A 129,520-nucleotide genomic window follows, 5' to 3' on the forward strand; every position below is an offset into this window, starting at 1 on the left:
CATAATGGGTGGGTCATGGGTGTTTGTAATGCCATTATTAACACTTATATAACCTTATAAACACACAATATGTTGTAATAAGCATCTTGTAAGGACTTACAAGGGCCTTATTACTTGTTAATTAATGGTTATAACAAGGCCATTAATATAAAGTGTTACCACTTTATCTGTCAAGAATAAATCACATTGTCACAATCATTTAAATCATACCAATCAAGAAATATTTTATTCCAACTTTATGAGCGACCATGTATTAAAAGTTAAATTATTAAGTACATTTAAATGATTAAGTAGTTAAAATGAGCAATATCTTAACAAAATGAAACACTGCTTACATAAATGTATCAATACAAATAATCTAATAATATATTTAGAATATATCAAATAATCTGATTGGGTCAATTCTGCATAATGAGTACTTATACTTTTGATACTTAAAGTACAGTTTGAAGCTGATACTTTTGTACTTTTACTTAGTTAGTTTTGAATGCAGGACTTTTACTTGTAGTGGAGTTATTTCACAGTGTGGTATTAGCACTTTTACTTAAATAAGGGATCTGAATACTTCTTCCACCACTGATCACGTCTATATTGACATCATAATGTAACATTTGAATCCCTACAGTAACCATGGAGGGATGTCGTGTTTCTACGTTCATGCAGGTGGCTTTATCTCTGCAAGAAGAAACACACTACCTTTACATATGAGCTGAACCGCTATACAGAAGATTGCTTGAATTATACAGTCATGGAAAAAATTATTAGACCACCCTTGTTTTCTTCACTTTATTGTTCATTTTATTGCCTGGAACAACTAAAGGTACAAAAATAGCTGATAAGAGTTTAATTTAAGAGCGGATATATAGCCAGTTTCAATGGTTTTCTTGATAATGATTTTGGTTATTATCAAGAAAACCATGGAAAATGTCTTAAATTAAATTCTTTTGAGCTATTATTGTTGTTATCATTGTATTTGTCCAAATCAATATACATTTTGTTGTACCAGGCATTACAATTAACAAGAAATAGAAGAAAACAATGTTCTAATAATTTTTTCCATGACTGTATTTTGAAATAGAGACCATTAACAAGCCGTGTGTGTTCCATAGACTGTATATAAATAAGGTCTGTTCCTGTCGTCTTGCTCCTTACTGCCTCCCAGAGGAGGTTGTAATAAAAAGCCAAGTGAATCCTTGAAGTGCTCTTCAGTCAGTGCGCTCACTCCTTCTCCACTGTGCCACTGTCATCACTCCACCTCGGAGACAGTTAGTGTCTCCAGCCTCTTACTTTATCAGATTTTTCCATCAAAGACTACCATGAGTGAAATATTTTTGCTTTTTATCCACGGAGCCTTGGCTAAATTAAATAAAAGTGCGCCCTGCCTTTGTTCGGATATCTTTTTAAATATTAACAAGTTGTAATGTCATCTCTGACTGGAAGAGGAGACAGATTTCCTGCCTCGGTGAGAGAAACACACTGGGTAAGTCACATTTATTCATTATAAACACATTTTTTCACCAGTAAATCATTACACGCTCTTTATAGAGTTTTGTATAAGATGTTGCACTGCAAGATAGACATTTGGGTGTGGTTACAGTTGTCCACGTCGATTGACATCTAATTTCCCGCTGCCGAAGCCCACATACATCCTTCTGGTAATGTTTTATTCCTCAGAGCTCAGAGGTGCAGCATCACTGTGAGCCCGTCGGCTTTTCTACCAGTATTAACTGGAAACACTGCCCACCCCAGGAGCGCCCTACTCCTGAGGGGGCCGGGAGGTCCAGAGGCGACCCGCACCGGAATATGTGCCAGAGAGCAGACGCTGTCCCGTCATACAAGTCCCTCCCTGGGACCCTCGGAGACCGCATCAGGAGTACAATGTCCTCTGGTAGTGGGACTGTATGTAGAGGGACCATGTCCGCCTTCTCCGGCTTTGGGAGGTCCGAGAGGAAAGTTGCGTGTTGTGAGAAGTGCTCAGCGACCCTTGTTGCTCTGAAGAAACAAGCTCTGAGTCTGGCTGTCCACCATCACTTCTCCTGCAAGGTCAGTACCATGATGCTCTGATGGAGCTGGAGCAAAACGCACCTAAGATCATTCTGCTCACTTTAAAGTTGATATAAATGTTAAAAAAAAATGTTTAGGGTCAGACGTTGGCATTAAATGTGGAGTGAGGCAAACACATGTAAGGACCTTTCAGCAGGTGGTGGTATAGGGTAATAGTTAGGGGTGTATGATTTGGGGGAAAAAAGTCTATCTGATTTTTTTTAGTGATGACAATTGCAATATAATTCATGATACTGTAGGAAATTAAATTTTTTTTGCACCATTATTCCATTTTTAGAGCCTATATTAAAATGATCATAGTGTGATTTTCTGAGAAGATCTCTACCAAACAGAATTTTCCATAGGTCTGTAGAATATGATTTGTAGGACATCTTTGAGCACCACAATACGTATATTAGGTTATATTAGAATCAGACTGCTATTTTGACCCATTGTGCCTTTCTGAAATTTGCATTTGCTTTGAAATTTAAAAAAAAAAGCACAGTATTTTAATTATGTGCAGCCCTATTAATTGTTCACTAATAATAAAAAATATAAACGAGTCACTGATTGGTCTTTATGGTGCTAATAGATTCACTGGGTATGAGGTTATATTTATGGCCCAAAACAAACAGATTCATAAGGTTGCATAGTTATTTACCCATTATTTTCAACAAATATAATCTGTGATAGAATAAGTAGCCTATACAAGCTGAAAATACATATAATACACGATCAGCCATAAAGTTGGAATAAAATCTTTTTCTACCTCTTTCCATGATATGATTGTGACAATGTGATATTATGGACACATAAAGTGCATATCTTCTCAAAACTTTTTTAATCAATCTCTTTCAAACATATCACAATGAAAATGAAACCACGATTAACAGATGATTGTGTCTGAAAGCAAAATTATTCCAACTTCATGGGTGACTGTGTTTAATATAATATAACATAATTAGGCTCATGTACATATACAGAATCAGAGATTGATGATCAGTCAGTGAATCAATTGATGGAAATTTAATAAGCAGCAATTTTGATGGAAACATTAACGTCTGCTGAGTTTCAGCCTCTTACTTGTGAATATTTGCTGGGTGTTTTTGTCTGACAGTGCATTGTAAATCTTTAGGGTGTGGAGTGTTGGTTAGACAAATCGAGCAATATAAATATGTCTGCTTGGACTCTGGGTAATTGTTGGAGACATTATTTATTTCAACTAACCGATTAACTGATTGCTTGTTTAAAAATCACTATTGAAAATAATCATGAGCTGCAGCCCTGATTTGTTATAAGCTGCTGCTTTCAACACATTCACCTTAGTGCTATATATTTAAGTCAATTAGAAAGTGTTTTAAGGTTCATGTGGGCACATCAGTCTTTACAGTGCTGCCATACAGTTCTGCTTCCATCTGTACATTTGTCACCACCAACATCCATCAAGCACACTCCAATCGACAAAGTAAACCAGTGCCATTCCTGCGTGAGTGGTTCCAAATGGGCATGAATATTTCATACCGACATCCCTGTGTCATCTCCACAGTCCTCTCCATTGAGGGAAGACTATTTATTTTTGTCCTGTTAAGTGGGATGGGGCACAGCTCGCGTCATGGTTTCAGAGAGAGACCACAGGCCAGAGCAGTACACAGGGAGAGATAGTGTCTTGTGGCCATAGACATGGTCAGAAGAAATATGATAAGCCAGCTAGCTCCTTGCAGGTTTATTGATCCGAGCATGATTTTTCAAAAAGCATCATGGCGCTGTAACGTCATCTTTTTTAAATGGGCTTGCAATCTGGCTCAGATGGAAAGTCCAGTCACCCATCTGGCCACTAGAGCACATTCATTCTTATATATATCTTTCATCATTTCTATTTGAGGAAAACTAGACATAGAAACCTGGAACTGAGTTTTGCAGGTGGTAGAATTACTTTTGCTAATTCATGTAGAATTAAGAGGAGGTAAGGAGGTGCCTGTGGTTTAATGACACTTGGATATGGAGATTTGTGGCAGACATTCATTTAATCACTGATGTTCAAGTACTTTTGGAGTTTAAATGACTCCGTTTTACATAATTTCTGAGAGCTCCTCCTCTGGATGAATATGGATCAGTGGTAATGTGCTGGATGGATTGGATGGATGGGGAGCAGGGTGGGTTCAGTGTGCTGGATGGAGAGATGTACAAGAGGTCATTATGTGCTTCTGTAGTCGTTCAACCAACAAAATCATGCGTCTCAATCTGTATTTGGATAGAAAACCTGAAATGGGCGTGGTTGAATTGGGCAAATATTGTGTTTTCTAACCTAATATAGTATATTTTCAAATCCTCATATTGTACTTTTCATCATTTCAAGAAACATATTGGCTGATGCACAGACATGTTGATGATGCTTGATGTGTATTTTATCATAATCATCCAGCTAAATAATGACTGGCTACTATAGTAACACTCACTTAATGATCACAATTATCTTATTGTCATAATATATAGTTTATGTCATTTTAAAGCAGTAGGTTTCCTCCTGGCTTATGGCCAAGGAAATATTCAGCAGAGATTTATGACATTTATGTTTATTTTAAAGGTGCAGTAAGTTTGCTTTGCTTACTGCAGATGACAATGGTAGCATTAATCAATAATAAAGACTCCTTGATTACTTCACTAAGTGCTAAGATTGCATGCAGTGCCCTACCTAGATTCCATTTCCATATGCTCAGTGATCATTCATGTAATCCTCAAGCCAGAAATCAAACAAAGCAAATTAGTTTGTTGTTATGTCTTTACCAGAAGCTTTTGATGAATCTGTGATGTTATTAGGTTTGTCTCTGTTGTGAAAATACAATTACAGGCGGAAACTACAAGTAGCTGCAGTAAATGCTTTAAACACCTCACTGCCAAGTTCATCTGCAATTTGTTATTGTAAAAATGGTTCTTCCCCTTTTTTGCATTTTTGCAGGATTCTAGTGACCTGTCTGTGTTTCTTCACGACAACCTTCGCGTCCATAGTCGCTCCACCAATGATCCCAGAGACAGAGAGAGGGAGCAGGGCGAGTGTGGAGCCTGCGGCTTAAACCTAAACCAGCTCAAACAAGAAGCCATCCACTTGGCTCTGAGCAGGGGTCAGTCATTAGCTAAGCCTCCCTTTGAACCCAGCTTTAGCACTGCTACGCTGCTGGGACAAAGTGAGACAAAGCATGGAGACAGAGCTCCGAGGGAAGCTGTGCATCAACCACACAGTCCTCACAGTCCAAGAAGCCCGAGGACGCCTCAGAGGACCCCTCAAACCCTCCGACGGAGGGGGCCCAAGCTCCCCAACCCCGATATGGACCGCTGGGTAGAAGAACAGCAGCAGCTGGTCGTTTCTAAATCTGCGTCAAATGCTGATGGTGTCACCATGTACTCTTACCATAAGGTACCCCTAAAAGCCTTCCCCTACCACTAAATCACACATAACACATCCCCTAGTGTGCATTCCCCTTTTAATGAGCTATATGGGTAAAGTATGTCTTTACGGGTGCACGTGTCAGCAAAGCAATGATTCATAGTGTCTAATCAGAGCCTATTTAGATCCTATGGCTAAGGACGTTGTTTTAAAGTACTCTTGCTAATGGAATGGAATTGGGTCATGATTTACCCCTGTCATAAAAGCCAACCAGTCAAAAAGCACTCGTGATCAATAGGGGGATGGTCATATTTAACAGGGCGGCTGGTGAAATATGCATTACTGCGATGGAAGCCACGCCAGATTGAGCACGCCCTCCCCCAAGTCCCCAATGAAAAGGTTATAAACCTGTCCAAGGTGAGTAAGAAGGGTTTAGATGTTTCATGTGGTTGGTTTGGTTCAACTTTTCATACTGCTTGTAGATATCGGACATGTGACTTGATGGACAGAGAATCGTTATGGACAGGAAAGTTGACTGTATAGTACTGCAGGAATGAGTCCTAAAGGCCAGAAATGAGTCAGCAGTTTTGCGCTTCCCTTGTATTAGGTCAATGTTTTTTTAATTGTCTGGCTCGTAGGGCTGGGTATTGGTACTTAATACCTTTCAGGTATCGAACGAAACAACGAGTAGACTACTACGAGTAGTATAGAAACTGCGCCTGTCAAACGATACCTGCAGTCGGTTCTTTTAGTACCCAGATCAACAAAATGACTGTTTCTATGGTTTTGTTCGCAGCCAATCACCGCAAGCATTATTTGAGTAATGTGCTGTTTTATTGGTTAAAAATTGATTAAAAATATTTTGAGTGGGGAGGAGTGGTGACATTTACGCAACCGATTACTTTTTTTAGTTGAAAAAAAGTATCAAATGAATTACTCAATTGGTATCGGTATCGTGTTAAGGGTACTGGTATCGGTACTGGTATCGAAACATTTTTAAACGATACCCAGCCCTACTGGTTAGATACCTGAAATTAAATTAGATTAACACAAGGTTAAGCAATCACTGTTTACTCTATAACATAATGTACACCAGTTAACACCCCACTTGAGAATTTTGATGATTTCACGTATTAAAAAAGGCAGTTGCTAACAAGTTAGCTAAATGAGACTACAGAGGTTGTTGGTTGGGGCAATAGACGCCATCATCAGCATAGGGGCGGTTCTCCTCGTGGTGAAGAAGTCTTCTAGCAGGAGGGAGAAACTTTTAGACCCACCAGAATGCTTTTTAGCTCATCCACACACTCTTGCCACAACACAGTTTCTGTGGATTGAGCATTTAAATACATTCACAGTATTTAATTGCACCTAGGCTTATAGGTGCTGGTTTATTCTTAATTTAAAAAAAAAAGACATGGAGATCTCACTTTACAATGTGGGACCTTTAAAAGCAGTCAGCTTGAAAGACTAAGTCAGCTTTTAATGTTGAGTCAGCTGAAGGCGCTTTCGTACAACTCGTGGAGCTAGCATGAGCTTCATTAGCTAGCTGATAAAATATGCTAGCAGCAACAGCTGGCAAAATTGTTGTCTGTGTTAGCTACAAATGAGAAGAAGATTTTGTATATTTCTGTCTGAAATCAAGCACACGTTGTGTTAAGAAGTGCTTAGAATGTCAAGTGGTAAAGCTGCCACTGTTGTCATTAATATGTGTGTGTTAATGTGCAGTGTGAGAACGGGAAACTGGACAGACATAGCAACAGTAACTGAAGGGGGTGGGGTTTTTGTGAATGCTCAATTGGACTGTAAAAAACCCTGGGAGCAACATTGTAATTAGTCTGTTATTCTTAATCGACTTGTCTAATCAAATTTCATTATAACAATGCAACATCTTACTCACATGTAACCGTCCTGGGCTTTGCAAGAGATTTTAACCAGGCGGGTCCGCTGTGAGAGCAGATCAATACAGGTTTATGTGGCTGAGGTGAAATTATATGAGAAGAGTGAGAGTGAAGGACGAAGAGTATGGAGAGAGGAGACAAAAAGGAGGGCGGAGAAGAAGTGGATTGCAGAAGAAGAGAAAGGGAAATTAAGTGTTTAAGATGGGAGGAAGGAGATAGGACTGGAGAGAATCTATGATTTAAAGAGGTGGAGTGGAGGCCGGAAGAGGAGAAAACAAGAGATAATATAAATAAAGGACTACAAATACAGAGAGCAAAGAGCAAAGAGAAAGAAGATTAAATAGATGGATAAAAGGGATTCTAACAGATGAGTCAACAAGATGACAAGGGGAAGGGTGGGGAGGTTTCTATACATAACCCATATTACCCTACATATATTAACTTTGTCTTCTCCTTATTCTCCTCCCAGTGTCTGTCTAAACCAATAACCTTTGCAGTTCTTCCATGGCACTAATTGGCAGTTTCTGGTTGGACATGATTTAAAAAAAAGAAAGAAAGAAAGACTGAGCTGACGTTATCTTGGCCTACAAAGACTAAGACACTGATGATACATATATACAGTATATACACAGATGTTGGCTCTGTGGCCTGCAGCGAAAACCCAGTAACTTCATGTTGAGCAGCAGCAAACGCATGCTGAATAGTGTTGAAGTGACACTGCACCGTTATGAATGAGTGCAAAACACACACCACAGAGCAGCAGTGTTGGAAGCTGCTTAACTGAGGGTGTGTGTGTGTGTGTGTGTGTGTGTGTGTGTGTGTGTGTGTGTGTGTGTCAGAGGCAGTGACAGTATGTTTTCTGCACCTCTTCACCCCTGAGTCATGTTTTAACTCCGACAGCAGTCACTACAACCATCACAAACTATTCCTCTCACTCCACATGCAGCTATCCGGAGCTGTAACATGACTAATGATGTATGTTTAATCCACTGTGCTCTCAGCCAGGATGCCCTAGTTAGACAGACGCACCCCACATTGTCCCCAGAGTAATTCCCGTGATAATAGCCCCTTTTGGAGTGGGTGCAATTACAGATTTGGTTTTTATAATGAGCTTTCCCCCCCAGCAGGCTGCAGATGATGCTGCGCTCGGCTGTGGCACCGTACAGACGACCTCAAAGATCCCTCACTTATCCAGAGTAGTGACCATAGCCAATACTGCTGCTATGTCCCTTTTAGCCAGGTAAATACATCTATATTTAATCAGCAACTGTTGTGTGTACTAATGTGTTTTATCTGCACTGGTGATGTTTTAGTGGTGTGACATGCCACCTCCCTTCTCCCCTGCAGGGCAGCCGAGAAGCTCAACCTGACATCGAGGAAAAAAGGCCAGGCTTCCGATCCATCTCCCGCTCATTTCTCCACCTGCTTCAGGGAGATGATCCAGAAAAATCCCCCGCCCGTCCCCTCCTGCCTGCTTCAAGCTGCCACTAGAACCAAAGACTCACCCAGTGTTGGCAAGGTAGACCTGTGGGCTTCAAATTCCTCTAGATTTACACTACATGCAGATTTTTCTCTTTGTCAGTTAACCACATTTGGCTTGGGTGCAGTTAGGTAATATTTATTTTTATATATTTTTCACAACTACCCTGATTCTCTCGTTAAATTGGAAAAACGATTTAATGAAGAGCTAAATCTGAGCGCCCCTTAATTTTACTGATTGGTTAAAGCGAGGCAGTCTAATTACAGATCAGTATTACAGTTGACATTTTACTCAACATTTGCATTACTTAACTTATAATAATAACTTTTTGGCTAATATTAAATACTGATAGGACTATTTTTGGTATATTTTTAGAAACACTTTTTTTTGCTAAGATTTGATTGAGAAGTAAGAAGCTACAGTCAGGAGCTAATTATAATCACAACTTGTAGCTTTTACATTTTGGCTTGTAAATTCATTATGACATTGATATGATGCATTTTCTAGATGTGGTTGAAATGAGAAGGTGGTCAAAAAAGTTCAATGCATGTGACTTAATGCACACAACGTCAGATTCATCTCTCATGCAACAGAATTAATTAAATATTTTCAGAGACTGAAACTGCTTATATACTTGTCGTGGCACGGTGCCAGTTATTCTGGTACATTGAAGGTTGCTTAACTTTGTGCTTACATGGTAAAGTTGTCAACAGATGTAATTTATGTGGTCATGTGTGGTCAGCTTATATGGTCAGCCTGTCAACATCAAATAAGTGGCGACACAAGTCTCATTCCTGAAATACACATCCTTAAGTTTCAAATTTCGCTGAGCTTATACATGCTGGGCAGAATTACAAAAACTGCATCCTAACAGATATATAATGTGTTTATGAGTAAAGAAATGTTTAAAAAAATAAGTAAATAGAAGTGTTGGTAGGTGGGTTTTTATTTGAACTTCAACAATTGATTATTTTTAGTAAAAGATGATGGTTCAAATAGTTATGTTTGTTACATAAGATTAAGATTCCCTTATTAGTCCCACAACAGGGAAATTTAACCTCTGTAATTAACCATAACCATAACTTACATAGCTAAGTATAAATAAGTCAACGCAGACTATTGGTTTCACATGGGATCAAACAGCTGTCTCCTAGGTGAACCAGTTTGTGCTTCATCCAAAACATATGTAATTAAAAAAAAAAATTAAAAAGCTTTTCTATACCAATGATATTATCTATATCTAATATTTCACCCAACAACACTTTTTTTGTTAAGTCTCAATAATAAATGGTAATTTACTATCATATACAGTAGTTTTGTTTAGAAACACACCATATTAATTCATTCGTCTTTAAGCCTTTAGCCATTCACAGCACTCACAGTGCAGTTTGGGTTCAAAGTTCAACACATTTGAACTCTTGACTGTGCGGCTCTTTGCAGCACATCACATACATTAGTGCAGGAAAGTTGCAAGGGGAAAAAACACACCATATGCCTAATAATGGAAGAGGCACACAACCCATTGTCTGCTCTAATGTGTGTCATAAAGAGATATATACACACAACATGCATTATCTACTGCATGCTTTAGCATAGTTTCCCAGAATTAATATACAAAACTTCCCCACAACAGTCATCATAGTTGAAGTGTCTTGTGAGGCGAGTGTGCCTATAATACAAGAAGACAATGGCAATGACTTGATAAGATTCTCTGAACATACATAGAATAGGCCTGGACTGTTGATTCATCCTTGGAAGTATACTAGCATCCTCACCTCAACCACCATTCTGGAAGTGTTTTACCGCCCCTGTTGCAGAGTAAAGAGATCACAGTCAATTTGGAAGAAATCCTATATCACACCTTCTTCATGATCCACTGTAATGTGGTGCTAATGTCTCCATCTTGTTCCTTCCCTCCCCTCCAGTCATCTCCTCTGGGAGAAACTGGGGAGATCAATATGGCTGCCTGCCCTCCCCTTGTCTCAGATAGATGGACTCTTGGGTTTAGTCTAGAGTTACAGATAAGGGCTCAGATAGACCTCACTGCCAGCCACACCTGCCCGTGCACTCAGCCCTGAGCGCCTCTGCGTGCAAATATATATATATATATATATATGTATATATGTGTGTGTGTGTGTGAGAACGAAGGCGGATTTTCTCTGCGTAAATGGGTCTCTTGAATAATTTAACCCTCATAAAAAGAGTTTGACACATGTTCGATAGGGTTAGGGAGCTTGCATAAGGTATTACAATTATGATAAGGGAGGAGGAAAAAAGCTGGGAACATATCATGTGGCAGATGGAATATGGCTTTCAGATATTCAAATTGTCAGTGATGGGTGATGTCATGGTGATGTAATGCAGTCCTGGACAATTTCAAGAAAACCACATTCGACTGGGTGTCATGGCGCACAGGGCTATTTGCAATCTTGCAGACCTGAATCCTGATTAAAAATTACTTTATAATTGGTTTATAAACCTTAATAGAGTTTATTGTCTGTTGTGAGGTGAATGTTGCCTTGTCTTCCTGCAGACTAAGACCTATGAGCCTTGTTTAATGGCTGTCAGAGTCAGGATGTAACTTAATTTAGACCTTAAAGCCTCTAAATCTGAAGGCTTCCTGCAGAGAACTGCATTAAGGAATTAATGTCATGGCATTCGGAAATATTGCAGCAGGCATGCATAGCCATGCAGTTATAAGTGCATGTATGCTTTCTGCACTTATTGGATCATGTGGTTATCCATTGCAGCCTAAAGAACACACATTTTTATCTCAGTTTAACATTAAACATTATGCTGCTCATTTTTGTATTCATACAAATCAGTTGATGGCTAAGCAAAAGAAAAGACTGCCAAATGGGGTACAACTTTCAGTGAAGTCAGTACAGCATCTTTCGCTCACTGTCCATATGCTCAAACCTAATCCTTTCTGACATTTACTACTTTGTTCTGCCAAGGCTTCCCTTTCCAACTGTGGTTTCTTGCAACCTACGGTGCATAAAATAGTATCTCAGCCTCCCATGGCTGAGCAGCAGGGGCGAGCTGAAGTCTGACTGTTCACAGCTACATTTGATGTCAGGCTTCTGAGTTTAAACCCCAGGTTTTGTAAACAGAAACTTTTAAACAGAAATGTATAAATAGAAGACATGGCAACTGACAACATAACAGGCACTTTTACTCAACCAAGAAGAAGATTTTGTGGGATACATACAGTCTGTATACACGTGTTAGGGATTTCTCACTTTAGCGTTTTGAATTTCAGATGGCTAAAACTCACTGAATTTTATATGAAGATATTTTTGAACCTCTGTTTTTGAGACTCATTCTTTTTTCATGAGTTTCCGTTTGCTGCTGGTGTTTATACTCAAAAGTTAAAGTTACATGCATGATGGTACCATTCTTAGCTGGCAAACACAGGCGTCTTCTGAAATCACTTATATGACTACATGTTGCTCTGTAAAGCACAGCACCGACTCACTCCTGGCATTTAATAAATAATGGAATTTTCTTTTCTAGGTGTCTCAGAGTAGTTTGAAATGTTTAGCCCTTGCCTGTATATGTATACAGTTTGTATACATGGGAAAGTGAAATGGTAGTGTACACTTAACCACTGTAAAAGGCATTTAATCTTTCAGCCTGTAGCTGCTCACTAGCTAACTGGGGTACAGTAGGATGCTAGTAGTAAGCTAAGGAGAGTAGCCATATGCCTAGTTAGACTGGAGAGTTTTAACTTTCTATACATAACTCTTTAATGCCTTTTATGACCTCCATACCATACAGCATTAAAGAATTGGTTCACATAAAATGAGAAAAACAAAACAAAACAGCCATGCTAGCATATCTTTGTAAGGCATTTACCTTAAAGCACAATGGTGTTTTGAGCTAAATGCTAAATTTAGCATGCTAATGTGCTCACGGTGAATGAATGAATGATAATGCTAACATGTTAATGTGCTTGTGAGCATAATCAGATTTGCCATTTAAGTTGAATATGTAAGCATGCTAACATTTGCTAATTAACAATAAATACAAAGTTGAGGCTGATGGAATGTCATTAGTTTTGTAGGAATTAGGTCATATTTCATATACTCTATGGTCATAAACTAAAGTATTGAAAAAATATTTTATTTTATTTTAATCAAATTTTAAACATGAAAGCGCATACTACAGTTCACTGAATGGCCACTTGAGTCTGGCTTCCAAAAACAAGTCAATTCCCACACACCCCTATGTTAAAATGCCTCGCTTTGCGCTATAAATAAACATGTTTACACTGGTACAAAAAAAACAAAAAAAAATACATTTAGTCTCTATAGCTCACTTCTGCATACTTTATGTACAAGGACCTGGCCACAAGGGACAGGTGGATGCTGTCACAGATGGCATGTTTCAGAAACCAGGCTCTAAGCTCACCCACACACCAACTCTTTGCCCTTCCAAGATGGTGATGGTTGGAGGCACCCTCATTTTAGCTCTTCATTAATATATAGGTAATGTCATGGAGACATCCATTTTGGTACCGTTTATGGTTTTACCTGATGATGGCGCAAAAGCTAAGGTTCCAGCTAAAATATAAAAATGTATCCTCTCGGGACTATGAAACTGTGCACCAAATTTCTAGGCAATTCATCCAATAGCTGTTGAGATATTTCAGGTGGTAGACAGAAAGACTGACATTGCTGTCCCTAGAGCTATGCAGCTACAGTATGTTTACACCTTCATAACAGTTCTTCAAATACTGTCATTCCATCATGCTTCATTCTCCTTTGGTGTACAGGTCAAAGTCGCATTGAGGGTGAGCCCAATGCTGTCAGAGGGCCAAGGCCAACCACCTGTTCTCCAGATTGATCCATCCAAAAAAAGAGTCAGCATCATGGAACCAGTCAGCAAAAGCCAATCACACGCTACAATGACACTAGGCAGGGATGCCACAAACCTTCTGAAGACCATCAACTTTGACGCTGCCTATCCTCAGGAGTCAAGCCAGGTTCGGTTCTTCACCCTGATTACTGATGAACATAATTTAAATATGTTTTTAAGTGTTTGCGAATTTTACATTTACAGATAATGTTAAAACAGCCCCGGGCATTCTGTGTTTTCTCAAATATTCAATGCATATTTTCCCTTCTGTACACTCTTTATGTCTGATGACCTGAAAACTGATAGGGCCTGGATAGCCACCACAATTACACAGACCATCAATTATATTCAACCTTCTCCGAGCTCCGCTTACAGTTTCTGAGCCCAAGGGACTGAACAGAATCAGCATGCATCTTGGTTCTTTCGTTTCACTGGATGTACTATTTCAGTGCAGAGATGAATCATAAGATGCTCGCTGTCCTTTGTCCGTTCTGACCAGGCCGAGGTGTGCGCGGGCGTCTTGGCTGATGTCATCCGATGTGTGCTCAGCGGCAGCGATGGATGTGTTCTCGGTTTGGGATGTGCTGATGTAGGTGAGTAATCGGTCACCGTGAGAGGCCATGGGTTAAAATCTTAAGATGAGAGTGGGACGCTTTTATCTGTGCTCAAGGGCCATCCAACCCCCCCCCCCCCCCCCCCCCCCCCCCCTCCCCCCCACCCCCTTCTCTGTTCCACTCCAGCTATCATTCACTCTTTCTTTATCACTTAAACTCCCAGTCTCCATTCCCTCTCCCTGTCCTCTGTCTAATCTTGATACACATTTCCAGTCCCCTTGTTCTTTTGCCCTCACTCCTGGTCCATTTGTCTTTTTCTGTCTGCCTTTATTCCACAGTAGTGACAGAAAAAGGATGCCATTTCAACTCACCCCTAAGTCATTCACTTTTCACCTGTTACTTTGTAAATAAAAGCCTATTCATCAATTATACAACGCATGCTTTTGCAAAAGCTTCCCATTTTGCTTGATAGACATTTCAGCATACTGCACAAAAAGACACAAATATTTAATTTTAGTTTGCAGAAGCACTGATCTCAGAGAGGACTGTAAACAAAATGGACTGCAATACATTGCTATTAGAGAGATGGAAGCCTGCACTTAGAGTCAGTGAAGGGGTTTAATAGATTTGCAGCACACACATACACAGACACACACACACACACACACACACAAAGGGTAAGGACAGGGTCTCCTTGGAGCTGCTTTTTCACATGACGCCACTCTCCGTAAATCTGATTGAATTAGCTGGCCGATACAGACTACATGTGGCCCACAGCCAGGGGATATCAATCTCTTCCACAGAATACTATTCTCTCTGAATAACGGCAGGCAGCTTGGCCTTTAATTGGAGTAAACCAATTCTCTTATCCTCATTCAATTAGAGTTTGGATAAGACAAGAGATGGTCAAACAGGTCCATAACTCAAAACTAATGTGGGGCAAAAGTGCACTTGGAGAGACAGTATAGCACTATTCCATCAGAAAATCTGGAAATATTTTTTTCTGTAAATCCTGCTGCAGAGCTCCAGGCTCAGGCCTCCCTCTGGCACAGGGACACATCTACATGACCATGATTCTAGGTGGAAAGTCATTGACACTAGTTTTAAGCAGGTTTTAAGGTGGAAAATCTTATGTGTGGTATAACTATTTTTTCTATTATCATGCTTATCATCAACACAACCCGCATGACGATATGTTGCTATAGTGATGTCCATGATTTCTCCTTGTGTGAGGCATCTACGTAATAAAGTTAAAGCATAAAGTTAAAATATTTTACTGCTACCATTACCGTTACAAGTACTCTCCATCTGTCTTATATAAATTTACCTTTCTGCTCTCGTCCACTAAAATTATATCTGGTTTGCCATCTCCCGTCTGCCAGATTCCATGTGATTAGCAGTAGTTGGGCATTTTTGCTTGCTAACATTTGCTAACTGACAATGCACAGCTTGGTTGAGGCACATCGTTTTGCAGGTGTTTGTTCATAAACAAGATGATTATACACATAAAAATCTTGACTTGAAGATGTCGGCAGATGAAAGTTAAAGGGTTTCAAGTTTTTATAAATCAGGCTCTAAAGGGACCATGCATGAGTATCTGTAACAGATTTCACTGCAATTCATCCATTATTTGTCATATATATATATATATATATATATATATATATATATATGTACCATTCTGTACCACATAAAGTCAACCTCATGGTGATGCAAGATGAAAAAGCACAGACTGAGAGTCATTAGGATTCATTCTCTGAGGACCAGGAATGTGTGTAAATGTGTAAATTTCATGTCAATCCATTCAATATTTCTTGAGATATTTCAGTGGGGACCAAAGTGGTGGAGTATATCAAATTAAAACATACAAACATTGTGATAAGTTTATTTAATAATTGTTGATGGGGTGTCCATGTGTTCCAAGGCCTGTATGTGTACTATATGTTTGTGTGGAACATGCATACATGTGTGAGCTCTTTTGTCTGCCTCAGGCTCCTGGTCCAGCATGGTGGGGAGTGGTGAGAGCATCCAGAAGCTTGGACTGGTTCCCTGTGCCATCTCCTGGCTGTACAGTGCCATCGAGCGTCGGAGGGAAAAGACGTGGACCGATCTGACTGTATCAGTGTCTGCTATAGAGCTTTGCTGTGGAGAGGAGGATACGCTGAGGGATCTGCTGGGGGAGGTCGTCCCCTCTTTAGGCAGTGTCCAGGACAGCCCCAAAGCCCATATTAAACTCCAAGACGACCCTGTTTATGGGATTCAGGTAAAGAGAAAAAATGTTTTTTATTAGATTGGGTCTGTCTGTTCCTCTGTTTAAGGACAAGCACACATGGGTCCATTGGCCAAAATTGTTGGTGTATTCAGCCTTAAAACCAAATTAAATAATAAAATGAAAAATAGTTACTGTTATTGGTATGATAATGTACAGTCTAATCAATCTTTGGCACAAATAAAAGACAGCAAGCCTGTGGCAATTTCTTGGCTCTGCTTCACTGGCAATGCATCAAAAAGTCAATAATGTGCAAACAAATAAGCATTATTTTACAGTTGTTTTAACAGCTGTGAACCAGAAAATGAGCCTATTACTTTATCCACAACACAAATGAATTGCTCATTTATTTTCATCGCAGGTGTCAGTGATCTTACAAAACTGTACAGATTTCTTGTTGGGACCATTCCAAGTGAGATTTTAGGCTTTTCTTTCTAGAAATGGTGGGATTAATGTTAATGTTTATTTACTGAGTCAATTAGGGTAATGGCCTACACTGTATGTGATCAGATAATATTGGTAGCGAGTGAGACTTATTTGATTACATAAAAGATTACATCTGATTGATTGTACAATCCTCTCCACCCTCGCACTGCTGTTTGCCAGTTGCAAGCCAGCACCTTACTAGTGTAGGTGTGCATTTCTCTTTATTCATTATTATAAAAATACTAGGAAACAGTTGGAGCTGTTATTTCAAAAGATTCTTCCCTTTAAGTAGCTAATGAGAAGATGATTAATGAGATTTTATGATTATTCTCTCCCCTCCCTCCAGCTACGTAACCACAATCGGGTGAAAGCTCCGACTGCTGAGCGGGCTGCTTCCCTCCTGGATGCGGCCATTGCAGCACGTCGGCACAGTGACTTCATTACATACCTGTGCCACAGCTCCATAATGTTCTTCACTCTCCACATCCAGCCCCCTCGTACAGAAAGCAGCACCATTGGCAAAGGTTGTCATGAATTATTAAATTACCAGGGCGGCTTGTCGGTGGTGAACTTGATATTTCCCTGTGAATAATTTCCCTCAGTTACCGCTAAATTCACTGCTGATTTAACGCACTTTGATATATATATTTTAATAATGTTTCCTTTATTTTCAGATTTGAAAACACAAGCTTTTTGAATTTACACTCTGCTCTGTTCTCTGATTTCCATCCTTAGGCTCACGTGGCCCCACTAAGTTGACCATGATAGATGTGTGTAGTGGTATAAGGGGTATGACCAGGAATAAACCTCCATATTCTGAACTGGGCAATGTTGTGTTGTCTCTACTAAGTGGACATAAAACCATTCCCAACAAGTAAGAATGCAAATTTCAAAAGTGATGGGTGTAAACACGTTGGCATGCATTGTTGTAGAGTGAACTATTACTATTACTTTACATGGACATTTGTACTGTCTCTACATAGGGGTAGCAAGTTGACTATGCTCCTTCGAGAAGCCTTGGGTCATGTTAATTGCCATACAACAGTGATCGCTCAGGTTGATGATTCACTGGTACACCTTCAAGAGACCTTATCTACTATCCAACTGGCTTCAAGGATCCGCAGGACGCAGAAGAGAACAAAGGTACAGTACATATCACCGTCTAAGAATTTTCCACCTTTTAATGGTGTCACAACATTGGTGCCCTTTTTGGGGGAGTGAATGTGATTGTTTTCAATGTACCCCAATGATTTATTTGTTGATTTATGTTTTGGACAGTCCATTACTAGAACTAACTCTACAATTTATCTTCATTTAACAGCAGTCCACCTCATGTTCTCCTTGCGGGAGGAGTTTGACTAAAGAAAAGAGAGGGCCTCCATTGTCCCTGCGAGCGTTCCATTCCACCGAAGAGGTAGATGTTGACATCCCTCGTTTCCGTTTGCGTGGTGAACTGGATGAGCGCTCCAGTAGTGACCAGTCCTGTGACACAGTTATCCAAATAGACTCGGATGGCTTGGTCCATTCCAAAGGAACTTCAAGACTGGCACAACCTGAATTTGTGCCCATCATACCCTCATTACATCCAAACAAGGCTGACATGGATGACCCAGAGTTTACTGCATTGCTCCAAGAGCTTTTGAGAATTCCTCAGCTGCAGGGAGAGAAGAAGAACGAGGAAACTGTTCAAGGGAATATTGAAGTGCTGAAAGCAGACATCAAGCAGCCAGTGAGGGACTGTCTTAAATGTGACACGTTTGCTGAACTTCAAGAGCGCTTGGGCTGTATCGATGGAAGTGACGCAATAATGGATATGCTCAAGTCTTCCTCAAAAGGCCCGTCTGTTAACAATGTCACAACCAAATCAAAGCCCCAGAAAGAACCAGGGAAACAGGCAGACACCGACTCATCAGAGGCACCACAGACATTGTTGAATCCTGGGTTAGGCTGCAGTCAGACCTTTGTCGGAGAAACACAAACAGATGGTGCCTTCCCTGGAGACACCTTTCAGAGAGAGGATTCAGGCCTGTATGACTGTGAGGAGTGCAGTGGAACCAGTTCCAGTGAGGAACTGCTGAATCAAACTCTCAGTCTTAGCATGAATGGAACTCTTAAGTCAGGTGGTAAGCTCTCTTCTCAGGACTTTAAAGTGGATGTTCAGGGCAAGACTGCCACCAGTTCCCCTGCACGTCAGCCTCCAAATAAACGGGAGAGTCCTGAAGCTGCTGATTGGTTCAAACCAGACAAAAGGATTTCACCAGTTGGCAAGAGTTCTCCCATATCTCCAACCTCCTCCTGCTCCTCTTCACACTCCTTGGCTACCAGTGTTATACTTGGAGATGTCTTACCTAATCGCCCTGCAGAGGATGTCAAGGAAATGAAAGCCACTATCACTGTAACTGTTCAACAGCCACTGGACTTAAAAGGCCAAGATGAACTTGTTTTCTCTATGGTGGAGGAAGTGACCATCAGTGGAGCATTGGACAGGGGGAGGACAGGTGGAAACATTATTTGTATCAGAGACAATGCCCAATCACAGGCACATGTGCGAGGCTCTGCCAACTCTAAACCAATCCGGATAATCAGCAATGTCAGTGAAGAAACTGTAGCCACAAGTTCCTCTAATGCAAGCCAAACCTCTGCTGCTCAATCTGTAGCTACAGAGGCTAACAACGACAAGCCCCAGCATCAATTCAGAAGGGAAAAGAGGTTCTTACCTTCATTTATCAATCCCATGCTGATTAATACAGATATGGATTGTGAACTGGATGGTGCGAAAGACAAAGGAAGTCTTCATGATGCTTTTACAGGAGTCAAGGTCCAATCTGAGCTCAAAGGAAATAGTGTCAAACCTCCAGAAGATAAGAAGGCACTTGAGAAGAGGAATGGGGCTTCTAAGACACATACCAAAGAGTCTGACAAAGTATTTGACTCATCTTTTAGCCAAAGCTCTTATGCCCCAATGGTCTTGGAAGATGCAGCTTTGTGTGAAACAGCAGAAAACAAAATGTGTGGCAAGAGGCCAAGACATTCAGACAAGAACCACCCTAGAGACAGGGAGCATGTTTATTCCACGAACACACCAAAGGTCTCAGAGGGGGGAGAAATGGGTTTCAGACGTGTTGGCAACGCCCCCAAGGGAATTGGGGTTTTACCTTGTTGCCAAGAAACCGCCACTGCGTCCTTTAAAACAGGTAGTTTGCCTAGAGGCTGGCAAAATGCCAACCAACAGGACAGCTACTATGGCAGTCACATGGCAGACTACCACAGAGACCCAAGGGGGGTGACATCATCCACACCGTGTAGCCCAGGAGTAACTCTGGAGAGGAGGCAAGGCAGACAGCACTCCCCAGCAAACCACAGCCACCATGTCTCCTCTCCAAGAAAACACGGAGCAGAGTACAAACAGCAAGCTTTTAGTGCTACTAGAAAGAGTGTTGAATCTTTATTTGACACAAGAATGAAACATAATAGTGAAAGGCCAAAATCCCCTAATGAAGACAGTAGCAGGCTTTTTAGTGCCAGACTGGAGCAGCTGGCTACGAGGACTAATTCCCTTGGGAGAATCCCAAGAGACTTCCCAACTCTTGATAGAGGCAGTAGCAACACCTCCGTGAGCTCTAAGGGCAGCTCCAAGGGAAGCACTGAAGGGGCTTGTAAGGGAGGATATAAAGGTAATATTGAGGGAGATTGTACATTACCAAGATCTAGCAGGAGCCCCAGGAAGAATCCTCGGACTGACCAGGGTCATCACTCACTTTTTTATGAAAATCCTGTAACTCAATCTGCAAGGCATTCACATTCCAAGCTATCTGCTGTGGGAAAGCTTAAGATGTCAAGCCCCAAAGTCCGTCGGCTGTCTGTCCCCAGCATCAAGAACCTCAGTCTCCCCCACAAAGGCCTGCAGCAGTCCATCAACCGCAGTGCTAGTCTTTCTCCAGACAGTAAAACTGTTAGCTTTGAGCGGACATCCTCCTTTTTCTCCTCTTCCCCTCCACGGTCTTTCCGCTCCATCAGTCGGACTCCGAGCCAGAGCTCCACATGCTCATCCACAAAATCTGCAATTCAGGGGTTTGTCAATGGCCGGATCTCAGACCTGCTTAAGGAACGGGCCTCCAGCCCCACTTTAGGAGGGCTGGACCTTCCCTCGCCATACAGCCAGGTGACTGCTCCCCGTATGCCTGATCACCAGAGTGGACACGCGAGTGACACCACCAGTGTGTTGAGTGGAGATTTGCCACCAGCTATGGGGAAGACATCCCTGAATTTTTCCAACAGGAACAGTATGGTGAGCAGTGGATATGACAGCATGATGAGAGACAGTGAAGCCACAGGCAGCACCATCTCAAACAGAGATTCTGTCAGCGACAGGAGCAACTCTCTCCTGAGTGTAGCTCGAAGCAGTCGATCATCTCGGCGGAGAGGCAACACAGGTAAAACATCTGGAATAACTGGCCTCTTATGAACTGAACCGGATGACTTTCTCTTCTGAAAAGATCAGAATCTCATCGCAGTGTCGAGTCTCATCATGTGTTGTTATATGTTGTTGCTAGAAGTTAGGTTTGAAAGTTTAGTCACAAAAACGGCTAGCATGCACGTTGAGTGTCTTAACCAGCTATGAAAATTTTAGATTTGAGCCTTTTTTATATTAATATCAGTACAGTATGGTCATCAAATTGTAGATAATGTTACGTATGCCATTGTTCTTTTACTTTTATGTACTGTTTATTGTTGCATGGTAATGCAGTTAAGGGGAGATACTTTTATAATCTGATGTTTTGTCCCTGCAATGTCCCAATGATCTGCTGACACATTCACATCAATCCAATTAAATGCAATTGAAAAATTCTCAGATTAAAGTGGTAAATCATTTGTCATTTAAACATCTCTAAAGGAAAATCTTATTTATCTTATCATTCCAGTTCACTAAAACATTTAGCAAAAATCTGCCAAGTCACTATCTAAAATATACAGTTTCCAGATCATTAACCATACAATTTTTTAGATTGATATTCTCACATTCCCTATCATAGTCTGGTGACCTGTCCAGGGTGTACCACGCCTCTCACCCAATGTCAGCTGGGATCAGCTCCAGCCCCCAGCAACCCGAGTTCAGATAAGCGGTTAAAGATAATGAATGGATGAATATTCTCACATTCATACTTGGCAATTTCAGATCAAACAGCTCAGGGGACTCTGGGAAAGGAACTGCCAACTGGGGAGCTTTCCTGAGAAGCTTCCCTTTTTTCTGTTTACATCTGCACCACCAATAAGAATGTTGAAGTGATGTTAGCTGGCAGTTAATGAGTCAAAATCTTGTTGTTTTTCCCTAATCGTAAATATATTTTCAGTAAAGCCTGGACTTCACTCTTGGTGTGTTTTTTTCAATTTTTTCATTAGGAGCTGCTGTTTTTGTTTTTTGTTGTTTACATGGCGAACAGATTTTTAAAAATGGCGATATCTGGTGCTGCATTGGCTGTGTTACTTTTTCTTATTGTTAATAAAATATAATTTATATCGGGTTTTCAGTCAATATTGCTAGACAATAATGAAATATCCATCTCCATTTCCATTTCCATCCATTTATAAAACTAAAACTGCAGTGACTCCTAAAACAGGTCTAGTTCACTCATGTAAACCACATGAAAAAAATTTGAAACGCAAGTTCAAAACCTAAATCCCTTGTACAAGTACTTCTTGCACGAGGCCCTATGTTCTTAGAACTGTGAAAACATTTCTCTGGTCCAAAAACACCTTGGTTTGGTTCACAATATGACCACATAACATATTAATGTGACATTAATTGGAGATGACACACATCTGTGGAATGCAGTCATTGAAATCCTGATAGTGTAGGAGGTTTATATCATTAATATATGAGCCTAGGCATGGCACTTACAGTGATAATGGCACCACAAGTGCAGAAAGTGAAGGTGGTTGGGCGGATACAGTAAATCATAAAGATGTGCGTGTGCAAACTAACTATACTTGCTAATGGAATTATACATTGAGAAACTTTTAATAGCATTTTGTTGACAACATGGTTAACACAGCGAAAACTACTAATGGAGCAATAAAACAGGAGACAAAGCTTTTGAGGGTTGACATCATGAATTTAAACTCCCTGAAAATATTCTGTTGCTAATTGGGCGATTCAATTCTGTCTGTACTTCATTTCTCCTTAAGTGTCCTCTCACATAATTGACTCATCTACATTCTGATAAAAGCTGTGGCCTTGTTGTTACAGTACATCACCCAGTGACTGCCAAAGTGAGCCGGTCCAGACACAGCTACAGAAATTGTGTCTCCTGTCTTGACTTTTATTAATAATATGGTAGCTCTGACAAGCTGTATTTGCCCTAAGGACATGGCCCAGACCAGCACATTGTCTGGGCATTGAATGCCACTTAGGAACAACATCTATCATACAAATTTACTCTCAAGGTGAAGTGTGATGCTTTTAGACTGTGTTGGTTGATGATATTAACGTAGCAGCTAAAGAACACTCCAGTATTTGCCGCCTTGTAGAGCCATAACACCATTACAATTCATCTAAAAAAACTTCCAAAAAGAACAGCACAAAACAGCATAGACTACTGAATTAAAGTTGATGCTATTGACTGACAAGGCCAGTGCTGGCCATTTGGGTTGCCCCACAAAGTATCGCCTTTTTGCCTAGTTTGCCTGATGGCCAGGAAGGTTACATGCATTGAGGTGCCGCTAATGCCATAAGATCTAGCTTGCTAACACTGATGTTAGCTAGCTTGTCTGGTGATCATTTGGCTGTTTTGGAGCCCCCTCCAGCAGTTGTTGCCCCATGCACAACACGTGATGTGTGATGCAGCTGGAGCCCTAGTACAGTAGCATACATCTATTTCAAGTATAGGCATGTGTTCCATGTACTACTTTTTGGAAAGCGGCTGTGGTGGACGGAGTGTTTTGGCTACGCCCACTAGTTAGTCCCCCTCGGCCTCTTTTCCCATACAGGTACTTTTGTTGCGGCTAACCAACAGGGTTCGAATGTGACAACAGATTAGCGACTTTGTCGATATATTTAGTGACTATTCAGACCCCTCTAGTGACTCTTTAAAAAAAAAAAAGCGACTAGCAACTTTTTCTGGTGTTATTGGAGACTTGTTCCTACTCACACTCACAAGCGGCCCAGTCCTCCCGCAGCAGTCTGTCCCAGCTGCAGTTAGCAGAGCAGGAAACCCCTGTTAACCCCTCAGCGTCCAGTTTGCACCAGTCTGCAAATGAATCACGCATGCCCAAAAACGCCGCTCAGTAGCGGCTCAGAAAGTACCTCCCCGAGGCAGGTACTTTCTGAGCCGCTACCTGAGCTGCTAACCGGTGAAGTTGGGTGGATCTTGGGCGGATCCTCTCTCCCAAGACACACCCATAGCGGCTCACTAGAGGGAAAAGTACCAAATGGAAACACGCCTTATACATCCTGGCTGGGTCAAATTTTTTAATTGAGTGGCAGAAAGCAAAGCATCCACCAGCAGTTGGTCATGCAAAAAGTCCACAAGCTTAAAAGTCAACTATAATTACCATTCCACCCCTAATATAGCTAAATAAGTATAACTATATTAAAGAAAAGAATATCATTAAAGTTTCACTGTGTATATTCATTAGAAAAGTTCATAAACAGGAGAAGAGAAAGAAAACAAGTGGAGATTCAGAATCTTACTTCACTGTCTGCCTAACCCTGCCACAGGTAGTCACCAGCGTCGTCTTTCCCATGATGCACCTCTGTCGCTGAGACGGTCTGCTAGTGGTCTGCGGTCTGGCTGGGTGGATCGGGGCATCCCAGAGGCCTACGAGATCAAGGTCTATGAGATCGACAATGTGCAGAGGATGCAGAAAAGAGCAGGTGCTGACAAACAGGTGCTGGGTTTATTTTGATTTTTTCGGAGGTTAAAGGGCATTATGTAAAAGATGACCTTTATCAACCTCTATTGGCAACCAATGGGAGCAATAACATTGGTTGAACATATATCTACACCTCGTCTTCTAAGGCCCCCAAACCCCTTTCACCCTGTCGGCATCAGGTTTGAAAACTAGACCAAGTCATTTTGAAATAAAAGTCACTTGGAGGCAAACCAAACTGGCTTACATGTGCATCCTTTGGAATATTTTTGACAATTTAATTTCCCGATTATTTTGACTGTGCTAATGCATGTTGCATGAATTTTGACATGGGTCTGAGAATGTATTTTTCTTCCAGATTTTGAAAGTTCCACCTCAGTTCTTATTATCATATCTAAAATATAGCTACTCCGAGAGTCTAAGGATAAACAACAACATTTCTGATTCCATCATCATTAGAATGTACCATAAACACCATAAAACATACATTCAATCAACGTTAAAACATGTTTTATTTCTATAGGTTGTAGCAGCAGGTTGTAAACAAAAATAAAGGCATAAAAACTAAATAAGTTTAAAAATATATATATTTAGTTTCATACCCTACTCAGTTACAATGCTGCCATTGTTATACAGGAGCATCTCAATACATTACAATATCATAGAAAAGTCATTTTCCAGTAGTTAAAGTAAAATAGCCCCAACCAAGTATTGAGTGTTTATAGATGGACATACAGTCATGAATTTTTTTTTGACCATTGTTTTCTCAATTTCTTGTTCATTTAATGCCTGTTACAACTAAAGGTACATTTGTTTGTACAAATATTATGATAACAACAAAAATAGCTCATAAGAGTTTAATATAATAGCTGATATCCCGCCATTTCCCATGGTTTTCTTAACCAATAAGTAAAAATAAGTAAATAACCAAAATAATTATGAAGAAAACCATGGAAAATGGCTCGATATCAGCTCTAAACTTTTATGAGCTATTTTTGTTGTTATCATTATATTTGTCCAAACAAATGTACCTTTAGTTGTACCAGGCATTAAATCAACAAGAAAGCAAGGAGAAAACAAGGGTGGTCTAATCTTTTTTTCCATGACTGTACTTTTCAGAGGCCAACATTTCAATATTAAACATATTTTTTAAAATTGGTCTTTTATAATGTTAAATTTTTTGGAGACACTGAATTTTAGGTCTTCATTAAATGTAAGCCATAATCATTATAATTAGTAGAAATTAAATTAAGACATTAAATGTTTCATTCTGTGTGTAATGGATCAACATAATGTGTTATTTCCACTTTTTGAATTCAATTACTGACATAAATAAACTTTTCTATGATATTCTAAGTTATTGAGATGCACATGTAAATAAAAAACAAACCTTTCCACAATACTCATGGCATGTTCAAATGGGAGACCAAAATATAAACGCCACAAAACATCATAATCGTGGTTATGAATATGAATACGAATACGAATGCGAATACGAATACGAATACGAATACGAATACGAATATGAATACGAATACGAATACGAATACAAATACAAATACAAATACCATATTTTTGGATAGGGACAGTGCACATTAATGAACATCGATAAACATCTTTGTAAATGTGCCGGATTATAGCAAGGCTGCTAGTTTGCATCCGTAGTCCCTAAAAATGAAAAAGAAATACAAATATAAAAGACAGCAAGTACATAGGTAAGATACAAATAGAGGAGACAACACACACACAACACAACACATAGCAGACCCAGACAGGATATAACTATGCAATAAAAAGTTATGTTCAAGTCGTCTCAAGTCCAGTTAATGGTCACACTTTTGATGTGATTTGAGCCATTGTTTCAGATTTCCTTTAAAAGAAGAGTAGGTGGGACATTCCCTTTTTGTGGAGGGAAGACTGTGAAGTGTTGCGTGTTCTGTGTGTTCTATGGGCCTTTTAGTAGACAGTAGTGACCTAAAGGTAAAAGATCAAGAGTTTGTCTGGTTCTTTCACTCAGGGGAAAATTTGGGTGGGAAAGGGAATGACTTTGAAAAAACCCAGTATCACAGTGCCCTTAAGGAAGGCACAGCGACTGCAGGAGACACAACTAAACACTGGTTGTACTGGGCAGCTTTCATGTTTCATGTGTGAGGAGCATCATGTTGCTGAAAAATCCCATTCTCTGCCCCTGGATAAGTAAGGGTTACATTGAAGATTCCACCTTGCATGTGGAGTTGAAATGTGCTTGAAAACAAAATGTGGTGCATGCGCTGACGTAATGTCCCCATGACGAGAGGTCTGGCCTCATGGGACTCTATTCCCCGCCTCCACCAGTCTCAGGGATGGCAACTTTGATAAAATTTTAATGACCACATGGGGGAAATTGGGTCAATGCTGTAGCAAGAACAAAGAAGGACACTGGAGGGAAAACAAATAGATTTTTAAAGAAAGAGCACATATTTATTTTCTTGTATTGTTGTTTTTTAGTAGGGTGTCATTGGGAGACATCACTAAAATACAAGTTGTGAGTATAACAGTACTGATAGTGTGGTCCTGTATCACTCTATGCCTCATATTTAGAGGGTTTCTTTTGACTCCCCTTAAAATGTGCCCTTTAAAACTGGCCCTTACATGTAATAACATTAGTTTAATCAGGGAGTAATTCCATTTAGAAGCCTACAGACCTGCCTTACCTCACTCCCCAGAGGTGTCTTCCTGCTCTACATGCTGTTTATGAGTGTGTGGAGAGAAAGAGCAGGGTGGTTGTTCATCCAACCGTCAAAATACAGTGTGTGTGTGTGTGTGTGTGTGTGTGTGTGTGTGTGAGAGAGAGAGAGAGAGAGAGAGAGAGAGAGAAGGAGAGGGTTTTTGTAGGATTAAACCAAACACAAGCCAATATACCACATGTCCTTATTTTTATGAGAACATTAGAAGCTGTTGACACATAAAACACACATAAAACATATTGTATGGTGCATTTCTACTCTAAATTCACTAATAAATAATAAACAAATATTTAAATAATTTTATGTTATTTCCCTCCCACAAATATAAAAACAAAATATTAAAAACCTCATATTAAATAGCAAAAATGACAACAAATTAGTATTGAGAAACCCTTTTAAAAACAAAACAAAAATAAAGACAGAACTTTATTTTTTTTCCATGGAAGGCAAACTCATATCAATAAAAAAGTGATGCTCTAACAGTGCATTTGATATATGTTGTGTTATTTTAATAAATGAGATAATTAAGTTAAATTATCTGAGTCTCCTGAGTTGTATATATTTTGTGTAGATAATCTCTAGGATGCATTAGAAAATGATTGTATCATTAGAAAATCAAATCAGAAAAGTTCCAGCTGTGTGTATTTTTGTGAAGAAATCCTGAGTAAATCCAATAAATCTTTTATGATAGTCCACATGTATAATTAACATAACATCTCATGTTTGTTTAAAGACAAATTAAACTTTAACACTATGAATAATAGATTAAAATGTCCTTAATAGTGTGTTCATACAACTATTAATGTTATATTGCGTTATCAATCGCTGTATTGATATTTAGTTAAAATAAACGAATAAGCTGTGATTGAAATGCATTAAACAAATAAAACGTATGCTGGAAAAACAATAATACGATGCCGTTGTGTTTAAAGTCTGAGGTCATGCTTTGTCACATCTGTCCACAGTATGACATGCAACCAACTTTTAAAATGCTTAAAATGCGCATATGTTTTTTTATTTTTTAAATGTTTTTTTCGAACGCTTTTGCAAGCTATTTTGTATCCTGCATCTCTGCTCCCTGGAGCATTATTGCAGGCTGCCAGGAGAAAAACACGCTTTGCCTAGCTTAGCCTATGTTTTTCCTGCATTAATTCTCAAGCATGTTTTGAAGGTTTTTTTTAATATATATAATTTCAAGAAATTACGATACATCTAGAATATGAACAAAACAGTTTTACCAAAATAAAAATTGTAGAGTCTATGTGTGCAACAGGATCCAAGTTACAAAAAATGATCAGACTTTTTATCAGATTAATGTCAATGATGCAGGAAACAAAAGACAGCGCTCAGCAGGCTTAGAATTTCGTCATTTTAGGGACAAGGCCATTTGGCCTTCCTGTTCACACTGATTTTAAGGGCACAAAGGCCACATGACAGGGCATAAAGGCTGCTTGGTTAAATTACTCTGGTTTTACCTTTCAGATTAATACCTTAACATTCTCATTCACCAAGAAACATTAATGCACAATATATTAAATATATTAGAAAGGACCTCTTTGGAAAATGACAAATGAACCTGTTTTGAAAAGACGGCAAATGCATATATTTCGAAAATATGGCAAAATGAATCTCCTGCCTGAGTTCATCTAAGAGTAAGGAAAGAGAAATGCCTCCTCCCTGCCATAAAAAGGAACCTGCTGAGGTGAAATTTACATCAGCTAAATGTTGAGCCCTTGTCCCTGAGGTAGGGAAGACGCTAGCGCTATCCCAACTAGCTAGCTATCCCTAGTTTTCATGAAGCAAAAATTTAACGTTAACGAGTCGATTTCAAATACAATGGTAATTACTTAATTATTTATGTTAAGTTCTGTCAAATACTACCACATACTTCAGTCACAACATATCAAAACAGCTTGTCCTGCTAGCTTACCTGTGCTGCCCATCAACACATGGCTCATTTGAATATTCAAATGAGCCATGTGTTGATGCGCACAAGTCTAGAAGGACAGGAAGTGGGTGGGGTTAGCATTGTGTTTACTGGAACTTTGACAGGGGGGCAGAGGCCACCTTGGCTGTAAATTGAACATTTTTCACAGGGCACCAAGGCCAAAGTGTGGGGCAACGACTGCCATGGCCGTCTTGAAATTCACACCCTGGCGCTCAGACAATATTGAAGTACTCTGTGTGACATTTTGCAAACATACAAGTCAAGATAATGTAATTCACATATAGCACCAAATCACAATACATGTAATTCAGGCATTTAAGGCTGTGTGGTTTTTTCCTGTTTGTCTTAGTGGTGTTGCCTATCTTGCTGTCTAATCTTGCCAATCACCATTGTACCAATTATATTTGGTACAATGGTGATTGGCCTGCCCCCAGGCCTACCCCATTACTGACAAAAACCGGCCACTAAAAAAACACACTCACGCAAGCAGAAGAAAGCTTTGCGAGCAGACTCAGTTTTTCTCCTCGCAGGCTAGAATATTGCTCTAGGAAGCAGAGATGCAGGATACAAAATAGCTTGTGAGTGATTTGAAAGCGCTCGAAAAAACAATATGCGCGCGGATGTTTGGGTCTCATTATGAGTGTGATATTTATGTCAGCGTTCTAATCCCATAAAGTATCACATATTTACGTCAGCTACACTGCAGGGTTATTGCAATCTGCATCTCCTGGCGCAAATGGCATGAATTTCAAGTCTTCTTACGCCTTTGCAATGACTAAACCTACTGAAAAAGATCTGCCATGTGGACACACCATAATGCTTCCTACTTGCCTCATTGTCAGTCATGCTTGCTGAAAAAGGGGTGTGGTTCTACTGCAGTCCATTTTCGATGATGTAATGAATGAATGAATGAATGAATGGAACACTGTGATTGGCTTCTACACATCCAGTCAAATAAGTTTTTGCATTTTGCTGGAGTCAGATGTTAGTAATCATAAATCTCTATGAATAAGGGGGGTTGAACAGGTTTTGTTTTTAACACACAAGCTTTTAATAAATTGTTATGTACTATATGAACAAAAATAAAAGTTGTCAAATGTGTATGTGTGTGTATGTATGTGTGTGTGTATTTTCAGGGGTCCACATGCTTCAGCGCCAAGCTAAAGTTTTTGGAGCACCGTCAGCAGAGGATCTCAGAGGTCCGAGCCAAATACAACAACCTGAGGAGAGAGTTAGAGCGGTCCAAACACAACCTGATGCTGGAGCCTGCCAAGTGGAACCAAGAGTGTCAGTCAAACTGTCTTTGAAGACATGAGCATGCAAAATAATATCTTGTTTTATCTTAAAATCACAATAAATTAATACAGGGTTGTTTAACCATATAGTGTATACATTTTTAATTTTTTCTTTACGGACATTGAGTAACTTAGAAAGCTTAGCTCAGTAAGGATGTAAAATACTCTACTTTTCAATTAGGTATGATACTAATGATCATTATGAATTATTTATTATATCAAATAATTAGTTACTTATGGTATTGGCCCATGGTAGGATCTTCACATAGCTTATATTGCAGACCAACAGTAAAGAACCCTAAAATAGGGAATTAACCTGCATGAAATATGAAAATCAGTGAGCACAAGATGGAACCACTTATTATCAATCTGCATTTTTGCTTGAAAAATTACTAAAATTATCAATTATCAATTAATTGACCAGTTGTTTAAGCTTTATCCTCAGCTAATGATCAAATAATGAGCTTGTAGTATCAACAGGAGGCAGTATTATGTCATTACTGGGACAATATCCATAATCCTCATTACATCAATAGCATGGATAGATTACTGCCTACTGATTACAGACCCAGACCCAGTAGGTGAAGGCCAGCTGGCCTTCACCTACAAAATTTCACTTTATGAGACATGTACCAACCAGGAAACTTTCTACAAAGAGAAACAGAATGACCACAATTTGACCAAAACATGCACAAAGACACGCAAAACAACTGCAAAGAGAGACAAAATGACCATAAAGAGAAGCAAAACGACTAGAAAGAGATGGAAAGTGACTACAAAAAGGGGCCAAACACTGAAGGCAAAAGACGAGGAATCTAGTATATGGCTGACCGTGCTTGATCAATGTGATTTTGTGATTTTGTGGGCAATGTGTACAGGAATCGTTAATGGTAGTGTCAGTGATGTGAATATTTTGGATACTAGAAGTTTGTATGCTTTTGTTCCTTTAATACAAACAAGTAATAATATGCTTAATTATATAATAAACCCACCAATGTCACTTGCGCGTCTCACGGATCAAATAAGATTCCATCTGTTAAAGGTATCAATCCCCACTGGGGTAGAGACAGTTTGTATGCATTAAGTCTATTTTTGTGGTGTTTAGTGAAGCGTTGGTTTTTTTTTCATAGACAGCAGTTTAAATCACACATATATCCCACTTAATGTGTCCTAAACTTATCAACCGCACCAATGTGCATCGATCAGGACTCCCGGTCTGTTTGTGTTCCTGTTTCACTACATGCAGATTCCCCTCACTCGCTACAGTGGGGATATAAGATCAATCAATCAATCAATCAATACATACAAGCATTGTACATTTTTTAACATGAAACATGAAATAAATAATACATTTCTGCAGTCGGTCAGCCTGGTGAACACAGTTCAGCTGTCCACGCAGCTCCAGCTGCTGCTGACAGACAGCAACCAGCTGCCACCGCAGTGAGGGGAGACAGACTGGGAGTTAATCAATTAACATGCACTTAATAAGTTAAAAACACACATACAGCAGGATATCTGTGTGGATTTAAATACCTGCCTATGCTGATTAAGCTCACTTATCGCGGCGGCAGACAAAAAGGCTGATCACGTCTCCCTGACATGTTTGAAAACAGGTGCAAATGTAGAAGTAGTCCACTCAGTCAGTCAGTCTGTCAGTCAGTCAGTCAATCAGTCAGTCAGTCAGTCAGTCAGTCACATAAGGTACATTAGATACTTTTCCCTCTAGTGAGCTGCTATGGGTGTAGCTTGGGAGAGCGGATCCGCCCAAGATCGGCCCAACTTCACCGGTCAGCGGCTCAGGTAGCAGCACAGAAAGTACCTGCCTACTTTTCTGAGCCGCTACTGAGCTGCTTGTAACTAGTCAATGCTGATTGGATAAGGTTCAGACGGCGACATGTGTGATTCATTTGGAGACTGGACTCTGAGGGGTTAACTTCTGCTGCTCTGACTGCAGCTAGGAGAGAATGCTGCGCGAGGACTGTGCCACTTGTGAGTGCTTTGGGACGGCGTTACATGTTAAGAGGAGTAGGAACGAGTCTCCAGTAACACCAGAAAAAGTTGCTAGATTTGTCGCGTGTCGCTTTTTAAAAAAAAGAGTCGCTAGAGGGGTCTGAATAGTCGCTAAATCTAGCGACAGAGTCGCATCTCTGGCAACTGCTTGCCGTGTCGGTCTGTTGTCACAATCGAACTCCGATGGTTAACCGATACAAAAGTACCTGTATGGGAACAGAGTCCGAGGGGAACTAACTAGTGGTAGTAGCCAAAACACTCAGCTGCTTTCCAAAAAGTACTTAGAAAGTACTCAGTGGAAACACGCCTATACACACCTGACAAACACAGTTAAAAAGTGACACAAAACAACTACAAAGAGACAGAAAATGATAATAAAGTTACATAAAGATACAGGAAAAAACAAAAAGAGGCTAAACAACTATAAAGTCTGTGTTATTCCTATGTAGTTGTTCCATTGACTCAAAATCCACTCACAAGCATTAGTATTATCCTTTGTTTATTGTTGATTCATTGTTAATATTGTCTACATACTGTGATACATTTCTTAATATACTTTAATTCCGCTCACTGTCCTCGTCAGTGGACCTGTGGCAGACCTTCGAGGTGGACTCCCTGGAGCATCTGGAGGCCCTTGAACTGGTGACGTCCCGGCTGGAGAACAGGCTCAGCCTCTGCAAGGCCAATGTCATGATGGTCACCTGCTTCGACTCAGGCGCCAGGAGACGTCAGAAGAAGCGACGGCGGAGAGCATCAGAGCAGAGAGCCTTGAAGGGAATCTGACCTGAATGACAGTGAGAATTAGTTAAACCAGCCATCTCTTTCCCTGGGACTCTTGTGTTTATCCAGTACACCAGGCTATCACGGAAAGGTTTTGGATGATAAAGTCAAAATCTGCCACACACTAACTTAATGCACACTTTATGTTCTCAACCTTACCTCTCGTCCCTTTAAAAGAACCGGTGCTACAGGTTGGAGTCTTGTACAGTAACATCTTACCTGCCTTCACAAGGGGGTCAAAGGTCAGAGCCAGTGGTCAATCCTCAGCTATCAGACACCTACAAAGGGCTCATAGCTGCTATTATGCAATTCATAACCATTCTTTCTGGCACATTTTGGAAAAATCATCATGCTGTTAAAATTTCCTTTTTCTGTTTCCCATCATTAATCACACTACTGTTCCTGAAATAACTGTAAATTGCTTATGTTTATTCTCTAGTTTTTAGCATTGCTCAGTAAATGTAAAGCAGCTAGTAAGGCTCAGTGCAGCATCTAATGCTAACAGGACATTTCAGTCTAGCTGACGGGAAAATATTGTCACCTTTCCTCTCCTGGCAGAGAATCTTGTGAGTATTCAGATCACAAAACTTTTCTTTTTAATGTGAAAGTCGTGCAGAGGCTGGTTCTTACTGGAAGAGGATTTAATATAGACAGTGCACTTAATATTAGATATAACTACTGTAGATATTTAAAGGGACAGAAAATATGTTTTCCACCTCTTACCTGTAGTATCAGTATAATGGGACTAGATGGCACTTTGCTTATGGTGCACATAGAATCCAAAAAATAGATTTGAAAAACAAAACAGCAATGTCATATAGTCTCATTTTATCAAAATAAAAAGGCAGAGAGCTCTTTGACCAATATTTACAGAACTACGTAACTGACACCTAAACGATGCAGATTGATCTATATCAGACTGGTCTCCCCATAAAAGCCTCAATATAAGACGTTTGTAGAGGCAGCAAAATTCGACTCATATTTATGTTTGATACTTTCCTCCACTGCCATTGCTTGCTGACGTAGTAGTAATGATCGCTGGCGATGCGCAGTTTAAATGGCAGATGTCACAGTCAGGGCTGGATTAAAACAAATATGTGTCTTTTTAAAGTTTGGATGTTGAAGTGTCTCTTTCGAAGCACCTCCTGGATTATATGATGCATATCTTACCATCTCATCAAATGCATCTTTCTCTGTTTGAGTACTTTGCTTTGTTTAGAAAGCATTTCACCACAAACACTTCACTGTGATTTGTAATTCTTTTTAGTTTTTTATATGTTGAAACGACTACTGATTTGGTGATCAAATTTGGTAGCAAAATAGATCAGAATAATGGCCTGATTAATCTGCTTTAAAGTTGCTCTCTCCTCATGTTTGATTAAAGGTGTACTATGCAGGATTTCCTAAAAAACAACAACAACACATCACATATGACCAACTAGAAGTGTGTGGTGGTGTCTGTATCTGCAGAGACTGTATTTTTATCTTATGTTGCTGTGTTCCAGATGTTTCAGAATGCAGCCACCAAAAAAGAAGAAGAAAAAAACGCCAATGTGGCAATAATATCCAGGATTTGCTCTTCTTTCGTTGAGCTCGGGAGAATTTGCCAAGTTTGAATGTTGTGGTTACAAACAGTAAGCCACAATTCCTGCATTTTATGCCTTTAAGAGGAGATCTGGCCGCCACTGTAAAAATGACTGTTCTAAAGGGATTATGCCATTCTGTATATAGGTTTTGATGATGAATACAACAATGAAAACAGATGTTTATTTCTATGACGACGTATTAGGGCCAAGTATGAAAAATAAATAAATACGGACCGAGGGAGGGGGGTAATATTTCAAGAAAAAAATTGCAAATTTACAGGATTTAAGTGGCAAATCTACGTGAAAAATAGTCTCAGATTTACGAGATGAAAAGTGGCAAATTTGCAAGAAAAAAGTAGCAGATTTATGAGAAAAAAAGTCGGAAATATAGTGTTTTGTATGGAAAAGTGGAAGACATCGCAGGTAGAAACAAATGAAATGTGGTGATGTAGTACCTTGATAAACAAACATTAGCCTATTATTCCGAAAATGTTCTCATAAATCTGCTACTTTTATTAGTAGATTTTCCACTTTCAATCTCATAAATCTGCAACTTTTTTCTCACAGATTTGCTAATTTTAACTATTTAAATATTAAATATTACCTCCCTTCCCCGGGTCTGTATTTATTTATTTTTTTCATAATTGGCCCTAATACGCTGTTGTATATTTAAAATCTGTTGAAACTACTGTAAAAATGTATCCAATAATTAAAGGATGATGAGTTTATGTGGAAACAGTGACTGAGCTGTGTGGAGGACTGAAGGACCAGGTTCCAACAGAAACACCGCTGTGATTTTGTGTGTGTCTTCAGTGGTTGAGTGGCTAGTAATCAATAAACTGGCTGCTAGAACACATTAGCAAATGATTGGAGGCAGAATAAAAAATGTGGATTCTACTCTCAGTGTAATGGAGGAGTAATTACATTAAAGGAATAACGTCATCGTGTCTGCAGAGCCCTGTGAAGTCCCTGAGCCAAGAGAGGATGGACTGATGCAGTGTGATCAATGGACAATGCTAGGCTTCCCCTCTGGATCGATGCATTTAAACATATGGGGAAAACACACACACACACACACACACACACACACACACACAGCTGAACATCTGTTTTGTGAAACCTAATAATCAGCATGTTGTATCTCACTGTTAATACGTGACCACAGCTCTCTGTTATTTTCTGTGTTTTCAAGAATAAAAACTATAAATAAATGTATGTCTGTCTGTTTATGTAAGTGCAAAATGAGAATTGTAGTGGGGGAAAAAAGTCTCCTGTTATGTTGTGAAGCACTGTAACATCAACAACGGGATGACTTTTCATGCCGTCCACAGCAAGAGAAAAGGTAATGAGAGCAAGCCCTAAAGCAGCCCAATTATAAAGGCAGTCATTACAGGAGAGGGACAGAACAGGCAACACACACACACACACACGCACACGCACACACACACACACACGCACACACACACACACAAAATCTCACAAATGCAAAGATGCTTCCTCCCCTGACTTTGCCCTTCCTCTCTTTCTGCTCCACTTCCTCTTTGTTTAGCCTCATTTCATGTTACGCAGACTTGACCGCATAAGTGAAAACCATCTTCCATTCATGCTTTGTGCGTGTTCAGACTAAGGAAAGAACACAAAAAAAGGGATGAATGCCACAAACACAAACTCACACTTCTTCTGAATAGGCCTGCATAATATCCATGGGTCATTTAATCCTGAATAATGCATGTGAATGTATTTTAAATGTCAAATGTCATTTTTGTGGGTATGTTGGCTTCTGCCTCAGCCAGTTTAAATATCTGAACATGTATTTCAGGATACAGATGTTGGAACTGGATCATTTTAGGTTAATAATCTTATTGATCAAAAGTGTAAAATTTAAAGCAAAATGTTAGGGGGACCATTTTTAACATTATTTACAACCCCAGTTCCTAAAAATTTGGGATGCTGTGTGAACCATAAATGAAACAGAATGGGACAATTTGATTCCTTTTTGGGATATTTAATAGAAAAACTGTATAAAGACACTATATTTAATGTTTTGCCTCACTAACTTCATTGATTTTTGTAAATATATCCTTACTTTGAAATGCTAAAAGCTGAGAGAAGGGCAGCAAAAGACTGGGAGAGTTGTGGAACACTGTTTGGAAGAACCAACATTTGGAGGCCCGTGACTTTTGACCCTGAGGTGGCACTGTGAAAAACGACATAATTGGCCCTCCTGTAAACCAGTGTCAATAACACAGTTAGTTACTGCATCTACAAATGTTAAGTGAAGACTCTACCATGCAAAGTGAAGTTCAAATATCAGCAACATCCAGAAACAGCACAGACTTGTCTGGGATGAGCTCTTCAAGGCTCAGGCCTCCATCAGAAATGAACAGTTACCCCTTTTAACAACTGAGCAAGAAGAATTTTGCTTTCAAAACTTTAACATTTAGTGTCCTCGGTTCCTATACAGGTAAAGTGTGTAGCAGACATCAAATTTAGAATGAGTTCAGTTCAGTTTGAACATTAAATACATTATCTTTGCACAGGTTTCAGTTAAAAATGTCAAAAATGAATTTGACAATTATACTCTATGCTTTAGTTACTGGAATGTTTATCAGATACAAATAGCTCATCATTTAATAAAAACAGTAATAATCATTTGATATTTAAGAATTGTAGGAAAAAAATATTAAACCATTGTTTTCTTCAATTTCTTGTTCATCTTAATGCCTGGTACAACTACAGCTACATTTGTTTGTACAAATAAAATGATAACAACAAAAATAGCTCAAACAAGTTTAATTTGAGAGCTGATATCTAGCCATATTCCATGGTTTTTATGATAATAACAAAATCATTATCAAGAAAACCATGGAAAATGGCTGTCTAATCATTTTTTCAAGACTGTATATATATATATATATATATATATATATATATATATATATAGGTGTGTGTGTGTGTGTGTGTGTGTGTGAGAGAGAGAGTTCACATGAGTTTCTATTCTGCTCATGTAATAGTAACAATACTAGACAAAGATGCATTTTTTTTTTTTTTACTATTTTCCCTGTAATCCTGTGCACGGTTAATCAGCCTAACAAGCCGTCATATGACCGCTCCATCTGCTGTTACATAACGGCTCACACACAGCCAGCAGCCGGTGTGACACATCTGCCAGAAGATGGCAGCCTCCGCCAAATGGTGAAATAAAGAAATAAATAAAGCTGCCATGTAAGACTGTATATTTTGCAATGAGGTGGAGGCTGAAAAAATCCCCGGATTGGACCGTAAACAAGAAACACGAGAGAGTGTGAGACAGGGACAGATGATGAGTGAGGTTTCTGTGGATCCTGCTGTGGACTGACACGGACAGAGGACAGAGTGAGGTTTCTGTGGATCCTGCTGTGGACTGACACGAGGAGGACAAACAGCACGACGCTGTTTCACACGACAGACTGTAGACATCCTCCAGCGGTGAGTGCTCCTCTCCATCCCGTGTCCTGTGTTCCGTGTTATTATCTCACGTTAACTTACATAAGATATGGCATAGGGAGGCTTGGATATTATTCTGTTTCAACACAATCAACTATAATAACCCTAGAACGGATTTAAGACCGATGTCGCAGCAAAAATATGGATAACTACAGAAAAAACGCGATAAACTCGATAACTTCTGACACGCTATCATAAAGATGCAACGGTGTTTTTTTTTTAATGATTAATAATTATTTTTTGGCTCAGCACCTTTCTAGTTAATGTCCATGTAATGAGTTCGATACACACAAGGACTTATTAAAAATGAATGCAGTCAATATAGTGTTTAATTGAGCGCGAGGTTTCGTACTGCACGAAAGCGTCAGCTGCACGCGCCCCCGATGCACGTGTTCGCAGACGTGCACACGCACGCACACTCGGCCATCCACTTGTGCGACATTTAAAAAAAATGTATTTTATCAACAGACAGAAATGAGTCCACTAATAGAGAGTCGACTATAGAAACACCAAGCTGTCTGTGTTTTTCTCAGCAGCTGTAATTTGGTGTTCACAGTTGTATGATCTACACCGAGTGTGAATACATCTTAATTTCATAATGAATAGTATTTGTGATACATTTTCAACTAATGTTTCTGACTGACTGTACATGTTTCTACCTGCAGCTAGTGTTCTTTCTTTGGCTAATTCAGTGCAGTTTACACTGACTCACCAGATGTAGACTTTTGGTAAAAGCCTGCCAACTTATTTCATGTGGCATTTTCCTCACCTTCTGCTGTCTCAGCTGTCTATGACCACCGAATGTCCTGCATTGATGATTTATTTTCCTGTCACATCCTTGTCAGGGACCTGTTTACACTTGGTTTTAAAACGTGTCTGGGGCGGTCAGATCACAAGTCGTCGGTGCTTAAAACAAGTGTAAACAGGGTCCAAGACGCATTGTGATCAAACCGCTTACCGAAGTGGTCTAGAACGCATTTGACCATATGTAATTTGTAGTGTAAATGCTAATGCGTCCTTGACAAGGATGTAACAGAAAATACTTAATCAATGCAGGCTGTGTGGTGGTCGCTTTGATGACAGAGCACCAATGATCGAAGAGATAAAGAGGAGCACTGATGTACAGGGTTAGTGCAAGGGAAACCAGATGTCTAATCTCAGTTGGAGCAGAAGATTCAGTCCAAACAAAACATGACTTCTCATATTGTAAACTGTTTATGAGGGTATTGCTAGCAAGCGGGCAACTATCGATTCGAGTTGTTGTTGTTATGTGACATAATAAATATGAGCGGGGCAATTTCAAATTCTAGCGCGAATGGCGTGGGTAGTAATGGAACCTGAACATAAGTGATCAGCTGGACACACTTGGAGATACAACAAGCCCCCAGGAAGAGCACCATGGCTTTAAAGCCAATTAGACAGAGAAGCCAAACCATGGATATGTATTATAACTGGACATGGTGCTGCTGCTCAGCCCTACAACTACTTTATTTCCAGTGGCCACTCGTGGTATTGTGGCAAAAATTTCCCCTGTGGCCAAAAAAAAATCCATTTTCCCTACAGAGCACCATTAGAAATGAGATGTGTGTAAAAGTATTGACAGGACACCTGAAACATCTAACAAGGTTGCTTTCTGTTATGAATATTTGTTCCATGAATGTTTTATATTTGTTCTTTCTTTGAGTCCAGAAAAATCTTGAACTATGAAAAGTTCATGGGCTGAGCAGGAACTCATGGAGAAGTTTGTATAATACATTCACAGGCCAAACTTTGAAATGACAACTTTAGCTTAGCATATATAGTGGAAACAGCACCGAGCTTACTAAATAACATGTTAGTTCGATGTGTAGCCAAAGTCTGTTTTTTTGGGGGTTGGGTATTTCCCAGACTATTTTCTAGCCTGCAGTGCAGTGTCAAGTTAGCCTTGGACAGAGCCAGGCTAGCTGTTTCCCACTGTTTCCAGTCTTTATGGTAAGCTAAGCTAACAGTCTTAAGGCTCAGAGAGAAAGGAACATCTTCTTATCTAACTCTTCCATGATACCGAATATGTTCATTTGCTAATCCTTTGTGACATATATTCAATTCAAAGACTATAAAGAATATATATAACCTCAAAGAATATATATAACCTCTTAAAACCTACCTGCCTGCCAGTAGGTGCGGTTGGACAAAATTTGCATTTTTTTTAGCCACATGCTGAACAAACACAATTACATAGTAGAAGATGTTACATTTCAAAGAAACCTTATACATTTATTTTACTCTGTAGATTCTGAATTTGATACATTCTATTTTTATTTATGTAAAAACATGCAAAACACTAGTATGAATCTATATGTTTTTATATATATGAAAAGGAGGCATGTAGCAATTCATAACTCTCACAATGTAAAAGCAAACCCAGAACTGCCATACTGTTTTAATTCAATCTACACATCTTAAGCCTCTCCTGCACCACTCTTACATCCTATGAGTCAGTCTCTGCTCCCAGCGTTTGTACTTTGTGTCACATGACTGCTAACATGCTGTGTGAAGACATAGTATCACACAGCTTTCATGCCCTCAGACCACTCAGGCTGAAAATATAGGTTTCATGAGATGGAAATATATTTATCTACACCATGTCAGCCCTTTTCTTTCCAAAGTCAATCAATGAGAGGTGATGCCAATTGGAAGCAAGCTTTTAGTGAAGCTTGTGTGCAAAATTGCACCAATAATGCACACATTTGTAGTATGTTCCCACTCGCTCGGCTTCGACAGATGGCACAGGTGTACCTGTAGTGCAAAAATGGGACTGTCTCTGAAGCCATTATACAAGGTAAATATATATATATATTTTAAATAAATAAATGAAAAAGAATACACATAAAAAACACATAATACTGTATTTGGTGTATCTTAATAATAATACTAACAGTGACAGGACTGGTTAAAGGTTGGTGACTGACATGTAAAAGGTCATTGATCTTGAAAATGTCTCGTCAACCTTTTGTTATAAGCCACAGATAAACCCCTGTGATCTGTCCTAAGGCAAAACAACATATCCTTACGTTGTCAGACATTGTTAATCTAGATAAAAGCATCAACTAAAGACCTGCAAATAGAGACATTTACCTTCATATTTGCCACTCTACTTAATGCCATAGTTTTTGCATCATTAGGTGCTGAAATCGGGGTGATTAGAGTTTTTACATCATGCAGAGAAGACCACCAACATATGTGAAGTGCCTTAAACCTTAGTTTTTTCTAATGGCCAACAGGAGGCGACTCCACTGAGTGCAAAAAGAAAAGTCTGACTGAAATATTTTCCTAATTAGTTAAAGTGTGGTAATCACTCGTTTCAGTCAGCTTTAATAAGCATTAGGTTCATTAGAATTTGCATGGCGCACTGTGTACATTTATGTATTTTCGTCTTGGACAGTGTCTTCTTTCACAGCCTATTTTAATTCATTGTAATATATATAATGGTTGCCTTAACATGCCTTGTTCAATATTTAGTTGCACTAAATGAAACAAGAAAGTCTGGTTGTTGTTTTATGAAACTTCCTAACCAATCTAGCGTGCTAGCATTAACTAATAACTACGCTCCCCCCCCTTAAAAAAACTTGGCTGCTGCGTGTCTTTCAGTGGTGGAAAAGGTACTCAGATTCCTTACTTCAGTAAAAGTACTAATACACTGTGAAATTACTTCACTACAAGTGCAAGTACAAAAGTATCAGTATCAAAATGTACTTAAGGTATCAAAAGTAAAAGTTATGTTGTGCAGAATGGACCCAATTATATGTATTACAAATGTATTATATAATAGGCTAATAATAATTATTATTATTGATGCATTTAGGCAAGGGTTTTAATTTAATAATGTTATAGTGATCATTTTAACTACTTAATATACTGTAATGAGGTTACATTTAAAAAAAAAAATCGAATCACTTAAAATGTATCATGTTTTTTATGTTAAATCTCCTGAAAAGTAACTAAAGCTGCTGGCTACATGTAGTGGAGTATAATACAATATTTGCCTCAAAATGTACTGGAGTAGAAGTATAAAGTTAGATAAAATATAAATACTCAGGTAATGTACACATACCTCAAAATAGTACTGAAGTACAGAACTTGAGTAAAAACTTAGTTACACATTACACCACTGGTGTCTCCCTACTCATTTCCTATTCTACCTAGCAACAAAACTAATGACAGTCCCACCATCCTCAGAAAAGCATATGTGTTAGCAAATGTTAGCTCAACATTTTAAACGACACTGGTGCACAAAGTTAACAATAAACATGCTCAACATCAACATTTCAAAATTGCCATTGTGAGCATGTTAGTGTCCCAGAATAAGTATTATCTCAAAGCATTCCCTCTACAGCATCACAGAGCTGAAAGCGTTTCTGGAGACTCTTGGTCTTGTTGGTTACAAGGCAACATCTGTCAGAAGGGCAAATGTATGGAATTAACATAAATAACATTCACAAATGCCTGAGTGAATCAAATGAATAATATGTTGTTAGAAATGTTGAAAAAATGTTGACCGTCACTTCTAAACCTCCTTGTAAAACTGTAAGAATGGATGTCTGTCTGCACTGCAACATGCTCATTGCTAATTATTCTGCTCCACTACTATGAATTCCAAGTTATTCATGATGGAGCACTCTGCCATGCCTCAATAGGCTGTCATGGTTTAGACACAAAGACGACCCTTTCAGTTGGTGACATAACTGCCATTTCACTAGAAATGCTGCTTCTGTTTACATTCAACTCTCTTCTGTCTCTGTTTATGTGTCCTCTCCTTCTAAGAACATACTGAAAGCATGAGCAATACTGTACATAATGCTGCTTTTTAATATATATATATTTTTTGACAGCCCGCTGTGAACATAAGAGGAAGAATACACTGAATTCGGCATGTAAGAGAGAAGAGGAAAAGCACAATAAACCATACAGACGACTGCACTACCACTGCGGAGCCTTCACAGACTATGATGGACATTTCAAATCTGCCTTTTCTTGACCACCCAGGAGAGGTGATGGAGGATTAAATCACATGCTCCGTCACGAGTGATAACAAACCCAACCTGCTGAAACCTTGTTCAGAGTGCGGGAATCCTTTCTGAGCAACACAAAGTAATTTTCTTATCTTATTCAAAGGAAGTGCCCAGATAAAAGCCAGAAACATTTAATATTTTTCCAGTGAGGGCTTGAAAAAAGAGACCTGGTCACGGCTCACTGGAGGTTCTCAGAGGAGCTTTTGAGGAACGCCAACTTGGAGGATAAGATCGCTACAGGGACGGAGGTGATGGGCAATAAGAACGCCATCCCACTGAAGTGTCCCGACACTGGGACACTGCAGAAAGACGAAGGGGTGAGCATCGACAGTGTCACAGGTAAAAAAACAATTTCTACAACATTTCTCCATCTTGTTTTTATCTAATATATGAGTGCTGTGTGATGTTTTTTGTTTGTACACCTCAGGGAGTGTTTCTTCTTCTGCAGTATTAACTAATGTGGATGGTAATGACATGATAAAATATAAAAAGTCATTAGAGTTCATTCAATATATCTGCCTCTTTAAACAACCCCAGACCTCAATACCCCAGACTGGCAATGTGAGTCACAGTGACACATTATAGCGATACCTTTCGCTGTTCTGCACATAACTGCTGATTGAAAGCTTTTCAGAACAACTCAAAGCTTATCATCCATCTGTGGACCACAGTTTCCCTCAAACTGCTGCAGGGCACCGGAAAAAAAAACAGAGCTTAAGATGATCAGGCTGATATAAAGCTGCAAGGAAGCAACGGCTAATGCTTTTGGATGTTTGCAATGTGTTATACAGACGGAGCCAATACACCATGTTACGTAAGAGTTGCACTATACAGCTACACTTACATAATAGTGACTAATTGTCACAGTAATGGCTGCAGGTGAATGGCTGACAGGCTGTCACCAAAGGCAATCTGCTGAGGTAACAGCTTGTTGCTCAGCTAGCTTTAGCATCTACCCATAGAGTGTATAAATAATGGACGTAGTCACCGTGACGTCACTCGTTGGTTTTTGGACTGCCCGTTTGAGGCATCGAGTTCGGCATTACACTCTCGCCATCTTGCGTCAACACTGACTACACACCTCTCTCTACACCGGCAACCTGACTGAGCAAAGTTGCTGCTAATTCATGTTAGCATTAACTTGGATTTTAATTTTGGCTAGCAAAAAACAAAAACAAATTTTATGTTACTTACCCCCAAGAAAAATGAACAGCGACTCCTTGGAATGTCTGTTAGTCCAACCAAACGCTGAACAAGACATTTTTAACATTTGTAATTTTCAAATATACTGTCATTAAGTGAAAATACAGTGTAAAAGGGTCAAAGTTGCGAGACCAAAACGGTAAATGTCCTTTTTTTAAATTTATATGTATAACTTTATTGACACAGTGATGACAGCTCACCTTGGTAGCCACCTGTCAATCAAAGGTAGCCACGCCCCAAATCATACGATTCTTTATCTTCTATTTTCTTCTAAATGGGGCCATTATTTACACTATTAACATCAAATTGTCTTGAAGAAGATTTTTTACTAGCGATTGAGACTATAGCGTTGTCCTAATAACATTTTCTGAGGTAATAAATCAAGTGAGAAGTTTTCTCATTTTGTATTGAAATGAATGGACACAAATACTTCTGCAGCCACCATCAGCACCCCCTGTTGGAAGTTTTAGTAGAATGCAGTTTAAGGCACTTCCTGGATTGCCTCCCTGCTCAGACCCGGAGGTTGCCGTCTGCATCTACCACATCTTCTCGGCTGCCACACAAAAGCTAAACACAAGCAGACTGGCATACTGGTTGTCTGTGTTCTAACAACCTTTTTTGCTAACGCAAATGCTAATTGTTGGTCGTTGTATTCTGGTTAAAGGAATAATTCAACATTTTGGGAAATGGGCTTATCAGAAAAAAATAATACAGTTTTCGTATGCTAAATATGAAGCTAGAGCCAGGAGATGGTTAGCATACGTTAGCATAAAGAATAAAAAAGTATATTTCTTGGCCATGTATAGTCAATTCCTAGAGGCTTTTTTAAATTGAAAGAAAAAAGAACATATAACAACATATAACATATTATGTCTATCATAATATGCCCAAAGCTCCCACTGGCCACCAATCTGGACACATCAGGGACCTGACATGTCATGACCATAAGATCTAATTCCCCAAAACATATAACATATACAGACACACAGTACACGCACATACTGTCCATTCATATACATCCACACAGATAATGTAAGAAATAATGATACACACACATTCCAAAATGTAGTTGCATTAAATGTACAGAGATGAGTGAATGGGCCAAAACAAGTAAATAAAAGAGGGTAAAAAGTATATGGTTAGATAATCCTTCTTTAGTATAATGAGGTCCTAACTAGGTCAACACTGGTCAACTGGGCATAGGACCAGCACCTTCCTCCAGTGCTGTCGTCACTGCGTTGCAACCAGGGCAGATTTCCAGAAGTGACTGTTCCTGGCCAAGAAGTAGTCACTGGATGTCTTTGGACTGAGCCAGACTTGCTGTTCACCCTGTTTCCAGCTAAGACAACTGGCTGTTGGTGGTTTCTTCTTATGTAACACTTAGCAAGGAAGTGCAAAGTGTATGTTGAATGCTCCTTTAAAGAGAAGACGTACCTGGTTTTATAGAATGAAAGCACTGAACTAATTGTCCTTCCATCTATAGTAATTTATCAATAATTCACTTTTTATTTACAAAAGAAATGTATCAAAATTGTTACCAGGATGCCAGGATATTCTGACTTTTAGTCATATATGGATTAAGCCTCAAAATGCTCCTACATTTCCCACAATATAGCCAATAACATCTCTTTAGACTTTTACTGCTTACAATTCGTCAAACCCTGATGACATCAATATAACTTAATCAGGGTGATTTTTTTTAGACATGTCAAAACTCATCCAAAGTCAATAAAGATACCCCTGTAATAAAATGTATAAAATAAGTATCCTCCAGGTATGGTCTCAATCGCTAGTTTCAAGCCTTCCTTAATGCAGCATTTAGTAAATGAAGGTAAAATAAAGCAGGGTATGCTTTAGGGCGCCTTGTGATTGACAAAAAGCTACCAAGACGACCCGTCAATCAGAATAAAGGCGCAGCAATACCTACTACCATGCCACTATGTACATTTAGATAGCTGTGAACAAATTTTTGGTTTGTCTGGAATTATGGAAGCATTATGGGTGGGCATAAAGTTATTGGGTCAGATTTAATTTTTTTCTCAAATATGGTCCCCTCTGGCTCCAAAACACCAAGATGGGGACGGACAAAAATGCTAAAACTTAAAGCTTCAGGTACACCACAAACCAAGAGGCGATGTCACAGTAGATCTATCCATCCATTTTCATCCGCTTATCCGGGGCCGGGTCGCGGGGGCAGCAGGATAAGCAGGGCATTCCAGGCGCCCCTCTCTCCAGCCACAACGTCCAGCTCCTCCTGGGGGACCCCGGGGACACCTCTAACGGGAGGCGCCCGGGAGGTTCCTTACCAGATGCCCAAACCACCTCAGCTGGCTCCTTTAGAGGAGAAGGAGCAGTGGCTCTACTCCGAGCTCCCTCCGGATGTCTGAGCTCCTCCCCCTATCTCTAAGGCTGAGCCCAGCCACCTACGGAGGAAACTCATTTCAGCCGCTTGTATCTACAGTCTTTTTCTTTTGGTCACTACCTAAAGCTCATGACCATAGGTGAGGGTTGGAACATAGATGGAGCGGTAAATCGAGAGCTTTGCCTTCAGGCTCAGCTCCTTCTTCAACACACTAGATACATACAGGTTTTTATGCAGTCTATGAGTAGTATTCATCATGACTAGTAAACTGATCAAAATATATATAGGTGACAATGTAGACGTATGTATTTCCATACCATTAAATAAACATTTCTATCACTGATTGATTACAAAGATATTGTGATTAGAATGTACACATCAATGATGTTGTAAGATAGCATTTTATTTCTAAAGCTTGTGTTGTGTTGTATGTTTCTAGGAAGTGTCTCCAGAGATGAACTGCCGGGCCCCAGCCCAGAGCTGCTGGCCTCGCTGCAGTCCCTCAGAGAAAACAGTGACTACACACTGCTGCCACACTCCCTGCACCAGGTGTGTTTCTCTTTGTGTGTGTAGGTGAATATTCAAGAGAAAGTGTCTGGCTTTTTCCCTCAGACCCAGAGGGAATGTATGTCTTTATTTAGGTAGACAGAATGGCTTTGTGTGTGGGTGTGTACATATGCTTTTGAGTCTCTGTATGCTTACAGTATGTGTGTGTAAAGCAGTCCTCCTGTGTGACCTCATTCCAAAGTCTCAGTTTTCTCAGTTAGCTACAAATATACCAAATCTCTGAGTGGTGTTTTCTAATGTAGCAAAAAAGCATTTCACCAGCATGCAAATGCACTGATTTGTTGCTCAATCATTTTAAAATGATGTCAGACGTCTGAAACTTTTTCTGTAAATGCATTGCTCAAGGGGACATTAGAAATAATTCAGTAAGTTAATGAAGCAGAAAAGAACATTTATGCAACTGTTCTGCAAAGTACGTGCAGGGAATTGAGCTAGCAACCCTATACTCTTCTCCCACCTCCACTCCTTCAGATCAAAATGATGGTGTTCAACCAGACATTGTAATTAGAAGTGTGATATATATAGTTTGGTTCGGCCTCTGTGTGTGGTTGAAAAGGACCGCAGCGTTGTTTCTTATTGCTCGTGCAATACTTAGACCACAGTCTCCTAACAACACTTAGACAATATGATTAATTTGAGCAAGCTATTTCAGCACCTTGAGAAGCTTGTAGTTTACTTTGCTTCGCTGCCAACCCCAGTAATCATGGAACAAAGGCAGAGCTGTTTTTCCTCAAAGGAAAGAAAGAAAGAAAGGAGACGCAATACAGTGCAATCAGATTAATTTGGCAAAAGCAGTTCCATGACGTGTTACTCTAAACATGATTACAGTTATAAATACACTCCTAATGCAAGGAATTTTATGCGTTACGCTATACTCCACAGATAACTACGTTCAACACTTTTAGCAGGAACCTGGTCACTCATAATGCTTAGACATGAAAGTCCATATTTGGTCATATCTGCCAGTACCTGTTATTCTGGTGCACTGAATATTTTGTGGCCTCCATTGATTTGTTTAATACTAAATCTACTCAGAAGAATGTAACAGGTCACATCTCATAATCTGTCTACGCCTAGTGTATGAAAGAAGTGAAATGTTAAGGATATTATTATTCCTCTGCACCAGTGACAGTTGTGGCTGGAAGTACATATCTCATTCTTGTGAACTGTATATGTCAGAAATGCTTCGAGGCAATCTCTTTTGACACAAACCTCCACTTGGACTCGCGGATGTACGGATTAGATTTTAGTGGTCAAAGGTCAGAGGTCAAGGTAACTGTGACCTAACATCCATCTCATTCTCTTTAATGAGATATCTCATGAACTTTTGGAAGAAATTTCTTCAAATTAGGCTCAACTGTCCACTCAAGCATGAACTGATGAAAGGTGAAGGCCACTAAATACAGTTTCAACTCAAGAATTAATGCTGTAATTATAACAAGTTATTTCACAAATATCAAATAGGATTAAATGATTAAGACCAAAAGTTCCAAAACACTTTAATGGTCATTATTCACCTCCATAACTCAGGGACAGAAGGGAAGTAATGTGGTTGGATAGGGAATGAGTGATGCTGATGTTGAGACTTTGCTGATTATATCGATCTTCTGTATTGCTGAGTTGAGGACATTCAACAGTGTGGTGGTAACCCTAGCTTGAAGTCTGTGGATGTCTGTTCCAATAAACATAAAGGGTGTCAGAGAAAACATTATTATTGTCCATGTTTAAGACTCTACGCTCAGAGTGTGTTATACATAGTAAACTTTTATAACACTCAAGGCACTTGAAACTTAAACTGAAATTTGGCCAAACAGTTCTTGTTCTGAGTAAATAAATTGTGTGCACTCCTTCTCAGCCTGGAGGTAACCACGCTTTTGTTTATTGGTCATCTGTTTCACAGACACTGACAGCAACAGCTTGGTAGAAATGCTGACAAATACTTAAAGTTCATTACAACCATTGCTATAGAAGTACATTTATTTAAAGGCATTTGTTTTTAAATACAAGCCACTGAGGACACAAAGTAATGGTTTAGGAAACTAACCAGAGCTGATTAGCTTATTAATTGATAAGTCAATTGACAGAAATCTAATGTAACCATTTCAGTAATTTTTCATCTAAAAATGGCAAACATTTTCTGGTGACATCTCTCCATGTGTGAAGATTTGCTGCTTTTCTTGGTGCATATATGATTACTTATTTATATCTATATATGTATTTAGTACGTTTAACATCTTGGATTTTGGGACTAATCAAACAAACAATCTGAATAACTAACAATTCACACTGGAAAATTAAAATGGCCTTTTTTTCACAAATTGTGACATATTAAGCCTGAACTATTTGGGCTAGAAAATATAGAAAAAAGTCAATAGATTAAGCTTTTATTATGATGAAAATATTAATTAGTTTCAGCCCTAAAATTACCTGATATCATAGAATTTAATATCTCTATGAAATAAGTTGACTGGTTGTGGAGAGGAAGGTATAAAGTGGAGGGAAAAAAACCCACAGAGACACTTTAATCTGGACCATAATTATCTGCATGTGACTTCATGTCTCACCGGGTGTCTCCGTGTCTCTTGGTATAACTCCATCATGTGATCTCCATCTTTGAAGGAATTTGTGAATAACAAAGACATCTACGTTTGGTCAAAGAGCCAATTAGTGTTTGAAGACATCATTTTCATTGCACAGCAATGTGGTTTAAGGTCACCATGTGCTTTGATGTGTTTTTTACACTAAAACACTGTCACATGGCTTGGTTAACAGTGCAACACAAGTGATGTACAAGTCACTATACTGCACTAGTTCATGTGGACATGTGTGTGAATTGAAGTACTGTACCTTCTGTTTAATTAATTGTCTTTTTCTTTCAGATTGCAGAAGCCTATTCACTCAAAGAGGACTGTATCCTTTAAAGTACATCATCAATGCCTGTATTTGTTACGTATTACTGTTTTATGCATTGTGACCATAGACTGCATAAAAGAGGTGGACACAATCACCTATTGGCTTGTGGACGACTGTTTTAAAGCTTCATGTTTGGCAATTTGGGGTCGTCATCTTGTTTTTTGGAGACAATATTTGGATGAGAGGGTGGGCTTGGGAGTTTACACAAGTTACCAGCATGGGGAGTCACATACCATTAGCATAGCAAACACTAAGTTACCAGCTAATGCTAACAGTAGCATGCGAGCTCCATTTGCAGGGTGCTTTTATATACAGACAACACCCAGAATCAAGGTCACAGCTGTACACAGTGACATGGATATACATTGCTACATCTATGTCCTGATTGGCAGGTTGCCTGGTAACAGCTTGTCAATGACTAAAGGCAAACCCTGCCATAATGGCTTTTTTACTCTAAATAAGACCATAACAAACATCACGCTGTATGGAAAAAGACTTGAAACTAACAATTGAGGCCACATACTCATTAGGAAAACTTCTTTAGTTTCACTTATTTTTGCAATAAGCAGAGTCGCTCCCTGCTGGCCATTAGAAAGAATGCAGATATAAGGAACTGCATTGGCTTTAGGCTTGATTGTGATGACAATGTTGAAGTGCGTGGTTCAATCTTATTTTACCGAAAATGGGGTTTGCCTTTGGTGAGGGTCATCAGGGAGTGCAGATTTTGCACTTTACAGGTTGTCATTTCTTTAACTAAAATGCTTGTGTTGGTCTGACACCCACATGTGACCTTATATAAAAGTGATAATATTCAAATGTTAAAAATGGCAATAAGCAATGAAAATGTGTCAGAAAGAAAAGAGTTTCTGTCATTTTAGATTTGCTTGTATTTGTATTTTTTTTAGCAAGCCACATCATTGTCTGTCTTGTTATTGTTTTCAATCAGTTCATTTGCCTCTCAGTAACTGGGTGTTCCCCATACTTTGGCTGAAAGCCCTGAAGGCTTGCAGGAGTAGTTTCCTCTTGCTGTGTTTGTGCGGTTGGGCTGGCAACAGCTGTCAGGCTGTCTAAGGAGGATGGTGTGTGTTTATGTGTTTGTGTGAGAGGGGAGAGAGAAATAGAGGCGGAGGGAGGTAAGAAGGCATTGTTATTCGTGCAGGAATCACTTATGGCTTTTGTTATTGGTTTGAGAAGACTTTTAGAAAAACCTGTTTTTAATTTTGGTTTCTTCGTTCCAAGTCTTACTTGCATGATCATAACATAGACATATTTTGTATAATCTATTGTCCCAGCAAAAAAGGCTAGCACAGTGTAGATCAAATCCATTAAAAGACCCAAAATATAAAATGTAAAATATAAAGTACTACATTTCAGAAAATACAACAAAATGTGTGTTTTAATTCATTACTGTAGAGGCATATTTTCATGTTTTTTTGGGGGGAAAAAGGTTGTCTGGTACCATCTTAACCCATCCTCTTTCTTCTACTAATTACACTTACATTTGTCTTGGCTAATGGGTAATTTCATCTGCCTCTATGCTTTTTGTGGACTTATTTCTGTCCTCTGTCGTTTTACATTTGTTGACATATTTTTTTGTCTGCAATAAGTTAATAACAAACCCTGTGCCATGATATATCTCTTTGTGGATAAAAAGCCTGCTTTGTTTTCTTTAAAACTGATTATTATAACAGTGAGCAATCATACACTAGTGTTTTAAAGTGCATTTGTGATATTCATTATGATTTCTCATGAGGAAATGACATGTTAAATTTCAAACCGGTTGAAACATCCACCATGCAAACACGCACTGTGAGGAAATAACATATGGCACATACTATATATTGTAATATGAAAGTAATTATACTGCATTCTTAAATCTTGCAGTGCTGTAAACAGTCAAATAATAGCTTTTGAAGTTTCTTATGCTATTCTGTGTTGACTTTAATTCTTGACTTGAGCTCTATTCGCATAAGTATGTAGAATAAAACTGTAACAGAAAATAATGAATACAACTGTTAATTAGAGAAGACTCTGTTGAAGGTCTCAGTTGGTGTCTTTAACTAATGATGCTACCAGACCAGTGGGCCATCCAGTTCCTGCAGCTGGAGAAGCTCTACCATCAACGACTGCTCTCCAACCTCGCCGCCCTGCAGGAGAACTGGGGTACTGCATGCATCTGATTGTCTTTCTCAACAAAAATCTTTGATCAAAACTGAATTTTGAGTCCGTGCAATATTGAGATAAAGAGCGGGAATGTAGATCTATCTTGTGTGTACTCCTCACGTGTTCCCAGAGAGCCAATGGAAAGAGAAGAAGAACACTGAAAGCAGTTTGCCCACTGAGACGGACGGCATCAGTCAGACACACATCGAGACCCTGAGCCAGATCTGCAGGACACACCTCAGGTATACTACAACACATGAAGACACCATTAAGATGAAATCAAGGCAGATATATACATGGGAGTAAACGTGAATACACAGCCTTCTAATCTTGTGATCAGCCACAGTACTACACACTCAAGCATTTCCCTATGTGTGTAGTAAAGTCACTGGTGCCCTCATGTTAATATAACAAAGACACAGCAAGAATGCCCTCTTAAATGCCCCTATGGTGGTAACATTGAAATGCAGTGTCCTTCCAGTAAAGAAAATGAGATTAAATCCCTTCTATGGTGCCCTTCAAGTAGGCTAAAGAAAATGTGATGAAGTGTCCTCTAGAGTGCCTTTCCAGTGAAGAAAATGTGGTGAAGTGCCCCCTAGGGTCCCCTTCCAGTAAAGAAAATGTGATGCAGTTCCCTCTAGAGTGCTTTTCCAGTGAAGAAAATGTGACGAAGTGCTGTCTTGGGTGCTTCCCAGTGAAGAAATTAGATGCGCTGCTCTTTAGTGTGCCTTTCCAGTGATAGAAATAGGACACAGTGCCCTTCCAGAGCAGAAAACAAGATGCTGTGCATTAATGGATGCCCTTAAATGGAGAAAATGGGCGGGGTCCCCTCTAAGGTGTATTCCAGAGAGGAAAAAAAGAGAAAATGCCCTCTAGAGTGCATTTCGAGTGAAGAAAATGGGATAATGTACTGTCAAGGGTGCCCTTCTAGTGATAAAAATGGGAAACAGTGCAAAGACATATGGGTGCCCTTAAAAGGAGAAAAGGGATTGAGTGCTCTTTCAAATGAGTAAAGAAAATGAAGTACACAGGCCTTAAAATTGTGAAAACATCATGCACTACCAAAGGCTGCCCCACATGCTAGAAAATGTTCACCTCTGTCTATCAGACAGTTGGAGTCCATCCAGTTGTGTCTTTGGTGTTTCCAGACAGCTCAAACATCAGCTAAAAACAGCTCCACTTCTCAACTTGACTCCATCTCCTCCCATTACCTTCATCACTGTCGGAGAGAAAGCTTTTAGCGCCCATTTTGCTTTACTGTACGGACCTCTGTCTCCATCTCCCATGTGGACACTCTGAGGACTCCAACACATTGATAATGCATGAAGATACACTGAGGATACAGACACTCATGGGAATCATTTGGAAAAATCAATATTTCTGACAAAGCCGGAAAGATTTCCGCAGGATAGTGATTTCCATAAGACACAGACAAATGCCGCAGGTCTGCATGCCAGACTGTGTTGTGTCCCACCTTTCCTGTGACTCTTTGGTATGTTATTGCAGCTCACAGTCATTTAATGCAACTGGATTTAACTTTGAAGAACATAAGCCAACTCCTCCGGAAAGGCCTCAAAAATATTTTTGCTTTTTAATATATAAAGTAACACTATTATCCTTCTATGACCTTTCCTCAACATCTGTTTGTTTCTTTTTCTCCTGTCGTCTGTCTGGTCTTCCTCTGCCTCTGCTTTTATTTGTGTCTATCTGCGTTCCTCTTTGTGGCTTCGCTCAGACCATCCAGCAGTGTGGACCAGGTAGGACATGCCAACCTTCTCTTTCTATATTGATCTTATCTCAAACTCAAACTTTTCCTACATGATAAATTATCATCAACTATGTTTGATTTGACAGAAGATGCTCAACACAACACTAAAAGAGGTTCAGAGCAAGAATAAGACGCTACAACCCTTTCAAGATGAAGGTAAACAACAAACTGTTTATTGCAGTAACAACTCTGCCAAGCTCTGCTTTTGGCTAAATGCTAACTGTATGCTAACATGCTCACAATGACAATGCCAACATAGGCCTTCTGATGCTAAGTTAAAAGTAGGCACAATCTCTACCATATTCACCATCTTACTTTAGCTTGCTAGCATAACATTTGCTAATGTTATGTAGGTGTTTAGTCATAAAGCACTGGACAGCACTGGATTTTGAGACAATAGCGCTTTGTTTAAAGTCAATTAGTACAGTAATAACAATTAATCCCGAGGTGGACATTAATGACATGTTACTAATCTCAGGTCAACCCATTAATCCAAACAATTACTAAAACGGTGGGCTCTCTCTATGATCAGCTCAATCAGCAGCTCTGATAAACAGCAGAAACTGCAGCTAACTACAGTTAGCTAGTGGCATACAATAGCAAAATGTCATGGCACCTGAGTGTTCACAGTTTCTCTTAAAAGCACATTAATTGTGATGGTGTTGATAAAAGCCATGAAGGTGAAAAAAGAGGGATTGATGCAGTAATCACATGGCCCCTAGCTGTCTCTGTTAATCTTTTCCCTCAATAACCCTTAAAACTGCATGATGTAGGCCTGTAAGATTTGTCTTTATATTCATTAGGAAAAAAAAGAAAATCGAATGCTATCAAAACATTGGAAAAAAATGAACAAGGTGGATTATGACATAATAGATTCTGACAGAATTTTTCTAAACCTGAACGGAAGAGTCTAAATCAACCTCTGGTCTTCACAAGATTACATGTTAATTCATACAGTAGTTGTGAAGATATTCTAGTTTGAAGAAAAGGGGTGGACTGATGAACCAGCTCTTCCATCTCCTTGCCACTAGCAGCCCTTAGAATCCATGTTAGAATAACAAACAGTCAGGGTTGGGTAGGACTGTATGTAGTATGGATTACATAATAAGGTTACAAATAATTAACTACAATTTGTCCTGATTATATTTAAGAAAATGTGCAACTACATCATTGTAAATGGGTTACTTGATTAACACTTTTAAAATATGTCAGTTTTAAAAGTTTTTTTTATTTTTTATAGTTGTTTCTAAATGACGATCTATGGATAATGGAGTTTTGTTTCTTCTTATTAACATGGAAAATGAAAAATGAATAAAAGATTAATATTTTGAGTAAGTACTCCTCATGTGTTACAACCTATGGTTAAAGGTCCTCCATATGCGGCCTTTAATTTAAAACAGGCACAACAAAAATTCTAAATTCTAAATGTGAATTGTAAAATGCACTTTATGTGCATTAAAATTGTTGAAAGATGTTTGAAGACAAAAAAATAATATTTGTGGAAACTCAAAAAAATGTTTGTACTCCAATGGATTATGTTACTAATTATAAAAAATGTAATGTAATTTGTGATTTGTAGCTGTCTAAATCTTATAGTAATCTGATCTGGAAACAGGTTTGTTGCCAAGTAGGTTGTCACCATTAACTGTATAATATATATGTCACCTAAAAGGAATTTGCCTTAGTGTTTGGTCAGGAACATAATAAAAACAGTCAAGAAACATAAAAAAATATATCTGTTTTAAAAATCAAGAATTTGTGCAGGAATGTGTAAAATATTGTCTAAGGAATGTTGAAAATAAGTGCAACACTAACACTCAACATATATACTGAACATCACTAGGCACAGTGATGTTCAGTATATCTATTCATTTTCATCTTTGCTAATCTAGCCTGGGAGAGACGTTCTAATCTCCTCATACACACAAGATACTCTGTGTCAGTTAAGATCACATTCAGTAATGCTTAGTAATAATCAATATCCATGTGCTGTGTTTCTCCAACATGCCAGTCAACAAGCCTGAAACACACCAGAGTACAGACGGAGAGCAAAGCATGAAGCCAGAGTCAGAGCTGGCCTTAGCACAGACAGGCCATCAGGAGGGAGGGGAGGAGGAGGAAAGACGAGAAGAAGAGACGTATGAGGAAGGACAGGAAGTAGAAGAGGAGGAGGAAACATGTGAAGGGACACCAGAGGAGGAGGAGGTGAAGGTGGAGTGGCCAACAGGAGTCCCCCAGGCTTCAGACAAGGACCTGGCCAAGCTCTCCCACACAGAGGGGGTAGGAATACACTTTAATCAAACATATCGTACCTCATTGTCTGCCTACATCTGATACTATTACTAGACAAGGTGCATTTTGGTAGGATAACACATATTGTCATAGAACTGGGTCAAAATGAGCCCCTGAGGATAGTAATTTCAGCCAAGACTGCAAAAGATGTCTAAGGTTGGGGCCAGTATGAGAGATTAAGGGAGATCTATTGGGTGGACACTAACCCATGGACACTAATACACTTCACATCGTCATGAATGCTTACTATTGTGCTTTAATGTGTCAGCTCTGCTACTTAACTGTATGTCTGGAATGTTTTTAAGTTTTATGGACAATTTTAGATTTGTATTCTTGATACACTGATTGGAGCTGGGGAGAAACAGTATTTAGTGTATCTTGTGTATGAAAATACACACTGACAGTAAAGTGAATCTTGAATCTTGAAAGATACTGGCAGAAATGGAACATAATATTCTCATGTATGCTTTCATTATAATATAATCACTTGAATCATCAATGAAAGAATCATTATGGCTTCATTATTTTGGAATGGGTCCTTTATATCTACAGATAATCATCATGTTGCAGATGCAAAGTAGGTACAATATTTCCAATATGGATGTGCATTTTAAGTTATTAACATATTAAAATACACGGTTGCTCATAAAGTTGGAATAAAATATTTTTTAACCTCTTTCCATAAAATGATTGTGACAGTGTGATTTATTCTTGACAAGTAAAGTTTATATCTTCTCAAAACTTAATTGATCAATCTCTTCCAAACATATCACATGAAAATGAAACCACAATTAACAGAGCACTGTGTCTGAAAACAAAATTATTCCAACCTTATGGTCCACCGTGTACTCACATTTCATTATTATAGAGTACTTCAGTACTCGTAAAAAAAAAAAATCCATCCATCTAATGTTGTTCAGATAGAAAAGATAGAGACTACGAACCAACACAGTAAACTCTTCAACAGCACTTAACAACTTCACTTCTTCAGTTATTAAATTTCACATAAAAGCTTGAGACATATACAGCTTACCAGAGAGACCTTAAATTCTTGGAGCATTTTTCAAAGTTACATTCAGTCATTATTCACTTTATGCAATTCCATTCTAACGAAACAACCATGAGTAAAGTTCGCGAACGTTGCCATGGTTATTTGCTAATATAATATGAGTCAAGATATGAGAGGATAACTTGCCATCCTGGGTGGTACAAATTAGTGAGAATTCAGGCCCGGGTCAATGGACTATAGCCCCTTTCATAGTGCCGTTTCATGCCGGGACATTTACGGCTCTGTAACGTCTCGCCTCCACTATGAATGCACCAGAAGCTGGATGCTGGGATCAAATGATCCCACCAGTTTTCTGCCTGGTGGCGACTGTTAGAGGCGGGACCACTATGAACGGACAAGGCGGAAAATTTGACATTGCACGTGACGTCTAACACACACCTCCCACTGGGTCCGACAGTCATCGAATCGTAGTTCATTCACTTTGCCCAGTGTCCGCTGCTTATTGTAAACAAGTCAGCAAGCTAACTGTACACGTGGTGTCCACCGCTGAACAAGCAACAAACCGGCATCGCTAACTGTGCACAGAGTGTCCGGTGCTTGTTGTAAGCAAACAGAGGTCGCTAAGTGAACACGTGCACATACATACTATACTGCTACAGAGCTAACTGTGTAGCCTATTAGCACTGTGCTACTGTGCAGCACTGCTGCTGTTCTGTCACACGTCACTATCCTCTCCTCCCACTATACTCCCACCTCCTTCCGAGACGCTGGACTACACTATGAAATGCTGAATATCACGCCTTCGCGGGATCACTATCAACGATTTAAGGTGAAAAGCTGGCACAGATCTTTCTGGCAATATAGCGGGACATTTGCGGGACAGCACTATGAAAGGGGCTCATATAAGATTAATGTATGAGAAGAGCTTTTGTGATGAATACAGGAGGGTATAAATATGTTTCCTGCCCTGTATCTCTCTTTTAATCTCACTCATGTTTCCTTCCTCTTTCCTCACCATCCATGTATCATCTCCTGCATGCATCCATCCTTCCTTCCTCTCTCTGATCTCTCCTGTTTTTACTGTCCTTAATATTCCTGCCTGCAAAAAAGGAAAACTGTATTTGTTTAGGTTCCCTCTCTATTCTCTGACTCTCAGCTCTTTGTCTTTGCTGGGACACTCTCATATATACATAATCTCCGTAGTCCCTTGGTGAGATCATCGCCTACTTCTCTATGTTCAAAAAACCTCCACCCATGTTCACTGGTGTGGCCTGACCCTTGGGATATTTACCCTGCCAAATGTGCTCCATTACTGAGCCAAGGCCTGAGCCAAGCCATCATGTTCTGGCTGAAACCCTCAGCTGAGGGGGCCTGGTTCCTCCAGGAGGTGGAGATGAAATCAGAGCTATTCCAAACAAGAAGTCAGGACCATGGCTGTGATGTAATCCAGTGGAGGATCGACTGGGTGGGGCATGGGTGGGACTCCTTTATTTTCCAATAAAAATATTTGAGTCACATCTCATGAGGGTTTTTGCTTTGTTTTTTTTGCCAAGCCATTTTGTCAATGTGTGAATTGGCAATTGAAAAAAGAAGGAATAATGCCCAATGCTGTAAAATGGAATATATTGTATTACAAAATGCATTGTTAACATATATTTCCACTAAGAAGTTTTAAAAAATGCAGTACACAATGCCAAACATACCTTTGGAGTAATTTAGAAACAATGATGCCATCACAAAGTTTGTATAGGGTTTAATATTCCAATGTGTGATTTTGCAATAGTCCATAAACATTCAGATTACATGTTTTTTTTGTAGCCCAATGGATTACGTAACTAATTAGAAAAAGTTTGTGATGAATAACTAAATTTTAAGTTATCAGACTTAGAAAGTAGGTTGTCACATTTAGGGACTTGGTACACAATTATTAAAAAAAACCCTTCTCAAATATCTACATCTCCTTAAGGAGAGCATGTGCATATGCGTTGTCTTGTTATACCTGCCAGCGAAAATCTATTCCAATCACATTATCTGGGTGTCTTAATCAGAGTTGGAGAACTGGGACATTAGTCCAACTAACACGTTTACATGTACTTCAGTTGTCCAGTTATAGTCGGATTAAGGTAATAATTTGTGTGTCATGTAAACGTGTCTTCTTGCTATAGCAGTTAGACCTAAATAACTTTTAGTCCTGTGTCTTGACAAATGAGTGGCTTTCTATGATGACAAAATGGACGCATGTACTCTCAGTGACATCACCCCTAGGTTTCTGTAGAGCAGAGATGATGGTTTAGGTCGTCACTATCCTGGCAGTGTCTTACACCTCCTAACAACCAGCTAATCCAAAAAAGGGGCAAATAGATGGAGCGGGGTGACCTGAATGCAGCAGCAAGCCACCTATGAGGTCAGCTCACTGTCACTCAAAAAGGGCTATAATTTACTGAACTTAAAGTCTTCATATCAAAGAAATGGATTTGTTTGAGTTTCAAAAATGTTAAACAGAGGAAACATTATAGCTGCATCACCATGGTAGCATCTTCATTTAAATTGTATCGAGTTTAAAGCACCGCTGTGTCAGAGTACAGCTTCACAGTTCAGTTTGCATTAAGTCAAATTAGCAAGAGTTAGCATGCGAACACGTGTTAGCATTTAGCTCAAAGCCCTGCTGTGTAGGTACAGCCTGGGTCATGATCCTTCTTTCCACTCTGCTTTCATAGAACAGTGAATTTATTATTGCAGGACAGGATTGAAAACATTTTCCAATTATATATTAAATTAAAATGATTTTACCTAAATTTAACTATTAAGACCATTCAAGATAAAGAATCTCTTTTACAAGACAGACCTCGACAAGTTGTCAATTGTATAAAATAAAGACATCTTTAAATCCAACATATAGAGCATAATATACAAACAAATGTTCACAGTAAAGCAGAAGGAAACTTTTTTAACACAGTGGCCTCTCATAAAAACAGCCACATAATCCTATCACCAAATTCTTTATGATGCCCTTAAATTCATCAGTGGATATATAGTTTGTGTCTTATGTTAGATTCATTAGAATCATTTCTATTAGACTGATCATTTCTATACCAAAAAGAAACAACAAAAGAACAAAAAAAAGTATTACTTATTTATTACAGTTATTTCATGTAAATTACATAACATTTTATCACCATATATCTAATTTAAAAAACTACTTCAATTGCAAATAAAATCAATGATTGCACATTAATTTAGGCCAGAAATTCTACCTCATGTTGTTATACTTTGCATAGTCTAAAATTTCTTGATAGACAATTAATGTGCAGTTTTGTGGACTTACAGAATGCTTGATATTCAAAATAATATGAACCTCAATCATACAATCTGCCTTATATGCTCTCACAGTTGCTGCTATAGTCTTTACCTCATCAGTTCTCTATGAAGAGCTCCAGAGTTTACATCTGTTCACACTCACAAATATCACTTTGTCCTGACAGTTACTTTAACCATGTATTATTTGCCTAACATCACAGTTTTCACAGAGTCACAGAGAATCCTGATTTGAACGGGACCTGGCTATAGCACCCACATCTTTAAAGCCACACATGATATCCTGATGTGCCTCTGTACAGACTCAATATGCTGCTGGCCACCGCCATATTCACTGTGCTATTGACCCACTGGCCTCAGTCAGTAATTGACCTATAAATTGTGGCAGCAGATGAGGCTGACAGCTTGAGAAATGACTCCACTTCAGTAGTCACCACATGACCATGCTGCTGTGTGTTCTGGTTTCTGCTCTGCGGGTTGTTGAGAGATTATGATCAGGTCAAAACGTTTTCATTATGCTGGGTGAGGGTTCAGAATTACTCTTATGACTGACCCCTGATGACTGTGCAGCGTAACTGCAGTTTAATGTTCGTAACAGTAGGTTTCACATTGGTCTGCTGATGGAGCCTGTTTATTCCCTGCCACTGATTATGGTTGGTGATGTTTTTCTTGTATTATATTCGGTGGTTTTACTGTTTCTGAGTCTAAAACCACCACAATGTTTGGTTTATTTTCCCTTTTATAAACTATAACTACAGTTAAATATATGATCTAGAACAGAATGCATCAATTCAGAATTAATCTATATATTTACAAAAAACACTGAACTCAATTGAATGTAAGTCATAAAGGATTTGCAAATCACTGCTAAATGTATTTATTAACTTTTTCGCAGCACCTTTTATTTAACTCAGGGTTGTATAGAAAATGGCAATTTTTCTGATAGATTTGGTTTTAATAAGTTATTTAATGCTCTACAACAGAGGTGTAATTTCATGACTGACAGCTGTGACTGAGTAACTGGATAGCTCCACTCTTTGTCACAGACACATGCCACATCCGCATCAGGGATATTTTGGCTTCTTTTTTGTTCAGTGGGAGAAAGTGGAGATCTGTCATCCGTTCTTTATATGTCTATGCTTGCAATCTGCAATCTCACCACTAAAACCTACACACCACTCCTTGCCAACAGGAGAAAAGCATTAATGGTGAATCCTCTTGTGTTTGTCTCTTTCAGGGTTCCTCCCCAGATGGCCTGGTCTCCATTCTGAAGAGGAGGAGAGCGTCACTGGATGGATTGCCTCCCCCAAGTGACACTATTAATAAACAGAACTCCAAACGCAAAGTTCGCTTCAGTGAACCAGATGATGGCATTGAGCAAGGTACTGTAAACATTTCTACATATCAAAATGCTTGTTCCGAAGTTCCAAGAAGAATATGACGTTGTTCATTTCTTACTTTCAGATGAGGTAGGAGGAGATTCCTGCCTGATCCTTCTGCTGCTGTGTCTGGTAACCGTGGTGATCAGCATAGGCGGGACCGCTCTGTACTGCACCCTGGTGGACACTTACTCCAATATTTGCACTGACTTCACTCACAATGTCGACTTCTACGTCATGAACGTACGGAGGTTCTTTGAAGGGCTCGGACACTGGCTGCCCCTTCGGACTTAAAAACTTTCATCTGCACTCCAGACAAATGATGATTCACACACCTGTACTGCAGTGGACAGTGTAACATGAAGGTGAGGAGGGCTCCAATGAGGTTTGGAGTGACAGGCATTCATTTGATGCTGCCGTCCAGACTGTTTAAAGCTTTGATTTCCTCTACAGTGACTGGAGCTTAGGTCATTTGGCTAGACTAATTATGAGCTATCAGCCGAAGATTTATGTATAAATGAATTGGTGCTCAGAGTAACACTAAACAGTAAAAGCTGTCACAAGCATGTATGCCGTGGATTGGAGTTTAAAAACTAGGGTTGGGCTAGTGTTGAAGTGACGTAACTCACTGGTTTATGGACTCCTGTTCTGAAACCTCAAATCCGGCATTTTGGCTGTCACCATCTTGGTTTATGGCCATTATCATATTGTTTTTTTACAGCCAACACTTGCAGAATGGATCTGGGGCTAAAATGATGCAATGTCATCCACTAACCCTAGCGCTGGCTAGCTAACTTTGTTAACAAGGGGTAACCGTTTTTCACAATGAAAAGCCAACTCCTTACAGTTTCTTTTAGTCCAACAGAACCCTTAGCAAGGCATTTGAGTCGTAATATGTATTTTGGCATCTGTAAATAAACCTTGTCCGCCCACCACAGTACCACCAAGTACGGTCTATGTGTGGCAAACACTGTAAATACAAGTTACATTTAGCACCATAACGCCGTTGGCATAAGTTGTTGGTTTATTGTTTGGTTCCTCCAGCTGGCATACTATCACGCTTGTTTAAGCTCATTCAGCTGACCAGATGGACAAAACTAGAAATTGATCCAACTACTGTTTACTACTGTTCTGTGTGGATATTTCAGGTTGAACCTTACAGATACCACACAAGAAGGCTCACAACTCTCAACAATATTTATATTTTAACAGTAAAGTAATAGTTTACTTTTATGTTTTATGTGTACAAGTGTTTCCCTTACATTTGTAGCTTAGCTAGGTCTGTATACATTTGTCTTTTTTTCCTGGCAGTTATATTTTGACTTTTACAAAGAAAAGCTGTCTTTAGAATCATTAGGATCCTACAAGTATGTCGTTGTTGCTTGAATGATTAATGGACCATAAATTATTTTTAGATTCATAATATCTTTCCTTCAGTTGACCTTTCTCTGTTGAATAAATATTTTTTAGGGCTTCACTCCTTTATCAGACACGTTATACAGCACAACAACAAAGATGTATATTATTTTGAAAAACCCTAATTCCAAAACCTGATAAGCCTTTATAATCATTTCACTGAAAGGGATAATTCATAACTGTGTGTTTACCTCAATATTACTCTTAACATTCCTCTTATCATCTTAATGTGACCAATTCAAAGCAAAATATTGTACAGTAAGTGATGCTGGTTAATGTACAAAGTGCCCTATTAAGTAAGCATCATTAAACAGTCTGCATGAATGATGCTGTATGTGTAGATTCAGGATGAGTGAGGCTCTCTGTATGAAAATATCAGATCATACATTGGATAATATTTTGTAATGTTGATAATGCTGTACATTATCCTGATCGTTAAATGGCTACTTACTACAGAAATCAATTATTTGACTCAAAATATTGATTTACAAAATAATTTTCTTGATTTAAAAAAATATTTTAATGCTTCAGCTTAGAGAAAATAGTCCGTTAGATTTGACATTTGGAACTGTATCCATTTCAATGTAGACCCTGTAGTCTTCTAATGTTGAACAGTCCACTGCTAACTTACACTGCAGTCATAAATGAACAGCTGAACATCTGCATTACTTAAGAAAAAATAAAAACTAGTCGCCAACTTTGCTTACAACGCCAAACATCAAGCAACTACAGCAACATAAGACATAGCAAGCCTGCTCATATTACCCACAAGTCAAACAGCAAGGAGACCATTTTGTTGTCAGTCTGCAGCCTTTTATTTCTCAAAGCCAGTCCGAGATTCACTCTTTGCTGCCAGCCTCTTGCTCGGTCACTCCCTCTTTTTCTTAGCCTCCTCCGTAAGAGTCCTTTTCTGTCTTTTTGTCTTTGTCATGATGTCCAAAGAGGCTGCTGAGACCGTTTATGTTGCCCTACTCTGGTTCTGGGATGACACCAGGTCCTCACTAGCATTCCTGCCCTGGACATGAAAACCTCTTCCTTCAGCCATCCAAAGCTAGCAGTGTGCTAGCAGTGTGCTAGCAGTGTTGACACCAACACTCCCCTGGTGATCTGAGCTCCTAGCATCACAGCTAACTGAGCAAACAGACCATCGCTGCAGTTAGTGGTAGCATTACTTTAGAAACAAGTTGAAATTGACCAAACTTCTTTCCATGGATTGAAATGATTGAAAGAACATGGTTTGTCAAAGTTATATGATCAGTACAGCCTGCTGTACACAGCAACGATCACCTCTTCATAAAAGAACAGACCATAAAATACTGTAATTGACCTATCAGAAAAAAAGTATTCAACAAAGCCTTGTAATAACAGCTTAAAACACAATACATTTCAGTGTAGTCATGATGATCAGTATGTAATACAGTCATTTAAATCCTCAGGCATTCAGGCACTTACCCTGTGTTTATACTTTTGGTGCTCAATGTTTTCATGTTTACCCTTTGTTGTTGTTTAACCCAAAATGTTCTACATGTGGATTTACGATCATATCTATTCTCCTCCTGCAAAGCAACTACAACGTGATAAGTAAACCCAATTCAGAGAGTGATATATTTTGATTGTGTTACATAAGATATGTTCAAAAACAAGGAAAACAAATTTTTATATACACCTCACTCTGAAATAGAACTCTTTATCTGTATTGGGACGATGGGAATATCCTGTGTATATGGGTTAAGCTGTTTTTGTATCATTTTGTCTAAAAGCAGAGCTTTATGGACAGTTGTACCAACTGTTGTGTTTCCTGTCTGGCACAAGTAACACAACAGAAGATATGCCTGTTAACACTGCATTTTACTCAATGTGACAAAATGAAAATATGATCAGCATGTTCCTTTATTCCATTACCTTGTATTGATGTTTTTCTGATTTCAATTCATTTTTTCCTTTCCTTCTGAACTTGCAATGTGATGAATGTTTCGTCTGTACTGTCACTGTGGATACTGCAATATGCAGTCCACCTTTCTATGTTTCAATATTTAAGGTATGTTGTTTCCGAAAGGGAATACAAAAATGAATATGAACTATGGAACATTTGCCATTGTGTTTTCTTTTTCGGTTTGGTGGACAACTCTCACCTTTAAATGTGCCCCATTTGATAATCAAGATATTTTGTTGGTTTGTTTGACTGTAAACATATACTTCTGAGGGTTTTCATACCAACCAAAATGCCCCATGTGTAATACCTCAGTTTTACCACCAGATGGCATTGCATAACACAGAATCACCAACCATTTTGTTAAGAAACATACTGCTGCAGTTTCACTTCATATCATGTACTGTATGTACCTCCTTAAAGTATTTAGACTTAAAATAGTTGGATTTACAGCAATTTTTAAGGTTAAATTATTTTGATTTTGACTAATGTTCTAACTGAAACAGGGATCGCTTTCATAACACTATCAACCAGAGAATGTGATGCAAACTATTTCATTTTGACCAGAAGTTTTCATAGGCCATTTGAATTTCAACAGCATTTAGGCATTCAAAGTCAAACCCATTTTTTCTAAATTAAATTAAAGGAAGCAAAAACCCCTTATTGGTTCAAATCATGAATGGCCATTATTCACATTTATTATGATCGGATGTTTTTGAAGAAAAAAAATCAATTAACTCTAAGAACTTAGGGATTTTTCTGAACATTTTTAGAAGGCCTACTTGCTTTATGCCAACATATCTGATGTACAACCTTGTTTCAAAAGAAGTTGTGTAATACATAAATAAAAAACAAATTGTATCAGATTAAGAATTCAGAGTGTATAATTACAATCATAAACGTTTATCAGTTTGAACATAAACCTCTTAAAACCCACCAGCCCAGGTAGCTTTAGGGGTACAAGAAGGATTACTATTAGACCACAGACATTTTGGGGCCAAGCTTATAACAGAAGAACTGTACAGCCAACATGCATGTATGAGGCTTCATTTCAAAGGTAATATCTTCTAGTTTCTTTAGTATGTGACTAAAACACAACCATAACTACATCAGTTAGAAATAACAAAACAAAAAGTTTTGGTCTCATCCTACTCCTACTCACTGGTGGGCAGGTGGGTTTTACGTGGTTAAATATATTGTCTCTGTACTGTTTTCAATTGAATAGGACTTTGTGTCACAAGGGATTTGAAAATGATCATATTGTTTTATTAATGTTATACACAGCGTCAAATCAAAATCCTCATTCTTAGTTCCTCACAACAATTTGTCGGTATTTTTAAAGTGTTGTTTGTCACATCACAAAAGAAATGCTGCTAACAACTTTTCAACTGTAAAGAGACACTCTATGTCAAACCATTTTCATTGAATGCTATAATACTTAATATATTAATTCTAGGCATCTGGGCTTACATGCCTCCTCCACTGACTGCCAAGATCCTTTTTAACTAGCTTCATCTGTAGTGGAAAGACAGAAAGACAAAACAACAAGTGTTAATATTGTAAAATTCCTCTAAATTAACTCTTTGTAGCTCAGAATATGGTCTCCATGCTAAATTTGGGTCATACTCATGTGTTTCCTGGACTGCAATTAAGTAATAACTACTGTACTGTCCTACCTGGCAGAACGACAGTCCCTACACATTGATTTTGCCTCGTCGGAAAAGTAGTCAGGAAGATGGAATAAAAGCACTTTGATAAATTCAGCCTTAAAGAAGAATAAATGAGAACAAATGGAAATACAAAAGACTTTTTGAGGGTAGCAGGACAGAAAAATATTAGCTTTGTAATTTTGAGTTTTAATGTAGGGTGTTTGTAAAATTTAATGTAAGATAGATTCTAGATACATAATGAATTCCATATTTAAATGTCTTAGTGGGCCTATTTACGTATGTTTAGTTATGTCCATAAGTGAATAGAAAAAACGATTAAGGAACATTTGCCATTGTGTTTTCCAAGGCTTGTCCCATTTACACAATCAACATCTTTTTAAACTGGTGGAATCAAAAATATCCAGAGTGCATTACTTCCCTTCACCGCTAGGCGTCAGCGTTCACCAAGGAATCACCAATCATTTTATTCTGGAGCAGACTGCTGCAAATTCTGACCCACTGTGGATCTCATCCTTCATATTTCACATTCACAATATGCTAGTTAAAATGTTCAGGCTAGTGCGAGGGTACTGTTCTTATAATATGTTTAGTAGGATAAGTACACCCTGACCTAGATATTGGAAATGTAATATCCAATAAATGTGGAATAACATACCAGTGTAACACACAAACATACATTGAAACTTTTAACTGAAATATGAAAAAAAACGAAACATTCCACATATCGTCACACTGTTAAAATAATCGCCTAAGTCATTTTTTGTCAAAATTGTTTTTTTTTCCTAAATCATCTCCTCATGACACCGGCCACCTATGGTAAAATCGCCTACATCCTCAGTTGATCAGATCATGTGATTTTACCCCTTTAAGATAATGGCCTATGTCAACTGTGTGACTTAAGCGGATTTATTATGCCTAAGTCAAAATAAAGTGTGACTTAGGCAATTTTTTTGAACATGCCTTTGTGACTTAAGCAAGATATGGTAACACTTTATTTTGAAGGTGTCTACGTAAGAGTGACATGAACGTGTCATAAACATGACATGGGATGTGTCATGAGCATTAATGACACTTTGAAGTAACATTAATGCTCATGATACTTGTCATGTCATGTTTCTGACAGGCAAGTCATTTATTTCTCTTAACTTACATAATGTACACATAGTGTTATTACTTTGCCAATAGCCACCCTCTGTTACATCCTTTTTGAGTGAAATGATCAATAAATGTCATATGTTTCACTTTTGGTGAAGTTTTTTGTGTGTCCTGCAAAACTTGAAAAAATGAGTTAGCTGATTATTTCAACAGGGTGACGACATCACTATAATTAACGTTTAAACAGCGTTCTTGCTTCCGGTGGATTAATTAATGGATTAATAACGGACACAGGTGTCCACGTATTATATCGGGAGAATTAAGTTCGTTTCCAGCCAATCAGCGGGCAGAACCGGAGGTCACGTGTTACCAGGCGGAACCTTGAACCACAACGCAGCAATGGCGGCTGTAACCTCCAGTAGACCGTACCATATTGTTGTTTTCGGTGCTACAGGGTTCACCGGACAGTTCATTGTGGAAGAGGTCGCCCGGTGTGCTGCAGAGAGTCCCGGTAGCTCTCTGAAGTGGGCCGTGGCCGGGAGAAGCAGACAGCGTCTGGAGGACGTGTTGAAACGAGCCGCGGGGAGGCTGTGTATGTGTTGACATGGTGAACTGAAGCTAACTGAGACAGCAAACACTGCAGTGTTTGCTTTCAGGCTTAAATGTCTTGCTGCGTTTATGTCACTAAAAGTTAACCCGAAATAAAAGTTATTGTTGTGCTTCAAAGCAGTTAGCTATCTTTAGAAATGACCAGCCTGGCAGGTTATTGAGCAGTGCAGCTTGTATTTAAACTCATACTGGCCAGAAAGTGATTTTACAAAGCGAAAGGAGCTGCATTTATTTATGCTGTAATCCCAGTAATTCACAGTATCGATGTACATGCCAGGCTTCTCCCAAATACATACCAGAGCACTGACAAACCTGATATACTGTAACAAGCATTTAACAATATAAATATATTCATGCATTAATTAATGTCGGATATTTCCAGAAGTAAAACCAGAAGCCAGAAGTAAAGGCATCTCAAAATTGCTTTTCAGTCTACCTAAATTATAAAGTGTTGCAATGAAAGTATGCCATACTATAGGTCAAGTTTGGGCTATGTGTGACTTGTCCACTGTAAATTACTGAAATATTATATTTTTCCTCTCTTTTGTCAGCAATGCCAGAGCTAAGGACAGATATTGAAATCATTGTGGCTGATGTGTCTATCGAGGAATCGCTTGCTATCATGTGCCAACAAGGCCTGCTGATTCTCAACTGTGTGGGACCTGTAAGTATGTCATTCAGGCTTTGAAAGGGGTTGAAACATAATAATCTGTGTGATGATGTTTGACACAGGTTTATACATTAGATTGAACCCCACAACACTTATTTATTGTGGTTTGTGTTGAACTATTCTTTCTTCTGCCTATGCTCCTTTTAGTACAGGTTTTATGGAGAACCAGTGGTCAAAGCTTGTATAGAAAATGGAGCTCACTACATAGACATCTGTGGGGAGCCTCAGGTAAGAAGATAATGGTTCATTTTTTAATGTTTTTTTCACATGTGGATGCACTGTGATTGTATATTTCTATTTGTTTAATAGCTTGGTTATTGCTGCTATTAAATTGGACTACCGAGTCCTGTTTGCATCTGTGACTGGACATAATGGTTGTTACAATCAAATGCATTTTGTTTAGTGTATCTGTGGGTTTCCATCTCCTACAGTTCCTGGAGCGCATGCAGCTAGAGTACCACACTAAGGCGTTGGACAGAGGAGTGTATGTGATTGGCAGCTGTGGCTTTGACTCCATTCCTGCAGACCTGGGTATCCTCTACACACAGAAACAGTTCAAAGGTAGGAAAAAAAGACAGGCCATTGTGGATCAAAAGCCTTGAAATGGTTTACTTGATGAAGGTAAAAAGTTTATATTTCTAGTGGTTGTTTTAGCCCTCAGTATATCAAGGTGTACAACACTAGACAAACCAAACACTGTACATTGCAGTGCTGTATTTCAAACCTGAAGCTCATATATTCAATTGTGATCTTGATAAAAAGTACTTTTTTTTTTAACGTCACCACAAATGTGGAAAATCAAATTTTCATTCCAAGTACATTAATACATTAATCGATAACATAGCCTCAAATATTTTTGCTTTAATCTTTACAAAGACTAACAGTGGCAAGATTGGGTAAATGCAATTGAATTGTTTTTAATATACTGATATGTTTAGCTGAAACTTAATATTTAACTGTGATTTTTCTTTGGGATTACAGGAACACTGACCGCTGTGGAGAGCTTCCTGACAATAAGCAGTGGGCCTGAGGTAGCCTGAACATTTACAGTTTCTACAGTGCATGATGGGAAATGTAGTCAGACACTTTCAACCTTTTAAAAAGTGAAGTGATGGTTGTTTCGGTGTCAGTTGTTACCTTGAGCTGTCACTTCAAAGGCACAGTTGGTAACTTATCACACATGGCATTTATAGAAAATGTTAGAAAATATTAATGGAGACAGTTGAATACTTATTGTTTAAAGTTGTTTGAAACATAAATTAAACAGAATGTGATAATTTGATAATAATTTGAGACATATATTCAATTTAACTGTTTTTATTTACATTGCAACTAAGCTGCAGTATCAGAATTTGTCTTTTCATTAGTCAAGTTCCCAGTTCGCAGCAGGCTGAGGTCACTTAAGTCAGTCAGAAGAAATTAGTCATCTATTCACATTAAACCTTTGGTGTTTATTGAGTGGGAAATAAGGGTAAGTTTGGCTTTTAGTTTCCTGTACTGTGACATAATTTAAAGTTGTCCCACTCTTGCAGGGCTTTTCTGGCCACGATGCAACTTGGCAGTCTGCTGTGTATGGTTTCTCAGACAGTGGATCCCTCCGCCAGATGAGGAAGAAGTTTGGCCACCAGCCGCTGCCTGTGATCGGGGCCAAAGTCAAAAAGAGGTAAAGCTATAACTTAGCAATTACTGTCTGGCTACAGCACTTTACTTTGAGTAATAACATGTTGATTTGAATGTTGGCCAAGCGATTGTTTTTCTACGTTTTACACTTGACCTACATTTCAGTAGTTTGGTTCCAAATATTATTTTAATAATGATCCTTAATTTACAGTATAGTGCAAATTTCAGCAAATGCGATCATCACCAAATGCAACACTGATTCCAAAAACGTTGTGTAAAATGTTATTATAACGGAATATGATGATTTGCTTATATATTTAAATGGTAAATTGTCTGCACTTATATAGCGAGTTTCTAGTATTTGTGACCACTCAAAGCGCTTTACACTACAGACAGCACTTAGTCACCCTTTCACACTGGTGGCAGAGGCTACCCCAATGGTGCCACCTGGAGACATTTGGCGTTCAGTATCTTGCCCATGGGCACTTTGACATGTAGGCTGCCATGGTCTGGGATTGAACCACCCACCTGATTAGTGGGAGACCTTTTTCGGAATTTGGTTTGTAATTGTAATTTAACGTAATGTATGAACATGTGGTTCAGATGTTATTTTTAGGAATCTTTTGAAATGAAAGCCTTAATTTTGACTTGTCACGCCATGAAGCCTACTCTATGAGAGAGGCATAAAATCAGCTTAAAGTTACAGTATAATAATCCAGCACAATTGGGGATAAAAAGTTTCTGCAGGATAGCTGTATATTGTAGACTATTACTGCCTGGAAGACTGACTTGCATTCAATGTAATGACATTTTATTGGAAGTGGGGCCTGGCAGAAATGGAGAGAAAGATTTAGAAGACCATCATTGGATGAAATGAGCTCAAATACTGTTGTGCTGATGCTGCAAGCAGAGGTAGATGGTGAGTGTTGATCACTTTGCTTTCTCGTTTTGTAATTTGGTTTCTATGTTTGTGTGTCCAGGGGGTTTATGTTTTTCAGTAAGGAGATCGAGCAGTATGCCATCCCATTTATGGGCTCTGACCCCTCGGTAGTCAAGAGAACCCAGCGATTCCTTTACGAGGAGGAACAGCAGTCACCAGTAAGATATCATTTGTAATTCCACCTTACATAATGTTGATTCAAAGTGGCTGTACACAGAAATTCAGAGCATAGTGATTAAGGGTGCTAACACACTTAAAAAAACGGCAGCAGTGGGGAGAGCTAACAACATAACCTGAGGGAGGTCCCTTTTATGCTTCTCCAACAATGTCATGTGTCGGGTAGGTGTCATCAGTTATAACAGCTGTATGAGAGCAGTGCAGCAGAGTGACGGTGAGTGGGACACAAACAGGGACTCATATGCGCTTACATGCACAACCATTTGTTGATGCTCTGATTAAAAAGCACACTTGAAGAGCGTGACTTCACTCTCTGGTCAGGGCTCCACTACATTCCTATATCTTTAAATAGAAAATAGCTGATTACCGCCACTATAATGTTCTGAATGTTGTTTATTGCCCCATTGAGCTCTAATTCAGCAAACTCTCTGAAATGTGTTCCAAGTTGTATCTGCACTCTGGGCTAAATGACAGTATTTGTATGTGAAAAAGAGCTCATGTTTTATTTGCTCTGGAAGATGCCTCTGGTCCCATTCAGACCATTTTCTACCAAGTGTGGCCCACGTCGGGCCATTCACAACTGTTTATCTTACATAAGGCGGGTTTGATGGGATAACAGGAAACTGTCAAACTAGGCAGCGCTGATCACATTTAAACCAACATTCTCTTATTGTGTTGCCTATTTCTTGCCTCCAATGTTTTCAGGAGCACATTTGTGAAACTGTTTGGCGGCCATGTTTTTCCAGCTTGAAAACAGACCGAGCACTGCCCCAACTTGTATGTGTCACTTGTGTGCTACGTCACACATTTGTTTTGATTGTTGTAGGCATTTTGGTCAGAGCCCATTAACCCATTTAGGCCTAAAACGCCTGGAAAAAAATGCCTGGAAAACCCATGGGCGAATAAAAATCCTATGCATAATACTAATACATGCCCATTAGCAAGATGCTAACATGATATGACCATTGGAAGAACAAGACATAGTCCTCATTATCCTACTGTAATAAAAAAATAATTATCATAATAATAATAATAAATAATAATTATACATTTTATATATTGCACTTTTCAGGGTACTCAACAACGCATAAAGTACTATAAGACATAAACAGTCATGATTTCTTATATCATCATCAATTATTATTATTATTATTATTATTATTAATAATAATAATAATAATAATAATAATATATTCTTAATAATAATATTATTATTATCTCCAGATGGCCACAAATCTGTCTGTTCTTCGGTGAAAATATGTCGTCTAAAAACATATTCCTCATCCATAAATGCCGGTCGATTGGTTCCGAGGGTTCAAAGTCCGGATCAGCAATTAAATCACCAGTGCTGTTTTCATCAAGATCGCTTCCGTCACTTACTTCTGAGCTCCTCCGCTCATAGATATATATCTATATAGATAGATAGATGGATAGATTTGCCTCCACTATAGTCGTCTTCCGCCATGATTTCAAAGTTCTGGAAAAGTCCCATGTTGCATTGCGACACTCCCGCATGTATTCTGATCATGATTCTGATGCATTTCATTGGCCAAGAGACCGAAAATAGGTGGAAAAAAATACAAATACTACAAAATGACATATCCGCTGTCCCGGCCTTAATGGTAGAGTAACGCAACAGCGCTCCCGGTTTCAATGGTAGAAATGCGGTAATGCTTTCCCGCCTTAAATGGGTTAATAACGCCCCTTGGAAATCTCAAAAACAGCTCATATGTACAGGCTAATATGCATTTTATTATGGTGATGCCAGGTAATTAATCACTTGTTCCATCTAATCTATTGTCAAATTCTAATTAAATATTTAATTCATTATCCGTAACCGCTTATCAGAACTCAGGTGGTGGAGCTGATCCCAGCTGACATTGGACGAGAGTTGGGGTACACTGTGGACAGGTCTCCAGACTGTCAAAGGGCTGACACATAGAGACAGACTATTATTCACACTCTCATTCACTCGGGAGTAAATGCCAGGAGTTGAGTTTTCACAAAGACATTATTAATCAAAGTACACAAGGCAAATTGCCTCAAGTGATTATTATGACTAGTTGCAAATGTAGCATTTAAAAGGCTGTTTTTGTTTTTGTTTTAAAAAAATAGTTTCTCATAGAGTTTCTCATCGTGCTCACTCCATATAAAAAGCATCTCACTTCCAGCAAATTTGACTTAGAACAATGAAGACAGAACGGTATCTGTTTAAACCAAAATATATGGGGCACGGACTCGAAGAGACGCGTCCGCAGCAGAGCAGCCTAAAGCTGCTACACTGACCACAGAAAGAAGCAGAGAGAAAGGTGAAGTGTATAAGCTCAGCTAAAAACACAGAATCAGTGATGACCTTATCTTGACTTCACCTGTTCAGTTGACTTTAGCAGCTTATATAACAGACATTGGACTGTTCTGCTGTCAGTTCAGACGTGAACTCACCACAGACACTTACATCCTTTTTGGACTTACAGCACTGCATCACTGCAGAAATAATATAGATGGAACACAACTGCCAATCAGACTTATTTAACTTAAGTAAAATAAATTTGCATTTAGAAATGAATTATTGTGGATCAATTATTGTGTATTTTGTGGGTCCCACCCACAAAATACAGCTCACAAAACATTTGGATTATTGGACAAACATTTGGATTTGCGAAGAAAACTTTTTGGTTTTCTCACAACTTTGACTTGACTTTTCACTTAAACAATATAAATAATGAATAAAAGTCAATAATTCCGTGTTTGTTTTTATATTTGCTATAAAACATTTTAAATCACCTATTTATTTTTCTTGCAATAAAACATTTTTGGAATGCAGTGTCAATGGTTTTGCTCTCAAATCACTGTTTTATAGCTGTGTAGAAAGTCTTGTTCTCAAACTATATTATTAACTATATCTGTTCTGTTTGATTGCATAATTAAGACACAAGTAATCCCATCTATTTTTTCTTACAATGTGACTGTCTCTCTTCCCTCTGCCCACAGGTCCAGTACAGCGCCTACGTTGGGATTGGTGGCCTGTTCTCAGTAGTTAAACTCCTCTGTGGCGGCCTATTCTTCTGGTTCTTTGTGAAATTCAGCCTGGGCAGGAAAATCCTCACCACGGTAACTAGATTGTTCACCAACCCGCCTCTGTTTGTCACGTCTACCTTGGTATTTGTGTGGTAGTGTACTGTAGTTCATTTTAAGGAAGCAAGAGCTTTGAGACTTAAAATGGTTGTTCAAAGCTTTTAGATTTGGATGAATGTCCCCGTTAGGTGTGGGTATTTAGCCCGAGAGCTCCTCGTGTTAAATGTGTCTGGGATACTATGTGATGCTTGCAAGTGTAGGAATGTTTCGAATCAACATTGATTAAATAGTATTAATGCTTCACTTGTGAGCACTACAATTCATGATAGCAGTCTCACATATAGAGTAAATGGAGTCTGTACTGTACTGTACTGTATGGACTGTTATTTATATAGTCGCAGTTCCTTACAAACTTATCTTATAATTCTGCTGTTAACACAAGTTAGTGACAATTCATTGTTTGTGATTGTTTTTTTTTTTCTCTTTCCCAAAGTTCCCATCACTCTTCTCCTTTGGCTTATTCACAAAGTCTGGTCCAACCATTAAGCAGGTAACACAAAAAACTGTACGAGTGTCATATTTGTATTATGTATCCAGAGATGCATAATACATAAATAACATAAACAGGCTGTGAAACATTGCCTGCAGTAAGGAGCTTTGACACCAAGTGACAGGAATCTGCCAATGTTAGAACGTCTTTGGCTGATTTACATGAGAGATTTCTGTGTTTTAGCTTTCGATTATATATTGGGACGCTGTGCCAGAATGCATCAAGTGTTTTAACATCAAATATATTGTTGCAAATTATTGCATTCTGTTTTATTTAGGTTTTAGACAATGTCCCATCTATTTTTTAATCTGTTGTCGTAGTGGAGAAATCACATTTCTTACGTAAAAACTCTTTATATAGAAAAGTTTACGAGATGACTTTTATTACTTTATTGTTTAGTACCTTAGCTATACATATTACACAATATAGGTTTATAATTTGCTCACTGTTATAGTGCTTACAACCATAACAGCTCTGCTGACATCTTGGGGAGTTTTGTTTTGATGTACAGTATGTTGTGCTGTGAAACCTTGTTTCATTTTCATTGACTCATTCAGTCCTTCACTCATGAATATTTCTCTTCTCTCAGATAGAAGACACCTCTTTCAGCTTGACACTTTTCGGGGAGGGCTACTCAGAGGGTACTGATCCCACACAGGGCCGACCCAACGCTAAGATCTGCACTCAGGTCATGGGAGCAGGTAAAACTGCCACAACTACAGTCTGCTGATGTGTAGCACACTTTTAGGCTTTTTCCACTGCCTCCGGGTTCCCGGCCGGTGCCTGGCCAGTGCCCAATTGTGAACTTTTCTTTGGTTTTCCACCGCCAAACGGGAAAACGGGTTCCACATCGGCATCAACTGTTACTGACTCGCTAAGTCAGGGGCGGGCCTATCTGACCAACTCATCCAACTCGGTGCAGTTGAAAGAGACCAACTAAAACGTGTATCATTCATTTATTTGATTTGTTTAACTGCAATGTGTTTGATACGGGCTAGCTTGCTAACGTTATCGGCCGATCGTTAGCGGCCAGTCGATAGCGTGCTAATGTTAGTGGCCTATCTATAGCGTGCTAGTAAGACCAAGACCAACTCGGTGCCGTTGAGAGAGACCAACTAAAACATGTATCATTCATTTATTCGGGCTAGCGCTAGCTTACAACAAATTTCAACATTAACATCTTACATTCAGTGTTAATAAGAATGTATTCAACGTCCATAGTGATCAAGATGAGCAGCACAGATGTGTTGTAGAGACATGTAGTCTGCTGTTGTTATTATACTTGCCAAGAAGGCGGAGACATATACAGGTTCAACAGGTTCGGATCGGGTTGGCAAGTTGAACTAACTGCGAACGACACGAGAACTGGCTCTGAACCAGCTGGGCACCCGCCCTTGGTCGAAAACCAGCTTTATAGGCTTCTAGGTCTGTTAAATATACAGTATTGGTGTAAAGATTCATCGTTCTGTATCAAAATCTCAATGATCAATGATGCAATGTCATTAGTTTGTCGATACATATCATTATCTTATAGATGCGCCTTTAAAAAAAAAAATACCACTTCATATTTATTTTTGTTATTGAGAAGAATATACAGTTTTTCATGTAAATGTCTTTGTGTATTATTTGGACATTGGCAACACCTGTGCTTTTAATGATCTCAAATAGCTGGATTGAGTATCGGTGATAGTAGGGTCAATCTATTAAATTCTGTTTAAATATTATATTAATTATATATTGAACTTTTGAACATTAACAATTTTGGAAATTTACATTTACTTAAAAAAACTGTTAAGAAAGCATTGCTTTAGTCATGTTTGGTATTGTCTTATAATGATCACAGTGAAGCATACAGCTTGTTAATTGAACACTGTGTCAGATAGGTACTTGTTGCCGGCTGATACCCAAAGCAAGGATTAAAAAAGTTGGACACCAAGACCTTGAGAAACGCCATAGAAAAATCCAGGCTGCAATTTGGTATCAAAAACTATTGAGATTTTAGATTTCTACAACAAGTGCATTTTTCGGCGAATGGATGGTGAGCTCTTCTGTTCTGTAACTGCTTATTGCCAATATACAAGGGGAAGTTTCTGTGAGGCTGTGATTGTCCTAAAGGTCAGGTTCAGGTACAGGCCATTTTAAATTGGACTCAATTGATAATATCCAATTCATCAATTCCTGTTTTCGGGAAATATTCAATACAACTGACAAAAGTAATACATTTTACATGCATGAGTAAAGAAATGTGTTTTTTTGCCAAACACTGCATGGCATCATCATAAAGTGGGAATTTCTGTAGAGAGGATACTTGTGGGTACCCTAATAACCCATTTGTATCCCACACGTCAAGGGGTCAGTTTTCCGTCGCTAAATATTAACATTACTTTGGGTGAAATTAAGCCCCATTCCATTCCAACAAGATTGCATCGCATAGCATCCTTAGATGTCATTCTCCGCCATTCTTGTTTCATAAGATCCAAAAATCAAATCAAAATCAAAATGACTTTATTTATCCCCGAGGGGAAATTCAGTTAGTCTGGTAGAAACTCTGTTAGAATGAGACAGCCTGATGGCTGTAGGAGAGAAGGATCTTTTGAATCTCTCCGCCCTGCAACAGAGAGAGAGGAGCCGTCCACTGCTATTTTTTTGGTCCATAAAGGTTTTGTGTAGCAAATGATCTGGGTATTTCAGGATGGCCTGGAACATGTTGACAGGTCATCTCTCCACCACCTCCTCCAGTGTGTCCAACCAGGCTCCAACCACAGAACCAGCTCTTTAGACCAGAACCAGCTCTTTAGACCAGTCTGATCATCTCTGTGTCTGATGCTGCCTCCCCAGCAGACTGCAGCATAAAACAATACACTACCACCACAGACTGATAAAACATCTGCAGCATCTTACTACAGATGTCCAGAGATCTGAGCTTCAAGAAGAAAAAGAGGCGTCTCTGCCCCTTTTTGTAGAGAGCGTCTGTGTTTAGTCCAACTTATTATCCAGGTATACACCTAGATACTTAGAACTTGGCACCACCTCCATGTCCACCCCACAGGTATTCACTATATTCATCTTCTCTGTAGCTTTGAAACAAAGCTTACTACAGCATCTGAAAGAAAAGAAAAGACACTAAGGGGATGAATACCTTGAGATCTCAATGTATTTTTCTAATGACATGGCTGCAAAATCTCCATGTTTGTGTTTTTCTTCTGATCCACAGAGCCTGGTTACGTGGCTACAGTTACTGCTATGGTACAAGCAGCCGTGACCTTGCTGAATGAACTGCACTCTCTCCCCAGGAGGTCAGTTAAGTTTGTTTTCTTTTGCTTGTGGTTCCATTACTTTGGCCCTCTCTGTTGTAAATGGGAAGATTTGGTGATGATCTTCTCTCTCTCTCTCTCTCTCTCTCTCTCTCTCTCTCTCTCTCTCTCTCTCTCTGTCTGTCTGTCTGTCTGTCTGTCTGTCTGTCTGTCTGTCTGTCTGTCTGTCTGTCTGTCTGTCTGTCTGTCTGTCTGTCTCTCTCTCTCTCTCTCTCTCTCTCTCTCTCTCGTTATTGACAGGGGAGGCGTGTACACTCCAGGAGCTGCCTTCTATAAAACCAGTCTCATCGACCGTCTCCATAACCGCAGCATCAAGTTTTCCATCAGAAACTACCCGTAGCCCCTGGAATACTCTCACCACCTTCCACTTCCAGTATATTGTTTTGGTTCTGACGTCCACTGGAGATGTGCCTGACCTTTCATCCAGTCATCATTTCAGCTTTCACCCTGACTGAGACTGTAAAATCCCAGAATCCTAAAGCTATTGCTTTCTGTTTATTGGTTAGTCAACTAATTTACTGATTAGTTGAATAATCACATTAAAAACACTAGTTTTGGAATGATACAGGACTGTTCAGCAGCTAGACTGAGCCTTCTAGCACCCTGTCAACAGTATCATCTATGTTTTCTAATCTATGAATGTAAGAGAAAAAAGAGTGAAATTAATTTATGCCTTTTAAGTCAATTTAACAATTGTGGGGAAAATGTGTAATACATTAAGGACATTATCTTGAAGATAAAGTCTGGAAATATATATATATATATTTTAATTATTATTATGGTCAACACTTTCATTGAAAAGACCAAAAACAAAAATGATTGTATCCTACTAACAAGCATCTGTGCATCTAAAGCCTAATATATCCTATTCCTCTTAGCCATAGAGCTCCATTGATTTCTGAAATCTAAAAACACAACAGCAAAATGCTGCAGAGACGACATATTTTTGTAGGCCAACCCAGAAGTTAAGATCCACAAACATCCAATGGGATTTGTCCATTGGGTTTTGGATTGTTGTAGAAAATAAGCTCTGTGTCAAACAATATGCTCACGTGTTTGGTTCAGTTAGATGATCTTCACCAATTAACTGTTTATTTTTAAGCATAAATGTTATTCCCAGGAGTTAAAAGCATGAGCTCAGTGTCCTGCAACTGCCTTTTTAAAGACACATGGAAGCTTCAAAATAAGAAAGGTATTTACTCCCTTATTTAATGGCATAGAACAAAATGTAACAATCTTTGAATGTTGCATGAGCCACAGACCTTATTTCAGGCATTCTAACCCAAAAACCATTCTAACACACATCGACTTTGAGACATGGAAACTGGAGTGTGAAAATGCTAACTCATTTCAGGGTTTTAGGACCTCTTTGTAAAACTCCATGAGCCATACTGTTGCAGAGCCATGTTCCTTTGTTACCGGGAACATCATTCACTTCACACTGTAGTTTATTTGAACTCAATCACAGTCTCCTGCTGGGGAAATCATTGGTCTTTTCATCTGATTTGGTGAGACCAGTCTTATAATTTAAAAAGTCCTTTTTGGTCTTTATACTTAATAATCACAGTAAATGCACAAAAGAATAAAAACATATCATTTGTAATTGACTCCAGTGATTGTTTTACCAAAAAACAAACATGTACACACTCTTGGTAAATAAATAAAAATGAGCTGAGCTTTAGTAATAACCTTTATGTACAATAAAGATAGTTTATGCTGCTTGAGAAGGTATTAAAATGTTTAAAATGCCTGTTTTCCTAATGTCAGTCGTTATAGACAAGACCGTTAACTCACTAAACAGTGATTATCCATAGCTTTTGTATCCTCACAACCACATACAGTACAACTCACACTCACAACTTGTGTGTGCAAACCAGCAAGGCTGCAGTTTCCACCCACTTGCACCAAAGCCATTTCTGCCACCAGGTGTCAGTGTTTCTTCTGTTCGTCATCCCTGACAAATATTTACATGACCTGACAGTAGTGGTCATTTTGAGGAAGCAGAGTCAATGCATGGCCTTAATTAAAAGACTGGCCTTCAGGAACTTAAAGAAATGTTTTGATTCTATTTCATATTTGCTAGATATAATATAGGAGTTTATTGTGTGATTTGTAATTAATTGTGAATATTTTGTCAGTCCCTTTTTAGCCCAACCTTCCAGGATTTGGTCAGGTTGGTCAGGTCAGAAGCTATATGAGTAGATTTTTAGAAGAGGGGACATCAGAGCATGAACTGATTAAATATATGACGCAAAATAGAAATAAAAACAAAGGAAACCTGTCAAAAACGTATAAGATCTTGCAGAAGTATAATGAGGTAGAGAGTAACATAAAAGAGAAGTGGGAAAAATTTTAAAATCAACATAACAGAAGAGTGGAGAAGAGCATTAGGTGAAAACTTCAGAATCTCACAATCAAATACTGGAGGGATTTTTCATGGAAAGTGAGTATGAGATTTTTTCACACCTGAGAATCTTAAGAAATGCTTCCCTGGATTAGGTAAGGGATGTTGGCGAAGAGGCGGAGAACAGGAGGCTAATTATATGCATATCTTTCACATGCCCAGTATTAACAACATACTGGGAAGGAATTAAGGATATCGTAAAGTACATTTTTGAGTTTAAAGAGCCTTTTCAGGTACAACAGTGGTTAGGTATTTATTTAAAAGGAAAGATAAGATCAAAGGACCTTTATTTTTTAATTTACTGAGAGTTACCGCCATGAAGCAGGTGACTAAAGCATGGAAGTTTTAGAAATAGTTTTAGAAATTTTTGGAACTTTTAGAAATAGGGAACACATACATATTTAGAATAAGTTATACTGTAAAGAAAGGCTTATAAAAACTGGAAATATTTAAGCAAATAAAGGAGATAACTTAACGATTCAGTTATCAACTTAATGACAAGTTGCCTCTCTGTCACCGTCACTGCAATGCAGGTGCAAAAGACTTGTTTGTTTGTCCTTGTTACCATGAGGCTGATATAAAAGTTATGTGTGAAATATACTAATATATTGTAATTATTTTAAATCCTTTATGTATTTAGTATTGTCACACTAATTTAAAGTATTTGTTTTGTTAAGCATCACACTCTTCTCTGAAACTTAATTAATCACCTCCTGTCATCTCCTGGCCCCACCAGCTGCATGAGGCCCTCTGGTGGCAATATCAAGGTACAGTACATTGTCATTGAGCTTTGCAAAGGATTAGGGGAATCCTGCAATGCCGGAGAGCTGCAGTTTCAGGAATGAAGTTTCAGGCCCCTCAATTCTTTCGTGACAGCGCCACATAGTTTGGAGAATAAACAAGTGCATTTCTCCAGAAAATATGGCTGAAATATAACGACGAGTCAAGGTGAATTGAGGTGCATTTTTGAATGCTAAAAACAACTAGAAAATTACCTCTGGGGAAATTCTGAAAGGGCCACGGGGGCTACTGCCGGTGTGTGTACACTATGATGAGATTTCAAACAATTAATACTAGTAACTAGTAACGCCTATGAGCGTAAAGCAGCCAAGTATGAGTGCAGAGAGGCAGGCTGGTCCACGACCATCTACCCTGTGGAAGTAGGCTGTCGGGGCTAAGTCAGCACATCAACAACAAGGCTGCTTCGAGAAGTGGGACTGACTGGGGCTAAGCTCCGAAAGGAAACCAAGGCCCTTGCGGAGGAAGTTGAGAAAGGAAGTTTCTGGCTGTGGCTGAGGAGGAGGGATAAAAACTGGAGGTCAAACCAATGAAAAGGGCCAGCTGCAGGGGGTGGCAGGGAGACGTCCCTGCCACCGCTCCCCCACCAGGAGGCGTTCCGGGGTTAAAGAGAGCGAAACTCCAATGAGCGGTGGTCCCCGGCTGATGACCCTGCAGCTAACCCAAGGTGCCGTAGGAGGCGCGTCAGGCATATTTGCCCCAGCAGAAATAACACCATACCTGTACAATCAATATACAAGGAGCACACCTACAACAAACATTCCTTTATTCCTTTATTTATTCCTTTAAGTATTTATTTATACAGCAACCTATGACCTTTAACCTCAAAATGTGTGTGTATGAAACGTGTATCTGGAGGAGTGTGCGCGCTTACGCACGCATTTGTGTGTGTGTGCGTAAAGCATGTGTATCTGGAGGAGTGTGCGCGCTTACGCTCGCATGTGTGCGTGCGTGTATGTATCTGTAACTGTAATTACATAAAATGACCTGTGTGTGTGTGTGCGTGTGTGCGTGTATCTGTATCTGTAATCACATCAAAGGATCAAAAGCAGAGCAATCAACAGAATCAACTGCAGCTGTAGAACGTTACGGAACAGTGACAGCAGCCAGAGGTGGACAGACTGGAATTTCTGGCCTCGAACAAAAAGCATTTTTGGCAAAACCATTATACCTATCATTTAAGGTTCTGACAGAATTTGTCTTCAATAATCAGAAGCATGAAAATATACCTTGAAAATGCTTGGAAAGTGCTCCAATGTGCAGCTTTATATATTTACAGCAGTTTCAGATAGTGGGGTCAAATATTTTACTATGCTTTAAATTTCTTTCAGTTAGGCTCCTTTAATTATTAGGGCCACGGGCAATTGCACCGAGCACTGGCCCCTACAGCAATAGCTGTACCACTATTGTTATACTGTGGATTTTTTCTTCTTCCTCTTCCGGACACAATTTTGTCCCACTACTAGTCCTACAACTTGAAGAGTTTATATATCAAAATGTGCGGTTTGATCGGTATCGGTGTGCTATTACTTTTATCTACGGAATACGAATTTTTCGCGCAGTAAGTCGCGAAAAACTGTCAAAAATTTTGAATTGAAGTGAATGGGACGAAAAAAAATTAGCGAAAAAGGAATAATTGGAGATATTCAAACGTCTACTTCTCTGGCATAATTTCACCTAGAGACTCCATTTAAACTTTAAACAGTAGACACAAGTCTTGTGTATTGGTATATTGATCCACGTTTTGATAGGTCATATAGTTTTTTATCAATCCCTGAGTGAGTTCAAGATGTTAACTTGGCCTCTAAATTCCCCAGATCTCAATCCAATTGAGCATATGTGGGTTGTGCTGGACAAACAAGTCTTTGAGACCCCACCTTGCAATTCAAATGATATGCTGCTAATGTCTTGGTGCAAGACACCACAGAAAACCTTCCCAACTGACTGGCTTACAAGAACTTAAGTGACCATGCTACTGAACACTACCCACCTGAGAGTGCCACAGCCTTATTACATGCATTCACTTAAACTTGATGGTGCTCTCACAGACAAAGCACCAAGCACTGTGTGAGACAAAAACAAATACAACCAGACATCATGTCCTCACCTCAGACATGTAACAGCAGAAACATACAGACAATAGAACTTGAAGTAGCCAGCCTATGTCTTTCAACAGCACACCTGTAAAGTCCGGTTGGTGTGGCAATGCTTCTGATCCCACCCAGGGACAATGACCCATTGCCTCACAACTTGTGTAAGTCAGCAACACAACCAAGAGGAAGCTGCTGAACTGTCATGGAAACGTGGCTGAAATAAAATCTACTGCTTATATTGCACATGCTTATGGACATGCATAGAAAATACGATTTTGATTTTTGAAATGGAAGCTGAAATCTTGGGCAGTGTGCACAGGGTAGTGATTGGCTGGTGGGGCCCATGGTATTGATTTACCATCCAATCACAGCTTTCAGTCATGAAGTTTCACCTGAATTTTTAAAAGTATGAAATAAGAAATTTAAATCCAACTCATTAGTAATATGAAAACTTGAACATCGATCAGCATGATATAAATTAGGGATGCGCGATATGTACACAGCGGCATCAGTCCGGTCAGTAAAACTGGTCAGAAACTAACAACTGATGATTATTTCTGTCTCACTGCCGCTGTGTGCATCATGGCGGTGCAGGTGTGTGTGAGTGTGATCCACTCTCTTGCCACCTCTTGACTGCCAGACATACAAACGGAGTTGGACATGAAAACCAAGATGCTACAACAAGACGTTGTAAACAGATGGAATAGCACATTTCTTATGATGTCATTCTGCTGGATCACAAGCGTGTACTCTGTGTGTGTATGGGGAAGACACAAACTTCCTGCTCCTTTCAGCTCTAACCAGTGCAGCCTCAGTTAAATATTGCAACATTGCCCTCTTGAGGTTGACCTGCATCCTGCTAATCTGCTCAGAGTAGAGTTCCCTAAAAGGAGGATAATATTACAATGTACTGATATCTGTTGAACTGCTTGGCATGTGTAGTTACATACATGTCTATATATTCCTATAGGTGCATGGCTATCTGAGTGAACCCACCATTCCCAGGAACGAGAGTCCACTGCTATATTGGAAAAGCTACATGTCTCTCTTCCCTGCCCTAGCCAGTAGTACCTCTCGGCTCCGTGTACAGCTGTGGACATAGAATCTTCAAATCTCTTTGTCAAAGAAACCTGCCACTAATGAAGTAGGCCTAGACTTTTGTGTCAGACGGAAACATAATTTCAATGGTAAATAATGTCACATATAACAGTGTTATAAATACTGTTAAGTTATAGTCAGAACATGTTCCTGATATTTTTTGTTGTAACTATTTTGGTTGGAGGGTGAAATGGACTTTTGGATTTTTTTCCACTTTACATCAAGTGTTGTTTCTGGTCACCTGGTGCAAACACTGTTTCAGTGCTTGGGACATTTACTTTAGAAAACATCAGGATGTGTATGTTCATACCACACTATCTGTTATAAATATTCTTAAGTTTTGATATATGAGGAAATAGTCAGGAGGAAACAGTTTCATATTTTCTGTTGACCCAAGAGTTGAAATTTACTTGAAATTAAACATGTTTTGCACATTAATGGACATTACCGTCTGTTTGCAATTAACATTGGCACATTAAATTTGTCATAAAACCATGCCAGGATATTCAGATTTATGATCCTAAATATATTATTATGAACTAACAACAATGTTAATATTAGTTGAAATGCTTTTATGGGTGCATCTTAATATAAACACATAAAATGACAGAAACCATCTTTTGGCAAAAATATTTGTAACTTGTACTTTGAGTATTTTGTGTGGCCCAGACAGGCAGACCTGTGAAACACTCAAAAAAACATTTACAGATCCCACACAGGAAGAAGGTCACAGTCTGTAAAGGTTAAATAAAACAGCATCAGAAGTGGATATCTACTGACTGAGAAGCAGTTGAATTCAATACAAACAGCTACATTCACTGTCACCAACAACCAAAGATGTGACTGTTATCACACAGACCTGCAGATATACAACACATCCAGCATCTACATCTGTCTCTGAGAGAGTTCAGAGCCATTTCCTCACACATTTTGTGCATGCGAGAGAGAACAGTCAACAAGGAGTCAACAGTTCAAAAAAGTTATCTCTACAGATTTAGAGATATTGTGATAAATGTTTTTAATGTTTGAACTGGGTCAAATGTCAGGTATTTTACAAATTAGAATAAATCATAAAATGTGAGATCCAAAACTTTGTGATTAATTCATTTATGTTCACCAACCTTTTGTCACACCTGTGGGATTAAAGAGACCTTGGATTGGAGATATTTCATCACGTTAGTTTTCAGTATCTAACAACATTTTTTTTTTCCACCAATTTCATTATGTCCTCCTTCCACAGCTTCTCTACAGTATGTTGGCCTCACAGGAGCAAGGCTGCAGTATCTGAAGAGTAATAATGAGTTTAACTGTTTTTCTGAACCAGGGGTAAAACAAGGCATAAATCACAGGGTTTAGACAAGAGTTAAAATGGTACAGATACTGAATAAAGTTTCCATTTGAAAGACTAAGGGATTCATACCCTACTAAAGCTGAAAAGTAACTTGGCGTGAAACACATCAGAAACACAACAACCAAAACACCAAGAGTCCTGGCTGCTTTCAGCTCAGATTTCTTTGCTGTTTTAGTCACTGAAATCTGCTTTGTGACAGCTATAATGTTAGAGCGCATGGCACGAGCTTGAGACACAGCCACAACAAATACTCTTGTATATAAAACTATGATGACAGTAACAGGAACAAAAAAGTTTAAAACAAGATCAAGGAAAGCGCCAATGGTATCCCTTAAACTGACACAATCTCCATAGCAGGGAGTAATGTATAATTGTTGGTAAGCATGGATCAGAAAGAAGTAACTATTGTAGGCTACAGAACAGCACCATAAAAAACAAACACAGAATTGAACTCTTTTCACTGTGATTCTGGTGGTGTAATGCAGAGGGTCGCAAATAGCCACATAGCGGTCAACTGATATGAGCACCATGTTTACAACTGAGGCAGAGAGAATGATGTTGGACACAAACCTAAAGATTGAACACCCAAAGTAACCAAACAACCAGCAATGTGTTGTTTTTAGTGCACCTGCTGGCATCAACAGGACACCCACAAGGAAATCTGAGACAGCCAGAGAGAGGAGGAGGATGTTGGTGGGTGTGTGGAGCTGCCTGGAGGAAAAGAGAAAAGCATCATTCTACAAAACAGTCCTCATAACAAAATTAAACATGACAGAATGCTTTCTGTTCAGCAACATATATAGTGATCATATCTAAGTGTAGACGATTTAAATTACAATATAGAGGTCACAGTGGATGTTTCATTAACGTGCAGTCAGGAATACAGAAGATAAGACTAGAGTTAGAGGAGCAACATTATTCAGTACCTGTTCAAAGACAATTCTTCTTAATATACAGCAGTCCGTCACATGTTTAAAGTACAAAACCTGTTCAGAGAAACTCAAAAGTTAATCTTTACCTGAAGTGGGACACTGAGATTATGATGAGCAGGTTGAGGACTGCAGTGAGGGCAGAGAAAGAGTACAGTACAATGTCAATGAACAATGTTTCAGCCCAATTAGACGGTGGCTTCCAGCAGGAGATATTGGGGAGTTCTGGGAAACACAGCTCCCAATCGTCCCCAACCTCCATCTTCAGAGATCTGCAGATAGCTGCAGCTCTGGCAGCTTTCTGAAGAAAACTAAGTCATCTAACTGATTTACCTCTCTCACATTCTCATCATTCCACCCCTCCCTTTCCCATCTGTTCACTTTACCTTTAATTTAGTAAGATAAAAGTAATTTACAGGGAAACAAGGCCTTCACACTGCGTTTACATGCACAGTTTAATCGAGCTATGCTTAAAATTTGATTTTGCCGTCTAATCAGATTTCTCTCCTTGTCTCAGTTTACATGCAACTTAGAAAATTAAATGACTGATGGAACATGTCCTCCTCCTCAACACTAGGTGGCGATATGCGTTGTTTGAGCGGGTTAATACAGCTTCCTTTCCGGTTGCCCTAGTACGTCATAATAAACAAGTGGAGAAAGGCGGGTAACCGGCATTTTTGAACAACGCAGCCCACTGCTCCTTGCATGGTGTGTTCACTTGTGTGTAAAAAGGATGGGTTAAATGCTGAGGTTGAATTTCCCCATTCTTCTTCTTTTCACATAACGTTGATGTGATAATACAGATATGGTCCCGTGTGATGTAGCGACGCTATTTACGCTGTCAGAAATGCTTATTCAATCCAAGTCATTGAGGGGGTCCATCGATCCATCCATTCTCGTCCGCTTATCTGGGGCCAGGTCGCGGGGGCAGCAGCCTAAGCAGGGCATTCTAGGCGCCCCTCTCCCCAGCCACAACGTCCAGCTCCTCCTGGGGGACCCCGAGGCGTTCCCAGGCCAGGCGAGAGATATAATCCCTCCACAGTGTTCTGGGTCTTCCCCGGGGCCTCCTACCAGTTGGACGTGCCCGGAACACCTCTAACGGGAGGCGCCCGGGAGGCATCCTTACCAGCCCAAACCACCTCAACTGGCTCCTTTCGACGCGAAGGAGCAGCGGCTCTACTCCGAGCTCCCTCCGGATGTCTGAGCTCCTCACCCTATCTCTAAGGCTGAGCCCAGCCACCCTACAGAGGAAGCTCATCAGCCGCTTGTATCCCTAATCTCGTTCTTTCGGTCACTACCCAAAGCTCATGACCATAGGTGAGGGTTGGAGCATAGATGGACCGGTAAATTGAGAGCTTTGCCTTCAGGCTCAGCTCCTTCTTCACCACAACGGTCCGGTACAACGCCCGCATCACTGCCGACGCTGCACCAAACCGCCTGTCCATCTCACGCTCCATTCTACCCTCACTCGTGAACAAGACCCCGAGATACTTGAACTCCTTCGCTTCTCTCTCCCCACCCAGAGGGGGCAGTCCACCGTTTTCCGGCAGGGAACCATGGCCTCAGACTCGGAGGTGCTGACTCTCATCCCAACTGCTTCGCACTCGGCTGCAAACCGCCCCAGTGAGTGCTGGAGGTCTCGGCTTGATGAAGCCAAAAGAACCACATCATCTGCAAAAAGCAGAGATGCAATTCTAAGGTCACCAAACCGGATCCCTTCCTCCCCCCGGCTGCGCCTTTAGATCCTGTCCATGAAGACCACAAACAGAATCGGAGACTAGGGGCAACCCTGGCGGAGGCCAACACCCACCGGGAACGTGTTTGACGTTGTGCCGAGTATGCGGACACAGCTCTCATTTTGGTTATATAGGGACCGGATAGCTCGTAGCAACGAGCCCGGTACCTCATACTCCCGCAGTACCCCCCACAAGACTCCCCGAGGGACACGGTCATAAGCCTTCTCCAAATCCACAAAACACATGTAGACTGGATGGGCAAACTCCCATGACCCCTCCAGGAGCCTCGAAAGGGTAAAGAGCTGGTCCGTTGTTCCACGGACAGGACGAAAGCCGCATTGTTCCTCCTGAATCTGAGGTTCGACAATCGGCCAGAGCCTCCTTTCCAGCACCCTGGAGTAGACTTTCCCGGGGAGGCTGAGAAGTGTAATTCCATGGTAATTGGAACACACCCTCCGGTCCCCCTTTTTGAAAATGGGAACCACCACCCCGGTCTGCCACTCCACTGGCACTGTCCCAGACCTCCACGCGACACTGACGAGGCGTGTCATTGAGGGGGTGTTTTGTTTTATTTGGTTTTTGACTTGCTCCCCTTAGAACACACACACACACACACACACACACACACATATATATATATCGTGCCATATTATGGCAGGCTTCAATGGTTTTGGAAGGAGAAGAGTCCAAGTTGCATAGCGGAGTGGGGTCAATGTTGCAGGGGATACAAACAGCTCAGGTGGGGCAGGCTCTTCTCTGGTGAACTTAGTTGTGAATTCTGACATTAAAGAGCTGGTGTGCTTTAAGGATGATGACTCAGACACATGCACAGATCATGAATGGGGGACACTTCTTATGACATACTTACGGAAAATTGACCCATTACTTACTTTCTAATGACCCAGCCCCTGTTTTTGATACACCCAAGCAGCATTTCAGTGAATGCTCTTTCAAGTATTGGTTAAGACGAAACAGGGCGATGGAGATGACAGAAGACAGTAAAGAGACAGAACAAGACAATTGATAATCCATCCTGTGAGCTCACTGCCATGTTCAATAGACATTGTCCCGACCCTGAAGTGTCGCTCATATTCAAGTGTAAAGCTTCACAGCTTTGGAAAGCCGCTGATGTTCATGAAAAGCTGGTTGAACATAAGAGGGATCAGAGGTACTCACGTCATTCAAAGACAGCCACGGCCATCACTTCACTACGTCAAGAGGTCAGTGCAACTGTCCATCCCACAGTGCCTGCTGGTGTGCTTAACAATGAGGCAGGTCTAGCGTTGCAGAGATATGTACAGCTGTCAACATCCTGTCTGTTTATACAGTTTTACCTCTTGGACATGTTCTTGACCAGTTTGTGAAGACATTGGATTCAAACAGAGGTATTTTAAGAGTTTATCTTAACATAATAATAACAGGTCAAAAGACTAATGCTTTTGTGACCAAATCACAGAAAAACATAGGAAAAGTTAACAAGAGACCACATATGGAGATTTCCTTAATTAAGAAACACAGAAACCCAAGGTACTAGTGAGCAACCACAGTGAAACATCATATGGTAGTAAAAAACATAAAACAGATGTAAAATATGTAGTTTAATGAGACAAAGTAATCTAACTTATGTGGTGGACATAATGAGCAGAGCTTATAATAAAGTGTAGAAACTCATCCTTCATACTGCTACATGTGTTTTTCTCACAGAACCAAACCAGGTATAAACTGACTTCTGCATACCATTACGCCCCTACTATTTACACATCTGATGAGTTTAGCTCCTATTTTCTATTGTCTCCAAGACTTCCAAAAGTAAATATCTGGCTCTTTAGCTGCTTAATTCTTGACTACATTTATCAGCTCATCTCGAATTGTGTCTGTATGGTGGGTATGGTGTGGTGGGATGTTAAAGAGTCCTGAGAAGATGCTTATGAGAGCTGTGAGAGTGAACTAAAACATTAAAGTTGTGGGCCCTACAGCCAAAACAGTGAGAAGGAATTCTGAAGGAAGCTGCAGAATAGGTTAATAATTCTCTGGTGATTTGTGGCTGGCAGCGAGCCCTCTCACATTTCACATGGTAGTTGAGTTCATTGTTATCCAAAACACACTATTTTGATTAAATATTGAACTCTGAACAAACAATCACTTAAAGTAATGACAGACACAATATCAAATAGAAAAAAAGAACATGACTGCATAGTAATAATTGTATCAGGTGTTGATGTGTGATGGCTGCATCATGTGTTTCTGCTGAAGCTTGTTTTTCTTAACACCTTTAATGGCAGTGATACCTCAGAGGTCAAAATCTCGTCATGTGACTAATCCTTGCAGGTGTGAACAAAGTTTTTGTCTCGAGGGGTTCAGTACACCGCCATTAGGAGCAAGGGCTGAAAAACATTGTTCACAGAAAGGAAAATTAAATCTAATGGGACCTAATTTTGTGTGTGTGTGTGTGTGTGTGTGTGCGTGTGTGTGTGTGTTCAAATGTGCTTGTTTGTTATTGGTCTGCCAATTGCAACAATAAATTAAGTAAATGGCCATTCATCCCAATAAACACTGATCTATTGGGAGAAGAGTTTCTACACTTTACTTTTAGTTCTGCTCATTATGTCGACAACAGAATTTACATTACTTTGTCTCATTAAACCCTTTCATAATTTTTTTTGTGTTCTCATGTCATCTTTCCCTATGTATTTCTGTGATTTGGTCACAAAAGCATTATTCTTTGACCTGTTATCCAGCAGCAGCTTGTGTCTTTATATGTAAAGTAGTGTTCAATATAATAGCAGTCCAATGTGACTAACCAGATTAATCCAGGTTTTTATTATATTTTTTATTGCTACATGTCAAACAAGGTACCAGTAGGTGCAGTAGATTCTAAGAAAACCCAACAAGACCCAGCATTCGTGATATGCACACTCTTAAGGCTGTGCAATTGGGCAGGTAGTTGAAAGGGGTGTGTTCAAAAATATAGCAGTGTCTGCCCATTGACTTTACAAACTCAAAAATATTTTGTACAAACTTTTTTTGTTTCTAGGATTTAGCAATCCTGTGAATCACTAAACTAATATTTAGTTTTTTTCAGTTTTTCTAACTGCTTCACATCTGTGTGGCATGGAGTCAACCAACTTGTGGCACTTTTCAGCTGTTATTCCACTCCAAGATTTTTTTTACAACATTCATCAATTCAGTTACATTTCTTGGCTTTGCTTCAGAAACAGCATTTTTGATGTCACCCCACAAGTTCTCAATTGGATTAAGGTCCGGGATTGGGCTGGCCACTCCATAACATCAATATTGTTGGTTTGGAACCAAGATTTTGCTGGTTTACTAGTGTGTTTGGGGTCATTGTCTTGTTGAATCACCTATTTCAAGTGCATGTCCTCATCAGCATAAGGCAACATGACCTCTTCAAGTATTCTGACATATCAAACTGATCCATGATCCCTGGTATGAGATAAATAGGCCCAACACCATAGTAGAGAAACATGCCCATATCATGATGCTTCACTGTCTTCACTGTGTACTGGGGCTTGAATTCAGAGTTTGGGGCTCATGTCACAAACTGTGCCCTTGGACCCAAAAAGAACAATTTGACTCTCATCAGTCCACAAAATGTTCCTCCATTTCTCTTTAGGCCAGTTGATGTGTTCTTTGGCAGATTGTAACTCTTCTGCCTTTTTTTAACAGAGGGACTTTGCGGGGGAATCTTGTAAATAGATTATCTTCACACAGATGTCTTCTAACTGTCACAGCACTTACAGGTAACTCCAGACTGTCTTTGATCATCCTGGAGCTGATCATTGGCTGAGCCTTTGCCATTCTGGTTATTCTTCCATCCATTTTGATGGTTGTCTTCCGTTTTCTGCCACGTGTCTCTGGTTTTTCTCTCCATTTTGAAGCATTGGAGATCATTTTAGCTGAACAGCCTATAATTGTTTGCACCACCTATAAGTTTTCCCCTCTCCAATCAACCTTTAATCAAAGTATGCTGTTCTTCTGAACAATGTCTTAACGACCCATTTTCCTCAGGCTTTCAAAGAGAAATGCATGTTCAACTAGAAAATTTCCTCTGGGGAAATTCTGAAAGGGCCACGGGGCTACTGCCGGTGTGTGTACACTATGATGAGATTCTTCAGAGATTTCAAACTATGCCCTTTAACCTCAAAATATGTGTGTGTGTGTGTAATTAAAATCACATAAAGTTACCTGTGTGTGTGTGTGTGTGTGTGTGTGTGTGTGTGTGTGTGTGTGTTTGAAGCATGTGTATGCATGTGTGAGGAGTGTGCGTGCTTACGTGTGTGTGTGTATCTGGAACTGTAATCACATCAAAGATCAGAGGCAATCAGATCAAAGCAATCAACAGAATTACCTGACACCTGTTAATGAAAGAGTGACAGCAGCCAGAGGTGGACTGGAATTTCTGGCCTCGAACAGAAAGCATTTTTGGCAAAACCATAATACCTATCATTGATCCGACTTCGCTTTGAGCGACCCAAGTTCTTCCTGAACGTCTACATACGATTTTTTTTAAAGAAAAATAAAAAAATAGCTTTGTTAGAGCGATCTAAAAAAACTGTTCCATCTTCCTTTTTTCCGAAATCTTCCTTTCTTCCGTTTTTAATATGGGACCCAATGAGGCTGTTGGTGGTGTTGGTGGCGCATCTGTCCATCGTACGCCTGAAACTATAACTCTGACAGCTTTACCAGAGGATTGTGAGTGAGAAGACTTTCCTACATTTCTATGTATAAATTATTTCTGTAGAGTGGAATTTGCGGCCTGGAGTGCAGTTTTCAAATTTATTTTTTGACAATTTTTTCTCTCCCTCTACACTCTGGCGATGATGTCACACACTGTGACAAGAACATTCCGTGCAATACACACCCATTATAATCTCAGAATTTCTCCAAAAATGATCATGGTCATTGAACAGGGATTGATGAAAAACTATATGACCTATCAAAACGTGGATTGAGACACCAATACACAAGACTTGTGTCTACTGTTTAAAGTTTAAATGGAGTCTCTAGGTGAATGTATGCCGGAGAAGTAGACGTTTAAAAATCTCCAATTACTGTTCTTTTTCGCTCATTTTTTGTCGGCCGCCCCATTCATTTCAATGCAAAATTTAGCACTACTGTTTTACTGTGGAAATTCTGAGATTATAATGGGTGTGTATTGCACGGAATGTTCGTGTCGTGTCATAGTGTGTGACATCATCGCCAGAGTGTAGAGGGAGAGAAAAAAATTGTCACAAAATAAATTTGAAAACTGCACCCCAGGCCGCAAATTCCACTCTACAGAATTAATTCACACATAGAAATGTAGGAAAATTTGTCTTCTCACTCACAATCCTCTGGTAAAGCTGTCAGAGTTATAGTTTGGGCGTACGACGCACAGATGCGCCACCAACACCACCAACACCACCAACACCACCAACAGCCTCATTGGGTCCCATATTAAAAATGCAGGAAGATTTCGGAAAAAAGGAAGATTGAACAGTTTTTTTAGATCGCTCTAACAAAGCTATTTTTTTAATTTTTCTTAAAAAAAATCATATGTAGACTCACTTTATGTGATTACAGTTACAGATACATGCACGCACACACACACAGGTCACTTTATGTGATTACAGTTAAAGATACACACACACACACACACACACACACAAACACAGGTCACTTTATGTGATTACAGTTACAGATACACACACACATGCGCGCGCAAGCGCGCACACTCCTCTGGATATATGAGGGGTATTTTATGGCAGCAAACTACATTAAAACACGTGTACAGCGCCTATGCGATGACATCAAACCTCCAACGTGCGCGTGTAAATTCGAGTCACTTTCAATGGACAGACGCGCATCACGGCTGCGTGACTGGTGAACTACACCTCAAATACGTGACATGAAGACCACGCGTGACTGTTAAGTACAATTCTAAATGAGCGTACAGACACACGGTGTGTAGTGTTTGTGGAAATCAAATAGCGAGGGGTCATTTGTGCCGTGCCACATGCAAACGTAGCGGACGCCTGTACACACGCTTGTCTGAATGTACAAGTAATGATTTACTTTATGATGACAAGTTTTGAGTTTAACAGCCGCTTCGCTTCACAATTAAAGCAGTTCATGTATTACCAAGAGAGACTGATGAGACAGTTTACACTATTTCAAGTGTTCACGTGCACACGTTAAGGCGTCTAAAGCGTTGGCTTTAGGACAATAACACACACGCGTTAACACCTGTAACGCGTGTACGCCTCTTACAGTATATCAGGATTGGACAATTGCTCAGGCGCCAAACTGAGGAAGTGGCTGTGCTCATTTACGCACAAGGTCCACTGGATCATCAGGACCTGACAGTTATTTGTTATCTATGTTCTGCAGCATATCTACACAGATCAGCTGTTACACAGAGTCTCAGCTTCATAAGGGATCGTTAATAGGAAAGCAGAACTTATAGATGAACTCCAAGCCCCAACAGAGCTGTCAGGATATTTTTATTTTCAGGCCCGTTTTTATTTTCTTGACAACGAAATAACTCTCTCTCTCTCTCTAGGTTTGAATGATATTGAATTGATATTTAATGATAGCAAGGGTGAAAGGGATAATTTAAATAAATCAGCTACTTAAAAATAGCTCACAGCCAGTTCCCAGCTTCGCACGCGGAAATAAAGTTCATTACACAATAGCTGTAATGTACAAACAATGCCCAGGTGTGCACTTAACTTGCTATAGGTTTACGCTGCCTGCAGACGCCATAATCGCCGTCACCGATGAATATTAAGTAGCCATGCAGACCTGTCCAATGTATATTAAGTAGCCATGTGGACAACGCAGTCTCTTCACAATATGATTCCATCAGACCTTATATCTACACTGTTTAACCCAATTCGGCACCTGTACACAGTCCCATTATGTTTTACAGACATTTGTAGTTGACTTATAAGGTAAAACCTTTTGTTTATGCTGCATTTTGCTGACTTTCACAAACAGCCTGAACTATTTCATCGGTCTCTCATGGTAAAAAATGGAATAATACATGGACACACACACACACACACACACACACACATTTTGAGGTTGAAAGGGCATAGGTTGCTGTATAAATAAATACTTGAAAAGGAATGCTTGTTGTAGGTGTGCTCCTTGTATACAATATCGTATCATAACATTACTAGTATTAATTGTTTGAAATCTCTGAAGAATCTCATCATAGTGTACACACACCGGCAGTGGCCCCTGGCCCTTTCAGAATTTCCCCAGAGGAAATTTTCTAGTTAAATATTGCTACATTGCCCTCTTGAGGTTGACCTGCATCCTGCTAATCTGCTCAGAGTAGAGTTCCCCAAAAGGTGGATAATATTACAATGTACTGATTCCTGTTGAACTGCTTGGCATGTGTAGTTACATACATGTCTATATATTCCTATAGGTGCATGGCTATCTGAGTGAACCCACCATTCCCGGGAACGAGAGTCCACTGCTGTATTGGAAAAGCTACATGTCTCTCTTCCCTGCCCTAGCCAGTAGTACCTCTCGGCTCCGTGTACATCTGTGGACATTTAACGTCTGCAGCACATGTTGTCGATGAGAAGAGAAATAGAATCTTTTGTGAAAAAGCAGAAATGCTTCTCTTTGTCAAAAAAACCTGTCACTATGAAGTAGGCCTAGACTTTTGTGTCAGACGGAAACATAATTTCAATGTTAAATAATGTTACATATAACAGTGTTATAAATACTGTTAAGTTATAGTCAGAACGTTCCTGATATTTTTTGTTTTAACTATTTTGGATGGAACGTAAAAAAGACTTTTGGATTGTTTCCACTTTACATCAAGTGTTGTTTCTGGTCACCTGGTGCAAACATTGTTTCAGTGCTTGGGACATTTACTTTAAAGAACATCAGGATGTGTAAGTTCAGACCACACTATCTGTTATAAATATGCTTAAGTTTTGATATATGAGGAAATAGTCAGGAGTCAGGACATGGTTTCATATTTTCTGTTGACCCAAGAGTTGAAATTTACTTGAACTTAAACATGTTTTGCATTTTAATGGACATTACCGTCTGTTTGCAATTAACATTGGCACATTTAATTTGTCATAAAGCCATGCCAGGATATTCAGATTTATGATCCTAGATATATTATCATTAACTAACAACAATGTTAATATTGGTTATCGTATCGGCCAAAAGGCTTTTATGGGTGCATCTTAATATAAACATATAAAATGACAGAAACCATCTTTTGGCAAAAATATTTGTAACTTGTACTTTGAGTATTTCGTGTGGCCCAGACAGGCAGACCTGTGAAACACTCAAAAAAACATTTACAGATCCCACACAGGAAGAAGGTCACAGTCTGTAAAGGTTAAATAAAACAGTATCAGAAGTGAATATCTACTGACTAAGAAGCAGCTGAATTCAATACAAACAGCTACATTCACTGTCACAAACACCCCAAAGATGTGACTGTTATCACACAGACCTGCAGATATACAACACATCCAGCATCTACATCTGTGTCTGAGAGAGTTCAGAGCCATTTCCTCACACATTATGTGCATGGGAGAGAGAACAGTCAACAAGGAGTCAACAGTTCAAAAAAGTTATCTCTTGACTTCATGCCCTTCTACAGATTAAGAGATATTCCGATAAATGTTTTTAATGTTTGAACTGGGTCAAATGTCAGCTATTTTACAAATTAGAATAAATCATAAGGTGAGATCCAAAGGTGAGATCCAAAACTTTGTGGTTAATTAATTTATGTTCACCAACCTTTTGTCACACATGTGGGATTAAAGGGACCTTGGATTGGAGATATTTCATCACATTGTTTAGTTTTCAGTTCTTAACAACCTTTTTTCTCACCAATTTCATTATGTCCTCCTTCCACAGCTTCTCTACAGTATGTTGGCCTCACAGGAGCAAGGCTGCAGTATCTGAAGAGTAACAATGAGTTTAACTGTTTTTCTGAACCAGGGGTAAAACAAGGCATAAATCACAGGGTTTAGACAAGAGTTAAAATAGTACAGATACAGAATAAAGTTTCCATTTGAATGACTAACTGAATTATTCCCTACTAAAGTTAAAAAATAACTTGGCGTGAAACAGATCAGAAACACAACTACTAAAACACCAAGAGTCCTGGCTGCTTTCAGCTCAGATTTCTTTGCTTTTTTAGTCACTGAAATCTGCTTTGTGACAGCTATAATGTTAGAGCGCATGGCACGAGCTTGAGACACAGCCACAACAAATACTCTTGTATATAAAACTATGATGACAGTAACAGGAACAAAAAAGTTTAAAACAAGATCGAGGACAGCACCAATGGTATCCCTTAAAATGACACAATCTCCATAGCAGGGTAGGAAATATATTTGTTGGTTAAAATGGAGAAGAAAGAAGTAACTATTGTAGGCAACAGAACAGCACCATAAAAAACAAACACAGAATTGAACTCTTTTCACTGTGATTCTGGTGGTGTAATGCAGAGGGTCACAAATAGCCACATAGCGGTCAACTGATATGAGCACCATGTTAACAACTGAGGCAGAGAGAATGATGTCGGACACAAACCTAAAGAGTGAACACCCAAAGTAACCAAACAACCAGCAATGTGTTCCTGTGAGTGCACCTGCTGGCATTAACAGGAGGCCCACAAGTGAATCTGAGACAGCCAGAGAGAGGAGGAGGATGTTGGTGGGTGTGTGGAGCTGCCTGGAGGAAAAGAGAAAAGCATCATTTTACAAAACAGTCCTCATAACAAAATTAAAACAACTATTAAAAAAATATAAAGTTTTGAATTTGGATGCTTTCTGTTCAGGAACATATATAGTGAATATATCTAAGTGTAGACGATTTAAATTACAATACAGAGCTCACAGTGGATGTTTCATTCACGTGCAGACAGGAAGACAGAAGATAAGACTAGAGTTAGAGGAGCAACATTATTCAGTACCTGTTCAAAGACAATTCTTCTTAATATACAGCAGTCCGTCACATGTTTAAAGTACAAAACCTGTTAAGAGAAACTAGAAAGTTAATCTTTACCTGAAGTGGGACACTGAGATGATGATGAACAGGTTGAGGACTGCAGTGAGGGCAGAGATGGAGTACAGTACAATGTTAATGAACAATGTTTCAGCCCAATTGGACGGTGGCTTCCAGCAGGAGATATTGGGGAGTTCTGGGAAACAGAGCTCCCAATCGTCCCCAACCTTCATCTTCAGAGATCTGTAGATAGCTGCAGCTCTGGCAGCTTTCTGAACAAAACTAAGTCATCTAACTGATTTACCTCTCACACATTCTCATCATTCCACCCCTCCCTTTCCCATCTGTTCACTTTATCTTTACTTTAGTAAGAAAAAAGTAATTTACATGGAAACAAGGCCTTCACACTGCATTTACATGCACATGCATAATCGAGCTATGCTTAAAATTCGATTTTGCCGTCTAATCGGATTTCTGTCCTTGTCCCAGTTTACATGGAACTTAGAAAATCAAATAGCTGACAGAACATATCCTCCTCCTCAACACTAGGTGGCGATATGCGTTGTTTGAGCGGGTTAATACAGCCTCCTTTCCGGTTGCCCTAGCATATAGTAGTAGTATCATAATAAACAAGTGGAGAAAGGCGGGAAACCGGCATTTTTGAACAACGAAGCCGGGCCCCGTTAGCCACCGGCAGAATGAGCCTGCTAGCCGCTAACCACCGGAGTCTACTAGCCACTAACTAATTACTGGAACCTGCTAACCACCTGTAGCAGGAGCCCGCTAGCCGCTATCTATTGCTGGCTGCCAGAAGGTGGGACTCAAATGAAGCCGTTAGTTGTGCTCCTGGCGTCTTGTTGGTGTTTTCTTCTTGTCGGTGGATCCAGGGACAGCAACAATGAAGTTTTTGTTTGCACTGATTCTTGCATTTTTATTTGTTTCTTGTGGCCGAGTATTGTCCAGCCGTGACAGTGGGATGCACATGTAACAGAGTTATTGGGTGATTCCACTTGCCATGGTTTAATCAACCAATACCAACAAGTTTTATTGAAGTTTTGTATTTTGACCACCCTCCCAAACCAAACTCATCATTTCTCTCCGACTTTTCAGACTTCCTGATCCAGCTCTGCTCTCTCTCTCCCTCCATCCTCCTCCTTGGTAACTTCAACATTCATCTTGACTTCACAGACTGCAGCATCCACTGACTTCATCAAACTACTTAACTGCTTCAACCTTGCTCAGCATGTCAACTTCTCCATCCAATAAGTGCACCTCTCTAAGGGGCACGGTGGCACAGTTGGTAGCGCTCTCGCCTCACAGCTAGAAGGTCCTGGGTACGATTCCCGCCAGGATGCTGTGGGGGCTGGAGGCGTGTCCCCAGCTCCATGTCTCCGGTGTCCGTAGCGCTGGTCGGTACAAAAGGGCCTTTCTGTGTGGAGTTTGCATGTTCTCCCCGTGTCCCCCGAGGATCCCCTTACAGGGGACCTCTCACAAAAACATGCATTGAGCCTCCCTCTGGTCGGTCGGGGCGCCTGATGAGGGGGGAGAGGCACGCGCTACGTCCCACCAGGGAATCTCCCCGTCAGGTGTCAAGCAGCGGTCTGCCAACTCTGCATGTATCGGAGGAAGCATGTGGCTAGTTCAGGGCTCTCCCCAGGCCGACAGGGACGAGGTAGCGATAAAAATAAGTTAGTTTTCAAGCCCTCCTGCCTACCTCTGTCTCAGTTCTCTCTAATCACAACTTACCTGTTCTCATGGCTGGCAAAGCTTCTACCTGCACCTACCTGGATCCCATCCCATCCCACCTAAGGCCTGTCTTCCCCCCCCCCCCCACTACAATCAAAAATCTTTATCTTGTATTTATTCCCTGCTAAGTGTCTTTGAGTGTTTAGAAAAACGCTATATAAATGCAGTGTATTATTATTATTATTATTTTTTAAACCAACCTCAAGTGCATTTCTCGAAACAATTTGTACAAACTGCACCTGCATAAGTCTTTAAACTTGTTCAAAATCCTTAGTAAAGTTAATAATTATGTCAATGAACGTGTTGGTACCATCAGAAATCCTTGTGTCATTGTCTGCACACAAGATAGTCAAAATGCTAAGGCAAGTCAATATCACAGTGTACCATATTTTTAAGCATCATTCTACAAAACAGTCCTCATAACAAAATGTCCCAAAAAATCAAAGAACTAATCATAAAAACTGATTTATGAATTAGGATGTTTTCTGATCAGCAACATATATAGTGAATATATCTAAGTGTAGACGATTTAAATTACAATATAGAGGTCACAGTGGATTTTTGCGTTAATGTGCAGTCAGGAAGACAGAAGATAAGACTAGAGTTAGAGGAGCAACAATATTCAGTACCAGTTCAAAGACAATTCTTCTTAATCTACAGCAGTCCTTCACATGTTTCAAGTACAAAACCTGTAAAGAGAAACTAGAAAGTTATTCTCTGCCTGAAGTGGGAGACTGAGATGATGATGAACAGGTTGAGGGCCACAGTGAGCACAGAGATGGAGTACAATGTAATGTTAATGAACAATGTTTCAGCCCAATTAGATAGTGGGATCCAGCAGGAGATATTGGGGTTTTCTGACAGAATTTCACATCCTCCATCTTCAGAGGTCTGCAGATAGCTGCAGCTCTGGCAGCATTCCGAACAAAAGTTAAAATAAAACAGTGTCATGTAACTGATTTACCTCTCTCACATTCTGATAATTCTACCCCTCCCTTTCCCCCTGTGTATTTTGTCCTCTGATGTCTATTCCCTCCTCACTTTGCACATCACACCATCAACTTCATCAATTTCCCTGAAACCCTTCCTCTCTCTTTTCTCTCTCTCTCTCTCTCTCTAGCTCTCACTCAAGCTAAACACCACATATGCCAAGCCAGCCTTTCGATGGACTGTGTTCTACCCCTGTTTCAACCCTGGGGAAAACCAACCCGGCCAGGGTGAGGAGGACATTCCTGAGAAGGAGGCGCACTGTTGGGGCTTCAACACTTGACATACTGCTCCTGCTGAATGAGCCACCCCTCATACTGGAAAATCATTTTGTGGTATGGCATTATAAAAGACAGTTTAAAAAGTAAATAAATATACCAGAAATGCTGGAAGTGAAGCCATGTGAGTTGGCTTAAACACATCACACCGTCCCACAGCACGGATTCTGTGTTAAGTGTTTGTGGTATGTTCGGGATTGGAGATGTCATGTCCACCCCTGCCTATCCTGCATTCAGCATATACCTTTCTTTAACACAGAATAATAGTTTATCACAGCAACAATGATTTGGCACAAGGATGCCAAGTTAAAACATATAAACACTCCAACAAGTCCATCAGTAATGTATAGTTGCACATATATTTAATTTGCAAAAAAAATATGGCTTTATGTTACAGAACTGCAAATCTCTTTTGACCAACCTTGTTTCCCTGTGAGTTACTTTTGTATTTCTAAACATTGCTTTTACATCTTAAAAAGTGATAACAGGCCAATAATAGGGAAAATAAAAGTAAACAAAAGTAGATAATAACAAATGAGGGATGAGAGAGAGAGAGAGAGGGGGGGGGGGGGGGGGGGGGGGGGAAGGGGTTCAGGGCAAGTGATGAAGATGATGCTGTGATGTGAACATTGAGGAGGGAAGGGACATCAGAGTCCAAAATACACAGAGGGGAAAGGAGGGGTTAGTTTTGTTCAGAAAGCTGCCAGAGCTGCAGCTATCTGCAGATCTCTGAGGATGGAGGATGAAGATGGTTGGGTGCTCTGTTTCCCAGAATTCCCCAATATCTCCTGCTGGAATCTACAGTCTACTTGGGCTGAAACATTGTTAATTGACATTGCACAGTACTCCATCTCTGCCCTCCCTGTGGCCCTCAACTGGTTCCACCTATGGGGAAGAAGAAATGCAAAAAGTGTGGATTGCCTTGGGCGAAAAGGTGGCAGGCACCGGTCATTGGAAGAGCGCAACGGTCGTGAGGTAGCATTTGTCTGTATCAGGGTGTTTAACTTCAGACATATTAGTTAACTAATAAGCAGTGTCTTTGCCTCCTCTGGAGTACCATTAAGCTTGATGCATATCTTGCAGTTTGTTGTCCAGGTGGCTTATATTTTGTTCTCTTTTTAAGGACTCATGCCTGGCGGCCAATGTTGGAATTTTTCCTTGCCAGATGTTCATTTAGATATACACTGGAGCCCTTCAGCTTACGGCCCTGCTTCAGGACTTCTACCTTTCGCTTTCTGTTTTAAAAACGTAGTATTATGTCCAGATTTTCTTTTTTGTTCTTCCTTGTTAATGGGTGACATGCCTCTATATCATCAGTTTGTATCTGTATTCCTTTTTTTCCTATGTAGATAATGACTTTATGTTCTAACGAACATCACTCAACCGTTTGCAAAGTGTACATATTTGCAGCCCTGGCGTAGGGCTGAGGTTTAGTTTGCAGTCTGCTGTCATTGAGTCTCTTTTTAAGGACAGAGATCTTTTGGTCTTTCTCCATATTCTGTGTTTTGAGCTCCTTAATCTCACCCCTTAAACCCATCAATACTTTCAACTGTTTGGTTACAGTGGCTAGCTCACCTGACCTAAAATTGAAGGATTGTTTGATATCCTCAATCTCCTGCTTTTGCTTGGCCATGACTGCTGAGACCTGATGATGGCTGCTGCTGAGGCTTGATGTTTGCTGTTGCTGCTAAGGTCTGGTGTTGGCCACTGCTGAGACTTATGTAGATGGCTGCTGCTGTGACCTGGTGGCGGTTACTGGTAAGGTCTGGTAAGTCCTGTTGGTGTCTGCAGCTAAGTCTATAAGCTTAGCTGCTACCCAGGAAGACAGGCCTAGTCCAAATCCACCAAATATCACCTTCTGCGTTGTCAGTCCACTGCCCCAGGTTATCCAAAAGAGAGATGGAGAGGGAAGTGATCTGTTCTTTGTGCATCTGTTGGAATAGATAGATAGATATACTTTATTTATCCCAAGCTGGGAAATTACAGTGTAGCAGCAGCATTACACACATAGACAATGACAACACAATTAAATAAAAAGAACAACCTAGGCATACTTCAAGCAATAAAATATAAAAATACAATAAAATATAAAGTGTCTAAAGAAGGAGTAGAATAGAATTCCAGTGCAGAATAAATATGAATATACAGTAAAAAAATGTTGGTGCTATGAAACAAATAAGGTGCAATGAACAGTGTGCATAAAAAACACATAAAGTGCAAAGACAGTATGTAATGAACCAGACTATTATTTGTTATTGTACAGTGTGATGGCATGTGGCAGGAAAGATTTTTTATATCTGTCCCTATGACAGCGGAGCTGGAGCAGCCTGTGAGAGAAGGTGCTCCGCTGTCTTTCTACTGCGTGATGGAGAGGGTGCTGATCATTGTCCATGATGGCCAGCAGTTTGTTTAGTGTTCTCCTCTCCACCACAGTCCCAAAAGTCTCCAGCCTGAGACCGAGAGTACAGAGCCAGCCTTCTTGATAATTTTATCAAGTCTGTTGGTGTCGCTGGCTCTGATGCTGCTGCCCCAACACACAGCAGCAAAGAAAATGCCGCTGGCAACAAGAGACTGGTAAAAGATCTCCAACATCTTGCTGCACACATTGAAGGATCTCAGCTTCCTCAGGAAATAGAGTCTGCTCATCCCCTTCTTGTACACAGCCTCTGTGTTAGATTTCCAGTCCAGTCTGTTGCCGATCACCACTCCGAGGTATTTGTAGTACTCCACCTCCTCCACCACCTCCCCCCTGATCAGAAGTGGCTGTGGAAGCATCTTCTTCCTCCTGAAGTCAATCACCATCTCTCTGGTCTTGGTGACTTTCAGCTTCAGGTGATTCAGTTCGGACCACTCTACAAATCTGTCCACCAGTGTCCTGTACTCACCCTCCTCTCCCTCTCTAGGTGACATAACTCAGAGTTGTACTGAAAGTCAGTGGTGTATAAGGTGAAGAGGAAGGGAGAAAGCACAGTTCCCTGCGGAGCTCCTGTATCACTGACCACCACATCAGACAGGACACTGCCCAGATGGACAAACTGTGGCCTGCCTGTCAAGTAGTCAGTAATCCAGGAGATCCTAGAGTCGTCGACACCCATCCCCCGCAGCTTCCCACCCATTAGCAGAGGTTGAATGGTGTTGAAAGCACTGGAGAAATCAAAGAATGTGATCCTCACAGTGCCTCCTCCACCATCCAGATGCATATGGGCTCGTTGCAGCAGGTAGATGACAGCATCATCGACTCCTAAATGGGGCTGGTAGGCAAATTGCAAGGGGTCCAGAAACGTCCTCACCTGTGGCCTCAGCTGGGCCAAGACCAGTCTCTCCAGGACCTTCATCAAATGCATTTGCCATACAGCAAAAAATGAAGTGCATTTTCACCATTGTCATCAAAACCTAAAAACTTAAAAAAGCATTTACTTTACTTTTGGTTGGTTTAAGAAATGTGTCAAAGCAAGTGAGAAAAACTGTAACATTGGCAAATAAGTAAGGGGATGTATAATGACTCAGTTTACTTAAATAATAAAACATTCTTATATACCTTATCGTATGTTTTTATTACAGGCCTTGCTCGAGGCCTTGGTGAGGGATCCCTTTGAGCCTCTGGAGCAATCCTCTGAAGGCGCTGCTATTCAAGACAGCTATGCTGCTTGCATTGACCTCAGCTGAGAGAGTGTCTGAGCTGTCTGCCCTGTGGGTACACCCCAGTTGCTTGATGCTTCGTGGTGACACAGCGAGGCTACTCTCAGACCAAACCCCTCCATTGTTCCCAAAAAGTGCTTTTAGGTCGTTATACAGCTGGAAGGTTTTTTTTCCTCCACCAGGGACAGTTAGGCAGAATTATATCTGCTTGCCCAATTTGTGTGCTGGCATGTTATTTTGGCCAAGGGAGCGATATCCAAGAAATGCCTTGCAGGATGGCTTTCAGAGTGCATCTCCCAAGCCTATGAGTGGGCCTGGAAAGACCCTCTCACTGTGGTCCACTCACACTCTACTCACAGTGTGCAGGTTTCAGCGGCCTTGTTTGGTGGAGTGATCACTGATGACATATGTACAGCTGCGTCGTGGTCTACACCCTGTCCATTGTTACGTTTTTATCTCTTGGACATGTCCTTCATCATTCGTCATCAATATTAAAGAGTTTATCTTGCCAAATACTTCTGTGAAATTATAATTATTTTATAACCAAATCATGGAAAAACATAGGAAAAGATGTGAGGCCACATATGGGGATATCCTAACTTGAGAAACACAGAAACCCAAGGTAGTGAACAACCATAGTCAAACCTCATTTGCCAGTAAAAAGAAAAAAAGTGATGAAATATATGTCTTTATTGAGACAAAGTTATGTAACTTCTGTGGTGGCAAGCACACACACACACACACACACACACACACACACACACACACACACACAATTAGGTCCCATTAGATTTAATTTGCCTTTCTGTGAACAATGTTTTTCCAGCCCATTAGTTGCTCCTGATGGCGGTGTACAGAACCCCTCTAGACAAAAACTTGTTCACACCTGCATGGATTAGTCAGATGATGACATTTCAACCTCTAAGGTATCACTGCCATCAGAGGTGTTAAGAAAAACAAGCTTCAGCATAAACACATGATGCAGCCACCACACATCAACACCTGATTATTATTAATTATACTGTACAGTATTACTGAACAGTCATGTTTTTTTCTTTTTTTTTCTTGTGTCTGTCCTGACTTTTAGTGATTGTTTTTTTCAGAGTTCAATATTTAATCAAAAAGGGTTTTGGATGACAATGAATCCAATTACCATGTGTAATGTGAGAGGGGTCACCGCCAGCCACAAATCACAAGTTCACTATCAAGAACTACGCGAATAGATGTATGAATATAGAATTGGTTAATGCTCAATAGAGATGGGCTTTCCGACTGAGTGGGAGGGTAGGGGGATTGGATGAAATGCAAGGTGAAGAGGATAAGTCGTGGAAGGGTTGTGGGAATATGAGGGCGAGGGGTCGTGGGGGTGAGGGTAGAGGGACAAAGGGGGTGATTGGGGATCGGAAAGCGGATCCTCTGAGGGTTGGATGCCAAGGTAACTTGGGGAGTCCCGTCCGGGTGGGGGAGGGCAGTCGCCTCTAGGTGAGCCTTGGCACGGACTATCGGACTGGTCTTACCTGATGTAATTAAGGTATGCAGGAGAAGACCAGTAACCTAGGATCTTAATGATATGATCAGGGATTCCTTGCCTAGAGGCCTAGGTGAAACAAGAAACGAATGGCGACTTCAACCTGTTTCTGGGATGAACAGGGGGTCTCAAGGTGAGGCAGGCATAGAAATCTTTGGTGTACTTAATCAAAGGCAGGTTCTTGAGGGCATAGGTACAAATCAAGTTGGAAAAGATACTTGGGTTGAGGGGGACTGGATTGGTTAGTCTTGCTTTGTTTGAGGTGGTGGACAACGGTGCCTGAAGAATTTAGAGAAATGTTGGATAAGGTTGGTTGTATTGATAGAAGGAAATTGAGGGTACATGTCGTAAACTCTGAGCAGCGCAAGAAGCCAAAAATGGCTACAGGGTCCGTACACTTTTTTAGCAATGGTTTTCCATAACTTTTCAATGACTTCTCCATAACCTTTCAATGAATTTTCAAGACCAAAAAATTAACGCATTTCAGTCGGACCACTGTAGTCGGTGCCTCTAAATCAAACCACAGACACATTTGATACACCTTGCTCTGTTTTAATTGCAACTTGAATTCTTATTAACACACATTTACATGGATTAAAGTTAAAAAATATCTTCTGACTGAAATTTTATTTGCGCTACAGCCAAGTCACGTGCAGTGTTTGAAACATGTTCCAGGTTAGGTAACTTGACACCTGCTTAAGAAATATTAATGCATAAGAATTTAGAACCAAATGCAGCCATCACATTTAAATGCTCCTGTTTTACAGGAGGATTTTAAACAGCTGTTCTATTATATCTATTGCATTTTTTTTCCGTTTTTTTTTTTTTTGCAAAGCTTGTCTTTACTCTCTAAAATAATCAAGCATCTACACAACTTTTCATTAGATGTTTTTATTTTCCTTATTATTTCAAATAAACCTTTTATATATTCTGACTGCTGAGAGGACCTTCACAGCTTCTCTCAGTTTCCTTTTGTTTGTTAACGAGCCACGGGCCGTTAATAGCTAACAGCGGTTTTACATGAATTTACCTCTAAAACAACTCCGTCTGGTAACGTTCTGTTATTATCTCATAGCGTGATGAATGTGCAGGTCACAACTTGTCCACCAGAGCGTTTTGCCGTTATGGGATTGTGTATTTGATGAGTTTAATGAGGGAAACCAAGAAATCCAATTAGCCTCCGTAGCATAGCTCTGAGCAGCTCACGGCTCTGCTACGCCGTTCTAAAAAATAGCCGGCACCGACAATTAAAGGTAACAAACGTACTCCTAAAACTACAGTATAGGGATTATTATATTATTTTTAATAGGCCTATTTTACACATTCTAAATATTATCCAGCAATATTTCAATTACTTTTCCAAAACCTTACAGAGGATTTTATTTTTCAATAACTTTTCAAGGACCTAGAAATTGCATTTTCAACTTTTCAAGGTTTTTCATGACCGTACGAACCCTAGGGCTAGGAAGAACATGACTTCCGGGACTTTAATGATGGTAGGAGACAGGTATCCTGCTCGGAGAGTCTGGACACAGTGGGCAAGAAGTTCAGAGGTAAAGGGGGACGGTTTTGGTGGGGTAATAGGTTGAGATTTGCGGAAGCCTTTGATTAGCATGCCGATGTTTGAGTGTGACAGGGCAGGGCACGGGGCCCCAGCGAACAGTTTAACAAGAAAGTTGATGCCGCTGATTTAGGACCTAATGGTGGAGGATTTGATCTTTTGAGTGGAGTGGGAGTATTTTTATATGGTTAGCAAGGGTCAGAACGTCTAGGGAAGGAATTGGAAGGCCGTGGGATGTGAAGAAAGCTTTAAAGCTGTTCCAACCAGTAAAGTACGAGGAGAGAACTAGCACTGTGTTGTATAGAGACAGAGACTGGTCAGTAAGGTTTTGTGTTTTCTTTGTTCAAATTTGTCTAGGTTTCATGCTGTTTTGTGACTCTAAGGGCTAATTGTAGACATTGTGTTAGTAAGGAAGTGACGTGCGCTTGCTAGTCGCCGATTGACTAATTGGCTTGAGTGACGCGAAGGTGGTGATAGTTAAAATCAAGTTGCATATTAATACAAAATCCTTCCAGATGGTTAAAGTCCATTTACATATGAATCCAATCTTAATTCAAAATTGTTAAATTCCAGTTGCATATCAATCTAAAATTTTCCATTTAAGATCCGTTGCAGAAGCATTTGGGTTCATTAATTTCAATACAAAACGAGAAAACTCCTCACTTGATTTATTACCTCAGAATTTTTTTTAAGGACAACACTATGGTCTCAATCGCGAGTAAAAAATCTTCTTCAAGACCATATGATGTTAATAGTGTAAATAATGGCCCCATTTTGAAGAAAATAGAGGATAAAGAATCGTATGATTTGGGGTGTGGCTACCTTTGATTGAAAGGTCACTAACAAGGCGAGCCGTCATCAGGAGAGAAGCAGAGCAATGTGAATATACATATATACGCTTACCGGTTTAGTGTCATAATTTTCACAATGTATTTTCAGTTTATTTCAACATTTTGTTTTGTTTTGTTGTTGTTGGACTAATAGACCCTCCAAGGAGTCGCTGCTCAGTTTCCAGGTAAGTAACATACATTTTGTTTTTTGCTAACCAAAACTAACATCCCAGTTAATGCTACAGTTAATGAAGTTTGATGTTTAAAGTTTTTTTTATTTTGCACAATAATAAGAGAGACAAGGATAAAGTGACAACAACAAAAGGAAGGTGCAAGGTAGCGACAAGAAACCCAACAGGGCTTATACAGGCCTCTACCTATATTTAAATTCACAAGTTAAATAAAAAACAAGTAATTATGAAATAGAAAAAATAATAATAATAATGACACATAAAAATGAAGCAAAATTATAATAATAAAAGTAAAATAAAACAAAAGTTTAGAAATGTGTGTGTATGAGGGGTATTTTATGCCAGGGCACTATACTAAAACGCCTTAAACGCGTTGCCTTTGCCTGCATAAAGACTGATAAATAGGCCTGCATATAGACATACGTATTGCGAGTACACCACATAATAAAGGGGTGACGGGCGAAAAGTGTCATCCCACGTGCGAACATAGCGGACGCCTGTGCGCACGCTCGTCTCAATGTACAAATAATGATTCACATTATGACAATTTATGAGTTTAACAGCCGCTTCACAATTAAAGCAATCCATGTATTACCAAGAGAGACTGATGAGACAGTTTAGGCTATTTCAAGTCTACATGTGCACAGGTTAAAGCGTCTGAAGCGTTGGCTTTAGGACAATAACACACACGCGTTAACGCCTGTAACGCGTGTACGCCTATAACAGTATATTATGACTGACCATTGCTCAGGAACAAACTGAGGAAGAGGCTGTGCGCATTTAGGAAAAGGTCCACTGGATCATCAGGAACTGACAGTCTACACAGATCAGCTGTTACACATAGCAGATGGTAGCCAGCAATGGGCCTATGCGGCACTGGCCCGCCCATTTTACTCACTGGCCCACCCAGCCAAGTTTGATAAAAACATATTTTGTTAAAAAAAATAGAAACAAGTATGTAAGAAAGGAAATAAATGTGTAATTGCATTTGTAACCCGGCCCATGTGGGATGAGCCTGTCCACACCCTGGAACTCTGCGTTGTGTTGTTGATGATGATGATGATGATGTAGGGTGGAGGAGGGACCAGTCGGACACGGGTGGTCGTTATATTTGCGGCTCGCACCGCGTCGTGCTTTATTTCTCACAACGGCTGGCAGCTCAACCTTAAACAGTACCAGTAAAAACAGTACCAGTAAAAACAGTACCAGTAAACACTGGCGTGAGACAACAGAAAGTCTAAAGGTCGGTTTTGTGTCCTTACTGGTTTCCACACTAACTGGTTGATGTAGGCTATGATCTGTGCAGTTTCTGTTATGCGTGAGCTGTCCGTGGTACTGAAACAACACTTAACTCTCTCAACTCAACTCAACTTTATTTGTAAAACACTTTAAAACAACCACAGCTGCAACAAAGTTCTGTACATAAACAAACAGACACAGAAACTCTCAAAACAAGACACAGTTCTTGTTTTGAGAGGGGCATGTATATCCAGGAGGGAGCGAAGAGAATGGTTGTAGTGTTCGATTCGTTCGGATTCGTTGACTGATGGAAGGTTGACTGAGGCCAGCAGTTAGAGGTCAGAGTGCAAGATGGCAGGGTTGATGTTTTTTATATTGCGAAAAATGAATATCGCGTTTAGGCTGGGGGAGGTGGGATGGGCAGGAAATGTCCATGGAAATTATGCTGTGATCAGAGACGCCCAGGTCATATACCGACAAATTTTTGATGAAAGGAGAGTCCGAGATGACCAGGTCTAAAGTGTGCCCTCTGGTGTGAGTAGGTGCATCGACATGCTGTATGAGGTTGAGACAGTCCAGTACATGAAGGAAATCAGTTGCCAGGGGGGAGGAGGGATTGTCAATGTGAATGTTCATATCCCCAAGTATGATGTTATTGGAGGATAGAGAGCAGAGGGAGGTGAGAAGGTCGTGAATCTCTGTGATGAAGGATGGGTGTGGTTTGGGCGGCCGGTAGATCAGTACGGCATTGATCTTGGAAGGGGTTTTTGATTTGAAGGCCAGATATTCAAAAGAGGACACATCAGGTAGAAACAGAGGAGAGAGCTTGAGAGTGTTGTGGTAAATTACCGCCAGGCCACCACCTCGGCCAGTGCAGCGAGCTCTCTGCAGGTAACTGTATCCAGGGGGACAGGCTTCATTTAATGAGGAAAAAACCTCAGGTTGGTGCCAGGTCTCAGTGAGGCACATCAGGTCAATACTATTCTCCAGAATGTGATCATGGACCAGGCTTGATTTATTTGATAGGGACTGGGCATTAAAAAGTTCTGTTTTAATATGGGGTTGATCAGTAGACTGGTCTGGATGGGACAGAGCAGGCTGGGATCCACACCTCTCCTATCACACGCAGCATGGCACAGTCTCGCAATGTTCCCGGCGATACTCCTTACCGCGGCGGCGGCGCTCTGATGACGTGTCCGCGATGCGACAGGAAGAGCGGCAGACCAGGTGGGTGAGATGGAGCCGGCGTTGGGAGGCTGGATGTAAATAAACTTTCTCTAAAGCTTCCAGCTTTAATCTGTACCAGTGTAACGGGTCCCTTTACCTGAGTAATCAGCGGCGCTGGCTCCGGGAAGACGGATCCATCAGCTGCATACGAACCGGGCAGGGGGAGAAGATCCGAGGTGGAACTCAGCCGAGGAAAAGACTCTCAGGTGAGCTTTGAGACGGACAATCACACCGGCACGTCTCCCACGTCTTCTAGAGCGCTTTCTCTGGGGGAGAGGGCATGACAGCCGGCGTTGGTGTTCGGAGCAGCAGGGTCGGTTGGAACGGGACTTTTGGTCGCGATCCCTCAGGGGAGAGACTGTAGGCAGTCGGCGCAGGTGATTGGGAATGTCCGCCAGCACTGGTGTTTGCTGATCGAAAAGAGGGCGATCAGATGGCAACAGGGACTCTAACCAAGCCCTGAGGTCAAGGAGGGTTTGGCGATCATATGCCAGCAGAGCAGATACATATCGGAAGGCAAAAAGCAGTAAGAGCAGGAAAACAGACATAACAGCGAAGGAGCAAGGCGGAAGGCTTGCCGTTAATGTGAGAATTCTGTCTGATGCAGGCCTATGTTATGTTATGTAATTGTTTTGAATAGCACATTTTTTCGCGGAGAAGCCAAATTTCAACCAGACTTCATTGTATATGGTCAATTTATGACAAATGAAAGCGTTTGTTGTGAGAATGTGAGAATTCTGTCTGATGTTATGCTGTGCCTTAACACCTTATCTACTGTTTGGGTTCATCTGTAGTCTGCACTTTGTGCAATAAAATGATTTATTGTGCCGTGCGATAGAGCCAATCCGCATGTTTTGTCTTTACTGTTGTATTGTGTACAGCCTTTATAGAGCTCTGTTGGGAGAGCTTGTGTTATATAGGCAGCGTTTTATTATTTCTGCCTTCGCCACTGACACATGTTCATATGGGATTGTTTATAAGAAAGCATAACTTATAGATGAAGAGAAAGACTATCTCGTACGTACCAGATAAACTTGATGTTTTTCCGGCCAAAACCTGAGGCTTAATTAGCTAATAAGGTAAAACATTTTGTTTAAGCTGCATTTTGCTGATTTTCACTCCTAAAACAGGCTAACTACAAATGTCTGTACAACATAATGGGACTGTGCATAAGTGTCGAATTGGGTTAAACAGTGTAGATATAAGGTCTGATGGAATCATATTGTGAAGAGACTGCTGTCCACATGGCTACTGAATATTCATTGGATAGGTCCGCATGGCTACTTAATATTCAGTGATGACAGTGATTATGGCATCTGCAGGCAGGTAAACCTACCTAATTATAGCTGGTGCGTAATGAACTGTATGTCTGCGCGCGAAGCTGGGAACTGGCTGTGAGCGTCTCACTTTACTATTACTATTTTTAAGTAGCTGAAATTATTTTAATTATCCCTTTGCTTGCTATCATTAAATATCAATTGCTTTCTATCATTAAATATCAATTCAATATCATTCAAACCTAGAGAGAGAGAGAGAGAGAGAGAGAGAGATATTTCGTTATCAAGAAAATAAAAAACGGGCCTGAAAATAATAGAAATACCCTGACAGCTTTGTTGGGGCTTGGAGTTCATCTATAAGTTCTGCTTTCTGATAAACAATCCCGTATAAAGCTGAGACTCTGTGTAACAGCTGAACTGTTATAGGCATATACGCGTTACACGCGTTAACGCATGTCTGTTATTGTCCTAAAGCCAACTCTTCAGAAGCCTTAACGTGAACACGTGTAGACTGAAATAGCTAAATTGTCTCATCGGTCTCTCTTGGTGATACATGGATTGCTTTAACCCATTGAAGCCAGGAAAGCATCTACCATTGAAACCGGGAGCGCTGTTGCATCACTCTACCATTAAGGCCGGGACAGCGGATATGTCATTTTGTAGTATTTGTATTTTTTTCCACCTATTTTCGGTCTTTCAGCTCAGAAGTAAGTGACGGAAGCGATCTAGATGAAAACAGCGCCGATTATTTAATTGCTGATCTGGACTTTGAACCCTCGGAACAAATCGACCGGCATTTATGGATGAGGAATATGTTTTTAGACGACATATTTTCACGAAGAACAGACAGATATGTGGCCATCTGGAGATAATAATAATAATATTATTATTAATAATATATTAATATTAATAATAATTGATTGTGATGATGATATAAGAAATCATGACTGTTTATGTCTTATATTACTTTATGCGTCGTTGAGTACCCTGAAAAGTGCAATATATAAAATGTATTATTATTATTATTATTATGATAATTATTAATTGTTTTATTACAGTAGGCTAATGAGAACTATGTCTATTTCTTCCAATGGTCATATCATGTTTGCATCTTGCTAATGGGCATGTATTAGTATTATGCATAGGATTTTTTATTCAGTCAAATGTAACATTTGCTGAGTTTGTTGATTTTTAAAAAACTTTATTGAAGGTTTGGACAAATAAACTCAACTTCGCATGGAAGCCACGGGTATAACCTCTCAAATACTTTTTGAATTTCATTTCTATCTGCTACAGAGGCTGAAAAATCTTCTGTTGAATTTCCAGAAAAACTTCAGGTTTTAGGGGGTCATTTGAAAATCGCCCATAGGTTTTCCAGGCATTTTTTTCCAGGTGCTTTAGGCCTTAATGGGTTAATTGTGAAGCAGAGAGGCTGTTAAACTCAAAATGTGTCATCATAAAGAAAATAATTATTTGTACATTGAGACGAGCGTGCATACAGGCGTCCGCTACGTTCGCACGGCACGAATGACCCATCGCTATTTGATTTCCACAAACACTACACAGCGTGTGCCTGTACGCTCATGTAGAATTGTACTTAACAGTCACGCGTAGCCTTCATGTATTTGAGGCGTAGTTCACCCGTCACGCAGTCGTCACGTAGGCGCAACAACGCGTATGCAGCGTCTGCGTGACGCCTACGTGACGCTCGTCTGTCCATTGAAAGTGACTGGAATTTACACACGCATGTTAGAGGTTTGATGTCATCGCATAGGCACTGTACACGTGTTTTAGTATAGTGTGCTGGCATAAAATACCCCTCATACTAAAACCAATGCTTCAGACGCCTTAACGTGTGCATGTGTAGACTTGAAACAGCCTAAACTATTTCATCGGTCTCCATGGACTAATACATGGACACACACACACACACACACACACACACACACACACATTTTGAGGTTGAAAGGGCATAGGTTGCTGTATAAATAAATACTTGAAAAGGAATGCTTGTTGTAGGTGTGCTCCTTGTATATAATATAGTATCATAACATTACTAGTATTAATTGTTTGAAATCTCTGAAGAATCTCATCATACTGTACACACACCGGCAGTAGCCCCCGTGGCCCTTTCAGAATTTCCACAGAGGAAATTTTCTAGTTAAATATTGCTACATTGCCCTCTTGAGGTTGACCTGCACCCTGCTCTGCTCAGAGTAGAGTTCCCTAAAAGGAGGATAATATTACAATGTACTGATTCCTGTTGAACTGCTTGGCATGTGTAGTTACATACATGTCTATATATTCCTATAGGTGCATGGCTATCTGAGTGAACCCACCATTCCCAGGAACGAGAGTCCACTGCTGTATTGGAAAAGCTACGTCTCCCTTCCCTGCCCTAGCCAGTAGTACCTCTCGGCTCCGTGTACATCTGTGGACATTGAACGTCTGCAGCACATGTTGTCGATGAGAAGAGAAATAGAATCTTGTGTGAAAAAGCAGAAATGCTTCTCTTTGTTAAAAAAAAACCTGTCACTAATGAAGTAGGCCTAGACTTTTGTGTCAGACGGAAACATAATTTTAATATTAAATAATGTTACATATAACAGTGTTATAAATACTGTTAAGTTATAGTCAGAAACATGTTCCTGATATTTTTTGTTTTAACTATTTTGGATGGAAAGTGAAATGGACTTTTGGATTGTTTCCACTTTACATCGAGTGTTGTTTCTGGTAACCTGGTGCAAACATTGTTTCAGTGCTTGGGACATTTACTTTAGAGAACATCAGGATGTGTATGTTCAGACCACACTATCTGTTATAAATATTCTTAAGTTTTGATATATGAGGAAATAGTCAGGAGTCAGGACATGGTTTGATATTTTCTGTTGACCCAAGAGTTGAAAGTCACTTGAACTGAAATATGTTTTGCATTTTAATGGACATTACCGATTGTTTGCAATTAACATTGGCACATTTAATTAGTCAAAAAAACCATGCCAGGATATTCAGATTTATGATCCTAAATATATTATCATTAACGAACAACAATGTTAATATTTGTTATCGTATCGGCCAAAATGCTTTTATGGGTGTATCTTAATATAAATACATAAAATGACAGAAACCATCTTTTGGCAAAAATATTTGTAACTTGTACTTTGAGTATTTTGTGTGGCCCAGACAGGCAGACCTGTGAAACACTCAAAAAAACATTTACAGATCCCACACAGGAAGAAGGTCACAGTCTGTAAAGGTTAAATAAAACAGCATCAGAAGTGGATATCTACTGACTGAGAAGCAGTTGAATTCAATACAGCTACATTCACTGTCACAAACACCCCAAAGATGTGACTGTTATCACACAGACCTGCAGATATACAACACATCCAGCATCTACATCTGTGTCTGAGAGAGTTCAGAGCCATTTCCTCACACATTTTGCGCATGGGAGAGAGAACAGTCAACAAGGAGTCAACAGTTCAAAAAAGTTATCTCTTGACTTCATGCCCTTCTACAGATTAAGAGATATTCTGATGAATGTTTTTAATGTTTGAACTGGGTCAAATGTCTTTTACAAATTTTACAAATTATTTTACATTATTACATTATTTTACAAATTAGAATAAATCATAAAATGTGAGATCCAATGTGATTAATTAATTTATGTTTACCAACCTTTTGTCACACCTTTGGGATTAAAGAGACCTTGTATTGGAGATATTTCATCGCGTTAGTTTTCAGGATTTAACTTTTTTTTTTCACCAATTTCATTATGTCCTCCTTCCACAGCTTCTCTACAGTATGTTGGCCTCACAGGAGCAAGGCTGCAGTATCTGAAGAGTAACAATGAGTTTCACTGTTTTTCTGAACCAGGGGTAAAACAAGGCATAAATCACAGGGTTTAGACAAGAGTTAAAATAGTACAGATACTGAATAAAGTTTCCATTTGAATGACTAAGGGATTCATACCCTACTAAAGCTGAAAAGTAACTTGGCGTGAAACACATCAGAAACACAACTACTAAAACACCAAGAGTCCTGGCTGCTTTCAGCTCAGATTTCTTTGCTGTTTTAGTCACTGAAATATGCTTTGTGACAGCTGTAATGTGAGAGCGCATGGCACGAGCTTGAGACACAGCCACAACAAATACTCTTGTATATAAAACTATGATGACAGTAACAGGAACAAAAAAGTTTAAAACAAGATCAAGGACAGCGCCAATGGTATCCCTTAAACTGACACAATCTCCATAGCAGGGAGTAATGTATAATTGTTGGTAAGCATGGAGAAGAAAGAAGTAACTATTGTAGGCAATAGAACAGGACCATAATAAACAAACACAGAATTGAACTCTTTTCACAGTGATTCTGGTGGTGTAATGCAGAGGGTCACAAATAGCCACATAGCGGTCAACTGATATGAGCACCATGTTTACAACTGAACCAGAGAGAATGATGTCGGACACAAACCTAAAGAGTGAACACCCAAAGTAACCAAACAACCAGCAATGTGTTGTTTTTAGTGCACCTGCTGGTATCAACAGGACGCCCACAAGGAAATCTGAGACAGCCAGAGAGAGGAGGAGGATGTTGGTGGGTGTGTGGAGCTGCCTGGAGGAAAAGAGGAAAGCATCATTCTACATAACAGTCCTCATAACAAAATGAAAACAACTATTAAAAAAATATAAAGTTTTGAATTTGGATGCTTTCTGTTCAGCAACATATATAGTGATCATATCTAAGTGTAGACGATTTAAATTACAATGCAGAGGTCACAGTGGATGTTTCGTTAACGTGCAGTCAGGAAGACAGAAGATAAGACTAGAGTTAGAGGAGCAACATTATTCAGTACCTGTTCAAAGACAATTCTTCTTAATATACAGCAGTCCGTCACATGTTTAAAGTACAAAACCTGTTAAGAGAAACTAGAAAGTTAATCTTTACCTGAAGTGGGACACTGAGATGATGATGAGCAGGTTGAGGACTGCAGTGAGGGCAGAGATGGAGTACAGTACAATGTCAATGAACAATGTTTCAGCCCAATTAGACGGTGGCTTCCAGCAGGAGATATTGGGGAGTTCTGGGAAACAGAGCTCCCAATCGTCCCCAACCTTCATCGTCAGAGATCTGCAGATAGCTGCAGCTCTGGCAGCTTTCTGAACAAAACTAAGTCATCTAACTGATTTACCTCTCACACATTCTCATCATTCCAACCCTCCCTTTCCCATCTGTTCACTTTATCTTTAATTTAGTAAGATAAAAGTAATTTACAGGGAAATAAGGCCTTCACACTGCATTTACATGCACAGTTGAATCAAGCTATGCTTAAAACTCGATTTTGGCGTCTAATCGGATTTCTGTCCTGGTCCCAGTTTACATGCAACTTAGAAAATTAAATAACTGATGGAACATGTCCTCCTCCTCAATACTAGGTGGCGATATGCATTGTTTGAGCGGGTTAATACAGCCGGTTGCCCTAGTACGTCATAATCATATGCTGTGTTCCAATACCCATACTTACCGTACTTACTATACTTAGTTTGAGTACGCAGGATGTTCCGATTCCGATCGCGGCGAAAAAACAGTGTACTTAAAGGACCCGGATGTTGCCCTCATAACGGTCAAAACGTTGAGTGTGGAACGATGTACACTATACGCACTCAACGGCCGCCATCTTGTCTACGTAGCGGAAGAGGCGGAGCCAGACAGAGCCGCTCAGCTCGGAAAAAAATGTTTGTAATGGCGGCCGAGATAACAGCACCTACAGCTCCCGCAGCTCCCGAACCCTACAGATGCAAGTTTTGTCATACATATTCATATTTACAATCGCCTCTGAATAGTTTACTAATGTATTGACATGTATTAACACTGTGCTTGTTTTTGTTATCGTCCAGTTTAGCATGCTACTTCTTGTAATCCGTTAGGAGCTAGCTCGAAATATAGCAAACAAGTTGTGATTTGCCTAGGTATTTTTCTTGTGGATGCGTTATGTTTTTGTAAATGTTTTGATAGTAATTGCATATGCGACTTTAAATGAAAGTCAATACGTTATTTCACTTGAACAGTAGTAACATTAGTGGTCTTGAAGACATGTCACTGCGCCAGCTGGGTTTTTGTGATCACGTTAGCACTAGCTACCCTGCGGTATGGAAATGTGAAACTTAAGTTTGGAGTTCCTTAGATGACAAACCATTTTCTTATTGGTGTCGGTCTTGTACTTCAATATAGGGACTGATGAGGACACCGTATCATTCATGCGGTGGCGTGTGGCCCACAGCAGCATATTCAGTGGTGGGAGAACCACCAACACTGCTGGATACAAGTAAGTGCAAAAAAAAACTCTGTCTCCTATCACGCCAAAACAACTGTTTCATTCACCAGCTACAGCTCAGGACACATCCACTGAGATACATTTTCCGCAGAGAAATTGGTGCGACGATTCCACCTACAAATACACTGCAAAAATCATGAAGCTTAACAAGTATTTTCTTCTTATATCCAGCAATAGTATCTTAATTATATTGTTTTGAGTATAATTTACCTACTGACCATAGCTTTATGTGCTTATTTAATTATTTTATTGTTGAAAGAGTTCTTTTTAGGATTGACATTGTGAGCTTTTTCATGCTTTTCAATCTTTTCATCTGTTGAATATGGTGAGGTTTTTTTTTTTTTTTTTTTAAGTATTTCTGGCTTATTTTAATGTTACTACAGTCTGGCTTTTCAAGCCACAATTGCTGAAAATAAGTATATTTGTATTTATTTCAAGACATCGTTGTTTTTTCCGGTGTCTAGATATTTTTACTTATTTAAGGAATTCTTACAAACATTTACTTACTGCACTGGCAGATAATTTTACTTGTTTCAGGCATTTCTTTGCTAAATTCTATTTATTTCTTATTTTTTGTCAGTTGGTTTTTGCAGTGTATGCACACACACACCTCCGCATTGATCTATTTTATTTTTTTACCAGTGTGAATCATCAGAGGCCCCACGATATGATTTTATTGTGATTATGCTTCATGCAAACGTACAGAGTGTATCTATACCTATTGATAGTCTAGCAGTATATTTATCAAACGTAAATCGCTTGTTATCTGCTCAATCTGTAGACCGATGTGTTGTACTAATACTATTGTGTTTATGTGCCTCTATTACATGTTAACCAGAGTGTTCCTAGAAGAGAGAGGACTGGTGGGAAGGGTCACCACCGCATTCATAAGAAAAAGTGGGAAAACCTCAAACAGAAATACAAGGTTTGTCTGTTTTCACATCATGCCTTACGTCCTTGTTAGCTTTACAGATTCTCTGAGCAGTCATTTCTACATAGCAGTTGAACTGAAAAATACAAAAGTATGAATAACCTTTTTTTTCTTCATGAAATTGATCATAACCAAAACTATTTTTTTTGCTCTGTGGGCACTGATGTAAAATATTATTGAAGATATTTAAGATATTTCTACAACATAGGGTTTCAGAACTATGAGCTTTTCAACGGTGTTGCTGTATGTTTTGTTGTTCTTACTACATAGGATCTTAAGAACCCCCCGACTGGTGTGAGCACAGACGGGGGTGAGACCAGTGCCGCGTCCTGGAAGTGGTTTGAATTGATGCACAAGGCAATTGGGGACAGGCAGTCTGTGACGCCACCTGTCCTCATTGCCACGTGTGCCCAGGGCGCGGTAGTGTTCACACCCCCCACTGTGCTCACACCAGAAAGGGCTAGTGTTGACACAGCAGAGGAGGAGCCCACAACTTCCAGAACCTCCACCCCCAAAAGGCGGCGGGTGGATGTTGTGGAGGTGCTCCAGGACCTGCGGAGCCAGGATGAGCAGGAGTGGAGGGAGATGAAAGCAGAGAGGCAGAGAGAGGAGAGGAAAGAGGCAGAACAGGCCAAGCAGGCAGCTGAGAGAGAGCGGAGAGAAGAGAGGAGGTTCAGAGAAATGGTTGAGAGGCAGGAGAGGTGCCACCAGGAGGCAATGGCCAGGGAGGAAAGGTGGAGAGAGGAGGTGAGAGCCAGGGATGAGAGGAGGGACCAGGAAGCTGCAGCCAGGGAGGAGCGCTTCTTGGCCATCCTGGAGAGGCTGGCAAGAAAATGAACTTTTTTTATATTCATCTATTTCGTTGTTTTTACTGCTCAGGTGTTAATAATGTAAATGTAAATAATTTAAGTTATGTTCTTGTTGTGAATGTTTTCTATGTTAAATAATGAATGTTTTATGTTAAATAAATAAATAAATCAATGTTCAACACAGGTGTTGAAATTGGCCAAATTATTTAATTAAATGTAATCATGGTCAGGTGCATAACATAACACTGCCAATCTGTTTCGCTCCTCAGCTCCAGAGACGGTGCCTGGGGGTGCTGCCTCCCGTCTTGGATCCTCTTCCTCTGCTGCTCCAGCCTCGCCGTCCTCAGGGTCCAGCACGTCTCCCCGGCTCAGGCAGATGTTGTGGAGGATGGTGCAGCAGAGGATGACCTCCGGGACGAACAGGACGTCCACCTCCAGCGCCTTAAAAAATATGGTGAGACTGAGTGTGACTACATATGCACTTTAATAATTCCACAGACACTTTAAGAGGAGCAACAGCACTTTATTGGAGATTTGCACAATACATTTTAACACAGTGTTTTGCACATTGGTATGAATATATTTATCATATTTATTGAATATCTTTTAACCATACTTGTTGTCCTTTGTCGGGTCTTGGTTTTGCTGGTGCTGTGTGGGCCACGCAGTTTCACCTAGAGCAGAGGGACATGGGGTTAAATGTGCCTTTTAAAATGTATGAATTGCTTAAACAAGGAGCCAAGTTAAAAACGTGGATTCTGTTGCTTAATGAGTGTGCATTGAATAAGCCAAGTGGGTACTCACCAGTCTTTGTCTTTAAGGTGTGCAGGCAAAAGGCTTCCCCAGGCAACGGACACCACTTTTATAGTTCCGGGGGCAACCAAGTGTAAATTGGTGTGGGGGTGAAAGAGATGTCTGTGTTGTATTTTAGCAGATGATTTGGATGTGTGTATTTTCTTTGTTAGCGGATGTAAATGGGGTGTATATAGAGTACTGATGAGGTTTGGGTGAATGTAGAAATAAAATGGTGGGTTCAGGATGTTGTTAGGCAGTGGATCCCGGTAGATGGAATCTCCCTCAGTCATTAGCTGGGACACCCTATAAATAGGCGCCATTTTAACAACCGGGGTGGCTTTTTGTACTGAGGACTCTATGCTGTCATGGTTGAATAAAGAATTGTCTCTGTGACCCACCGCAAACCTGCCTTGGAATATTCTTTGCTGTACTATCCAGCCGTAATTGTGATCATTGTCACAGTTGTCTTTATTGCTGTGTGAAAATGTTAGATTTAAAATATCTGATATAATAGGGACATCACCTCCCATATAGAGTCCAAGTTGCACAGCAGAGTGGGGCCCGATGTTGCAGGGGCTACAGCTCAGGTGGGGCAGGCTCTTCTCTGGTGAACTTAGTAGTGAATTCTGACATTAATGAGGCTGGTGTGCTTTAAGGATGATGACTCAGACAGGTGCACAGATCATGAATGGGAGACACTTCTTTTGACATACTTATGGAAAATGGGGACTCCAGTAACTGCGCAAGCTGAGGAAGTGATGAGCAGGCTAAGTGGGAAGGCAGGGAAGTAGTGAGAGTGGGGATGCGGAGTGCCGCTTCACTTGATCTTTCTAATGGCCCAGCCCCTGTTTTTGATACACCCAAGCAGCATTTCAGTGAGACAGTTTTCTCCACCATGCCATTAGTGGACTTTTATGCTACTTTACCAGCCCCTGGTGAATGCCCTTTTGAGTATTGGTTAAGACTAAACAGGGCAAAGGAGACGGCAGAAGACTGTCTAAAGAGACAGAACAAGACAATTGATAATCCATCCTGTGGCATACCATTCACAGTGTACACCTCTAAATGGACAGCATGGTCAAGGTATTTATTCTAGTTAAACAAAGTAAAGCAAACAAAGTAAAGCAAACAAAAGCACACAATCTATTGAGTATAGAGAGCTACAAGGTCTAATCTAAGATCATCTACACTGTAGATTCTACAGTGTAAAGGTGCAAGAGAAAAAAAGCTTTTGTGTGCATGGGTGTGGGTGTCATAAAACTACAAGATAGTTGTTGGGGGAAGAATGGCCTTTTCCTGCCTTGGAGGACAATGGCCACGTGATGCTGTGCAACTTCTACAATACTGTGTGTTTGTCAAAAGCCAATTTTACGTATATTGTATGTGAGTCAGTGTGTGAGCAGGTCAAAGAAGTTAGAATAGTTAGTTTACATGTAAGCCTTAATGTCTGTATAAAACAAGATTAACATCCAATTTCAAATGATGTGGCTACACGAATATCACAACAATAATACTTAAAAAACACATAAACCCCATCGTTGATTACTGGTCACATACTTTGTACTTAAATCCTTGCTGATTTCTTATTCAAGCCCATAACATTGCCAGCCGTTCAGTTGAGAAAGGGGAGAAATCATTTGGGTGGAAAGTGGCGTCAGAAGAAGGTTTGGTTTCAATAATTTGCTGTCTTGCAAATTAAGTTTTGCTCATCCTTATTTGTTGAGGAAGACTTCTCTGTCGGTTACAATGAACTTTGCGTTCATTAATCCAAACTTGATTAGAGTTAGAGTTGCAGGAGTCTTTGTGAAGAGGAAGATCTCTGCAGAAAGAGGCCTCAACCTGAACAGGACTGCAGGAGGTGAGGAAGAAGGGGGGCTGATGAATCCAGGCCTCTGGGTCACCTCCTGAGAGAGATTGAGGTGTTGCTGCTTTCCCAGGCAGTGGAGAGAGAGAAAGATCTGAGGTGGAGATCTGGTCTTTACAGTGGACCAAATGACACATGTCAAAGGTCTCTTGACTAATCAGGTGATCTGTAGGTGTCATAAATGCCAGGCATCATGGGAGAGAGGGGGAGGTTTTCTTGCCAGAGAACCAAGATGGAGGCCCCAGATGCCATTTTGGGGGTAGCATGAGAATGCTGTTGGATTTTAATCCACATTAGTTCAAGTTCACAAATGTGGTAAGATCCCAACACTGTCGGATTAATTACGAGCATGTTGTAAATCATGGTCAGAGATGCTGAACAGTTCACTGGCTGCCCATAATTTTGGACCAATATTTCCTAGTAGGGATTTCTACAGCTTCTGTTGTGTGAATAATTATCTAGTCGTAGACAGTGGGCAATGCAGTTACAGTGACTGTCTCTGCTTGGCCTTATGTCACCCCCTTCTGTTGAGAGGGTAAGTGTTTGAAGCAGGGAAGCTGTGTGACATTGCAGTGTTTGCGCTCACAGATTTTCATGGTTTTCTTTTTGCTTAAGAATTGACAAATTTCCCAAACCACCTGTGTCATTTTCCTTAGCTCATGCACAGAGGAGCTACGATGATGTGTTGTGAATACAGCGTCATTAAGTACACATCGGTAGAGGTTCAGCAAGAATACGGCCTTAAAGTCAGGATTTTCTTCTAAGCCTGATGCATTCTTGCCCTGACAATATACATGTCTACAACGATTGTAATAATTCCTGGGATTCTCAAGACGGGAATGTTTGATTTGGAGGGCTTCAACCAATGACGTAAGGTCATCAACATTCATTTCTCTTCAGAGGGCTGAGCATGGATTAAAATGTCTTGCATCCCTAACTGCAAAGAACACTGGGCAGCATATCTAGCAGAAGATAAACCATACAAACCATACAAACCATACAAACCTCTGTATGATCTGGTCCAGGGAGATGGGAAGTGAGGTGTCTGTTATCTCTATCTCTCAGTGGGATTTCAGAAGCTAACTTTATTTTAAGACTTTGAGGTAATTTGGAACTTCTCCCCTCGTCCCCATCTTCTGAAAGATGGAGGGCTTAAACTACTAAAGGAGGAGGAGTTAGAATCAGAGACATCTGAATCATATTGGCTGAATGTCTGTGGTGAAGGAAGACGTCCAGCTTAAGTCTAATAAATTCCTTCTTATGCACACAGAGAACTGACTCTGCTGTTTGGAAATCTGATAAATAGCGCATGGCTTTCTTGCTTGCTGTTTGAATTTCCTGCCAGAAAGAATAATTTTGTACTCTGGCAATTCTACTTCCTTTTCTAACACAACTTTGCTTTGAAAAGCAAGGTTGGTTTGCCTAGGAAATTCAAAGGCAGACATCTTACCAAAGTGCCTTTAGATGCAGTGTGCGCATCACACCTGAGAAGGGAGTCCACCTCTTTCCTACACTCCCTGAAATTAATTAATTTAACTGCTGATAAATTAGGGGTTGCTGGGATTAAGGCTCTGTGCTAGAGATACACTGGGTTGAAGAAGACTAAAGGGTTTTTTGTACACACGTGGTTGGCTGAGGTGTTGACAGACAACTGGTAATGTTGCTTTGACAGTACACTAGCATCACCAAACAATAGGCTGCATATACTATAGAAAACAGATTCCTGTGATTCCTGACTTCTACAGAGTAGGTTTAACTAAGCTAGTTAGCAATAGCAAGTGGTTCATTTTGCAGAATGAATGGTTTTAAGGTGATAGTTACCAATACACAGATCCCTCAAATTGCTTTTACAAAATGTATGAATAAGGCAAGGCAAGTTAGGGTTAGGGTTAGGATAGGGGAACTGATCCCGTTCGAACTGCCCACCCATTTTGTTCAGTAGGGCAGGGGGTGGTAGTGAGGACGGCGCCGTTGGCCTCGGCCATGTCGGACCACTGTCCACCCATCCAAGGATCTGGGTCGCTTCTCCAACCATGTCGTCCTTTTAAAACGGAGAATTTGTGATTTTATAATTCCACGGAATGTGTGTTGTGGATGGAAGCTTGTTTTGTACAATAAGGCATGTGTGTCTGTGGTTTTAAAAAATACTTTGATATCTAATTGGTGTGTATGTGTAAAATTTGGTCCCTTGTATGTTGTAGTGTAGTCTAAAAAATAAATTGTGTTTTCGTTAAATTCGGCTTTTGATTGTATAGATTTATCATGTAAATTTAGAGTATCCAAAAATTCTTGAAATTCCCCTCTTGATCTCATCCAAATTCCCCAAATATCATCCAAATAGCGTAGGTAATGAAATGGCTTTTTGCAGCACATTTAAAGACTTCCTCTTCCCAATCCGCCATAAAAATATTGGCATACGCCGGGGCAAACCTCTTCCCTATCGCCGTTCCCTTAATCTGGAGGTAAAATTGGTCATTAAAAACAAAATCATTCCTATTCAAGTTAATCTCTAATAAATGCAATAATTCTATGTCTGGCCGCTTGGGATCTGGATATTTTGCAAAACATTTTTTTACTGCATCCATTTCCCTTGGAATATCTATATTCATATATAGGCTTGAAACATTCATGGAAAAAAGAAAAGAATTGGACGAGACAATCAAATTTTTATAATTTCAATGAAGTGATATGTATCTTTATTATAGGCAGGATGTTTGGTCGACAGTGGGTTCAAATAGTAATCCAAATATTCTGCCGTACCATACGTCTCACTGCCACAATCCGAAACTATCGGGCGCCCCTGAGGAACCTCAAATGGAACCGTCCAACTCTTTGGGTCCTTATGGATTTTAGGGAGAATCGTCATAGATGGGTTCTTCCGCCTCTGAAGAATCATCTGCGCATGTCTCCGAGGACTCATCGCTGTCTGCATCCCCTCGAGAGGCAGCCATTTCAAGAGCTTTGAGTCTCATTTGACAGACCTCATATCCTTTCAATTTATCCGGCAGAGCGACAGAAAATCGCTCTGCGGTGGATGGATCATGGCACATCGCCCTGGCCACCTGTTTTCTGTCTTTTTCTGAAAGGTGTTGGTTGGCCTGGAAGACAGAGCAAATAAATACAAAAATGGACAGATTACAATTTGGAAATTCTATTGCGTTACCAGATTTCAACTTAACCCTTTGTAGGTCACATAGGTCACACCAAGACAGTGCTTTTTTAAATCTTTTTTTTTTTTGTGCTTTGGGTTAAATTGGCTTCCCGTGAAACAGCAGGGATGAGAATCAGCACCTCCAAATCGCAGGTACAAGCAGCCGAAATGAGCTTCCTCAGTAGGGTGGCTGGGCTCTCCCTTAGAGATAGGGTGAGAAGCTCAGTTGTCCGGGAGGAGCTCGGAGTAGACCCGCTGCTCCTCCGTGTTGAGAGGAGCCAGATGAGGAGGCTCGGGCATCTAGTCAGGATGCCTCCCTGTTGAGGTGTTCAGGGCCTGTCCCACCGGTAGGAGACCCAGGACACGCTGGAGAGACTATGTCTCCCAGCTGGCCTGGGAACGCCTCAGGATCCCCCAGGAAGAGCTGGACGAAGTGGCTGGAGAGAGGGAAGTCTGGGCTTCCCAGCTTAGGCTTCTGCCCCCAAGACCTGACCCCGCGACTCGATCCCCATGATCCGACCCCGGATAAGCAGAAGAAGATGGATGGATGGATGGGTTAAATAGATTTGTTTTTGACCAGATATCATGAAAAACAAAATGACCTCTACCAAATAGTTGAGCAGACCTACAAAGGGTTATATTTTCAATTTCACTCAATGCAATTGTGTTTATATAGCACCAAATCACAACAAAAGTTCTCTAAAGGCACTTTACACATATAGAAAATTTATACTGTACTCATCAATTATTTTAATGCTTAATTAAGTTCTTACTTGAGTGGAGACGTTGCTGACAGTTGCCCTCGCACAGACTGGCCAGCCAACAATATTCCTCTTTGTTCAGGGTTAGTGCAGCTTCGTCAAATGACCGCACTGTTTTATGGTCATCCACCTTGGGAATTGAACAGAAAATTAAGATGTTTCTGTGGAAAGGGTGGGGGGCATATACTCTATTAAGAATATTACATGCTCCCCCCTGCTTAAAAAATACAAACCAGAATGTTGTATCTGCTGCCCTTTTTCCATCGC

At 39.9% G+C, this 129,520-nt stretch overlaps 4 protein-coding genes across 5 annotated transcripts; 3 read left to right on the forward strand and 1 right to left on the reverse strand.

Annotated features, from left to right (window-relative positions):
- Positions 1-1,064: 1,064 nt before the first annotated feature.
- kif26bb (kinesin family member 26Bb) lies at positions 1,065-33,543 on the forward strand. Its single transcript, XM_059357160.1, has 15 exons — positions 1,065-1,480; positions 1,675-2,043; positions 5,000-5,455; positions 8,451-8,563; positions 8,671-8,842; positions 13,581-13,790; positions 14,163-14,256; positions 16,209-16,480; positions 17,259-17,436; positions 17,648-17,786; positions 17,896-18,055; positions 18,234-21,345; positions 24,630-24,799; positions 30,592-30,757; positions 33,335-33,543. Exons 1-15 carry the CDS (start codon positions 1,421-1,423, stop codon positions 33,541-33,543), a joined length of 5,880 nt encoding a protein of 1,959 aa, XP_059213143.1. The 5' UTR covers positions 1,065-1,420.
- A 4,829-nt stretch (positions 33,544-38,372) lies between these two features.
- cnstb (consortin, connexin sorting protein b) lies at positions 38,373-66,129 on the forward strand. 2 transcript variants are annotated; one of them, XM_059356833.1, is made up of 11 exons: positions 38,373-38,594; positions 43,481-43,999; positions 47,665-47,774; positions 50,672-50,702; positions 52,782-52,868; positions 52,999-53,110; positions 54,604-54,625; positions 54,726-54,792; positions 56,648-56,916; positions 62,490-62,634; positions 62,717-66,129. In XM_059356833.1, the coding sequence occupies exons 2-11, from the start codon at positions 43,912-43,914 to the stop codon at positions 62,923-62,925; spliced, it is 1,140 nt and encodes a 379-aa protein (XP_059212816.1). In that variant the 5' UTR covers positions 38,373-38,594; positions 43,481-43,911; the 3' UTR covers positions 62,926-66,129. The 2 variants fall into 2 exon arrangements, with proteins under 2 accessions (XP_059212816.1, XP_059212815.1); XM_059356832.1 differs by having other exon boundaries at positions 38,374-38,594; positions 54,723-54,792.
- Positions 66,130-69,127: 2,998 nt separating this feature from the next.
- LOC131991434 (saccharopine dehydrogenase-like oxidoreductase) lies at positions 69,128-81,300 on the forward strand. The gene is made up of 12 exons (XM_059356891.1): positions 69,128-69,334; positions 69,903-70,015; positions 70,169-70,249; positions 70,453-70,582; positions 71,003-71,052; positions 71,554-71,684; positions 72,622-72,739; positions 75,750-75,869; positions 76,327-76,383; positions 76,973-77,084; positions 79,598-79,679; positions 79,938-81,300. The coding sequence occupies exons 1-12, from the start codon at positions 69,142-69,144 to the stop codon at positions 80,035-80,037; spliced, it is 1,287 nt and encodes a 428-aa protein (XP_059212874.1). The 5' UTR covers positions 69,128-69,141; the 3' UTR covers positions 80,038-81,300.
- A 17,715-nt stretch (positions 81,301-99,015) lies between these two features.
- On the reverse strand, positions 99,016-100,338 carry LOC131990784 (trace amine-associated receptor 13c-like). Its single transcript, XM_059355906.1, has 2 exons — positions 100,166-100,338; positions 99,016-99,832 (listed from the first exon to the last, which is right to left on the reverse strand). Exons 1-2 carry the CDS (start codon positions 100,336-100,338, stop codon positions 99,016-99,018), a joined length of 990 nt encoding a protein of 329 aa, XP_059211889.1.
- Between the last annotated feature and the right edge of the window lie 29,182 nt (positions 100,339-129,520).

Source organism: Centropristis striata, chromosome 18 (genome assembly GCF_030273125.1).
Source record: "Centropristis striata isolate RG_2023a ecotype Rhode Island chromosome 18, C.striata_1.0, whole genome shotgun sequence".
NCBI lineage: Eukaryota > Metazoa > Chordata > Actinopteri > Perciformes > Serranidae > Centropristis > Centropristis striata.

Coding starts and splice junctions, on each gene's coding strand:
- kif26bb (XM_059357160.1), top strand. CDS start 1,421: ATGTCATCTCTGACTGGAAGAGGAGACAGATTTCCTGCCTCGGTGAGA. Junction 13,791..14,162: donor ATCCTCAGGAGTCAAGCCAG/GTTCGGTTCTTC, acceptor CGTTCTGACCAG/GCCGAGGTGTGCGCGGGCGT. Junction 17,787..17,895: donor CATAAAACCATTCCCAACAA/GTAAGAATGCAA, acceptor GTCTCTACATAG/GGGTAGCAAGTTGACTATGC.
- cnstb (XM_059356832.1), top strand. CDS start 43,912: ATGGGCAATAAGAACGCCATCCCACTGAAGTGTCCCGACACTGGGACA. Junction 50,703..52,781: donor CTATTCACTCAAAGAGGACT/GTATCCTTTAAA, acceptor TGATGCTACCAG/ACCAGTGGGCCATCCAGTTC. Junction 54,793..56,647: donor ACAACCCTTTCAAGATGAAG/GTAAACAACAAA, acceptor CCAACATGCCAG/TCAACAAGCCTGAAACACAC.
- LOC131991434 (XM_059356891.1), top strand. CDS start 69,142: ATGGCGGCTGTAACCTCCAGTAGACCGTACCATATTGTTGTTTTCGGT. Junction 71,685..72,621: donor GGGGCCAAAGTCAAAAAGAG/GTAAAGCTATAA, acceptor TTGTGTGTCCAG/GGGGTTTATGTTTTTCAGTA. Junction 77,085..79,597: donor CACTCAGGTCATGGGAGCAG/GTAAAACTGCCA, acceptor TCTGATCCACAG/AGCCTGGTTACGTGGCTACA.
- LOC131990784 (XM_059355906.1), bottom strand. CDS start 100,338: ATGAAGGTTGGGGACGATTGGGAGCTCTGTTTCCCAGAACTCCCCAAT. Junction 99,833..100,165: donor ATCTCAGTGTCCCACTTCAG/GTAAAGATTAAC, acceptor CTTTTCCTCCAG/GCAGCTCCACACACCCACCA.